We start from the raw sequence: 121,896 nt of genomic DNA, 5'->3' as shown, positions 1-121,896 counted from the left end.
CAAACCTAAAAGTAGAACTCCCATATGACCTGGCTATACCATTCCTAGGTATCGAAGTGGACATGCAATAAAGCTACTTGAACACCTACTGTGGCACACTATTCATAACTTGCATACATCAATGAATGGATATAAAAAAAGATGGTATAAATACACGATTGAGTCTAATTCAGCCATTAAAAAAAGAAAAAATGTTATTTGCTGGAAAATGTTTGAAAATGGAGATCATTGTGGTGAACAAAGTGACTCAGAAAGAAAAAAAATTGTAGCCAGGCATAGTAATGAAGGCCTTGAATCTCATAGTTCAGGAAGCTGGAGCAGAAGGCCTCTTTTACATAGTGAGTTCAAGGTCAGCCTAGGCTACATGAAATCTATTCCTCTTCATCCTTACAACAAACATACAAATAACCCAAAAGACAAATATAAGTCCAGCGTGGTTGTTCATTTTTCTAATTCTAGCACTCTGGAGGCTGGGGCATCAGACTTGATTGCTTCTAGAGCTTGATAGCTATAAAGTGAGTTTCATACCAGCCTAAGCTACAGAATGAGACCGTCCAAAACAAAACAAGTGTAGGACATGCAGAATCCAGATTTTAAAATTGTATTTAAAGCCCACACATATATGACAGGGAGATAGAAAGATTTGGGGGGAAGAGGAAAGGGTCTGGCGAGAGGAGGGGACAAATACACCACTGCCCCCACAAAGTGCATGGAAGACATATGAAAATGGATAATGAAACTCATTATCTTATTGGATAAATATTTGGCAAGTATATAAATAAATAAATAAATAAATAAACAAACAAACAAACAAACAAACTGAAATCTCATGTAGTGGAATGGGTCCTATGGCCCTATGGCATCTGCACATATGGCACTGGCTCATGTGGTGACCACCAGAAGAACTAGCCATGCATGGCCCCTGGAGCTGCAGGGATGTTTTTGTGAAGACAGTGTGAACACGTGTGTGCATGTAGTGTGTGTGTGTGTGTGTGTGTGTGTGTGTGTGTGTGTGTGCCAGGTCTGAGAAAATTTAAGTGTATGTGTGCACAGGTGTGTGGAAACTTGTTTAAACTGAGTGTGCCAAGAGGGCTATCAACTCTAAGAAGAAACGCGCAGGGTTTGGTGCCTGCGGACGCTAGGAGTGCTAAGCGGTAAGGACTTGTGGAGTGAACACGGCGCGCGCACGTTCCCAGCACTTCGTGCGCATTTCCCACCAGCCCGAGAGTCTCGCGGGCTGGGGGAGAAGCGGTGAGCACAGAGCACGTGCAGTTCCCTTTGCGCGCCCACGCGCCCGCGCACCCGCTGGCGGCTGAGGAGTGACGCACCGGCGAGTGCGGGAGGGTCCGTGCAGCGAGCCCAGGCAGGGTGAGGACAGCGCACAAGGTGGGAGGCCGCGTGCGCATGCGGACACGCGCGGAGCCGGTGCGACACAGCGGGCCGGACAGTGCGCCTGTGCAGCCCGCTCATCCCGATGGAGCGCAGCGGTGGGAACGGCGCCGGAGCCAGAGCCGGAGCCCCCTCTGAGGGGGCTGCGAAGGGCTCTTCGCTGCTGTCTGCGAAGTCCACGGAAGGGGCCACGGGGCGATTCTCGCAGTCCACCCCCCGGCCTACAGGTAAGGCCCTGGGAGCGCCTGGGAAGGCCGCGCAGAGGACCCCCGGGAGGAGGGGGGCGGGGCGGCCAACAGCTCTCGGCCGGGCGCCCTTTCTCGGGCCTAGGTCAACCTGCCACGGCGGCCTCAGGCTGCGTCCCTCTTTCGGCAGGTGGCACGGACCCCTCCGGCTTGGCGTGGGTGCGTGGGCGAGTTTGTGGGGGGTGGCTGGAAAGCGAGGAGAGGGTATCCTTTTTCACGGCTGTCCCTGAGGTAGGGCTTGGCACCCGAGGGGGCATCCAGGATGCGGACCCAGTGGGTGCCGCGGCGGGGGCGGGGGTGGGGGTGGGAGGCGCTGAGGTGTTCGGACTCCAGGGATTGAGACTGGCTCGCTAACTCCCACCCTCCATCCTGACTAACGTACGCCAGCCAGGAATCCACAGCCAACCACCAAGGTGGCCCAGCTTTACGGTTTCCTGGCCTTTTGGGGTTGGGGGAAAAAATGTCGCATCGCCCAGGGGCAGCGATAAGGGAGCCATGGCTGCTGCGACGACAACCCCCCTCCCCCACTAAGTCGCCTAGGTAGTGGTTTCGCTACTAGGGCGTCTGGCCCCTCCGCGGCCCTTCTGTTACATGACAGCGTGGCGTTTGAGTGTCCTAGCCCACGGGACTGCAGCTGAGCGCTGTAGCCAGGGGTGTAGGCATGAGGGTCCCCATCCCTTTTGCTCAAGGGGAAGAAGGTGATAAGCTCTGCTTCTTCTGGTTCTGGTGCTAACCTTCTGTGTACTTGCAGGTGGTGCGGAGGTATACGCAGTGAGGAAAAGGATTTTCTGATTTTCCTGGCGACATTTTTTAAAATGTTGATAATGAAAGCTAATTTTATTTTTTATCTTTTATTGCAGCTTAACATTCGAACGGGGAAAAAAGCCCCCTCACAATGTGTAGGATTTGGGAATTATCACATCGTGTAGAGTATTTCATATAAGGTGGTGGAGGGGGGAGAGGAGGAAGGACATCAAATGAAGAGGCGTTGGGGTTGCTTATTTGTTTCTTTGTTTTGAGACAGAATCTTGCTCTTTATTTTATATTGGTTTGGATTCCAGTGAGCCTTTCAAGTCACTATGACCAGCTTGCAGATGTTCCCTTAGTCACTTGAACAATTCTTTTTGTTGGGATAGAGGGGACAATCTTATTAGTTTGTCTGTTGCATCATTCATAGAAGCGAAAGGAAGGCTAAATTTATTTCAAGTGTGTGTTGTTGTACCTTTTATTAGATGCACAACTTAGTAAAAACATTACAGAGTAGTGATAGTACCTACCGTTTAAATCTCTATGTACATTTTCACTCTTTTTGCTTGAGAAACTCTGGCCATATCTGATATGAACCCAGAACCCACACATCAGAGTCTCTGGTAAAGGGGATCCCATGCAGTAAAACCTTAGAAAGGTGATGTTGTTTGAGTTTACATTTTGGTTTGGTGGGGATTTGAAATAATAGGTTATTTAGATGTGTCTTGTGGTAGAGAAATGGCTGTATGGTTGGATGTCCAGTTTATCTGGGATTTTAATTTACTTGAAGGGACTTAAGGGGGCAGTGCTTTTTCCTATTGCTCAATTGCAGTGTGGACACTAGTTTTACTTTGGAATTCCTAAAATAATTCTAGGTTTTAGCTATATAGCCTGTTATAACCATTTAGAGGTCATTCTTAATAGTTATGTGAAAGCGAACAGATAGAATTTTTGAAACTTTATTTCAACAGGGGCAGGAGGGATACAGGTTTATGTGGTGCTATGTAACCAATATTGGGCGTGAATTCATGTTCCTGTTGTGCATCACCAACATTTGGGACTGGTTTGATTTTCGTGTGTGTGTGTGTGTGTGTGTGTGTGTGTGTGTGTGTGTGTGTACTTGTGAGTTAAGGTCCCAGTGGATGTGTGTGGGTGTGATTGTGGAGTCCACAGGTTTAATTTAGGTCTCATTTCTCAGGCACTTTCCATATATTTTTGAAACTAAGTCTCTTAACTGGCCTAGAACGCATGGTTTTAAAGGTCAGGCTGGCTTGTCAGGGAGCCCCAAGGACCCACATTTTTTCACTCTCTCCAGTGCTAGAATTTTTTATGGCTTCTGGGATTGAGCTAATGTCCCCATGCTTGCATGGCAAGTACTTTACTCAATGAGCTTTCTTCACAGTCCCATGTTCAGTGTTTTAAAGATTTATTTGTTCATGTATTGTATGTATATGAGTGCTCTGTCTTCACGAACACCAGAGGCAGGCATCAGATCCCATTATAAATGGTTGTCAGCCACCATTGGCTTGCTGGGAATTGAACTTGGGACCTCTGGAGCTCTCTTCAGTCCAGAAACTTTTTATTTTTTGGAGTTTCAAGATAAGAGTTTCACTGTGTAGTCCTGGCTGTCCTGGAACTTACTCTATAGACCAGGCTAGCCTTGAGCTCAGATCTTTCTGCCTCTGTCTCTCATATGCCTGGATTAAAGGCATGCACCACTACCATGTGGTCCCAGTTTAATCTTTAACTTGTAATTTTTTAGTTAGTGTGTATCATTGTACTTTGTTCATATTCTCCATTACTTTCCCTTGTCATCCTCCCTTCTTACTGGTCACCTTCCCAAGTATCGCAACTCGGTTTTCATGTCATTTACACAGGTAGTTTTGAATGTAGGTTCTACATATGAGGGAAAACTTGATACTCTTCTTCCCCCTAAGAAGGGTTCTTCACTTCTTTTTAACCCTTTCTCCCATCCCCCCTCCCCTTCCCTTTACTTTATCTATAGCCCAACTAACTGTGTAACCTAGGCTGGCCTTGAATTGGAGTGATAACTAACTGTGTAACCTAGGCTGGCCTTGAATTGGAGTGATGATAACTAACTGTGTAACCTAGGCTGGCCTTGAATTGGAGTGATGATAACTAACTGTGTAACCTAGGCTGGCCTTGAATTGGAGTGATAACTAACTGTAACCTAGGCTGGCCTTGAATTGGAGTGATAACTAACAGTGTAACCTAGGCTGGCCTTGAATTGGAGTGATAACTGTGTAACCGAGGCTGGCCTTGAATTGGAGTGATAACTAACAGTGTAACCTAGGCTGGCCTTGAATTGGAGTGATAACTAACTGTGTAACCTAGGCTGGCCTTGAATTGGAGTGATGATAACTAACTGTGTAACCTAGGCTGGCCTTGAATTGGAGTGATGATAACTAACTGTGTAACCTAGGCTGGCCTTGAATTGGAGTGATAACTAACTGTAACCTAGGCTGGCCTTGAATTGGAGTGATAACTAACAGTGTAACCTAGGCTGGCCTTGAATTGGAGTGATAACTAACTGTGTAACCGAGGCTGGCCTTGAATTGGAGTGATAACTAACAGTGTAACCTAGGCTGGCCTTGAATTGGAGTGATAACTAACAGTGTAACCTAGGCTGGCCTTGAATTGGAGTGATAACTAACTGTGTAACCTAGGCTGGCCTTGAATTGGAGTGATGATAACTAACTGTGTAACCTAGGCTGGCCTTGAATTGGAGTGATGATAACTAACTGTGTAACCTAGGCTGGCCTTGAATTGGAGTGATAACTAACTGTGTAACCTAGGCTGGCCTTGAATTGGAGTGATAACTAACAGTGTAACCTAGGCTGGCCTTGAATTGGAGTGATAACTAACTGTGTAACCGAGGCTGGCCTTGAATTGGAGTGATGATAACTAACTGTGTAACCTAGGCTGGCCTTGAATTGGAGTGATGATAACTAACTGTGTAACCTAGGCTGGCCTTGAATTGGAGTGATGATAACTAACTGTGTAACCTAGGCTGGCCTTGAATTGGAGTGATAACTAACAGTGTAACCTAGGCTGGCCTTGAATTGGAGTGATAACTAACTGTGTAACCGAGGCTGGCCTTGAATTGGAGTGATAACTAACAGTGTAACCTAGGCTGGCCTTGAATTGGAGTGATAACTAACTGTGTAACCGAGGCTGGCCTTGAATTGGAGTGATAACTAACTGTGTAACCTAGGCTGGCCTTGAATTGGAGTGATAACTAACTGTGTAACCGAGGCTGGCCTTGAATTGGAGTGATAACTAACAGTGTAACCGAGGCTGGCCTTGAATTGGAGTGATGATAACTAACTGTGTAACCTAGGCTGGCCTTGAATTGGAGTGATGATAACTAACTGTGTAACCTAGGCTGGCCTTGAATTGGAGTGATGATAACTAACTGTGTAACCGAGGCTGGCCTTGAATTGGAGTGATAACTAACAGTGTAACCTAGGCTGGCCTTGAATTGGAGTGATAACTAACTGTGTAACCGAGGCTGGCCTTGAATTGGAGTGATAACTAACTGTGTAACCTAGGCTGGCCTTGAATTGGAGTGATAACTAACTGTGTAACCGAGGCTGGCCTTGAATTGGAGTGATAACTAACTGTGTAACCTAGGCTGGCCTTGAATTGGAGTGATAACTAACTGTGTAACCGAGGCTGGCCTTGAATTGGAGTGATAACTAACTGTGTAACCGAGGCTGGCCTTGAATTGGAGTGATAACTAACAGTGTAACCTAGGCTGGCCTTGAATTGGAGTGATAACTAACTGTGTAACCGAGGCTGGCCTTGAATTGGAGTGATAACTAACTGTGTAACCTAGGCTGGCCTTGAATTGGAGTGATAACTAACTGTGTAACCGAGGCTGGCCTTGAATTGGAGTGATAACTAACTGTGTAACCGAGGCTGGCCTTGAATTGGAGTGATAACTAACTGTGTAACCGAGGCTGGCCTTGAATTGGAGTGATAACTAACTGTGTAACCTAGGCTGGCCTTGAATTGGAGTGATAACTAACAGTGTAACCGAGGCTGGCCTTGAATTGGAGTGATGATAACTAACTGTGTAACCTAGGCTGGCCTTGAATTGGAGTGATGATAACTAACTGTGTAACCGAGGCTGGCCTTGAATTGGAGTGATAACTAACAGTGTAACCTAGGCTGGCCTTGAATTGGAGTGATGATAACTAACTGTGTAACCTAGGCTGGCCTTGAATTGGAGTGATAACTACTGCTTTAGTTCTCTCAGTGTTGGGATCACAGGCATGAGTACTTCACACAGCTTTCTGAATGGGGGGCTCTTAATTATACTTATTGTAGAACCATTTAATGAATGGCTCTGATACTGAAATTAGTTTTAAAGATGAGGATATAGCTCAGTGGGTAGAGTGCCACCTCGTGTGCTGAAGATTACCTATGTTAGAAAAAATAGAATTGTTAGTTGTTGCTCTATTCACAATAGCTAGGATATGGAACCTTCTTAGACATTCATGAATAGATTAATGGAGCTAGGTATGGTAAAGACATTAATCCTAGTCCTTAGGAGGTAGAGGCAAGAGGCAAGGAAAATCTGGACTATAAGAGACCACCCTTCCTTAAGAATGAACAAAACAAGAACATAAACTTTCAGCGAATACTCTTGCAGAGGCCTGAAGTTCCACTTGAGTGCTACACAATTGCTTTGAACTACATCTCCAGGAGATCCGACACCCTCTTCTGGCCTCATTGAGTACTACACTTGTGCACAAATCCCTGCATATACACAGGCTTTAAAATGAAAATAAAATATTTTAGGCTACCATTACACCAAAACTATGAAAATGCCAAATTACTTTGTATGCTAATTAGAAAAATTACTATTTAATGTTACCAAAAAGTTATTTTTATTATACTTAAAAATAATATACATGTGAATTAAATATATCAAGGTTGTTGTTATAAAATTAGAACATTCAGTGTAGATTGCAAGTGATTTCAGTGTAGATTGCAAGTGATACCAGCCTTTGTACTTTTGAGACTAATGAGTCCGTGTATTTAATCCTCACACCAGTCTTTTTGTTTCTTTTTTGAGGCAGTGTCTCATATAACACTGGATGGCCTCATACTTTCTATATAGGGGAGAGTATCTTTGAACTTCTGATTTTCCTGCCTTCGCATGCCAAGTTATGGGATTATAGAAATATGCCATCACACCTAGGCCATGTGTTCTGGAGATCAAATCTGGGGATTCATGCACGCCAGCCAAGCATTCTACCAACTGAGCCATATCTCTGCCCCTCAGAAAAGTCTTAATATCTTTTGGTAGTTAGGATCAAATCCAAGACTTTATCATATATGCCCATGTTCATTACCAATTCATATTCTCCACCTCAGATAAATCTTAATAACTCTTTGAGTTATGGGGACTACAAAGGCAGAAAGGTCTGAGATATTTGAACTTAGAAAATATAATGTCATATTGGCATATTTGGGAGATATGAGTGGTTAAGTGGTTTTCCTGAGGTGTAGAACATAACAAGGAAATACCCTTGGGTGTTTTCCCAGCAACAAGTTTTTCAACTATAGAAGTCCTATACTTGTTTTATGTACCCACCAGTGATCTCTTCTTTTAGACATTCACTTCTGAGAAGGAAATTACCCATTATGCTGTTCTCCTCAGAGCTTGTGAGGTATACTCAGTGTAACAGGTGAGGAGCACATGCCTGTTATTTCAATCTGCTTAAAGACCGTTAATGAGCACATCACCATCTGCTACTCACTGTCATATTAGGGTACACTGGTGTCCCATAGGTCCTGTGTTCCTCTCAGCCTAAAGTGCCTCCTTCTCCCTTTTCTCTTTAGATTTGTGTGTGCTCAAACACAAATGTGGGCACAGGTGGATGGGTGCACTTGTATGTATGTCCAGATACTAGAAGAAACATTGGGTATCATTTTCTGTCCACTTATTCCTTTGAATCAGGGTCCTTCCCTGAACCTGGGCTTGTATTTGTTTTTTCAGCAAGGGTGGAAGTCAACAAGCCCCTAGTTTTCCTGTCTCTGACCCTTTAGACCTGGGACTACAGGTGTACATGGATTGTTACATGGATGCTGGGATCTAAACTTTGCTCCTCATGTTGCATAGTAATCACTCTTAATCACTGAACCCTCGGTCCATCTCTGAATTTCCTCCTGTCTGTGCTTGAAGTAATTCTGCCAGTGTTATAGCAACTTTCACCATCCTCTAAGTCAGTATTGACTCAGTATCCATGATTGTCAACAAGCCTGAATAGATTGAGGTCCAGACCATTTGGGGATAAATGGTAGATCTCTCCTTATTTGTCATCCCAAATAAATTATTTGACATCAATAAACTTCAGTTTTCCACCTTTTTTCATTTGACAGTAAGGAATAGAATCTTACATTGTAAGCCCAGGCTGGCCTGGAACTTGAAGCATTTCTCCTGCCTCAGTTCCCCAAATGCTAAGATTACAACATGAGTAACCATGACTATCTTACCTTTCTTACCTTTTTTGTTGCTTTTGTTTTCAGACAAAGTCTCTCTTTTGTAGCCCAGGCTGGCCTTTAGTAGCCTAAGATGGACTTGAGTTCATGATCTTCTTGCCTTCTTATCACAAGTAGATTACAGGCGTATGTCACCATGCCTGCTTGGCTTTCGACTTTTTGTTTTGGAGACTATTTCTCATTCTGCAGCCCAAACTGACCTTGAACCTGTGACAATCATCCTGTCTTAGCCTTTGAGTACTGTGATTACAGACATATGCCATCACCCCTAGTTTATTATTTCAAAATTTAAAAATGTTATATATGGGAGTTTTTCCTGTGTGCATATTTGTCTGTCACATTCATACCTGGTACTTTTAGAGGCCAGAAGAGGGAGTTGAATCCTCTACAGCTGGAGTTGCAGATAGTTGTGAACTGCCATCACGTGGGTATTGGGACATGGACCCTAGTCTTAGGGAAGAGCAGCAAGTGCTCTTAACTACAGCTTTTCTTATCTTCCTTTAAAATAGACTTATAGGCAAACATGCGTGGCAGAGCACTATGTTCAGGATGGTGCAGTTACTCTCTGTCTAGAAAGTCCTTGAAGTGGTTAGCCATTATTAATTGTACGCATCTTCCTGCTAGGTCATTAACCTAAGAACAATTCTTGGGTCCACTTTTAGGTGGGTCTTTCAGTGCCACCTAGTGCAGAAGGTGGCTGGATGACTATCCTACCCTTCTTTGGGGTGTGTATGCACAGCAGGTCTGTAACTATTGTTTGCCAGTTGTTTTATACAATAATCTACACTACGGTGAGTGCTCAGTGATTATGTGTTAGAGTATAGGCGTGATAGAGAAACTTAAAATAATGGAACTACAAGTCATGTGGTCTGATGTCTGTTGAGGTTTTCCTGTGCTCCTCAGGTAATTGTCTAATAGAATTAAATTATTTGCTCATTCTTAGTAAGTATTCTGAAATAAAAGAGTTTATAGATCCATTACTGATGCTAACCAAGAAGAAAAGGAGTAGCTCTGCACAAGTTCCCTTAAGCAATAAGCAGCACGACATAGGCAGTTGGGAAAGCTTCTGAAGATCTAAAAGACAGAGTAGAGCTGGAGAGACAGTAGAGCTGGCTCAGCAGTTAGGAGTACTTGTTGCCCTCACAGAGGACCATAGTTCAGTTCCCAGAACCCATATCAGGTGGTTCACAACTTCCTGTAAGTTCAGCTGCAAGGAATCCAGTGCCCTTTTCTAATCTGAGGTGTGTACATACACACATAAACACACATGCAAAGAAGGGTACTTCGTAAAGAAAATTTGGGAAAGGTGCAAGCATTGAGTCTACGTTAATTGTTGCCATGAAAAGAATTGCCTCTTTATTGACTGAGACTGTAAGGAAGACTGCTATAGTGTATTATATTATAGTATATTATTTTGTTAATGTTTTAACATGCATTTAATAATGTAATTTTTTTCAGACAGAGTCTTGGACTTACTATTTAGCTGAAGCTGGCCTCTAACCATGATTCTCCTGCTTCTACCACTCAAGTACTGGGATTATGGTTTGTACCATCATGTATGGCTATAAGATTTTTTTTGGACTACTCCATCTTTCCTCTTTGATATTCATGGTTCCTTTTGTAATTACATTTAGGCTATCTCAGAACTTTAAGCTCCTCCCCCTTTTAATAGAGAGAAAATTGCTATAGGCAAGTCAGTGTTTCTTGATGTCTTCCATCCCCATCTCTGAAGTAGAAGACTGGGCAGGGCAGGGGGCTGCAAACAGGAAGGTCAGTAAATTCCTTAGGGAGTCAAATGGGGTGGGATTGGGTATTATGGGCTGAAAAGTACCCCCAGATCAGTTATTCATTTGTTTTCTTTTTAAGAGTTTCTCGATTTTTTTAAAAATTACATTATTTTCAATTATGTGTCTGTGTATGTAGGCATGTACATGTGAGTACTGGTGCCTATGGAAGCCAGAGGCATCAGATACCCCTGGAATTGGAGATACAGGTGTTTTCAAGCCACCTGATGTCGATACTAGGAATAGAACTCAGGTCCTTCCTTTGCTAGAGCAACATGGTCTCAAACTTCTGAGTTATCTCTCTAGACACAGTTCATCCTCTTTCAAAGTTGCATTTATCTGTTTGTATTCATAATGTTGAGCATTGACCCAGGGCCTTGTCTGTGTAGGCAAGCACTACACTTTCCAGGCTTCAAAGTTGCTTAAAACTCATGGTGGCCCACACCTTTAATTCTAGCACTCAAGAGGCAGAGGCAAAGTTACTTAAGACTATTTTTGGTAAGACAGACTTTGAAAGACAGTTACCTCCCACATATAAGAGAAAACTTGAGGTCATTGCTGATTTTTGAAACTTACTCTGACCCTCCCTCTAATCTTTTGTGAAAAGAATTATGCCAGAAAAAGAAATAGATGATTAAAGGTGACTGGGTATTGTGGGCTGGTGAAGAGAAAGATTGAGTACTGTCTTGTTTGCATCCGAGGTGGCCGCCATCTTGCAATGTGAGGTCTGTTGTCTTATTATCTGAGTCTATGCCTGATATGGTCTCTGAATCCCTCCACATCTGCCTCTTAGGTCAGTCTGATAGGATTTTCTAGTGGGAAGCATTTTTTTTTCTTTTTGCCTAGAAGCATGTCCCTGTCTTAAAAGCCTTGTGATCAGTGAAATTCAGACTGTGATTGAGGCTAAAGAAAATGAGTTTATGAGTGAAGAAACTAAACTAAACTAAAGTCACCTCAGCAGCCACAGAATTTGTTTTCTTTTGTTGTTGTTTTCTTGCCCCTGCTTCCACAGATAGATGATTGATTCTTCATGCTCCTTTTCAAAAGACCTGCGGCTACCCACTTCTATAGAGATCTTAAAATATAGCACACATCTTAAAACATAGATAGCCACATCTTACAAGGACACTTCTCTTTCTTCCTTCAAAAACAAAACAAAACTGTGTCTTATGTAGCCCAGACAGGCCTTGAAAGAACTTGCTGTCTTTCAAGTTCTGAGGATGACCATGAACTCCTGAACCTCCCATGTAAGTCCTGGTATTACAAATATGCGCTGTCATTGCTGGCTTCTTATAAAGACTTTTTGAGCTTTTTCCGTTGTACAGAGATGTTTTTTCTCAATGATGATGAGGGTCTCATTGTTTAGAATTATAGCAAAAATACTATTAAAATGCTGAGAGGAAGAAATTTCAGTTTAACAGAATTTCCTGGTATGCTAGGAATTAATCCGTATCCTTTTCCTGTGAGCTTTACTGTTGTTGTTGGGGAATCTTTGAAGACAACCTTAATTGGCCTTTTAGCCTCAGAAAGCTGAATTCGGTCTTAGAAAGCTGAATTCAGTGTGACTGGGCATTGAGGCCCCCCATATGCCTCTGAGTCATCACTGCAAGGATCACAGCAAATTCTCTGATACTAGTGTATCTCAAACTGACTTCTGTGAAGAGCACCAGGTTTGGCTTTATTTCTAATTTACAATATATTATAGACTGCTTTCTTAGTAGAAAACAGTAAAAGAAGAGGTGCTAGGAAAAGACATGGAAAATAGAAGTTCCATACTTTAAATATTAAATACAAAGATATCTGTGGATGTGAACTTACTGTAAAAATGCTGCAAATACTTTGGAATATGTAGTTTCAAGTTACTTTTTAAAATTTTTTTGAGACAGGATTTCTCTGTATATTAGAGCCTTTGCTGTCTTAGAACTTGCTTTGTAGACCAGACTGACCTCGAACTTATATAGAGATCTGCCTGCCTCTGCATCTCTTATGTTTGGGGCACATCTTCAGTTGAACAGATCAAGCTTTGAATGATGACTAGCTAATGGCAACTGTCTTGTGCACCACTGTGGATGTAGAGATCTTAGTCATAGCAAGTTCAGTCATCTAAATGGAGCCTTCTGGGTTCTAAGTGTACTATTCTATTGAGCATGTATATTGTGCTGTTGAGTAATGTTGGAGCTGTAATAGTCCCTGTTATGGGAGCCATCAGCCAGTTCTGGTGAGATTAGGACAGACGCTTCAACAACTGGGGTCTGTTCTCTTGGCTAGTCCCATTCTAGGTTCTGCTCTCCTTGTTCTATGGTCTAATAGGAGAGCATTGGCGTTAGGTAGAGAGAGTCTCACTGGAAAAGGCCAGTTAGCCAGAATTTGCTTCAGGGCCTGGAGGACAAGTCTCTGGTCTGTTCCTGGAGCACTTGGTTGGATTTCACCTTTAGACCTAAGACTTGAGTGCTGGTTTAATTAACAAGTATGGTATGCCAATTAGAGTGGTAGTAACATTAGATTAACTTCTTAGCTCTGTTATTCTGTCCCTATCCTTTTTTTTCTCATCCACTTTCCATGTTTACTGTTGTATTTTACAATAAGCAACTTTAATCTCTTCTGATAGGGGCTATATACATGAGTATCTGAAATATTCATCTATATCAGGAAATCCCCTTAGAGCAAGACACTTTCTCTTGGTACCCAAAGCCCCATATTGAGTAGTACTAACCATCCTTACTTCAAAACAACATGTTAATGTGTGTCATTAACTTGCAATAGCCATCAGAATTTTAAACTAGGTAAAATAGAATACTCTTGCTGTGCTTATTTTTAAAACAATCTGTCCCCTAATAGGATTCCTTTATTCCTTTTACTTCAGAACCTAGGTATGTGTTTTCAGTATCCCACTGACTGGAGAGGGAAATAGCATTGTGTATAGAGGTAATAGCTTCTTCAGTGATTTTGCTTTGTTTTTTACATTATTAATCTAACTGATTTTTAAAAGATTTATTTATTTATTTTATATATATGAGTACACTGTCACTGTCTTCAGACACACCAGAAGAGGACATTCGATCCCATTACAGATGGTTGTGAGCCACCATGTGGTTGGTGGGAATTGAACTCAGGACCTCTGGAAGAGCAGTCAGTGCTCTTAACCACTGAACCATCTCTCCAGTCCTTATTAATCTAATCATATGTGTTTAGTTTGTTTGACCACCAATCAGGGGTGGCAATTGGTTGTGAAATAATGGCAGACTTCAATAGATGCATTCTTCGCATTTGGGTAATTTTCCGCTATTGGGAGTCATTTGCTGTGAAAGAAATTTAGTAGTGTTTATTTCATTACCTAGATAATCAACATTTTAAATAGTTTTAACAGTTTTTTTAAAGTTAATTGTAATTGTAGTTTTTCTTTTCCCTCATCACCCACTTAAATTTCCACTTCACTTGATATTTTCATTAGGCCCAAGTTTTTTTTTTCCTAAAGGACAATTGCTACTTATTAATGGTCCACTGATTTTTGCATATCCATACCTAGTCTTCTGGTATCAGATTAACCATTTTTATAGAACTAAGTGAGAGAAATGGACTCCTTCACATTAATTTCTTAGTTGTCGTTTGGTTTCTTTCAGTTTTACTTGAGGTCGCTAAGTGCCTTCTGAAGAGTAGTGAATGTTCTTTGTGGTACCTAAATTTATCTTGCTTACTAAAAAGTTGAAGAATTCCTTTCTCTTTGTCAGATAAAAATGACTTCAGAATGAGTGCCCTCTTACCTGTTCAGCAGGTTAGACCTACAAGATACAGTACTTTCCGACAGAATAATATCTCAAGATGGAAATGTTCAAGTTCTAAACAGTTCCTGACTCACTTTGCCTGAATGGGATCAGACATGAAAAATGCTCCAAATCTCGTTGCTTTCAGGCCCATCCAGGTTTTCCCTGTACATGCTCTCATTTTTGCTAATTGTCGTGTTACCATTCTCAAGAATATAACTTACAGCTCCCCTTGTTCATCAACAGGTCTATAAGGTGATGACAATGATAAAACTAGTAGGTAAGACTTATTTTTTGCTCCTGATGGCTCTGGGATACCAGTAGGCTTCCCCTCTCTGAATTTCTCTAAGTTTATCAAGTTGGCATTGCTGAAGAGTAAAAACAGAAGCTAAAGTCTTAGAACAACTGGGTGGAGAAAACAGTACACTTAGAGGGTATTTCTAAATCATAAAACATTAGGATTTTGATGAGCTGCAGGAAAAACTTCTCCACAAAAGGTTGGCAAGGATAGCTGATAGGAACCTGCTAGTTCGAAGAGTCTCCAATAGGTCCGGCCTGGTTCCATGGACTTCTGCGAGGATTTGTAGGCAGTCATGCTGTTCTGCCTCCTCTGGTAGAGGAAGCAAGGTGGCAGGATTGAGAGCGACTATGGGCCCAAACTGAACCCGCTCTGCATCCAGTAACAAGGCTTGGTAGTGGGTCATGTGGGAATTAGAGAGCCAGCGGTCCGGGGGCTGCTTTATCAAGGCCTCCACTGCGTGGGGTGCTAGGATGGTGAGTGGCTGGCCAAGGTCAATTTTCCAGCGTCCTTGGTCATGACAGCAATAGCAGCCACCATCCTCAGGCACGGTGGCCAGCCGGAGGCCACAGGGTCCAATTTCTTAGACAGGTAGGCTACAGGGTGCTTCCAGGGTCCCAACCTTTGTGTTAGGACCCCTTTAGCATACCCCTGTTTCTCATCTATGAACAGTTCAAAAGGTTTGGTAATATCAGGGAGACCCAAAGCAGGGGAGGACAATAAGGCCTGTTTGATGTTTTCAAATGCTTTTTGTTGCTCTGGTCCCCACTGGAAGAGCACCCCCGGTTTAGTGAGGGGGTACAAAGGGGCTGCCATTTCAGCAAACCCAGGAATCCAGAGGCGGCAAAATCCCACCATCCCCAAGAACTCTCGTAGCTGTCGGCCATTCTTGGGGGCAGGGATGCTGGCCACAGTCTGTCTCCTGGCCGGGGTCAGCCATTGCTGTCCATCCCGTAGCTGGTATCCTAAATAAGTAACCTGGGTTTGGCAAATTTGAGCCTTTTTGGCAGAGGCTCGATAGCCCAATCGTCCCAAAGTCTGTAAGAGGGATTCAGTTCCCTGTTGGCATGCAGTTTCAGAAGTGGCCTCTAGGAGGAGGTCATCTACGTACTGCAGGAGTATGAGGGTGGGGTGCTGAACTCGAAAGTCAGCTAAGTCCCGATGTAAGGCCTCATCAAAGAGCGTTGAGCTGTTTTTAAACCCTTGAGGCAGTCTTGTCCAAGTTAATTGTCCTGAAAGCCCTATTTCAGGGTCTTTCCACTCAAAGGCAAATAAGGGTTGGCTTTTCGGGCTCAGCCAGAGGCAAAAGAAGGCATCCTTTAGGTCTAAAACCGTATACCAAGTATGTGTAGGGGGCAGTGTACTGAGCAAATAAATTATAAGGGTTTGGAACAGTCGGATGAATATCTTCTACCCTCTTGTTGACCTCTCTCAGATCTTGTACTGGCCTATAATCTCCAGTGCCGGGTTTCTTAACAGGCAGAAGAGGCGTATTCCAAGGCGACCGGCAGGGGACTAGGATGCCTTGATCCAGAAGCCTCGTAATGTGAGGTCTTATGCCTTGGTAAGCTTCATGTGACAGGGGGTATTGTTTTATGGAGACTGGAGTTGCAGTGGCCTTTAACTGAATAATTAAGGGGGGCTGTTGGAGCGCCAACCCCATTCCACCAGTCTCTGCCCAAGCTAGTGGGAACTTCGTGACCCAAGAGTCTATTTCTGTAGATCGTGGTTTGTCTTGCCCCAGTTCATATAGTCTATATTCGTCTTCTAATTGAAGGGTTAGAATTTGGAGAGGGGTCCCGCGAGGGCCAGTTACCCGGGCCCCTCCTTCTTCAAAATGAATTTGTGCTTTTAATTTGGTAAGCAAATCATGGCCCAACAAAGGGTATGGACAATCCGGAACATGTAAAAAAGAATGAGTCACTTTACCGGTAGCCAACTGAACCCGGCGATCTGTAGTCCATCGGTATGTCTTGCAACCAGTGGCTCCTTGCACCCAGGCCGTCCAGTCACTGAGCTGTCCATGAGCCCGGGTGAGGACTGAATGTTGGGCTCCAGTGTCTACCAGAAAGGTAACGGGCTGCCCCCCGACTTCAAGAGTTATCCTGGGCTCGGGGGGGGGGGGGCTCCTGGCCCTGACCTCCCTAATCTTCATCTAGGGCTAAAAGGGAGTTTCGCGGTCGAGGCTTTTGGGATCCTCCAGGCTTCTTGGGGCATTCTCTGGCCCAGTGTCCTTTCTCTTTGCAATAGGCCCATTGATCTTTATCCAGCTTCAGCCCCTTTCGAGCTCCCACCCTATCTCCCTTTCTTTCCTGGCTCTGAACTACAGCGGCCAAGATCCGATTCAGCTCCTTTCTTCTTTTCCTCTCCCTCTCATCTTTCTCTCTATGTACTCTTTCTTCCTTCTCCTCCTGTGTCTCTCTCTTATTAAAAATCCTTTCTGCTTCCTTAAGCAAGTCCTGCAGCGTATAGCCCTGTAGGTTCTCCAATCTCTGTAACTTAGCCCTAATATCTGGTGCAGCCTGCCAGATGAAGGACATAGAGACACTCGTCATCTGCCCTGGGTCATCTGGATCATAGGGTGTATACATGCGATAGGCCTCTTTTAGTCTTTCTAAGAAAGCTGAGGGGGTCTCATTGGCCCCCTGTAATACCTGCTTCACCTGAGCCAAATTGGTAGGGCGCCAGGCAGCCCCTCAGAGACCCGCTAAGAGCAACTGGCGGTAAAGGTGTAGGTGTCCCCTACCGTCAACCGTATTGAAGTCCCAGTTCGGTCTTGTAAGTGGGAACGCATCATCAATGGCATCAGGCAGCTGAGTAGGACGCCCATCGTCCCCCAGGACGTGCTTCCTGGCTTCCAGGAACACTCTTTGTTTTTCTTCCGAAGTCAAGAGAGCCTGTAAAAGCTGCTGACAATCATCCCAAGTGGGCTGATGTGTGAGTAAAACAGATTCTATTAGTTCAGTAAGGGCCACTGGGTCCTTGGAAAAAGGGGGGTTGTGCTGCTTCCAGTTATAGATGTCGGCCGCAGAGAAGGGCCAATACTGGGTCTGCCCTCCCGTTCCCTGTCTAAGGGGAAAGGCCTGAGAGGTTGAATCCGGCGCTGCTTCTCGCTTATGGCGCAGTCTCCCTGCTATTGGAGAAAATGCTGCCTCGGACTGTGGTCCAACCTCTGGGGAGGCAGGCGGTCTTGCCTCTGCCTCCTGAGTTGAGCTTGTAGAAACAGGATACGGAGGAGGTTCCTCAGATAGGAAATCTATAAGAGGAGAGTTAGAATCTTCCGGAAGCACCGGCTTGGGTTTAAATGTGGTAGTCTTGAGAGATTCCTCCTTAGTAAGGACAGGATAGAGAGAGGTAGGGGTTGAAGGAGGAACAAGTGGGGCTGAGGGAGTAGGGGGCCTACTCAGGTCCTCAAAGGGTTGTACCCAAGAAGGGGGATCAAAGGCAAGACTTTCCCAGGTGATAATATAGGGCACCTGGTCAGGATGTCTATGAAGTCCCTTATGGAAGATCTGATCCTTGACCTGTAAAATAACAGTTTTATTAAAGGTACCGGCCACCGGCCATCCGGCTCTGAAAGTGGGCCACTCAGATGTGCAGAGGGTCTGCCACTTCCCCTTCTTGATTTCGACCGATTGATCTTTAGCTCGGTCTTTGACGTCCTTCCAGTGGTCAAGAGTAAGACTCAGAGGTGTTATTAAAGACTGTCCCATGTTAGTTCCAAAGAAAACTAATGTACAAACAAGACAAACACACCCAACAATCAAACAAGCAACAGTCAAACGCGTTGCACGGCTTCGGCGCAAAACTGAAAGTAAAAAATCGGAGGGGTGCACCGAGGGTCCGGATCCCTCAACCAAAACCCCGTATCCCTCTGATACGGGCGGAGCCCCGATAAATCGGGCTTCAAACACCCTTGGAATGTCTTCCAGGGCGGCGGGGGAGAAGTCCGAACTTGTCAGCTCCTTCTCTGGCCCGCTCAAACACTACCAGCCTAGACTCAGATCCAGTAACCAAGCAGTTATGAAGCAAGCCACACGACAAGATGAGACAGAACACAACGAATGCTGGCCAGCTTACCTCCCAGTGGGTGGTCAGTGGTCCTTGGGTAGAGAATCTCCTATCCCGGACGAGCCCCCAAATGAAAGATCCTCAGAGAGGATCTTCCCTCAGGAGGGAGACCCTCGAACCCAATGACCAGTCCGAATCCACAGGCTGCAGTCTGCAAGAGGATTTTTATTGATCAAGAAGCACAGGTATCTGTGGGCGCCCGAGTCAATTCGGAAGACTGGCGCGCCTAGCAGAACCAGGGATGGGCTTTTTATAGGGTTCTGGGAAGCAGAAGCAAACATACAGAAGCAGATGCATGGTTACAGGGGTCAGCCCGGGGACAAGTTCTCTAGCTGTCTTCCTGGAACATAGTGGCTGACTCGGCCTCCCACCTGGGTGTGGGTCCTCTCCCGCCTCTCCCGGGGCTTTCCACATTCCTCTTTCTCATTGTCAGGTGCTCAACCGCAATCATCCTGTCGCCAGGCTTTCCACACATATCCTGCATGGCCTGTGTACTCAGTGTTCTGACCTTTCCCTGAACCAGTCATCCTAAGTACAGCCTTGCAAAATGGCGTTACTGCTGCTAAGCTGGGGTCTTTCCGTTACTGCTGCTATGCTGGGGTCTTTCAGTGTTACCTTGCCAGGATGCCAGAGTGTTGCTTTAGCTTGGTATTATGTTGCTCTCTGTGACTGAGTGTGTGGGTGCGCTCTCTCTCTTTCTCTCTCTCTCTCTCTCTCTCTCTCTCTCTCTCTCTCTCTCTCTCTGTGTGTGTGTGTGTGTGTGTGTGTGTGTGTGTGTGTGTGTGTGATTTTTCTGAGTATGGTAGAGGACTTTCTTATCTCTCATAGGAAACTAATGTCTTCTACCAAAACTTGGCTATTTTATATTTGGAACAAAAGGGAGTTGGTCTTTGGGTAAAAGTATTATCTTAGGGTAAGAATTACTGTGACTGGGGGGTTGGGGATTTAGCTCAGTGGTAGAGCGCTTGCCTAGGAAGCGCAAGGCCCTGGGTTCGGTTCCCAGCTCCGAAAAAAAAGAACAAAAAAAAAAAAGAATTACTGTGACAGACCTGTGCCAGACTTACAGGTTTCTGTTTAAAGATACCCTGACAATTCCACCAACTTTAGTGATTTGAATTGCATGAGCAATTTATAGACTAATCTGAAGCAATCTAGCCATGCCAGAATAGAGGCAGGCTGTAGCCAATTGTATGTTCAGTATGTTTATCATAAGGACTTAGATAGGCTAAATGGAGCTATGGTTATGTGTTTATGATGTCTAGATGACTTCTTAGATGTTCATTGTTTGTGCTGTATCTGAGTTCTAGAGGTCAAGTAACTGCATTTATGCTGAGAGCACTATCTAGGATTTGGGGCAATGCTCTTTTCTCGCTGTTATCTCAGATCAGAGAGGCTGAGACTGGTTTCACTCTATGAGTCTGGAAAGACTCATGAAGGAATGTAGGATGAATCCTTTTAAGTAATTACCGTTTTTTAAACTCCTTTCCAGAATAGATAATAGATCTCAGCTAGACATTTGTGGTAGAGATGGGAAGTTCTTTATATTACTACAATTTCCCTTTACTCGGTATGACCTTTGTGAGTAGGCAGAAACAAGCTCTTGGCATTCTTTTTGGCAAATTTCCACAGACATCATCTCTAAACAGACCCCTATTTCAGCTACATCTTTTTGGGCTACACCTTTTCCAGTTCATTAGTTTCCTACCTCATGATTTTGAGTTTGTGCTAGTGTTTCTGTTGCTATGCTGGAACACTATGATTAAAGGCAAGTGGGGGGATTTATTTGACTTTTACTTCTACATCATAGCCCATCACTGAAGGAAGTCAGCACAGAAACTAATGCAGGAGCTGATGCAGAGGCCATGGAGGAGTGCTTCTTACTGTCTTGCTCCTCATGGCATGATTAGCCTGCTTTCTTATGGAACCCAGGAGCTCAGCTCAGGAATGGTACCACCCACAGTGGGCTGAACACTCCCACATCAATCACTAAAAGCAAATACCATCCAGACCAATCTTGTGCAGGCATTTTCTCAATGCCTCCTTTCAGCTAACTTTAGCTTGTGTCAAGTTGACATAAAACTAGCAGGAAAATTGATGCCTTGCCAATTTGACATACAAAACACATCACTGTTAAGCCATAATCTTTCCTTTCTCATTCTTTCCCAAGATTATGCATTAATATCAACAGTAAAATACAAACATTCCAAATTTTAGAAGTCCCACAGTCTTTAAAATTTCCAACACTTAAAAATCCAGCCTCTTTACAATAGCCAGTCTCTTTCAAACTCCAAAGTCTTAAAATTTAGCCTTTCAACTGTGAGAACCTATAAAATAAAGTAAATTAGATAGGTTTTCACTTAAAGAGGGAAGAACCAGGGCATAGTCACAATCTGAACAAACCAAACTCCAACAGTATAAATATCTTTTTTTTCTTTTCTTTTTTTTGGAGCTGGGGACCGAACCCAGGGCCTTGCGCTTGCTAGGCAAGCGCTCTACCACTGAGCTAAATCCCCATCCCCAAGTATAAATATCTTAATGAGCAATGCCTGGAAATCACTCATTCTCCTCTGGACTCTTCCAAAGGGCTTGGATCACTTCTCTGGCTCTGCCCTCTGCAGGACACTGTCTTCTAGGCTCTCACTGTCTCCACTGTCACACTTCTCTGTCTGTGAAATGAGTTCCTTGGTCAGAAGCAATATTGTGTGGAAATCATGATGATGGATAAGGCTTTATTTAATATATCCTTGAGATTAAACTGTAAAAATATACTGCTGACCTTGTCAACTAAAAGCAAATTCTTTCTGATGGTCCTTATGGATAAGTACTTAGAAAAACATTTGCTAAGTCAATAGCTTCATACTATGTACCAGGAGATGTGTACATCGGCTGCAATTGAAGTCACTATTTGATAGAGTTTTCAGTAATCAACTGTCATTCTCCATGATCCGTGTGTTTTCTGCACTGGCCTGATAGGGAGTTAAAGGGAGAAGTGATGGGAACCACTGCCCCAAGTCCTTGGTGGTGGTACTCATCCTCCAGAAATGTGATACAATTTTTATTCACTATTTTCCTTGGCAGAGGCAACTCTAAAAGGTTCCATTTAGCCTTTTCAACCATTATAGTTCTCACACCGCAAGTCAGGGAACCAATGTCAGAATTCTGCCACTTCTAAGTGTATCTATCTCAATTACACATCCTGGGACGGGCAAAATAACCACAGGTTGAGTTCAGGGACCCAATGGACCTACTGTGAGTCGGACTTTAGCCCAAACCCCATTATTCACCTGACCTCCATAAACCCCTACTTTAACTGGAGGGCACCACAATGTTTCATGGGATCTTCCAGAATCAGCATTAATTCAGAACCATTGTCCAATAGACCCCAGAAATTCTGTTAGCTTTCCTCCAGTGTACAGTTACCCTTGTAAAAAGCCAGAGGAAGAACTGGGGAAAGGCTAACAGTAAAACTTTTGATGTTTTATCAAGCTCCTTCTCAGGGGAACCTGACCATCCCTTCAAAACTTCCCCATAAATCACTGATGTAAAAAATGCCCTGCAGTCTGATCTTATGGAGGCATTTCCTCTATTGAGGTTCCCTCCTTTCAGACAACTCTAGCTTGTGTCAAGTTGACATCAAACTAGCCAGCATCGTTTATTATTCATTCCTGTCACTTAGCCTTTCTGCCCTATTTGCACAAACTGCTCACATGTAGCTTTTTACCTTTCTTAGATAAGCATCTATGACTTAATTCCTTAATCCAATCAGGCACAGGTTTGATTAGTGATGTCCGTTTCTTGACCCTTTTTGTTTTGTATTGATTACCACTTACTTTTAATTGATTTTTAAATTTTTATAGATGTGTGTGTTTGCTTTTGTTTTTTGAGACAAGGAATCACTTCGTACACCAAGCTTTTCTCTGAACTAAACTTTCCTTGTACTCATGTTGAGCCTCCTGCCTCAGCCTACTGAATACTGAAATTACATATGTGTTTTGCCATATCTGGCAATCAGCCTCTCCATTTTGGGGCAATACTGGGGATTGAACTTCTGGGGCCTCTCACATGTTAGGTCAGTACTCTACCACTGAGCTACATTCACGACCCTTGGCTTGTGTTTTATTTGGCTTTGCGTTACTTTATTTTGCTTTGGGGAACTGTCATAGACCAGGTTAGCATTGAACTCATTCTGTAATCCAGGCTAGCTTTGAACTTGTGATCTTCCTGCTTTAGCCTCCTGAGTGCTGGGATTACAGATCTGCCTGCCTCTGCCTCCCAAATGCTGGGATTAAAGGCATGCCTGACACAATGAACATTTTTTGAATATTTATTTATTATGTATCATCATACAGCTTTCAAGAGGGCACTAGATCTTGATGGTTGTGAGCCACCATGTGGTTGCTGGGAATTGAACTCAGGACCTCTGGAAGAGCAGTCAGTGCTCTTAACCACTGAGCCATCTCTCCAGCCCCACAATGAACATTTTTAATGGATCATAAAGTCAGAGATAAGCAAACATTTTGTTATGGCTGGAGGAATAGAGTCAAGGTTTTGTTTTTTTCTTTTTTCTTTTTCAGAGCTGGGGACCGAACCCAGGGCCTTGCGCTTGCTAGGCAAGCGCTCTACCACTGAGCTAAATCCCCAACCCCTAGAGTCAAGGTTTTATATATATCTAAATCCCTGAAGTGTGTACAGTTGTACCCTGTTCAGGAAGTTGAATGTCTGGTAGTATACTTCTATATATTGGAGTCTAAGTCCTAGTTCACATTGTTCTAACTAGCTTTCTCTTCTGATTTTGGGCACTATTTTTCAGCAGGTACAGAGGCAGGGAAATAAATTTTTTTTGTTCCCATACCCTGTTTGAAGCTTCACCCCACATAGATTCAGAGCTTAAGAGAAAACATCTGAGTTTCTGAAACTTTAGAAATTGTGTATGATGCTTGGCTTGTAAAGAATGCTATGGCATGCTATAGGTTTTATAAGTTAAGGAATTTAGACTCTGTACTGGCTAGTACTGCAACCAGTTCCACTAAAATTCTGTTTTCTTGGCTGGGGTGTATGTCAGTTTAGTAGAGTTCTTGCCTAGCATATGTGTTCTGAAGTCATTTCTTGGTTGGTTTAGTTGTTTTTCAAGTGCTCAGTAGCCTATGTATCCAGTGTTGTTCTAGGGTGTTGTCGTACAGCTATAGGCTACTTAACAAAGAGGAAAACAGATGTGAATCACACTACAGTGGACTTGGTCTTTCTTCCAAACACTAAGTTGAATGTATAGACAATAAATCATAAAATACTTGGATCTCCTTATATTTATATGACAAGAAGACATCCTTTTCTGCAACCTTTTTTGTGCTGCTATATTAGTCTGAAATAGATATTATTTTCTAGTATAAGGACAGTTTATCTCGCTAAAAGAATGAAAGTTATATTTTCTCTCTGAATTTTGATAAATTTAGCCAATGAACTTACAGTAGATACATAGAAAGCTACCCACAAAATTAGTTTTGTTTATAGATACAAGAGCCACATAAAAAGAAAATATAAGATCTTAATGGTTGAAGCTTATAGGAATAGAAGCTTGGAGTTTCTGGGAAGATGTGGAATTAAGCTATGGGAGGTTGAAAAGAAGATACAAGGTGAACAAAGGTTGTCTTAAGTATATAAAAGTCTCTCTTTAGTAATTGTTCCTAGCTTTTCCCTAGATCGGTCTTAGGCAGTTATTGTCTTTTGCTGTGATAAAACACCATGACCAAGACAGTTTATAGAAGAAAGCCTTCAATTGGACTTACAGTTCCAGGGGGTTAGAGTCTATGATGGTGAAGGGAATGCGTTATAGCAGGAACAGCCAAGAGCTCATATCTCAAACTGAACTGCAAGGAGGAAGTTGAGAGTACAATAGGGATGACATAGGCTTTTGAAAACTTCAAAATTCACCCCAGTGATACACTCCTCCAACAAGACCACCCTGCCCGATCCTTCCCAACCAGTTCCACCCACTGGAAATTAGGTATTCAAACATAAGAGCCTAAAGGGACCATTCTCATTCAAACTACCACAGGCAGATAAGGGAATTTTTAGAAAAGAAAGCCAGTGCATCTGTTCCTTACAATGTAGATAAAAGAACATTTCTTTTATAGAAGGACATATTTTCAGCTATTTCTGTCTGTGGTTCCTATAAGTAATCACTTTAAGCTAAAGACCATGGGCATGTTGGTACATACCTTCAGGAGGTTGGGGCAGGAGTATTGATGATTCCAAGGCCGCCCTAGGATAATTAGTTACTTAGAAGCCAGCCTGGAATATAGAGTGAGAGTTTGCCTAAAAAACAAAAAAGAAAGGCTGGAGAGATAGCACAGAAGTTAAGAACATTCACTTCTTTTTCAGAGAATCCACATTTGCTTAGCATTCACACGGTAGTTTTAAAAGTTTTTTTTTTTTTAAAGATTTATTTATTTATTATATATAAGTACACTGTAGCTGTCTTCAGACACACCAGAAGAGGGCATCGGATTCCATTACAGATGGTTGTGAGCCACCATGTGGTTGCTGGGATTTGAACTCAGGACCTCTGGAAGAGCAGTCAGTGCTCTTAACCGCTGAGCCATCTCTCCAGCCCCCTAAAAGTTTTTTTTTTTAAAGATTTATTTATTCATTTATTATATTTAAGTACACTGTAGCTGTCTTCAGATACACGAGAAGAGGGCATCAGATCTCTTTACAGATGGTTGTGAGCCACCATGTGGTTGCTGGGAATTGAACTCAGGACCTCTGGAAGAGCAGTCGGGTGCTCTTAACCGGTGAGCCATCTCTCCAGCCCCTTAAAAGTTTGTAACTCTAAAATCCAGGGGATCCCATGCTCTCTGCTGACCTGTAGGGCACCATACACTCATACTGTACATACATATATCCAGCAAAATACTCATATAATATATAATTGAATAAATAAATAAATACATACATACATATCAAAGAACTATCTTTTGGGTTAAAATAGACTTGGATCTTATAATATCAAGTATGGGTTCTCATATGTAAGAATTTTAATTTGAAATTCCTCTTTACTGTGATAATATATGTAATACAAACTATCATTTTATCAATCTAAGGGTACAGTTCAGTGGTATTAAGTATATTTACCATGTTGTCTCACCATCAGTACTATTTCCAGAATATTTTTTTTTCTTTTCTTTTTTTCGGAGCTGGGGACCGAACCCAGGACCTTGCGCTTGCTAGGCAAGCGCTCTACCACTGAACTAAATCCCTAACCCCATTTCCAGAATATTTTTAGCACTGTCAATAGAAGCTCCATAATGATTATGTTCAACAGTAACATCCCATTTCTCTTTTCTATCTTCTGTCTCTATGCATTTACCTATTATAGATAACTTTTATCAGTGGAGTTATATAAAATTTACCCTTTGGTGACTGATTTCACTTAGCATAATGTCTTCATCATTCAGTGATGTCATAGCATGTGTTGGACTTTCACTTCTTTTTAAGGCTGAATAATTCATTCTCCGGATAGTATACATTTTGTTTATCTGTTTATCAATGGACTCTTGAGTTGCTTCCCTTTTCTGCTATCATGAATAATGCTGTTATGAACATAAGAATGAAAATATCTATTTGAGTTCCTGCTTTCAGTTCTGGGTAGGTACCAAAAAGTGGAATTCCTGGGTCAAGTGGTAATTTGCTATAATTTGGCACTATATATAGCTGAAAATTATTGTATTCACTTATTTGTAGCATCTTAGGACTTCCAGGAGCTAGAGATAGGGAGAGAGAGGGAGAGGGAGAGGGAGAGGGAGAGGGAGAGGGAGAGGGAGAGGGAGAGGGAGAGAGAGAGAGAGAGAGAGAGAGAGAGAGAGAGAGAGAGAGAAAATGAGAATATGAGAATATGAATGAGAATGAATGAATGAGAGAGAATGAGAATGAGACTCTTGTCTTGATCATGGCCTGGACATCAGGAGGTATTCAGGATTAGTACAAAAAGTTATTTATATCAAAGATTTTGAAATTGTTGTCAAGAATACACTGACCACCATGAGGCTTTTAGACCTGAAGTTTAGAATGGCTCCCTTGCTACCTGACATATTTTCAGCCACTCTTGAGGCTTTCATTTATGGAACAGGAAGTTGCAAGGAACACCACAAATGGGTCAGATTCCCCAGCAGTTCTCTGGATGCTCGTCTCCTAGTGTAGACTCTCCTTCATATGATGTTTGTTTTTCCCTATGACCTTCCTTGCCTCCAGACTACTTCTTTTCCATATCCGTGTGTGTGTGTGTGTGTGTGTGTGTGTGTGTGTGTGTGTGTGTGTGTTTCTTTTCAAAGAATTGAACCAAGAGACTTGTGTTTTCCAGGTTGACCCTCTACCACTAGGCCACATTCCACCCCCATCCCATTCTCTGGTTCAGATCCCAAATTCTGCAGCTAATTGTATTTTTCAACATGAAACAGTTTGTTTAAAATAAATAAATATCTTAAATACTTGATTTTCTGATTTAGTGTTCTGTGTTGGAGCAAAGAAATAAGCCTTAATTTTGCTTGTTAATGTAGCCCATTCATACAGAAAGGGTATTCTGCCTTCCCCATATTCTCACCTTATAGTTGTAGCTTTAATGTTTTCTTTTTCTTTTTTTTTTTTTTTTTTCGGAGCTGGGGACCGAACCTAGGGCCTTGTGCTTGCTAGGCAAGCGCTCTACCACTGAGCTAAATCCCCAACCCCTATTTTTCAAGTATTATTTTATTGTGTTTTTGATAGTTTGTTCTTTTTTATTCCTTTTTGTCTGTGGTGGGATGGTGCAGTTGTGCTATGAAAGGTGGTTGAGAACTCACTGTATAAAGTAGGCCAGCTCCAGGCTTGTAGCAATCTTCCTTTATGCGCCTCCTGAGTACTAGGACTGCATGTATGAGGCCCCATACTTAGATTTTGTCTTTTAGGTTATTTTTTGCTGGAATTATAACCCAAGACCTTGCACAATTTAGGCAAGCATTCTACCATTGAGCTATATAGTATCCAGACTCCTTCCTTCCCTATCTCTCTTTCTTTCTTGACATTGCAAAATCACCCCATTTAAAGTACATAATATTTTATCATATTCAAAGTTATAGAAACACAGCCATAATAAATTCTACAACAGTCCATGATCCCCAAAAGAAACTCTGCACGCATCAACAGTAATTACCTGTTTTCCCTCAATCCTCAACCTTATTCAGCCTACTACTAACTAACCTTCCCTATCTCGATATATTTTTACATGCTCGCCTTCCCCCCATTTCCCTTCTTCCTTAACTCTTCTCACATGACATTAACTGATTAATCCTTGATTAATTCCCAAATTGAATGAATGTGAGAGAAGCAAATTCAAGAATTCAGTACCCCAACCCCAGCATAGGGATATCTTTAATCTCAGCACTAATGAGGCAGACAGAACACTGATTTTGAGATCAGCCTAGTCTACATAGTGAGTTGCAGGTCAACCAGATTTACATGGTAAGACCCTGTCTACACACACACACACACACACACACACACACACACACACACACACAATTCAGTCCCCCAAAGTAATGATGGACACATAGCACAGTTGAACACTGTGCTGCCCTTGTAAGTCACCTGCTTTCATTCTGCCACTGTGAATCTGGCTTTTCACTGGCTGGTCTGTAGGTATTAGAGAGCTAGGTCAGTGAAAGTGGAGCCAAAAGTTGATCTGATAGTGATCTATGCTATGGTCTGGAAGTGATGAACTAAGATTTCAGGGTATGTCTCATGTGAGTGAGTTAGTGAGTGAGTGAGTGAGTGAATAAGAGAGAGAGAGAGAGCGAGAGAGCGCGAGCAAGCGCACTCTGGAACAGAAATTTCCTGCCTTCCAAAAGTACCATCTCCAAATATGTAAAATCTGACACTTTATTCCTATAACAGAACTAATATATAGTAATCAAACTATGGTATCAAAACCTACAAATATTAGTATTTAATAGAGTACTATTACTGACTGATAAAATATTGATTCACTATAGCTTTTTGCTTGCTTTTGTAGTTAATTCTACTTGGTTTAGATCATTAAAAACTATTGAATTACTTTCCCTGAGGAAATGCACAGAAGCAGCTGTTCAACATAGACAGAACAATGACAACAAAGAAATGTTTCCATTTTCATTAATCTTTGTCAACGTGTTTTATTGAGGTTGCTTAAAGAAACATGAGTGACTAGAGGAGCTACATTTTAAAAATCCCCACTCCAGCATGAGTTACTGCTAAAGAAAGTTTTTTGGAGGAATTAGTTATCTGCAAAGTTTACAGGCAGTGCTTGGAAGAGTTTCCTCTGCCTGGCAATTGTTTACTGCTTATGTAATAACCAGGAGGAACTTCCTGAGTTTTGTTTCTTGTGAGTTTCCTGAGCTCCCTGCTCTCTTTGGCGAGGTGCGGGGGGTGGGGGGCAGAGCTTCAATAGAGAATCAAGGAGGGAGAGAGGGAAAGGAGGAGGAAGAGAAGGATGCACTTCTTTCAACAAAGTCACACCTCTTAATCCTTCCCAAACAGTTCTGCCAACTAGGGACCAGGTATTCAAACATGATCCTATGGAGGCCATTCTCATTCAGACCACCACAAGCACTGATATTTTACTTGTCTCTTTCGAACTAAAAATGTTGAGTCAGTTGTGATAGTGCACACCTGTAATCCCAGCACTCTGGCACATTTATAATACCAGCACTTGGGAGATACAAACAGGACGATCAAGGTTAGTCTCAGCTATATAGGGTGTTTGAGGCTACCCTATCTCAGAACACAAAAACAAATTAAAAAATTGAAAAAACTATAAATGCATTAAATACTAATATTAAAACTTTTACAGGGGTTGGGGATTTAGCTCAGCGGTAGAGCGCTTGCCTAGCAAGCGCAAGGCTCTGGGTTCGATCCCCAGCTCCGAAAAAAAGAATAGAAAAAAAAAACTTTTACACAATGCTGTGTTGATTATAAACATCAACATAGGAAAGATTTGGTTATGCTTGGGTACTTGCTGAGAATTTTAGACATGGCAATTTCTTGTGGATAAACCAAAATACTTTGTCATTTCTCATTGATCACTGTTAGCTATTAGTTAAGGCAAATCACTTCGCTCAAAACAAATGATCTTGACAAAAGAGGATTATCAGGGTCTTAGTGATGAGTTCACTAATTGTTTAGTGTTCTTTTTTTAAAAAGAGCAGTGTGTGTTCCTGATCATGATACATACACATTCATGTACACATACATCTTCTATTATATCTCCTTAGTGCTGGCAATACAGCAAGTATGAGCAGGTTTTTGCTGTGGAATTTCCAGAGACACATGATAGAAAAAAACAACAGTGTACTCTTAGAATAAGATCTGTCCTGTCATTTTTGTATTCATGAGTAGGCTTTGCTTGGGGGAAATAAACTAAACTGTTGTTCTGAGAGTAACTTTGAAGTGTGTGTGTGGGTTTGTGTGTGTTTTATGCATGTTTCTATACTTGTTGGGGGAAGGGTGCATAAACTTGTGTATGTTTGGAGGTACGTGGCCAATATTAAAGCTTTTCATTCTCTGCCTTATATTTGAGCCAGGGATCCCCAATGAACTTGGAGTTCACTGATTCTGCTAGACAGACTGGACAGCAAGCCCCAATAATCCTGTCTGCCTCCCTGGTGCTTGGATTACAGACAGCCCCTGGCTTTCTGTTTGGGTGCAAGGGATCAGAACTCAGATCCTCATGCTTCTCAAGGAAGCAGTTTACTAACTGAGCCATCTATACAATAATACCTTGTTTTATTTCTTAAGACAGAAAATTGTCAGACTCATCTGTTTAGCTAGGGAAGCCCTTCAGATTCACACAGCTGGCTACAGTGGGTCACAGAGGGCCTCAAGATGGTTACTTGCACAGTTTTCAGACAGTTGTTGACCAGGAGCAGAAATCAGGTATTAGGTACACCCAAGTCTACAGCTTTTAAATATTTGCTCAGTGTTAATGAATGGTAACAGTAATTTAGGACTTGTTTCCCATATGTTAAATGGAATTAGGAAACTTTTTATCTTGTCTATGATAGAAAATTCTACATTTACTATGTTGTACATGTCCACTCATATAGTATTAGTATCATTTACCTGGTTTTTATATGTGTGATTACTTCCCAGCAGGAATTATGGGTGAATAATAGACATGTAGAAAAAGTATGTGATGATCAGAAGTGTAGAGGGTATGGAAGCACGAGGTCTGCGTGGCTACCATACAATGAAGAAAGCTGGGAGGAAAGTATTCAAAAATCAGTTTACCTTAGGGAGCCCTACTCTAAGCTGTGTAGACTTACTCACACATACTCATATAAGTATCAGATAATACTGTGAATAGAGTGTATGGTTTGTATTGGTTTCCTTTGAAATTGTACATATTAATATTGTATATATTTATAAACATAGGAACTCTACTTCTTTAATGAGGAGCCAGGGTAGGAGTTAAGCTTTTGCATCATGGTGTGCAGTAGATAACCAGTTGAGTTTCATTTTCTTCTATCTGTTTTCATCTTAAAGCTACCTTTGAGTGTGTTAATATTTTTTTCTGAAGTGATCCATTTGATCCGTTTGATTAATTAGAATGGAAAATGTGACCTCTAGGGAATTGTGGTAGTTCCTGGGGGAATAACATGGTGTTCTTAGGAACACTGAAGTGATTCTGTGGTAGAACTGCAGGAATAGTCAGAATCTGCCACAACTTGAGTTGTGTTCTCATATATCATAAAAGAAAAGGATTCAACTATGAATGCTACTGAGTGCCAAGCAGTTTTTTACAACCTACTCCTTCTTTATCCCTGGGAGGTAGACAAAACATTTTGTTTTACAGAGGATGAACTTGAAATGACTGTTAGTGTTAAGTATCTAAGATTCCTTAGTCCTGGGATACAGTTAGGCCACCTAGATGCCAAAAGCAACGCTCAATGCCAAAATGGCTTGATTTTCACATAAATTTGGGTACAACTCAGCGAAGGCATTCTTACTGGCAACTAGAAATAGCAAGACTATTTGAACGTTTGCAACTAAGAATTTGTGCTGGAGGCAGTTAAAGACCAGATTTAACAGTGATCCTGGGGTTGGGGATTTAGCTCAGTGATAAAGCACTGGCGTAGCAAGCGCAAGGCCCTGGGTTCATTCCTCAGTTCTGAACAACAACAACAACAACAAAAAGGACAAAATAACAGTGATCCTGGAGAACAATGATTTTTGTCAAAGAAGGGTTCAGGACCAAGAAATAGCTTCTCACATCTTATTTGCTGAAATCTTCAGTGAAATCAGGTCTTTGGTCCATGATCATTTATCTCTCTGGCTGGAGACAGTGTCAGTTCACATTAGCTTCACATTTGCCCAGCAGGTGAAGATGACTTGGAGCTTCAGATCCTTCTACCTAGACCCCACAAGTGGTGGGGTCACACACATACGCCACCATATTCTGTTCCCTTGATTTTTATGACCCTTGAAATTCCAACTAATCACTGGGCCCTTGCAAAGTGACTTCAGTTCCTATGCTTGTACCTCATGCTTCTCTGAGCCTGTTAGCAATCTCTCTACCCATCTACTTCCCAAGGCAGGTTTCCATGCTAGAAACACACCTCCCAACTCTGTGGCAGCCCAGCCCAGCCGCCGCACACTTTCTTACACTTAAATTGCTACGTGAAAGAACACACAACACAGTAACTTTTGATTCCGTTGATAACATATAATTGCCCACCTAAACATACAAAGCCCTGTACACATCCATCCCTTAAGAACATTTATAACAATCAGTAAAGGCACACCATAGAATCTTTTTCCCCCCTTTTCTCCATCTTTATTAAATTGGTTATTTCTTATTTACATTTCAACTGTTATTACCTTTCCCGGTTTCCAAGCAAACATTCCCCTAACCCCTCCCCCTCCCCTTCTCTATGGGTGTTCCACTCCCCATCCTCCCCTCATTACCGCCCTCCCTTCAACAATCACGTTCACTGGGGGTTCAGTCTTGGCAGGACAAGGGCTTCCCCTTCCACTGGTGCTCTTACTAGGCTATTCATTGCTACCTATGCATTTGGAGCCCAGAGTCAGTCCATGTATAGTCTTTGGGTAGTGGCTTAGTCCCTGGAAGCTCTGGTTGGTTGGCATTGTTGTTCATATGGGGTCTCAAGCCCCTTCAAGCTCTTTCAGTCCTTGATTCCAGTCTCTGATTCCTTCAACGGGTGTCTCAGTTCAGTGGTTTGCTGCTGGCATTGACCTATATATTTGCCATATTCTGGCTGTGTCTCCTAGGAGAGATCTACATCCAGTTCCTGTCAGCCTGCACTTCGTTGCTTCATCCATCTTCTCTAGTTTGGTGACTGTATATGTATGGGCCATATGTGAGGCAGGCTCTGAATGGGCGTTCCTTCTGTGTCTGTTTTAATCTTTGCCTCCCTATCCCCTCCCAAGGGTATTCTTGTTCCCCTTTTAAAGGAGTGAAGCATTTGCATTTTGGTCATTCTTCTTGAGTTTCACGTGTTCTATGTATCTAGGGTAATTCAAGCATTTGGGCTAATATCCACTTATCAATGAGTGCATACCATGCGGGTTTTTCTGTGATTGGGTTACCTCACTTAGGATGATATTTTCCAGTTCCAACCATTTGCCTACAAATTTCATAAAGTCATTGTTTTTGATAGCTGAGTAGTATTCCATTGTATAGATGTACCACATTTTCTGTATCCATTCCTCTGTTGAAGGGCATCTGGGTTCTTTCCAGCTTCTGGCTATTATAAATAAGGCTGATATGAACATAGTGGAACACGTGACTTTTTTATATGTTGGGGCATCTTTTGGGTATATGCCCAAGAGAGGTATAGCTGTGTCCTCAGGTAGTTCAATGTCCAATTTTCTGAGGAACCTCCAGACTGATTTCCAGAATGGTTGTACCAGTCTGCAATCCCACCAAAAACAGTAGTGTTCCTCTTTCTCCACATTCTCACCAGCCTCTGCTGTCGCAGGAGTTTTTTATTTTAGCCATTCTGACTGATTTGAGGTGGAATCTCAGGGTTGTTTTGATTTGCATTTCCCTTATGACTAAAGATGTTGAACATTTCTTTAGGTGTTTCTCAGCCATTCGGCATTCCTCAGCTGTGAATTCTTTGTTTAGCACTGTACCCCATATTTTAATAGGGTTATTTGTCTCCCTGCTGTCTAACTTCGTGAGTTCTTTGTATATTTTGGATATAAGCCCTCTATCAGTTGTAGGATTGGTAAAGATCTTTTCCCAATCTGTTGGTTGCCGTTTTGTCCTAACAACACTGTCCTTTGCCTTACAGAAGCTTTGTAGCTTTATGAGATCCCATTTTTTGATTCTTGATCTTAGAGCATAAGACATTGGTGTTTTGTTCAGGAAATTTTCTCCAGTGCCCATGTGTTCGAGACTCTTCCCCACTTTTTCTTCTATTAGTTTGAGTGTATCTTGTTTGATGTGGAGGTCCTTGATCCACTTGGACTTAAGCTTTGTACAGGGTGATAAGAATGGATCGATCTGCAATCTTCTACATGCAGACCTCCAGTTGAACCAGCACCATTTGCTGAAAATGCTATCTTTTTTCCATTGGATAGTTTTGGCTCCTTTGTCAAAAATCAAGTGCCCATAGGTGTGTGGGTTCATTCCTGGGTCTTCAGTTCTGTTCCATTGGTCTATCTGTCTGTCTCTGTACCAATATCATACACTTTTTATCACTATTGCTCTGTAATACTGCTTGAGTTCAGGGATAGTGATTCTCCCTGAAGTCCTTTTATTGTTGAGGATAGTTTTAGCTATCCTAGGTTTTTTGTTATTCCAGATGAATTTGTAAATTGTTCTGTCTAACTCTCTGAAGAAATGTATTGGTATTTTGATGGGGATTGCATTGAATCTGTAGATCGCTTTTGGTAAAATGGCCATTTTTACTATATTAATCCTGCCAATCCATGAGCATGGGAGATCTTTCCATCTTCTTAGATCTTCTTCAGTTTCTTTCTTCGGAGGCTTGAAGTTCTTATCATACAGATCTTTCACTTGCCACTTGCTTGGTTAAAGTCACACCGAGGTACATTTTATATTATTTGGGTCTATTATGAAGGGTGTTGTTTCCCTAATTTCTTTTTTTTTTTTTTTTGGTTCTTTTTTTCGGAGCTGGGGACCGAACCCAGGGCCTTGCGCTTCCTAGGTAAGCGCTCTACCACTGAGCTAAATCCCCAGCCCCGTTTCCCTAATTTCTTTCTCGGCTTGTTTCTCTTTTGTGTAGAGGAAGGCTACTGATTTATTTGAGTTAATGTTATACCCAGCCACTTTGCTGAAGTTGTTTATCAGCTTTAGTAATTCCCTGGTGGAACTTTTGGGATCACTTAAATATACTATCATATCATCTGCAAATAGTGATATTTTGACTTCTTCTTTTCCGATCTGTATCCCCTTGACCTCCTTTTGTTGTCTGATTGCTCTGGCTAGAACTTCAAGAACTATATTAAATAGGTAGGGAGAGAGTGGTCAGCCTTGTCTAGTCCCTGATTTTAGTGGGATTGCTTCAAGTTTCTCTCCGTTTAGTTTAATATTAGCTACTGGTTTGCTGTATACGGCTCTTACTTTGTTTAGGTATGGGCCTTGAATTCCTGTTCTTTCCAGGACTTTTATCATGAAGGGGTGTTGAACTTTGTCAAATGCTTTCTCAGCGTCTAATGAAATGATCATGTGGTTTTTATCTTTCAGTTTGTTTATATAGTGGATTATGTTGATGGTTTTCCATATATTAAACCATCCCTGCATATCTGGGATAAAGCCTACTTGATCATGATGGATGATTGTTTTGATGTGCTCTTGGATTTGGTTTGCAAGAATTTTATTGAGTATTTTTGCATCAATACTCATAAGGGAAATTGGTCTGAAGTTCTCTTTCTTTGTTCGGTCTTTGTGTGGTTTAGGTATAAGAGTAATTGTGGCTTCGTAGAAGGAATTTGGTAGTGCCTCATCTGTTTCAATTTTGTGGAATAGTTTGGATAGTATTGGTATGAAGTCTTGTATGAAGGTCTGATAGAATTCTGCACTGAACCCATCTGGACCTGGGCTCTTTTTGGTTGGGAAACTTTTAATAACTGCTTCTATTTCTTTAGGAGTTATGGGGTTGTTTGAATGGTTTATCTGTTCCTGATTTAACTTCGGTACCTGGTATTTGTCTAGGAAATTGTCCATTTCCTCCAGATTTTCAAGGTTTGTTGAATATAGCCTTTTATACTAGAATCTGATGATTTTTTGAATTTCCTCTGATTCTGTTGTTATGTCTCCCTTTTCATTTCTGATTTTGTTAATTTGGACACACTCTCTGTGTCCTCTGGTTAGTCTGGCTAAGGGTTTATCTATCTTGTTGATTTTCTCAAGGAACCAGCTTTTGGTTTTGTTGATTCTTGTATAGTCCTTTTTGTTTCTACTTGGTTGATTTCAGCTCTGAGTTTGATTATTTCCTGCCTTCTACTCCTCCTGGGTGTATTTGCTTCTTTTTGTTTTAGAGCTTTTAGGTGTGCTGTCAAGCTGGTGACATATGCTCTTTCCTGTTTCTTTCTACAGGCACTCAGAGCTATTAGTTTTCCTTTTAGCACAGCTTTCATTGTGTCCCATACATTCGGGTATCTTGTACCTTAATTTTCATTAAATTCTAAGAAATCTTTAATTTCTTTCTTTATTTCTTCCTTGACCAGGTTATCATTGAGTAGAGCATTGTTCAACTTCCATGTATATGTGGGCGTTCTTCCCTTATTTTTATTGAAAACCAGCTATGCCCGTGGTGGTCTGATAGGACACATGGGATTATTTCTATCTTTCTGTATCTGTTGAGGCCTGTTTTATGATTGACTATATGGTCAATTTTGGACAAAGTACCATGAGATGGTGAGAAGAAGGTATATCCTTTTGGTTTAGGATAGAATAATCTTTAAATATCTGTTAAGTCCATTTGGTTCATGACTTTTGTTAGTCTGTCTATGTTTAAATTCTGTTTTCATGATCTGTCCATTGATGAAAGTGGGGTGTGGAAATCTCCTACTATTATTGTGTGAGGTGCAATATGTGCTTTGATCTTTGGTAAGGTTTCTGTTATAGATGTAGGTGCCCTTGTATTTGGAGCATAGATATTTAGGATAGAGAGTTCATCTTCGTAGATTTTTCCTTTGATGAATATGAAGTGTCTTTCCTTATCTTTTTTGATGACTTTTGGTTGAAAATCGATTTTATTTGATATTAGAATGGCTACTCCAGATTGCTTCTTCAGACCATTTGCTTGGAAAGTTGTTTTCCAGACTTTCACTCTGAGGTACTGTCTATCTTTGTCTCTGAGGTGTTTCCTATAGGCAGGAAAATGCTGGGTCCTCATTGTGTATCCAGTTTGTTAATCTGTGTCTTTTTATTGGGGAATTGAATCCATTGATATTGAGAGATATTAAGGAATAGTGATTGTTGCTTCCTGTTATCTTCATATTTGGAGGTGAGATTATGTTTGTGTGCTTGTTCTTCTCTTTCTTTTGTTGCAAAATGATTAGTTTCTTGCTTTTTCTAGGGTGTAGCTTGCCTCCTTATGTTGGGCTTTACCATTTATTATCCTTTGTAACACTGGATTTGTAGAAAGATATTGTGTAAATTTGGTTTTGTCATGGAATATCTTGGTTTCTCCATCTATGTTAATTGAGAGTTTTGCAGGATACAGTAACCTGGGCTGGTATTTGTGTTTTCTTAGGGTCTGTATGACATCTGTCCCGGATCTTCTGGCTTTCAGTCTCTGGCGAGAAGTCTGGTGTAATTCTGATAGGTCTGCCTTTATATGTTACTTGACCTTTTTCCCTTACTGCTTTTAATATTCTTTCTTTATTTTGTGCATTTGGTGTTTTGACTATTTGACGGGAGGTGTTTCTTTTCTGGTCCAATCTATTTGGAGTTCTGTAGGCTTCTTGTATGCCTATGGGTATCTCTTTTTTTAGGTTAGGGAAGTTTTCGTCTATGATTTTGTTGAAGATATTTATTGGTCCTTGGAGTTGGGAGTCTTTACTCTCTTCTATACCTATTATCCTTAGGTTTGACCTTCTCATTGTGTCCTGGATTTCCTGTATGTTTTGGGCCAGTAGCTTTTTCCGTTTTACAATATCTTTGACAGTTGTGTCGATGATTTCTATGGAATCTTCTGCTCCTAAGTTTCTGTCTTCTATCTCTTGTATTCTGTTGGTGATGCTTGTATCTAGGGCTCCTTGTCTCTTCCTTTGGTTTTCTATATCCAGCGTTGTCTCCCTTTGTGCTTTCTTTATTGTTTCTATTTCCATTTTCAGTTCCTTCATCTGTTTGATTGTGTTTTCCTGTAATTCTTTCAGGGAATTTTGTGTTTCCTCTCTAAGGACTTCTGCTTGTTTATTTGTGTTTTCCTTCTTTTCTCTAAGGGAGTTCTTTATGTCTTTCTTAAAGTCCTTCATCATGATCAAATGTGATTTTAAGTCTAGATCTTGCTTTTCTGGTGTGTTTGGACATTCAGTTTTTGCTTTGGTGGGAGAATTGGGCTCCGATGATGCCATGTAGTCTTGGTTTCTGTTGCTTGGGTTCCTGCTCTTGCCTCTCGCCATCAGATTATCTCTAGTGTTACTTTGTTCTGCTATTTCTGACAGTGGCTAGACCGTCCTATAGGCCTGTGTGTCATGAGTGCTGTAGACCTGTTTTCCTGTTTTCTTTCAGCCAGTTATGGGAATAGAGTGTTCTGTTTTCAGGTGTGTAGTTGTTCCTCTCTATTGGCCTTCAGCTGTTCCTGTGGGACTGTGTCCTGAGTCCACCAGGCAGGTCACTTGGAGCAGAAAAGTTGGTCTTACCTCTTGTATTGGGCCTGAAGTCGCTCCTTAGGGTTAGGTTTCAGCTCTCCTTGAGGGCAGTAACCAGAAAGGCCTACCCCTCCTCTGGGTTCTCTGTTACATTACATTCTGGTTTTTATATGTTTTTTTTATCATATCTGTAATCCCAGCACTCTAGAGGTAGAGGCACAGTGATCATCAGAAGTTAAGATTATCCTTCGGTACAGAGTCTGAAGCCAGTTTATGCTACACGAGACTTTGTTTCATAAGGAAGAAAGGAAGATAAAGAAACCTGAAACTTCTTAATTGTTCTTCCCAATATTTCCCATCCCCTTCATTCCTTCGTTTATGGCTCTAGCTAGTCCAACTGCCCAACTGCATCCTTTGGAGCCTTAATCTCTTGCTTCATTATACTTATTACTAATATTTTGAGACAGGATCTCACTATCTAGACCAGGCTAGCCTCTAACTAACAGAAATTCACCTGCCTTTGCCTCCCAAGTGCTGGGATTAAAGGTGTATGTCACCATGCTTGGGGTTTTTTATTAATATTATTATTATTAATTATTATTAGTTATTATTATTTTACATTTTTGCCAGTATAATGAAACACCAGGTACAGGCTACTTTCTTTTTTTTTTTTTTTGGTTCTTTTTTTCGGAGCTGGGGACCGAACCCAGGGCCTTGCGCTTCCTAGGTAAGCGCTCTACCACTGAGCTAAATCCCCAACCCCTGAAAAAATTTTAAGACCCAAGAACATATTAAATTGACTTCTTAGCATTTTATTTTTTGTGTGAATTATACATGTATCTGATTAAGCTCTGATTTTAATAAGGAAGGAACTTTGATGGACTTAGATTTCTTTTTTTAAAAAAACATGTTGTGATTGCTGGGGGACAAAGGCTGTTTTCTTTCTTACTGATGATTTGTGTCCCAATACATTGCACTGAAGCAGGTATCCCAAAGTACAGAGGGAATTTAGCTTTAGCTCTGTGCTCAAATTGTAATGAAAAGTTTAATGACCTTATAGAATGGCTTTTGCTTTGAAGCCTTTAAATTAAAACTGTGAGCTAGGAGTATGTGGTATTTTCTGAATGCAAGCAGTATGTCTGGGTTAGGAATATAGCTTACTGGTGCATAGCTAGCACATGTGAGATCTTAGATTCAATTCCCAGCACCACACCCTCACCCAAGTCAGTATTTTAAAAAAAATGTCTAGGTTCTGTCATAGTATTTTCAGTTCACTAAATATTGAAGTTCAGTGAGATTTCAGGATTTTTTTGAAGCACATTTCACATATGCCATTACCCAGACTGAACTGTCCACCTTCTGCTCTTCACTAATACATCTCATCTCCCTTCCCTGCTCCCAGGAGAACATCAGAGCTTAGAAGAAATCATACTGGAGTAAGTGTTAGAAGGTAACAATTAGATTCCTCCCACTTCATATATGACACTGGCTGGCTTCCATTTTGGGGGTCTCCATTTCTTTTTTTCTGGAACTATAACTCCCTTTAAAATAATAAGCACTAGTTAGAAAGTCATTCATATGTATCATTTCATGTAATCATCACGACAAATTTATTATTGCTGGCAATCTCTTAATCCCTCTTGATATAAGATTCAGGCAGGACTTGAACTCATAATCCTCCTGCTTTGGTTTCCTATGTGCTGGGATTATAGGCATGTACCACCACACTGACAAACAGAAACTGAACTAATTGTTTTCAATATGTATTTCATGTGTATGTGTGTGTGCATACAATTGCTCATACACATTGCACAGTAAATGTGTAAACGTTAAGAGGACAACTTTGAGATGTTAGTTTCTTGTCTCCCATCTTGTTGATGGAGTTTCTGTCTTGTTTTTGTTTGTGGCCTGCGTACTCCAGGTTAGTTGGCCCCATGAACTTCTGGGCAACTCTCCTTTCTCTGCCTCCCATTTGGCATTTAGCATGCCCATAGGAATGCTAGGCCTAGAGATGCAAACCATTACATTCTGGTTTTTATATGTTTTTTTATCATATCTGTAATCCCAGCACTCTAGAGGTAGAGGCACAGTGATCATCAGAAGTTAAGATTATCCTTCGGTACAGAGTCTGAAGCCAGTTTATGCTACACGAGACTTTGTTTCATAAGGAAGAAAGGAAGATAAAGAAACCTGAAACTTCTTAGTTGTTCTTCCCAATATTTCCCATCCCCTTCATTCCTTCGTTTATGGCTCTAGCTAGTCCAACTGCCCAACTGCATCCTTTGGAGCCTTAATCTCTTGCTTCATTGTACTTATTACTAATATTTTGAGACAGGATCTCACTATCTAGACCAGGCTAGCCTCTAACTAACAGAAATTCACCTGCCTTTGCCTCCCAAGTGCTGGGATTAAAGGTGTATGTCACCATGCTTGGGGTTTTTTATTAATATTATTGTTATTAATTATTATTAGTTATTATTATTTTACATTTTTTGCCAGTATAATGAAACACCAGGTACAGGCTACTTTCTTTTTTTTTTTTTTTTTTTTGGTTCTTTTTTTCGGAGCTGGGGACCGAACCCAGGGCCTTGCGCTTCCTAGGTAAGCGCTCTACCACTGAGCTAAATACCCAGCCCCTACAGGCTACTTTCTAAATAAAATAACGTCTGGCTCATGTTTATGGAGGCAAATAATCAAGAAGCCTCACATAGTAATAATCTTGCTTGTTGGATCCCAAGATGGCATGGAACTTGACAGAGCACCATCCACAATGGGCTGGGTCTTCCTCCATCACTACCAATTAAGAAAATGCCCTATAGGCTTACCTACAGCTCGATCTGGAGGCATTTTCTTATCTAGCTTGTATCAAGTTGACATAAAACTATTCAGCAGTTCCTTAGGTGATTCTACTGTGTGGCTAAAGCTGGGAAGTAGTGATCTGTTTTCAGTGTGTCTAAAGAGAATCATAGTACAAACTAGAACCACTGATAAGTCAGTGCCCATGTAGCTACTGAGCCAGAGTTTATTGAGTATTCATGAAGGGATATGGGAGACCCCCCACAGGAAGTGGGGGCTTTCATTGAACTTCTTATATAAGCTCTTCATTCCTGTCCTCCAGGCATTGAAGTTTCATCACATTTACACTTAGAGTAATTGAGGTTGTTTTAAAATACACTTGTTCAGAGCCAGATGTGGTAATATACATGCCTGTAATCCCTGTAACCTAGGAGGCTGAAGTAGGAGGAATGCTGTGATTTTGGCTGAGGCCAGTCTGGGCTACATTGTAGAATGATCCTTTCCCAAAAAGCCAAAATAAATAATAAAATAAAATTCACTCATTCAATTAAGTTTTAAAACATATGGCTTCCCTTAGAAAATTTAAATTTCAATAGTAGTATTCATGAATAATTGACTAATATTAACTCATTAATATTCTAGTAGAGTGCTTCAGGCTAATAAAATTCAATTCAAAATGAGGTTTTAAGAATGCATTGCTGAAGTTCCAGGATAACGGGAAGCTATTTATGCCACTAACAGTAAATCCGTGAAGTATGGGATTATGCTGTCTCTTGCTTGCTCGGTATCACTATTATTTTTTTAATTTTTGTATTGATAAATTGTATTTCAAGGGCATACATCTATCTGAATGTAGTTGTCTTGGCAAGTGCTGTTACATCTAGAATGGGAACAGGGATATTTCTAGAACACCCTTTTCTATTTGGGTCTATCCCAGGGCTTCATACTTGAGCCAGATTTGTTTTCTTCATAGTTAAAGATCTCTGTTTTGAGGTTGTTGTTGATTTACATGAAGTTATGGGAAATGGTACAGAGAGATCTCAAAATTTTAAGGCAATGCCACAACAAATGTATTTATACCAATGTAGTCAAAATGGAGACTCTATCACCACAAGGATCCCTTTCCTGATTCCCATTATACCTTTCTACTTCCTATTAACCCTTCCCCCACAATCACTGATAAGCACAGTTCCATCAGCCAACCATTCTTATTGGGGCTTACATGATAAGATTATGTGTCTGGTTTTTGAAAAAGAAAAAATAAATGTCCTCATGTAAAGTACGATAGATTAAAGTATGGTTATATAGGAAAACAACTTTAGAATTTTAGGTGACACAGAAAGACTTTATTTTGGAGTTAAATCCTTGAGTATATTATTCCCTTAGAAAACATTTCCTGCATTGGTGGTCATGATAATCTCACATGATTCCTGTATTACATGTAGCTGTTTTGTTGTGAGTAGTATCTTACCAAGTCCATGGACGTTTCATTGATTTTCTAACTATTTTTACATTGAGATGAGCCCAGAGGTCTCTTGTCAGAGGGTAGAAGCTGGAGTCAGAGGGTAGAACTGGAGTCAGAGGGTAGAAGCTGGAGTCAGAGGGTAGAAGCTGGAGATGTGTTGCTTGGTTTTTCTTTCAATGAGAAGTTCTCGAAACATATAGACCATTAAATAGGAGAGACATATATGCTGTTAAGGAGGAGGAAGAGGGAGAGGTTGGGACCTTAGGTTTCTTATCCAGTGTTATAGTTAATGTTCTATTAATGTGAAGAGGTATCATGACCAAGGCAACTCTTACAAAACAAACCATTTAGTTGGAAAACTTGGTTACAGTTTCAGAGGGTTAATGCATGATCATCATGGTGGCAAGCAGTCAGTCATGGTACTGGAGCAGTAGCAGAGAGCTTTACATCCTGTCTTCACAGGTGGCAAGGGGTGGAAAGGAAGGGGGGCACTTTTGAAACATCAAAGCCCACCTCCAGTTGCAAACCACCTCCAACAAGGCCACATCTTCTAATTATTCCCAAACAGTTCCACTAACCTGAACCAAACATTCAAATATATGAGCCTATTGGGGCCCCTCACTTGTCACTCAAACCACCATACTGAGTAAAACTTCAATCCTGATTGAACTCACATAGTGCTTATCTTCATCTGACCAAGAGGAATTAAACTTGAGGGGAAAGAGTCCCAGGAATGAGCTTTCAGGCTTCTCCACTATTGCTATGCAGTAGGATAGCAACCCAGTGTGCCTGTGGAGTGCCTAATGTGTGCTATGTGGCTTAGGAACTGAACTCATACTTGTTTGTTTTGCTGTACATGGCTGCCAAATGGATAGCACAGAGATTCCAGGTTACCCGTGTTAGGCTGTTTTGTTTTGTTTGTTTGTTTGTTTTGGTTGGTTTTGCTTTGTTTTGTTTTTTCTCAGTGCAGCAAAGCTGAATTGCTTGCTTAAGCCAGGAGGAACCTAAGTTGTTCCCAGAATCTTAGAGCTTCTCCCCCATTCTCCACTCAGCATCAGTCTCTAAGATAGCACTGAGTAAATATTTCCAAAACCACCAGTCTGAGAGACAAACAGTGAGCTGAAGGGGTTGCTACATCTGTGCACAGCTGCGCCCATACTTGGCTCTCAATACTGCCTATTTCATACTTCTCTATCAGACGTGCACTTCTTTTCCAGATTTTCAGGCTCATGGGATCACGATATGATTTGTCTCTTTGCTGAACCGAAGCACCAAAGAAGGTGCGATATCTCCTTTGAAAAACTGGTGACTGAAAGTCTAAGTGTTAGAGTCAAGTTTCCAGGTTAAATAGAATCCAGTTTGTCTACTTTTAACAATGTGGAACAAATTAATTAACCATTTTGAACTCCTGTTTCTATACTTGTAAGATGTCATCATAGGGTGGTTGCACCAATAAATTCATGTAGTGTACTTTGTCCATAGTGGTATGCATGCGTGCATGGGCGCGCAAGAGTGTGTGTGTGTGTGTGTGTGTGTGTGTGTGTGTGTGTGTGTGTGTGTAAAAGGTAGCATGGATCTCAGGCTTGCCTATAGTTGAAAATGATCTTCTTGCCTCCACTTCTCAAGGACTGAGGCTAAAGGCATGTGCTACCACCCTGCGTGGCTGCAGTTGGTCCATAGTAACTGCTTGTTTGTCACCTCTATTATGATGAAGCTGCTGCTGCTGACCATGATCCTGATCATAAAGATTTTTCTGGAAGGGAAACTTGTGTCTTACATGTGCCCACAAGAGGGCAGCCTGAGACCTTGCATATCCATGGAACAGTCTCCTCTGGGGCAGCTTTTTGACCACTTTTTTCTTCTAGTTTTTCTTTCTCTAATTAAAGAGCATTTTGATCATCCTCCAGACTTGCCTCATATGTAAAGCAGACTTCTTATCATCAAGATTGTCAAGATTGTGGTGTACTAATGGAGGCTTGGGTGGAGAGTAGGCACATTGGTGTGGGCTGCATTTGACTAGGCCTCCTAGGCTTTTTCTTTTTAAGCTTTCCAGACAGAATAAATTCATCTAAGTGGAGCTTAAGATAGAGACTAAAATCTAAATTAAGAAAAGATCTGATGTTTTCTTCTTATTTCTCTTATCATTAATTTCAGCGCAATGTATGTGTTTTGTAAACCCTGGGTAAGGGGTAGTAGTTGGAACTAGGCAAACCTAGGGCAGTCCCAGTTATATATCACTTTAGAGATTGTCAGGGAGGGGAAGTTAGTTTGCTGTACAGGAAAGAAGGATGAAGTAAGGGCTTCACAATTTGTATGGGAACATGGGGCATCATGGATCTTGGAGTCTTGAAGGACGTGAGGTTAAACAGATGGCAGTGTTGGTGGTGGAAGAACAAGTGGCAGGCAATGTAAAATAGAAAATAGGAGAGGAGGGGAGAATTGGTGAGGTCAAATTAGATAAGGAGTTGAAGTCATATGGTTTAGGCCTTGGAATGAGGTGGAGTTGGGTCTTTAAAACCATGATGACATTTATTTTGTTGGCAGTATCATAATTAAGAACTGACTAAAACTAAACATGAATTATGTCAATTTGTATGTAGTCAAGGACTGGATTATTCTTGTAATTGTCTCTTGAGCTTTAGTATTCCTGATACATAGTTTACAGTGTAGAACCAAACATATGTTGGGAATCATGACAATGTGTCATGTCATTCATCTCTATCCTCAGTGCCTACACTGCAGGCCTTGCTTCTCTGACCCTTTCCTGGGCAGCAAGTGGAATAGTCCCTGGAAGAAGTGTAGATTTCTACGGCAGCAAAACACACTATGAAGTTGGTGTGAGAGGAAGGGCCCAGGCACAGGGAATGTGGTTGCATTAGTACTAAAGCAGTAAAGCTTGTTTCTCCAGAATGGTGTGCATAAGCCATATAGATGAATTTTCATGAACAACTGATAATAACAATTCAATAGATTATTCTAAACTTAAATAGCCCTTATTTATTTAATCTCGAAAGTCCTTGAAAGGAATAGGGTAGGGATAAGGAGATGCAGGGATATTTCCTAGAACTTTTTGGGGCTAGCTAGTATTCATTTCATCTTATTTGTTACAGCCATTTGCACATTAAATACACAGAAGTATATTTTTTCTTTGTAATTGAGATACTAAGATTAACATCGAAGCAAACTTGGCAGAACTAAAATTAACCTTGAGGAATACATTTCGCAGTGTTCTAAAGTGCTTATATGTACTCGCCACAATTGACTTATTTCAGAACATTAACTCTTTTTCAATTGTATAATAATTGATATCCAAAATCACATTCATCTTTGGCTTTTCCTCCCTCTTAATTATTCTGCCCTGAAACTACAAGCCAGATTACAATGAGACTGATGAGTGTCTCTGCACATAGCTAGGTTTCTGTGTCACTTAATTGCATTTCTGACCCCTCCAGGTCAGGCCTTGGGACAAAGATTAGCTAAAGGGCTGTCGTCAGCACCACTACACCCAATGTTGGAAAGCACAGGTGGAAGCCATGACCCGCCCGTGAGTTGTTAGGGCTAGCTGAGGATGTAGGATGGGACGTGAGCTCCTTGAAATGAATTGGTAACTGTGGATAATGTATGTTTATGCCCAGACCCAAGCCTATGGACCCAACCATCTCTAGCACTCACTAGATAAAGAAGAATAAAAAATTGAAAATTATGTTTTCTATTTATAGGAATGGATGGATTTTTAAAATCAGATGAGAGACAAAGATTAGCCAAAGAGAGACGAGAAGAAAGAGAAAAGTGTCTGGGTAAGTTGTATACTTTGACTACTGAAGTTCACAAAAGTAGAAAAGTAGAAATGAAGTAATATCATTTTGAAAGGTCCTTAGAAATCTGTGAATGACTGGAAAGAGAACTAGACAAGTCTAGAGACTTGAGTGTGAACTCACACAGTAACTTGCATGATCACAAAAACTGGAATTAATGAACAGTTCATTCACTCACAAAATATTGACCCTTCACTGTATTCTTGGCAGTATTCTTGGAGCTATGAACAACAGTTGCTGCCACTGGGGCTGGAGAAATGGTTCCATTGCTAAGAGTACTGACTGCCTTTAGAGAACACCAATTCAATTTCCAGAGCGCACAGCTCAGCTCACAGCTGTCTGTGACTCTATCCCCAGGGGATCCAGTATCCTCTTCTGGTGTCCTTAGGCATTGCACGTACATGATGTACACACACATGCAGACAAAACACCCAAACAAATAAATCAAGCAATTGCTTCTTCTGATCTGAGGAAGATTTGATGCCCTTAGGTATCCACTATGTGCACTAACCTTCTCTTTTAGGATATAGAAGGGCCATCCTCAAGAGAAATGATGAAATGGGCACTTATTTTCTGCGTTACAACAATATGCTCAGTTGAGAAAGGCTTCTCTTTTTTAACCTCTTGTTAGCTGTGGATACCACCACAGAGTTCTGTGAGTTAGGTACATGATAATTCCCTCATTGAACTGAGATGAAGAAGAAGCTGTTGGATTCTTGCTTGGTTTTCTGGGCAGTTCAGGCACTACCACCCCCAGAGAGCCTTTTTAAATAAAGGTAGAGGCTTCTTAGTAAATAGCTTGATGCAAAGACAAGACTTTGTATATTTTAATGCTTTGCTCAGATCACTGTGCATGCTCATTTAACATGATTTTGATTGAATGTACCCTTCAACTATCATTCTAGCCACTATATGGTTTAGCTATTGTGTACAAGTTTGGCTTAATCATAATAATAATAGCCATAACACCTATGGTGGAAGTACTTTTTATGTTTTACATGCATTGCATAATTTTCTTCACCATATTGTTACTGCCGCTGCATAACTGAGAAGGAAACCAAGCAGAGAGATAACATAGTTAACATTCCCCACAGCACCTAACGAGTGGCAGAGATTAACAGAACACCCAATCTCAATCACTGCATCCTGGGATTTGATCACATTATTGTTTCTGTGTTCTTGGTCTTAATCCAACCTGCACGAGGAGTACTTGGAATGACACTCTGCTCCCATTTCTCAGCTGCTCGGGAACAACAGATCTTAGAGAAACAGAAAAGAGCTAAGCTTCAGTATGAGAAACAAATTGAGGAGCGATGGAGAAAACTTGAGGAGCAGCGCCAGCGTGAGGATCAGAAGAGGGCAGCAGTGGAAGAAAAGAGGAAGCAGAAGCTCCGGGAAGAAGAGGTAAGGTCTTGGGAGCCTTCCACCCCAGCTAGCTCAGTAAGTCACATAGGGCAAAGTGTTGAGGGCATCTGGTGTACCCAAGTATCAGCTGTGAACAAGACCCACCCCCAATCTCGTCCTGGTGGCACAGTACGCCTTCTTTCAGCGCTGCAATACAGTGAGTTAGTGGAAGGAGCACTTGCACAGGAGCAGAGGAATTTTGCCATTTCATTCACGTTTGTTGTACAACCCAGGACAAAGTGATTGCATACTCTTGGCTCTGGCTTGCTTGTGTCTGCTGTGAGCAGTTGGATTCAGTGATTTCCAAGGCTTCTTACAAGTAAAACCTTTTCTGGCTAGATTAAGAGACACGGGGGGGGGGGTCTTGTGGCTTGGGTTTCGTGTGATAGAAAATTAAGTACTATTATGTCAGGAGAATGTCCATGCTTCTGGAACAGACCAACACCAAAGCATATAAGAAGATGATCCTGTTATTTACTGCTGGAAATTCTATGTTTGAATACAAAGATGCTAGTGTATTTAAATTTTAATGTAGCTCCTTACTTTAATCATCCTTTCCAGTTACCTTTTGAAAAAGAAATGCAATTATCTGCATGGAGTCCATTATTACTAAGCTCTGGAAGTATATTTAGGAAGCATATTTGAATTATAGATTTTCTTAACAAGTATATTTTAAGGATGTAATTGTACTCTTGTATGAGGTGATGATCTTTTATTCATAAGGTATAATGACTCATCTTTTAGTATGAACAGTGTAGGAGTTTGTCAATTTCCAGCTCTATAGAATAAAGAGACTTTTGTATAAATTTAGTGTTTTTAATGTCTCTGAAAGCATATTACTATATATTGCCTTTTGTTTTATAATAAAATAACATTATAAGATAAAACAAAAATTAACAATAAGATTTGGACAAGACAGCAAACAGAAGGAAAGGATCCCAAGAGAAGTTTTTTTAAAAAAACAGATCAACTCACTCATACACTCAATAATTCCATAAAAATAATAAACTAGAAGCCACATGATATGTGCAGAGGACCCTGGTTTAGATCTTTGTAGGGTCTGTGCATGCTGTTTCAGTCTTTGAGTTCATATGAGTTTTGATCATGTTGATGATTTAGAGGGCCTTGTTTTCTTTCTCTGCCTCTCACTTTCTACTTTCTCTTCCATGGGTTTCCCTAACCTCAGAAGGGAAGGATTTGATAGAGGCATTGCATTTAGGGCTGAGTGTTTCAAGGTCTCTCACGCTCGGAATAATGTCTGGCTGTGGATTTCTTTTCTTTCTGTCAGCTATAGGAAGCATCTCTGATGAGTGCGAAACTGATCTATAAATAGAGCAGAGTGTCAGCAAGAGTAATGGTTTTTGCTATTTTTTTGTTGTTCTTCTGAACAGTATTATTTGGTTTTCTCCTAAATCCCTAGCCCATCTAGTCTCAGGTTCTTTGTCACCCAAGGAGTGTCAGGTATAGGTTCCAACTCAAGGAGTGGTCCTTAACTCAAGTCAGATATTGGTTGGTTAGTCCCACAAGCTTTGTGCCACCATTGTCCTAACATATTTTGCAGGCAAAACACCCTTTTGGAGCAAAAGGTTTGTGACTGGCTTGGTGTTTTATGTTTCTCTTCTGGTAACATGCAGGGTAGCTTTCTATACCAAAAACTTGGGATGGGGGAACTCTATTTAGGTAGTAGCTTGACTAATTCACGTTAAGTGTTTTGTGTAGGTGTTGTCTTCAGCAGTGGACCTTGCTGTCAGTTTGTAGAGAGCAACCTATAGTCTTGAAAACAGTTTGAGTTGTTTCAGAATTCCCAGGAGACCTCAACTGGAAGCTTTATTTGGTGATAAGAGGTGCCAGTTGGGACTCTGTCTTATCCATTATTTAGTTACTTCATTTAAAAGGCCTTCATTCGTGTGTGTGTGTGTGTGTGTGTGTGTGTGTGTGTGTGTGTGTGTATGTATGTATGTATGTATGTATGTATGTATGTATGTATATGAGAATGAAGCTTCTACTGTATTAGTTTAAGCTGTCTCTCCCATATTTTCACTCCTTCACCTTCCTCTATCCCTAATTAATTTTCCAATTCCACCCCACCCATCATCTATCCATAACTATCTCTTCTATTCCACATTACTAATGAGATCTATCTTTATCCCCATAGTCACATACTCTGTACCTAACCTCTGTGTTTCTACAGACTGTAGCTTGGTTATCATTGACTTAACAGCTGTTATCCACATACAAGTGAATATAGTCTTTCTGACTTTGGGATACTTCACTCAGGTTGATTTTGTTGTTGTTGTTGTTGTTGTTGTTGTTGTTGTTGTTTTAAAATTTTATTTATTTTATGTATATGAGTACATTGTAGCTGTCTTCAGACACACCAGAAGAGGAGATGGGATCCCATTACAGATGGTTGTGAGCCACCATATGGTTGCTGTGATTTGAACTCAGGACCTCTGGAAGAACAGTCAGTGCTCTTACCCACTGAGCCATCTCCCTATCCCCCATGGTTGATTTCTTTCTAGTTCTATCCACTTACCTGTGAATTTCATAATTTCATAATTTTTGACTGTTAAGTAATATTCCATTGAGTAAATGTATCACATTTTCTTTATCCATCCTTCTTCAGGGACATTGTAGTGGTTTGAATATGTTTGGCCCAGGGAGTGGCACTATTAGGAGGTGTGACCTTGTTGGAGTAGATGTGACCTTGTTGGAGTAAGTGTGTAACTGGAAGTGGGCAATGAGATCCCCCTCTTAACCCCATGAGAGCCAGTGTTCTCCTGTTTGTCTTCGGAACAAGATGTAGAACTCTCACCTCCTCCTATGCCATGCCTGCTTGAAAGCTGCCATGCTCCTACCTTGATGATAATGAAGGATTGAACCTCTGAACCTGTAAGCCAGCTGCAATTAAATGTTGTTCTTTATAAGAGTTGCCTTGGTCATGGTGTTCTTTACAGCAATGGAAACCCTAAGACAGACATCTAAGTTGTTTTAGTTTCTGGTTATTATGAAGAGATCAGCAATGAGCATGGCTGAGCAAGTGTCTTTGCGATAGGATAAAGTGTTGTTTGGGGGTATGCCCAAGAGTGGTATAACCAGATCTTTAGAAAGATCAATTCCCAACTTTTGGAAGAACTACCACCATATTGATTTTTATAGTGTCTGTATAATCTACCGGCAGTGGAGGAGTGTTCCCCTTGCTCCACATCCTCACCAGCATGACCTGTCATCTGTGTTTTTGATCTGAGCCATTCTGATAGGCAAAAGATAGAATCTCAAAGCAGTTTTGATTTTTCAGTTCCCTGCTCATTAAGGATGTTGAACATTTCTTTAAATATTTCTCAGCCATTTGAGATTCTTCTGTTGGGAATTCTCTGTTTAGATCTGCATCCCAGTTTTAATTGGGTTAGTTGTTTTTCGATACCTAGTTTTTGAGTTCTTTCCATATTTCGGATATATGCCCTCTATTGGATCTGTAATTGGGAAAACTATTTTTGCATTGTATAGGCTGCCACTTTGTCTGAGTGACAATGTCCTTTGCTGTGCAGAAGCTCTTCAGTTTCATGGGGTCCTATTTATTAATTGTTGACCTTAGTGCCTGAGCTATCAATGTTCTCTTCAGAAAGTTGTCTCCTATGCTAATGTGTTAAGACACTTTCTCTTTTATCAGGTTCGGTGTATCTGCAGGTGTGTTGTTGTTGTTGTTGTTGTTGTTGTTGTTGTTGTTGTTGTTGTTGTTGAGGTGTTGGATTCACTTGGACTTGAATTTTGTACAGGGTGATAAGTGTGGATCTATTTACATGCAGACATCCATTTTACCAGCACAAGTGTGTGTTTGTGAATTCTTTATCAAAAATCAGGTGTCTGGGGGTGTGTGGATTTATGTCTGGGTCTTCAATTTAATTCCATTGGTCAACCTGTCTGTTTTTGTGCCAAAACTATGCTTTTTTAAAACTACTGTAGCTGTGTTGTACAACTTGAAATCAGGGATGGTGATTTCTTCCACAGTTCTTTTATTATTAGGGATTGTTTCAGCTATTCTTGTGTGTGGTGTGTGTGTGTGTGTGTGTGTGTGTGTGTGTGTGTGTGTGTGTGTATGAGTTGGTTTTTATCCAGCTACTTTGCTGAAAGTTCTTATCAGCTGTAAGAATTACCTGGAGGTATTTTTAGGTTTATTAATGTATACTGTTATATCACATGCAAATAAAGATACTTTGACTTCTTCCTTTCTAATTCTTAAACCCCCTAATCTCCTTCCGTTGTCTTATTGCTCTAGCTAAGACTTTATATAGTATATTTAATAGATATGGAAAAAGTAGACAACCTTGTGTTATTCTCGATTTTAGGAAAATTTCTTTGAGTTTCTCTCCATTTAAATTGATGTTGGCCATGGACTCGTAAACTGTCTTTGTTATGCTGAGGTATGTCCCTTGTATCAGGAATTTGAACAGAACATTTATCATGAAGGGAAGTTAAACACTGTTCAAGGCCTTTTCTGCATCTAATGAGATGAATATGTGGTTTTTGTGTTTCAGTTTGTTTGTTTATATGGTGATTACACTTAGAGATTTATGTATATTGAACCATCCCTGCATCTCTGGGATGAAGACTACTCGATCATGGTAGATGATCTTTTGGATGTGTTCTTAGATTCATTTTGCAAGTATTTGAAAAAAATAGAATCCATGTTAATAAAGGAAATTGGTCTGTAATTCTCTTTCTTTTTTGGGTCCTTATGTAATTTGGGTATCAGGGTAACTGTAGCCTCATAAAATAAATTGGGCAATAGTCTTTTTGTTTTTATTTTGTGAAATAATTTAAAGAGTATTGGCATTAACTCTTTTTTTTCTGAAAATCTGGTAGGTTTCTATGCTAAAACCATCTGGCCCTGGGCATTTACGTGTTGGGAGACTTTTGATGAGTACTTCTACATCACTATGGATTATAGTCTATTTAAATTGCTTATCTGCTCTTAATTTAATGTTGGTAACTGGTATGTATTGAGAAAATTGCCTTTTTTTTTTTTTACATTTTTCAGTTTGGTGGAATTCAGGTTTAATGATGCTCTGGATTTGATTAGTCCTGTTACGTGGAGTTATGTTTCCTGTTTCATTTTGAATTTTGATTTTTTTTTTCAGAGCTGGGGACCGAACCCAGGGCCTTGTGCTTGCTAGGCAAGCGCTCTACCACTGAGCTAAATCCCCAACCCCGAATTTTGATTTTTTTAAAATTTCTCTGCCTTTTAGTTAATTTGGATAAGGGTTTGTCAGTCTTGCTGATTTTCTCAGAAAACTAACTTTTCACTTCTCATGTGTGTGTGTGTTGGTTTGGTTTTATTGATTTCAGCCCTGATTTTGATTATTTCTTCCAGGCTACTCCTTTTGGGTGTAAGCTCCTTTTTTTTCTTTTTGTTCTAGAGTTTTCATGTGTACTATTAAGTTACTAATATGAGAGCTCTCCATTTTTTTCTTTTTTTTCTTTTTTTCTCCATCTTTATTAAATTGGGTATTTCTTATTTACATTTTGATTGTTATTCCCTTTCCCGGTTTCCTGGCCAACATCCCTCCCCCTCCCCTCCCCCTCCCCCTCCCCCTTCCCTCCCCCTCTCTATGGGTGTTTCCCTCTCCATCCTCCCCCCATTACCACCCTCCCCCCAACAATCACATTCACTGGGGGTTCAGCCTTGGCAGGACCAAGGGCTTCCCCTTCCACTAGTGCTCTTACTAGGCTATTCTTTGCTACCTATGAAGTTGGAGTCCAGGGTCAGTCCATGTATAGTCTTTGGGTAGTGGCTTAGTCCCTGGAAACTCTGGTTGGTTGGCATTGTTGTTCATATGGGGTCTCAAGCCCCTTCAAGCTCTTCCAGTCCTTGATTCCAGTCTCTGATTCCTTCAACGGGTGTCTCAGTTCAGTGGTTCGCTGCTGGCATTCGCCTATGTATTTGCTCTATTCTGGCTGTGTCTCTCAGGAGAGATATACATCTGGTTCCTGTCAGCCTGCACCTCTTTGCTTCATCCATACTATCTAGTTTGGTGGCTGTATATGTATGGGCCACATGTGGGGCAGGGAGAGCTCTCCAATTTTTTTGTTTGTTTTTTTTTTTTGTTGTTGTTGTTTGTTTTTTGTTTTTTCTTCGGAGCTGGGGACCGAACCCAGGGCCTTGCGCTTCCTAGGCAAGCGCTCTACCACTGAGCTAAATCCCCAACCCTCTCCAATTTTTTTAATGTAGGCACTTAGCCTGTAAACTTTCCACTTAGAACCACTTTCATTCTGCCCCTTAATTTTGCTTTTCATTTTTATTGAATTCTTAAATAGTCTTTAAGTTCTTTATTTCTGTATTGAACCATTTTTCATTCAATAGTTGAATGTTGTTTCTTCTTTTTTTTTTTTTCTTTTTTTCGGAGCTGGGGACTGAACCCAGGGCCTTGCGCTTGCTAGGCATGCGCTCTACCACTGAGCCAAATCCCCAACCCTGAATGTTGTTTCTGATGTTGATATCTCGCTTTAGTCTGTGGTGGTCTGATAGGATGAAGGGAGTTATTTCAGATTTGTTACATATCTGTTGAGGTTTGCTTTGTGTCTGAGCATACGCTCAGTTTTTTAGAAAGTTCCTTGAGGTGCAGAGAAGATGAGTTATTCTTTTGTGTTTTGGTGAAATGTTCTGTAAATATATGTTAGGTCCATTTGGTTTATAACATCAGTTAGCTCCCTCTAGCATTTCTCTGTTTAGGTTTTGTTTTGATGGTCTGTCTATTGGTAAGAGCAGGGTATTAAATTTACCCACTATCAACGTGTTAGCATCAATATATGATTTAAGCTGTATAAGTGGTTTTTTAATGAACTTGGGTGTTCATAGATGTTAAGTATTACAGGGTCCTTTTGGTGAATTTTTCCTTTGATGAGTAATGTCTGTATTTGTGTTTTACTGCTGTGAAGAGACACCATGAGCACTACAACTCTTATAAAGGAAAACATTTAACTGGGGCTGGCTTACGGGTTCAGGGATTTACTCCAGTAGTGTCATGACTGTCAGGGAGCATGGTAGCTTGCAGGCAGACATGGCACTGAAAATTGTACAAAAGTGTCTCCTTGGCAAAAGAAGACAATGTGCCACACTGGATGTGGGTTGAGTATAGGAGAATTCAAAGCCCTCCTCTACAGGGACACACTTCCTCCCTCAAGGCCATGGCTACTGCAACAAGGCCACACATCCTAATAGTACTATCCCTATGGACCAACCATTTGAACACCTAAGTCTATAGGGCCATACCTAGTCAAACCACTATAGTTTCTTTCTCTATCTTTTCTGATGATTAGTTTTGCTTTGAAGTCTGTTTTATTAGATATTAAAATGGCTAAACCAGAAATATCTTTTTCCTTCCTTTTATCATGAGATAATTTCTATTCTTGCTCTTAAGGTGTTTCATGGAAGCAGCATCAGGATGGATTCTGTTTTCACATTCGTTCTGTTAGTCTGTGTCTCTTTATTGGGAAATTAAGATCACTGATGTTGAGAGGTATCAATGAGCAGTGTTTGTCGATTCCTATTGTTTTGGTGGTGGTGATGATTGATAGTGGTTGGTTGATTGGTTATGGTGTTGTTGAAGATGTGTGTGGGGTGGGTAGGTGGTCTAGGATGATTTGTTTCCTGTATTTTCCTGATTAGGGTGGTATTTTCCTTCTAGTGCCTTCTTTAAGACTGAATTTGTAGCTAGATGTTGCTTAAATTTGATTTTATCCTGAAATGTTTTTATTTTCTCTATGATGACTGAAAGTTTTCGGGGGTATAGTAGTCTGTGATGGCTACTGTCAGCTCTTATAGTCTGTAGCACATTTGTCTATGCATTTCTGGCTTTTAGAGACTTCATTGAGAAGTTAGGTGTAATTCTAATAGACCTGCCTTTCTGTGTTATTTATTCTTTTTCTCTTAAAACTTTCAATATTCTTTTTTCTGTATATTTAATGTTTTGGTTACTATATGGCATGACAAGGGTACTTTGTTTTATGGTCCAATCTATTTGGTGTTCTATATGCTGATAGGTACCTCCTTCTTTATGTTAGAGAAATTTTCTTCTATGAGTTTGTTGAAAATATTTTCTATGCCTTTGGCCTGGTTTTTTTTTTCTCCTTCCATCCTTATTATTCTTATATTTGGTCTTTTCATATTATCCCACTTTCTTGTATATTTTGTGCCAGTAGTTTTTTGGGTTTTGTTTTTTAAAAACATTTTCCTTGTCAGAGGTATCTATTTCTTCTATTGTGTCTTCAGTGTCTGAGATGCTTGCTTTGGTTTCTGCTATTCTGTTGGTGAGGCTTGCTTTTGAGGTTCCTGGGGTTTTTGTTTTGTTTTGTTTGCTTTTTGTTTTTGTTTTTTTTTGGGGGGGGTTGCTTTTTGTTTTTTAGGTTCTTACATTTTTTTTCTTTCCAGATTTCCCTCAGTTTGTGTTTTCCTTATTGATTCTATTTTGACTTTTGGGTCTTCTTGAACAGTTTTATTTATTTCCTTATACTGTTTGTGTTTTCATTTCTTTAAGGGATTCATTTATTTCATCTGTAAGAATCTCTATCCTTGTCATAAAGGCTATTTTAAGGTCTTTTACTTCAGCAATGTTGAAGTACTCAGGGCCTGCTGAGTAGGGTTGCTGGGCTTTAGTGGAGATTACTATCCTGACTGTGTTTTCATGTTGATATCTAGACATTTAGGATTGGGGGGAGGTGCTGATATCTGGTCTTGTCTTTGCTGGGTAGTTATTTCGTACCTTGGTTTCTGTTGCCCTCTCTGAATTTTAGGAGAGAGTGGTGTCTGTGTGGTGCCTGATAGGAAATTTCTCTGGGATCCTGTTCAGTGTGATCACTGGGAATTTCAGGTAAAAGGTGTTTCTGGATATTAGGAGGTGACACCTAGGAATAGGCATGGGCTTAGGGGGGACCTGAAAGGGTTCACAGGAGGGAGAAAACCAGTGTGTTCCATCAGGATCTGCTTAGTTCACTGGGGATGAGGGTAGAGAGAGGAGAATCCACAACAGAAGGTCTGCCACAGAGCTGGCGAGGAGAATGGAGGACTAAACTTGGCGGAATGGAGAAAGAGGTGAAGATTTGCAGTTAGCCTACCGTTTACCTGGTGAGACTGGCTTTGTGGCAGGTGCTCTGCTGCAGAGCTGAGGATGAAGCTGGAGGATTGGATTTGGAGGAGCAGAGGGAGCTATGACGATTCCAGTCAGCCTACCTGCTTTCCCAGCCAGAGTCCACTTTCTCTTTTTTAATTTTAAAGAGGACATATGCGCATTGACCATGGATTGAAGCACACATTATGAGATCCACCTTTTCCAGCACCTTTGATGATTTATTTGTTTTTGTTAGCAGATAGACATATAAGCAAAACTATTATCTGTGGCTCACTGTTGCTAGCTTCAGTCTGATTGCTGTGGCTTCTACTCTCAGTTTATATACCTGATTTCTATCACTAAGCAACTTGTAGCTAGAGCAACCCCCTTCCAACTCTGTTTCCTTAGAACCAAAGGTACTGGGACTGAAGAAGATTACTTATAAATGTGCCTAGTACAGAATACTTGTTAGAAATGTGAGACTCTCTCCAGTTATTTTAGTTGACATTGGTGGAGGTAAAGTCAAAATAGAGCACCAGAAGATATGGAACAGTCTATGCACTATTAAAAAAAATAAATCATATCAAAATACAGGCTAAAGGTTCAGAAGTTCACATTTATTCTTTCTTTTATAGACATTTTGAGATTAACCTAGGATATATTAGTACATGTATCAATAAAAATTCCAAATAAAAATCCAAAAATGAAAACAAAACAAAATTCACATAGGTCTGGTGTACAGGTCTGTAATCCTAGCTATTTAAGAGTTTACGACAGGAAGAGTAAAGGTTCAGGAGACATCTTGGCTATAGAACAAGTTCAAGGATAGCCTGAGCAATTTAGTGAGAATCTACCTCAAAGTAAATAGTTAAAGGCTGAGAGTATATATCAATGATAGAGCAGTTCTCTAACACATCTGTGTCCCTAGGTACAATCCTCAGTATTGGAAGGGGAAGCCAATGCATGAGAAGGTGTTTGGGTAATTTCAAATAGATTTATCCATTCTTAGCTTATATGTTTTTCATGAGTCACTGGACTTGCCCATTTTCTTCCCATCCTCCATTCCTTGATGACTTAGAGTTTGTCCCCTTTCTCCCTTACGTTCACATTTTAATTCTTGAAATCCTGCTGATTCAGGAAAAAGCCTGTAACTACTTCTCCCAGGAAAGAACACTATGCAGTATCATATTAGATGCTTCTCATGCTTCAGCACATCCTGCACTGTCACAAGGGTACACTTTGGAGGCAATTTCTGTGCATAATTTTTCTTTATAGAACATTAGTGTTAGAGGTACTTAATGTAATCAGTCTCATACTCCTTGTTAATTAAAGGATATTATGTTAGATGGTTAGTGCTGATACAGCCTAATCTGTAGTAGTTTAAACTCTGGATATTTTCTGATTCTGTACTTTCTTTTATCCTTAATATAATAGACGATATGCTCTGACCACTGGTCAACATGAGAACAACCTGAAAATGCTTTTCTTTTCTATTTTTCCTAGGAACAACATGGCACAGTTTTGGTAGGTCAGGTCTATGCTGAGAGATGGGTTTTCTAATGTTATGTAGCAACCCAGGGAAGGAGAAGCTTGCTTTTGTCACTTATGCCCACTCTCAGGGTCCCAGAGACCAAGGTGTAGCTTAGGAACTTTCTACACCTAGGGTAACCAGTTAGCCCCATCAGGTTAGTATACTGCTAATGCAAAGACTTAAATATTTTCATGAGTGATCTTTATGGACGTGGGATTGCTCTACACTGTGGAAGTTCTGTGGAAGTTCTGTGATCATCTCTGTTATTCTTGAAGAGCTCAATGAAGGCTGTTTGAATGCTCAACCACACCTGGCTATAGAATCATTTTTAGGTTTTTTTTCCTCAGTACCAAGTTTAAGACCTTTTAGTCCTGTTCTGTCTCTTGCCAATCAAGAAAACACTTCATTGAAAAGATTACTCTTCTGATATAGGCCACTTTGCTTCTCTAGCATATTAGAAAGGGTTGAGGATTCTTACCTTTCTGGGTCTGACATTTTGAAGATCATTAGAGGTCTGTAAGCTCCTCTTTTCCCTTTTATCCATTCCCTTCATATTCCATGATGTCCATAATGTTGTTCTTCCTAACCTTATGTTAGGAGGTGGGTAGTCTCAGAAGTGGGTAGTCTCAGTATCCCTTAGTACCACCTTAGGGGGTTAGAAATGGCCAGAACCAAATAAAAAAATCCTGAAACAAAACCACCAATGATTTAGCTACATCAAGACCAGATTGTCTGGAATAACATTGTTTCTATCAAGCAAAACCAATACCTTGACTCTTAAAAGTCTTAACAATTGGCAGGACTATAGCAGTGGCAATAGTGAAGGGAGCCCATGTCCAGTATCCATTGAGACCCTGTCCTTGAACAAACTAATATTCTTGGTAGAAGTCACCTTCAAGTGACTTCCTATAGCATCTGATATGCCATGTACCTTCAGAATTTAAGTGATAGAACAAGTTCTTGCTACCTCAAGTTTTGGTGAACAATGCATTATTCTCATCTAATCTTTATTCAGTGTAGCTACTTGACTAATTGCCCAGAAGGTAGGATTTAGAAAAAGATCAACTCTTGATTCTTGTGCTAACACATAATTAAGAAAAGATTCTTTCAAAGAGTAGCTTCACCTCTTTAAGTTGGGTTGACCCATCTAAACTTCTCATACTGTCATTGCTCAGTAGCTAATAAGACTCACACTGGGTGCAGAACAAGAAATTTTTTAATTTACCCAAACAAAAACTTGACTGTCTATTCTTAGAGGGCTTGGTTAACTACCCGGCTACATATAGAAATCTGTAGAGAGGAGACATCTTGTGAAGAGCCCTTTCTTTTGTGGACCACTGTGGGCTTGAGTTCCATCCTCGAACATGTACAGAAGAAGCAGTAGAGAAGATAGAGCTTGTTCTCTCTGCCTGCTCCCTCTCCCCCTCCCTCCTCTTCCCTCTTCCCTCCTCTTCCTCTATCCCCTTTTCCTCTCCCTCTCCTTCCCCCTCCCTCTCTGCCTCCTTTGACCACCAGACAACAGTGTCTAGATCATTCTGTACTACAGAACTTTTCTTGACTTTTATTTATTTATTTATTTATTTAATTTATTTATTTATACATACTAATACTAGTTTCAGTTAACATAGAAAGAACATAATGGATTTCGTTTTCATATTTGCATATATATTATGGTGTTTTGGCAATATTTACTATCCTACTACCTTTTCCTACTTCTCCTTCCCCCAAATAGTCAGTTTTCTATTTTTGTGTTACATCTATGTATGTATGTATGTATGTATGTATGTATGTATGTATGTATAGTTTAATACAAATTCCTTATCTGAAAGATGTGATACTTTGAATCAGTCCTCCTTTACTTTTATGTCACATATGTTTACGAAATCATATGAATTTATATTTATATCTACTTTTCATGTATGAGAAAGAACATGGTACATGTCTGAGTCTGGCTTATTTTGCTCATCATGATCTTTAGTTCTAGCAAGTGACATAATTTCATTCTTCATTATGGCTAAATAAAACTCTATTGCCAGGGCTGGAGAGATTGCTTTGTGTTTAAGACAACCTATTGCTCTTGCAGAGGACTCATTACATTCCTAGCACCCATATGGTGCTTCATAACCATCTCTGGATTGCTCTTCTGGTCCCCATAGGCACCAAGCACAAACATAATACACTTGTATTCCTTCAGGAAAAACACTCATACACATAAAATAAAATAAAAAATTTAAAATCCATTGTATATAGAAACCACACATTTTAAATCATTTGCCTTTTAACTAATTTAATTTTTAAATTGGTATATAAATTATTGAGTTCCAGTATGGCACTTTTACAAATAGATTTTATTTTGATTTTTATTTATGTGTATGTGGAGGCCAGAAAAGGGCTTCAGATTCTCCTGGAGCTGGAGTGACAGGCACTTGTGCACCACCTGACCTGAGTTCTTGGAACCAGACCTAGCTCTTCTGCAAGAGCAATGTATACTCTAAAACACTGAGCCATCTCTTTTTTTTTTCTTTTTTTCGGAGCTGGGGACCGAACCCAGGGCCTTGTGCTTGCTAGGCAAGCGCTCTACCACTGAGCTAAATCCCCAACCCCGAGCCATCTCTTTAGATAGATTATGACACTTCCTTCCTTGCTCTAGGTGCTTTCCTTCTCCCAATTGCCACGTTTTCTTGACCTATTCATCTATTAATAGGAATGTAGGGTGGTTTCTATCTTGGCCATTGTAAGTACAGAAGCTGTAAACATGGCTATGCAAATATCTCTATGTTGTGGTGACATAGAGTAGTCCTTCAGGGATTTGTGCACCAGTGAAACAACTTGGTCATTCATATGGTTAATGTAGATTTATCTTTTTGAGGGATCTCCATTCTAACTTCATAGCTGCTGCACTCATTTTCATTTCCAGTAACTATGAAATTGGTGGAGTCCTTTCCCCAGCATTCATTTCCCAGCATTCATTGTCATTTATATTCTTAATGATAGTCAGTCCTCCTATGGTGAGATAGAGTTAAAAAAAAACAGCTTTATTTATTATTATACAGTGTTCTGCCTGCATGTATGCCTACAGGCCAGAAGAGGGTACCAGATCCCATTACAGATGGTTGTGAGCCACCATGTCGTTGCTGGGATTTGAACTCAGGACCTCTGGAAGAGCAATCAGTGCTGCAGTCAGTACTCATAACCACTGAGTAATCTCTCCAGCCCCTATAGTTCAGTTCTTGCTTAACATGTGGAAGGTCTTTAGTTCTAATCCCAAATACTGCCAGAAATAAATATAAGAATGAACTACCACAGATTACTGAGAAATCCTAGGAATAAAATCTAAATCATTTAGGGGCAGGTTCTGATAACATCCACACTAAAGTTTGAAAGCCACTGTTTTAGCTGTTTTTGTTTTGTTTTTTTAATCATCCTTCAAATTCAGATTCCTTCAGCACTGGTAAAAGAATTAACTACCTTAAGTACTAGATCTAGTAATTAACCTTATATGACATGGTGACATAGATAATAGTATCTTCATTTTATAGGTGAGTAAATTAAAGGACAGAAATGTAAACTGGTTAGAGGGCTAAAAAGTGGATCACAAATCTACTCAGAGTCCAAAGGAACAAGCCCCCAGTGTTGTAATCTGGAGCCACTTGGGAAATTGAGGGTGGTTATCATGAATAGATTTTCTGAAGTTTTTTTTTCTTCCTAAGTTTCCTAGGGGGTATGTCTGGCTTTAGGAGAACAAGCAGTTCTTTATAATTCTGCCTTCTCAAAATTATAGCTGCTCAGTTATAAGGCTGGTTTCAGTGGTTTTGTTCTTTATCCCTTAGTCCTTCTGGTCCTTTTGACATGTAGAAAGTCTACCAAAACTCACCCTGAATTGAATTTATTCTAGGGTGCAGTACTTAAAACAAATTAGGCTGCTAGTTAAGTACATTTTGTTTAAATTCATCTAATAAAATACTATTTAGTCTAAGTCTCAAGTGACCATATTTCACTCATCTAGTGTTGTAAAGTTCTATTCCCTCCTAGTTCCAACAATTTTCTGGAAGACCACTATTGCTAGTCATCAGAATGTAATGGTTCAAGGTTGTCAGGATAGGACATCCACGAAATGTACAGTCATGATTGGAGAGTGCTTGACTCTGAACTAGAACACTAATGCTTAAGTCATGATTACTCAGTTCTTTCTGTCCTAAATCAATTTTTTGCCTGTTTTATAAGTCACCAAAAATTCTAGCTACATATTTTGGAGTCCAATAAGGTTAATCTACTCCCAGACCACTGCAATGTAATGACCACCCTTACCTTAGGCTTCTCTAGTAGAGGCAAGGGGGAAACTAGGATTTGCATTGTCATTGAGGTAGTGAAGGTGCAGAATTAGAACACCTTCAATTCACTGTCAAGGACAGCTTTATGAAAGTAACACGTTGGTTAATATGGATAATTTGATAAATCCTCTTTTAAGAGAGAAGCCTGGTAACGGTTTTTATTTTCTTATTAAAAATTACTTAGTCCCTGCCACCCACCCACCCCCACCTACACACATATACCTAACTGTAGCAAAGCATAGGTGTTTTATTTTCTGTACCTTTGTTAAATCTTGGAAGTATACAGTGTTTTCTTAAGAGTAACATGGGCAGAAAATTACTACAAAGTTAAAACAGTCCAAAGATGAAAATGGGGCTTTACAAAGTAGGTTTCAAAATCATATGCTTTCCTTAAAAGTTATACAAGGCTGAAAACTTTCAAATTATACTTTAATTTAAATTCCCTCAAATCGGAAATAGGTTATGCTTTCAATTAGTAAGGCTGTATTTCCAGCCACCAAACTTGATAAGATGGATGAAGCAAAGAAGTGCAGGCCGACAGAAACCGGATGTAGATCGCTCCTGAGAGACACAGCCAGAATACAGCAAATACAGAGGCGAATGCCAGCAGCAAACCACTGAACTGAGAACAGGACCCCCCGTTGAAGGAATCAGAGAAAGGACTGGAAGATCTTGAAGGGGCTTGAGACCCCATATGAACAACAATGCCAAGCAACCAGAGCTTCCAGGGACTAAGCCACTACCTAAAGACTATACATGGACTGACCCTGGACTCTGACCTCATAGGTAGCAATGAATATCCTAGTAAGAGCACCAGTGGAAGGGGAAGCCCTTGGTCCTGCCAAGGCTGAACCCCCAGTGAATGTGATTGTTGGGGGGAGGGCGGTAATGGGGGGAGGATGGGGGGGGAACACCCATACAGAAGGGGAGGTGGAGGGGTTAGGGTGATGTTGGCCTGGAAACCAGGAAAGGGAATAACAATTGAAATGTAAATAAGAAATACTCAAGTTAATAAAGATGAAAAAAAAAGAAAAAGAAAATTTATACTAAAAAAAAGAAAAGAAAAGAAAAAAAAAAGAAAGAAAGAAAGGCTGTATTTCGTACCAGGATCAAATTTCAGTTCTTATCCAGACTTGAAAGAGTTAATGCTTATTGAGCATTATTCATAAGCAAGTGGAGCTGGCATAGCAACAGTTTCTCCCCAGGGAGGAGAGGGGAGGGGACAGACCGGACAGGATGCAGTGTTCACAGTCTGTGGTTGGAGAACCCTTGGTAGCCTAGCTGTATTGTTTACTCTCCACCCCAGCTAAAAGCATTGGTGTAGTGAAGAGAGCACATGTGCCTGAGTTTTGGGATGCTGAGCACAGAAAGCCCCATTTGGTGACTCTTTCGGAGCACTAAGGCAGCAGCAGTGCAATGTGGCTGAGTGATTCACACTGTTTCTGTTAAAGTTCTGTGCCTTTTTAAAATTGGGCAGGAGCGTCTGGAAGCAATGATGCGCCGCTCCCTGGAGCGTACACAGCAGCTAGAGCTGAAGAAGAAGTGCTCATGGGCAGGATCAGCAGCTTCAGGGCCTGGAGGACGTGATGGTGAGTCTAATGCTATCTCTGCATTGCAGGGCCCTATGGGGATCACGGGCGTGACTGGATGTCTGCAAGATTGGAAGATCTGTGCGCAGCTTTTTTTCTTTTCTCTCTCTCTCTCTCTCTCTCTCTCTCTCTCTCTCTCTCTCTCTCTCTCTCTCTCTCTCTCTCTCTCTCTCTCTCTCTCTTTTGGAGCTGGGGACCGAACCCAGGGCATTGCGCTTGCTAGGCAAACGCTCTACCAGTGAGCTAAATCCCCAACCCCCTGTGCACAGCTTTAAAGACGCCTTTTTCCACTTTTTTTATTGGATATTTCTTTATTTACATTTCAAATGTTATTCCCTTTCCCAGTTCCCCGTCCATAAACCCCCTAACCCCTCCCCCTTCTCCTTCTATGAGGGTGTTCCCCACCCCACCCCTACAATGACAAAGGGCTTCTCCACCCATTGGTGCCCAACAAGGCCATCCTCTGCTACATATGCAGCTGGAGCCATGGGTCTGTCCGTGTGTACTCTTTGGGTAGTGGTTTAGTCCCTGGGAGCTCTGGTTGGTTGGTATTATTGAATGCTTAAACTGCTATGCTTCCTGAATGTGTATGCATTTCTCATAAAGGGGAGCTGTCATTCCTTTTGCTGTCCGATACGTGAAGCATGAATACTGGACTTTAGGGAAGAGGGAGAGAAAAGCAAAGAAAATAAACACAGAGCCTAGTAACCGAACTGAGCACACAAGTCCAAAAACAGTCTCATTTTAGGAAAGGGAAATGGCAGAAGGCACAGCCCCAGCTCTAGAAGTGCCTGGAAAAGCAGCAGTAGCTTCTAAGAAGGGCTGGGTGGTTTCCTTTTTTCCCATTTGTTGCCCTGGTTTTATTTTAAAGCAGCTTCTTTATTTCATTATCTAATTCATAATCATCTTTAAAATGTCAAAGGCCCAACTGACGGGTTATTACACTATCAGGCTGACTTCCCCGCTTTTCAGTGTCATGGTTTGTTTCCGAGCTAGCAGTACTCTGTTCAGGAGTTGTATACTCCCTCTTTCTGAGAGCACATGTGTAAATTACTGTCTCTTGACCTTATCATCTTGTGATTTTAACCATTTGACATGAATACACTTTTTTTTCTTTTCAAAAGGCAATAATTCATTTGTTACTTTTCTAATTTCTTTATTAAAAACTAAAATGCAGCAACAAATTGGAACTTTTTCTTTTACCTGTCTTTGCTCTGATTTTTTTTTCTGTGTAGGTGAATCAGAAAATACCCCACCCCTTCCTCTAACTTTAGCAGCCAGCATACCCCCTTCGGACACAGGGACCGCTACAGCTGCTGCCGAGTCCACCAACGGTATACACGAGCATCACCATGCCATAGTGTTCTGTGACATCTGTTCTGATCACCCTCCTCCATCACTATGTCTGTCTCAAGTGTGAAGTCACTCACAAGTGAAATCACTTTCACAATTGATTTCTTGGTCTGGCTTGTCATGACTTTTCCCCCTAAAGCTGTGGATGACATGCCCATATGTTTTTGTTCCTTTGTCACCACAGAGCTGCATGCTTTATATCTTAGTGTCCTGGACACATTTCATCCTCAGCTTGCTAACTTCTGCCTTTAAAAATCTCATCAGTATTTGACTTTTGTTCATTTAGATATTTAGCAGTCTCATTAGTCATCTTGTTTTACTTTTCAAGTAGCAAAGTACTTTTTTTTTACTTCTGGTGAAAAAACAAATCACAGAAATCACAGATTCTGAATAGAATACTTGGGCTTGGTTAATGTAATGAATTTCTGGAGAACTGTTTGAGAGGCCGTGGTAGGGAACTTATCAGTACTAACATGGAGAGTCTATATGTAATCAGACAGTTTGGCTTTGTGCCAGACTCTATCTCTCTGTCTAAAAGTACAGTACATGGGAAATATAAACATGAAATTTTTCTATGGTCTACATTGAGACCACAGCCAGAAAAACTTTGTTTTCATTTAATAATGACTTTAGAAATAATGACTTTAGAATTTATTTGACTGGTAAACTGAAAATGAGATATAGAAGGGATGCAGTATTTATGAATAATATAGAGAGACATTTTAATAGTAGGAATAAATATCTTTGATTTCTCATATTCCTTTGACACAGAATATCCTTATTGGTAGTGCTAAGCAGCACAGATTTTACTGTAGAGGTTGAGACTTGGCCTTCCCCATAGTAAAGCTAGTAACAAGGTGAGGTGAGTGACTCAGACATACAACCTGTATGAATGTCAAAAATAGCAAGATGAGATAATATTTTAATGCTGAATTTGTAAAAATCAAACCACAGAATGATCCATGTTAAACAAAATAATGAATTGCCTTTTACTTACCCTCCCCTCCTCTCCCCTGCTTCCCCAGAGAACTCTTGGCGTTGCAAGCACTGGACTAAGCGACATCTCCAAGTCAGACATTGACTTTCTACACACAGTGCTGTGCCAAGCCAGTCAGAGTTGAGGCGAAAAGGGAGATCTGTGTACTTAATTTATTGCTTATTTTTCTAGAAAATTAAAGTATTGTTAAAAATTAAAGAGTAGGAGTGTTAAAATTTAAGACATCATTTTAAGTAAGAATTTTATAAAGTCTCAATTAAAATGTTATATCTTGATTTTTACCTTAATTTAAATTATTTAATATTGCTACTTGGTCAGCAGAATTGTCAGATATGAGGAATCTTCCCATTTGAAAACATGAGTTAAATTTTGAAAGTATTAGGAGTCAGCTTCCTTGATGGCAATGTATGTGTAGTGTGACTTGTGCCTCAGGTTCTAGCGTAGCTTCACGGGGCACTGTCGGTACTTCTTTTTTTTGGTTGTAATGATTTAATTTAGAAGCCAATCGAAAACAATGACTGAAACATAAAAACACCAAATCTAGGATTGGATGTTTAAATTCTTACTGTATACTGTTAAAGATTTGCAGAGGAGGCGTTTTGATGCTTTCTCTTAAAAATAGGAAGAAAATCTACAACTGCTAAAGTTAGTGCTACTTTCAACACAAACTCCTTGCATTACAAATTACATTCTTTTCCCAACCTGAGCCTCAGATAAACTTCAGGAAATATTCTGTTTCAGCACACATAGTTTTAGTCAAGATATTAGGTATTTCTAAGAACTGTTGTCCCTGGGTCTAGGTTACTTTTGTTTTTGTTTGATGTAGATATGTTTAAATGTCTCTGGACACAAGAAAATATTAGATGGGATTAACATGTTTTTAGCTGGGTATTTGAATGAGTTTGAACATTTAAATTAAAGAGAAGAGCACCGTGAAGACATTGCAAACCAGTGGCCACTGCAGCCTGGACATGTCCAGATTCAGCTAATGGAGGCAGTACGCTGGGCTGCAGTGGAATACCACCGAATATATGTGGATGAGAACAGGAAGGACACTTTGAGATAGGACTTCACAGACGACAGTGATAGAAAACCAATGTCTTTAATGCATTTCTCTACAGCATGTGACAAACTTTCAACATCAACCATGAATTTGCCAAAGCAGACGGAACCTCCTATGAGTAAACACCTGTCTTCATCCATCGTGGCAATATCTTATTCCCCAGACCGAGGCAAGTGAATGGGTAGACCTTGTCTCTCCAGTTTGCTTCTTTCTGGTTGAGCATCTTAACATTGCCTTTTCGGAAAATCTCCTTCTATAAATCTTACCACTGTCCTAACCACTATGGTTTGGTTTACAGGACTTTGGTGTTGTTCCATAAAGAAAGGTCATTATTAACTGATAGGAATTGATAGTCTTCTAATTTGCAAGAGCCTATTCCACAAGGCATAGAGGAGTTTTCTTTTTTAAAGCACCTGCTAGGTCAGTGATATAATATAATTGATTAGCTAGAGAATTGATTAGTCAGAGTTATCTGGAGGACTTGATAACAGAAAAAATAGGACTGTAAATTCATTCATGGTATATAGGCCTGCCTATTTTATAAATGAAAACAAAAATACAGAAGTAAGTGGATATTTTTTAAAGGTAAAACATGAACAAACTTTTTTTTTTTTTTTTTATTAACTTGAGTATTTCTTATATACATTTCGAGTGTTATTCCCTTTCCCGGTTTCCGGGCAAACATCCCCCTCCCCCCTCCCCTTCGAACTTTGAACAAACTTTTAATGCAATATTTTGGGAGACAGTATATATAGAGGGACATCCACTACTTTCAGAACCTATGTGTTCTAATGAAGGCTTGGAAGAATCACTGGAGGCCTGAATTTTTGCCTTTTACTATATGTAGGTTAAGAGAGGTCTCTCCTTGTGTAACAAGACTATCGTAAAGCACAGATAAAGGGAAGTCAGGTACTAGAAGACTGTTGAGGTTGTCAGGTCATCACCAAGGGGTGAGCAAAGAAGAGGCTTGTGACTTGGAAGAGACTGCTGGACCTTGCTGGTTTTTACTCACTGGCATTGACTTTATCCTTACATCCCAGAGGCATGATGCATGTAATAGAGTTCCCAGAAGTGTCATCATGCTGCTTACTTCTGATGCCAATTTATGGGTAGCTACTCAAACATGGAAGGAAGGGTTTGAAGAGAAAATACTTAACACTTTGAACTCTATGGCTATTTGTTCAGGGAACATATTCCACATATTCATTAGACCACATGGTTATAGGTTGATCATAAATTCATTTTTTGTATTGATGAACATAAACATAAACATGACACTTCATGATTGACAACTGAATTATCTGCTTGTATGTGTATGCTAAATTGAAATTTTTTAATCTCCATAACTTTTACTAAGTAGCCATCTAAACAATATTCATTGTCATATATTATTAGATCCCTAAACCAAAACATTTTAGTTATTGGATTTTTTCTTTTTTTTTCTTTTTTCTTTTCTTCTTTCTTTCTTTCTTTTTTTTTGAGATTTTGTTGTTAATTTTGCTTTTCTTTTTGAGACAGCACCTCATTCTATGGCCAGGCTGGCCTTGAACTCCTAATATTACTACTTCCACTCCCATGTGCTAGGTGTAAATCATAACATCCAGGGGTCAATGAATTTTGTATCATGAATCCTACCTGATGTCTTCCATTAAAGCCAATAATTGGTTGGCTGTTATTTTTGTTCCATTGGTGTAATTTTGCCCTTACTTAAAGTAAATTAAAAGCATACTAAAACTTTTCAATTTTTTATTGAAAATACATTCTTCTCTCACACAATACAGTTCAACCATAATTACCCCTCCTTCTGTTTCTCTCAGCACCTCTCTACCTCTCCTCTTCCCTAGATCCACTCCCCCTCTGTTTCCTCTTTGGAAAAGAGCAGGACTCTAAGAAAATGAGTGTAAAATTAGTAAATTGGGCATGAACTTTGTTTTTCCAGTGCTATATGTATTTAGTAACTGAGTCCAAAAATATTTTGGAAGTGGGGTTAATTCTCTTCATCTAATACAGGTCACTGTGCTTATTTTTTGTTTGTTTTGCTTTATTTTGATTTTGAGATAGGTTCTTACTGTGTAGTCCAGGCTAGCATCAAACACAGGATTCTCCTACTTCAGTCCTCAGATGCTGTGATTATAGGTATGCACCATTACACACCTATAGCTCACCTGTGTAGCTCAGGTAAATTAGTGTGTTGAATTAATTCTGATGCCACAAGAGAATGAATGAACTCGTTTACAATCTTGAGTGATTTTATTTGTTCGATTTTACTGGGACAGACTCCAAAATCATCCTTTGTTAGAGTTATTTTTATTTCCACGGTTGTTCTGCCACCAGAACGTTAAATGCCATCATTTACTATCTTATTTAAACATTATTCTCTTTTATTTTAATTCTTTTTAAAAACTCAGTTTAATTCCATCCCTCAGCTCATTGCATGCACCTTAGTTCCATAGAAACCTTTCTTGTTTCCAAGACTGCTGACACCTACACAGCCTTCTTTAGCCAGCAACAGAAATACATACATGCTCTCTGAGCAGGCTAAGGTAAAAGAGTCCAAGCTGCAAAATCAAAGAAAATCCCTGAAACACTTTTCATCAGCCTTGGATTCATTCCTGAATTTTTGCATTTTGCTTCTCCTTTGCTGCCTTTATGAAATGCTTTCAATGGCTAATAGCATTTTCTGCCTGACAGTATTTTGCTGTTGCTTTTGTTTTAAAGCTGAATAATATATAGGTGAGTAAATTATTTTATGACTGGTGACATGTGAATCAAGTGGAAAATCAACTTGATAGACTGTGGAGGTTAGTAGAATTTTTTTAGGAAATTTTTTATTTTGGAACTAGCGTATATATCTTTCCCCTTGGAATTCCACAGCTACTACTCATGTTTGCTCATATATAAAGTGAAAGTATTAATTTATTGTAATGAAAGCCACATATTGTGGTGAATGCTTACAATGTTGGCTACTTAGTAAGCCAAAAGTTGGAAGATCATGAGTTTGAGACCAGTCTGTGCAAAATAGCATGACTATGTCTCAAAAATTTAATATTAAATTATGAGGGGCTGGAGAGATGGCTCAGTGGGTAAGAGCACTGACTGTTCTTCCAGAGGTCCTGAGTTCAAATCACAGCAACCATATGGTGGCTCACAACCATCTGTAATGGGATCCAATGTCCTCTTCTGGTGTGTCTGAAGACAGCTACAGTGTACTCACACACATAAAATAAATAAATCTTTTCTAAAAATTATGAGGATTAAAGGAGATCATAGTATAAATAAGGTAACATAGTAGTTGGCACAGTATAAAAGCTAAACAAATGTCTAGAGCCTTGCTACTCAAAACGTGATCCATGGACCAGTGATGGAAACTTTGTAGAAAGACCAGCTCTGAGGCCCTCCCTAACCTGCATATTAAAGTCTGACAAACACTGGACCAGACTATCAGTTGCCTTCCTTTATTGAATAAGATTAGAACATGATGTCAAGATTTAAGAGGGTAAGCATTTTATTCATTTGCAGATGAACAGCAGAGTGTGTATATAAGGCCACATTCCAAGATACAGTGTATTCATTGACAATTACATCAAGTTACATACATAGGATCTGGGGTTTTTTTTGTTTTCTCTTTTTTGTGTTTTGTTTTGTTTTGTTTTGTTTTGTTTTGTTTTGTTTTGTTTGGCTGAGGAGGACAAAATCTCATGTTGTCCAGACTGGTTTCTACTTCACTAATGTAGCTGAAGCTGGCTTTGAACTCCTGATCTTTCTACCTCTATCTCCCAAGTATTGAGATTGCTAGTATGTGTCACTCTGTCTGGCTATAAAACCTCTTAAGTGGTTATGATGTGATTTAGCACTTCTACTCCTAGATATAGAGCTAGAAAAATTAAAAGCACTTCAAAGGTAAATGTGCTTAGCAGCAGCATTATTCACAGTCACCACAAGTGGAAACAGCTCAAATGGACAAACAAAATGAAGCATATCTATAATGTATTGTTCAGCTTAATTAGGAAAGTCATGCTGGTTGCTGGTAGATGATACCTAACAGATGAAGTTTGAAACTATTCCAAGTAAAAAAGGGAAGTTACAAACATCACGAATTATACGATTTTGCTTATATAAAATGTCTGAAATAGGTAAATACTAGAAACAGAAGGTAGATTAATGTTTAACATGGAGGGAAGGGAAAGAAGGCTAGTGACTGCTTCACGGATAAAAGGTTTCATTTGAGAGCCTTAAAATTATTCATAACTTGGTTATGATTATGAATATACTAAAATCAATGAGCTGGACATTTAAAGGGGGAGATTAAATAATATGCTGATTTTACCTCAACAATAACCCTAAATTCATAGCCAGTAGGAAGTATCCTCATTCTTAGAAGGAGAAATGTTTCATGGATTCCTCAGATTTGCTCAGAAAGTTCAGTATACAGATATACTCACCTCTTTTATTCATTATGATGAGAGACTATACAACAATATCCACCAAGGGGGAAAAATGAATGACAAAGTCTAGGAAAGACAAGGCACAAGCTTCCAGTCTCTCTAGTAATTACCCAGGATGTGTTTACTGAAATGAGTTAAGACAAGGGGTGTTTATTAGATATTTGAACACTTTCTGAACACATCTGAACACTTTCTTCTGAATAGTGTATACTCTTAACCCATGGCCATGTCTTTTTTTTTTCTTTTCGTTTTTTCGGAGCTGGGGACCGAACCCAGGGCCTTGCACTTGCTAGGCAAGCGCTGTACCACTGAGCTAAATCCCCAACCCCCCATGGCCATGTCTTAAACCAGTGGGACACCACACAACAAGATAAGGCTAAGGCCAGCCTGTGGCATTGATCTTAAATGTAACCTTTAGGTAACGTGAGCTTAAAAGTAGAATTGAATACCACTAATCTTAAAAGTCTGTCTTAAGCAGCCATGTTACTTCCTTGTTCCTTCTGAATCTTTTTTCACCTGACCCAGCCCAGCTCTGACCAGTAAGTTGAAGCTTTCTTGACCACCTTCAATTCAGGTCTGAGGCAATGATATAATGTTAAAGACATGTACAAATATCATTCTTGAGGGTTCATGGCTTCCTATGGAAAATGAGAAGGTGAGGACTTCAGGGCACTTGGAGCAGGGGATTTCTTTGATCAAGAGACTCACTCCCCCATATGAACTCCTACTGTAGTTTTCCAGCACTGTAGTTGTCCCAGGGTGCTTAGAACAGTGGTAGTAATTCATTTCGGTCTGTGATTCCAGAAAGACTGCCTGAGGCTATCATTCCCAAAGTCCCCTTCTGTTGGTGACACTGGCCTATCTACCTGGTGAATGTGGATAGTATATCAGTGTGCTGTAATGGCAGTATACCAAAAAATGGCCATCACAGTTAGCTCAGTAACACTGTTATGTACAGTCGAGACCTAGAAATCTGTGTGTACCATAGCTTGCAAAGGCATTGTGGGAAGTTTTCTGTAGAAGAGAACTTCTTAGAGTAATTCTGAAAAATAAAGATTACAAATTTCTTTGTGACACTGCCCCCCATGCCACTATAAGCAGACTTTTGTTTTTCTTGTATTCTATTCAGCATCCAAAACTTGATTTCTCAATTATTCACTACACTTGCAGAAGCCTCTTTTTAAACAGAGTATCTTTAGGGGTGCAAGCGGAAGAGGAGAAGAAAATATAGAAAAATGTAAATCATATCAATCAGAAAGATATATCATGTTGAGAGATTATTCAGAATCAAATTCTAAATTTTCAAAGAACGTATCTTAGATACATGTACTAGGAAAAGGTAAAGTAAGTAGAGTCAGGCCATAGCCCATTGTTATAAACCACAGCTGCTTTTAAAAATCACACAGAAGGCAGTAATGGTGCACTTTGACAGCCTTTTGCAAAGAATATCCATAGGCTCTGCATCAGAATTACAGCATTGAAGAGCAGCATTGGAGACCTGTCCTACGGACATTTGTACGTAATCCAGGTGTTTCAGCAGTATTCAGGATGTTTCACAGGCTAGGGAGAAAGAGGGATGTATTTGCAACAGTCTCTGTTTGAATTTTAAAATTCCAGTGTATATCTCTTCTGGAAATCTCTTCTTTTTAGGTCTTTTCAGTCTCAATTTTTAAACGAAAATTATAGTGTTAAAAAACAAAACAAAACATTAGTTTGAAACTTGTTCTAGTTTCAGGACTTAGTTCCAACCCACCCACTGATGACAAAAACAAGAAAAGGTTGGTTTCCCCCCCACATTTCCACGGAAGGAGAAAACTAAAACCACTCCCTGACTGATTTTTTTTAACCTCAGTTTAGGTACAGTAGCCAAAAGTAGCCAAGGAATCCCGTGGAGACAACACTCTTGGAGTTGGAGTAGTTATCTTCAAATTCTGTAGACAACTTTTCACCTCTCACAACAGAATATCTTGGCTGTTTCATACCGTGACTAACAACACTTTGGTTCACTCCTTCCCCATTTCCCCAAACATTGATTTTTATTTATTTTTATGAGTCATTGTAGCAATCCCCACCTCTGAAGTCAATTTTTCTAGGGCCCCCAAAAACACCAGGGTTTGGTGATTCACCAGTAGAACTCAGAGGACTCATAGCTCCTGGCTATGATTCATTATAGTAACGAGATACCCAACCAAGTTAGCAAAGGGAAGAGTGCATGAAAAATACAGAGGAAAGTGGGTCTACATTTCCAAGGATCTCCTAGAAGAGTCATGCAGGATATGCTTCATATGACAACATAGTGTTGCCAACTGAGAAAGCACCCTAAAGATTTAGTGCCTGGGGTTTTTAACAGGAACTAGTCATGTAGGCATTCTCTATCAAGCAAATATCCGAACTTCACATACTTAGATCTAATCTATATACAGTAGGAAAATCATAATATTTTTAGGTGTGGATTACACCTTACATTTTTAAAGGAGTAAGTTCTTTTCAACTCATGATTCTCCTACCTTTTCCATTTGGGCTTCCCTTATTTCCTGGTTATTGTACTGTAACTCTCTAGTATTCCATGCCTGTCCTTGTGTAGCTCTCAGGAGCCCTCTCAAATCGTCATACAAGTCCTCTCCAACCCGGACCACTGAGAAAAAGAAGAATACACTTTTATCTGGTGTGGGAGATGCTGGGAAGGGAGCCATGACTGGAGGAGAGCCTTCACAGGTAAGTTTAAATGTTCTCCCTCACTCTCTACTTTGCCTGACAGTGTGATTGTTTCTACCATCGACCTGGGGTCTCTCTTTTGTCCATCTCTCTCCAAGGGCTGTTCAAAAGATGCATTTGCTTTAAGTTTTTACCAAACTTTGGAAAATTACCAAGTGCTTTTGTATTTCCCTAAACCTTAATGCCTTGTAGCAGATTCTTAATGAGATTGTTGTGATAACACAGCCTTGCTTCCAGGGGACAAGAGTCAAAAGGAGTGTTGCAGGGAACATTGCGCTTCCTCCGGCTATTTGGTTTTAGGACTTTTGCCTCTTATACAACCAAAACTGAGGTTCTAGGTTAAACTTCATTCACAATAGCCTATGAATGTTTTTATGTCATATGGACAGTTAGTGACATGACTCTTAAGCAGGTACCTCAATTTTATGTATTTATTAAGAAATTGTATACACCATATTATTTGTGTTATCATTTGCTACACAGTAAAGTGCCCTAAACCTTGGAAGATTAAGTTAAAAAATATGTCTTCATTCCTAAGTTCCTTGGGTTTGAATTGAAGGTAGCAATTAAAAGCTTGGTAGTTTTGGTACAGGATTTCTAGAGAATTTTGTCAGAATGCTGGCCAGGGCTATGTCATCTGAAGGCCTGACTGGGCCTCTTGTGAGAATTTCATTCCAGGGCTACTGAAGAAGGGACCGCCTCAGTTCCTCATTCCACAAGCTTCCACAAACCTACTTGTGAGAACAAAATGGCTGACTTCTCTCAGAGCAAACAATCCAAGGGACAGGTTATATGTACAAAGCTATAATGCTTTTAATCCCCAACTTCTGAGTTAAGCCTCATGCAGGTCATTAAAAGCAAGTCACCCAGATCCGTTATTCAATACAAAGGGAGCTGAGCGACACCTCAGTTGACGGAATCAGTGCATGTAATCAATTGTGTTGATTATGTATCAATTACTAATACATAAAATTTATGTTAAAACTATTACAATACTATCGAACCTTTTAGCCTTATTCATTATTTATTATTTTTATTATTTGTAGTCTTGGAGAGAAAATCCAGGAACTTACATGTTACATGAGTAGCCTACCACTATCTTCCATCCTTAGCACTGTTAAATACTTTGTAAAAACAAAAAATTTATTTTTATCAAATTCATGTTTGCCCCTAGATAGTTAAAATAGGAACTGGTATTTCTGATTCTTAGATTTTTCTGTAAGGTAGGCTATTTGTGGAAGAAAGTTGCCATTTCTGGTGACCAAATGAGGCCTTGTTACAGAAAAGTGTAGTAAAGAAAGAGGGTGAGGCTATTTCTGCAGGCCAGTCAGGGATGCCCATTCCTTTCTGCCAAGAGAGGTAAGGGGGAAGTAGAAAGATGTGTCTGTTGCACTCTACATTATACCATGTAAGCCTCAGAGTTTACGACTCAGCATAATTTTTTTAAAGATTTATTTATTTATTTTATGTGAGTACACTGTTGCTGTCTTCAGACACACCAGAAGGGGGCATCAGATCTTATTACAGGTGGTTGTGAGCCACCGTGTGGTTGCTGGGATTGAACTCAGGAGCTCTGGAAGAGCAGTCAGTGCTCTTAACCACTGAGCCATCTCTCCAGCCCCATGTTTTAATTTTTAAAATTATAATTGCATCATTTCCATCTTGTCTTTCCTCCCTCCAAGCCTTCCCATATACTTCTCACTCTCGTTCAAAATCATGATTTCTTTTTTACAATAATTATTGTTTTTATTGTTTTATTATTGTTTTTTTACAATAATTATTGTGTGTGTATATACATATGAATATACATCATATATATTCATACATATGAATATATACTAGTAATTCTTAAATACATAACCAAGTATGGGAAGCCCTCTTTTGAGTTGTTACTCAGGGTTGTCCAAAAGACACCCAAAACATAGGCTACTGCTCTTTGCCTTAGTTGCCCTCAGAGGTGTCAGGTTAGTCCCTATTGCTGAAAATACCATGCACTTTAGACACAGGACCCAAAGACTGGCTGAGCTACAAGTGTATGTTTTTGTATTCTTTCCAGTTCCTATATGTTTAGGGCCAGTATGTGGTTATGCTGTTTGTTACCTCTTGGTAAGATAACAAAATGAAGGGCAGAGGATCTCCATGTTGAAGCACAAATTGTTGTTCCAACTTGATGACCTAAATATAATGATTTCATGCTATCATAAATCTCATTCATATTACATGGAGCATTAGGCCTTTGTATTGATTCCTCTGTAAGAAAACTGTGTCACTCTGACCTGGGGTAGTTTTTCAAATTATAGAAGAAGTACCAGTCGTGAGCTGTGGCTATCATATTCTTTGTCTCTTGCAGATGGAGAAAGTGAAGAAGGGACGAGGGGCAACTTCTGTTTCTTCTGGGGGTCTTGGGTCCCCACTGAGAAGATGCGAGCCTCCTGAAAACATTTCCAAGAGGTCATCTTCTCCTGTGAAATCCAAGTAAGCAATATTTCCCTTGTCAGAACTCTGATGGTTAACAGTCAAACTTAGTTTGGTTCTGTCCAACATTGTGGCTTCTGCTCTCACAAAAGCATGACCAACAAAATGGGTGAGCAAGACAAATACCTACCTTTGAGGTATGTGCTACATGCTTATGTATCTTCTGGATAAATGAAGGACCATTTATAAGTTCATTGCTTGGTAACATATATACGATTCATATTTACCAAAATTATATGTTCATCATTTTCTCTTTAAATTCTTCAATTCTATTTTTCTCTTCTTTATTCCCTCTGGAATAATCCTTTTTCTTTTGGTGAACCATGTCTAGCTCTAGATTGAAGTGATTTCTTTGTGTGTGGGCATCTGCTCACTGTCTCTCATTATTGGAGCTTAACAATTTGCAGACTATCTCCAAAACAAAGTTCTCATGGCCTTGAACTGATCTTTCTGCCTCTGCTTCTACAGTGCTGAGATAATAGTTATATGTTCCCACACAACACAACATTTTCAAATAAAACACTTCATTTTTATTATAGATAGATAAACAAGAACAGTATAAGTAAAAAAACAATTATGATCATTGTCCTGTACTCAACAAGGACAATATAAATAAAAAACAGATTTATAATCATTGTCCCAAGTTACTAAAAAATTGTACCAACAGTAATTGACAACAGTGATTCAGTTGAAGGGTCAATAAGATGACTTGCTAAAGGTGCTTACCATAAAAGTCTGGCTACCTGAGTTTGATCCTTGGAACTCATCTAAAAGTGGAAGGAGTTGTCCCCTAACCACTACACATGTCCCATTGCACACAACACTCTTCATGTACATACACATAGTAATAATAAATAAGTGATTTAGTAACAACTTAATCCAGGAGTGCAGAGGTATAGTGGTACTCAGAAGTTTTTCTATGCAGAGTTATATAAGATCATCTTCATGCAAGTATATAATGTCCTTTGAGCAGCATATATCCCTCAATGTAACATTTGAGTGGAGACCTACCTATATGAAGTGAGGGTCAGGCCTCAGTTGAAGCCTTGTTCATCTGAAGCTTGTTCTTATTGTGTCAGCATTTTATGTTCAATTGGTGGGCTTCTTCAAAACTACTTTGAGGTTGGAGATTGTCTTTTATTATTTTTCTTGTTTTTTAAAGATTTATTTATTTATTTCATATATGTGAGTACAATGTCACTGTCTTCAAACACAGCATTAGAGGGCATCAGATCCCATTACCATTGGTTACTGGGAATTGAACTCAGGATCACTGGAAGAGCAGTCAGTGTTCTTTTTTTTTTTTCTCCAAACGTACTTTTAATGGATTATCACATTATATCCTTTCTAAAGGCACTTTTAAAACTCAATAAATGACTGCTTACCACAGAGCACAATACAATCCCTTATAAGTTAAGCTGTTCTCGTGAATCACTTGTAATTACTGGGCATTCTCAAGCCCAGGGGATGTATAACTATATTATTGTATCTCCGTGATTTTTATGAAGTCAAGACAAGGAAACAAATCACTGTAACTGAATTAATCTCCTCACCAGAACTCATAATAATCAGAGAAAAACCTTGCCATAAACAAAAATATCCATTGTTAGTAAATCATCAGGTCTGTTCCTAACTGTTCCCTGAATTATTTGATCCCAAAAGACAAAGAGAGAAAGGAGCTGAGAGGAAGAGGGAGAGAGGGGAAGAGAAAAGGTGGCAGAGGAGAAGAAACTGGAGAGGGGGGAAGGACAGAGACAGGAAAGGGAGGAGAGGAGGAATCTATTTTCCAGGGCTGATGTAGTGTCCGGAAGCAACAGTGTCTTCTCTTCCGGGTGCGGGGGTCTTTGGTATGAACGCAAGGCACTGAGGCGTATGATCCTGCAGACTTCAAGGGAAAGCATGTCTTTGTGCCTTTTCAAATCCCAGTCTACCAGCTCACAGCCCTTTCTCCATCATTAAGAGGCCTCCTTACTTCACTCTCATTGGCATCCGTGCTCTTCTCACCTCTGACCGCTTCAACTTACAAGAACCCCGTGATTACCCTAGACCTCACCACAAAGTCCAGGATCATTGACCTATTTTTTTTTTCCGGAGCTGGGGACCGAACCCAGGGCCTTGCGCTTCCTAGGTAAGCGCTCTACCACTGAGCTAAATCCCCAGCCCCCAATTGACCTATTTTTTTTTTGAGAAGCCAACTTGCTAACCTCTTCACAGCCCCTGTGGCCATGTTAAGTAGCAGTGGGGTCGATGGGTTCACTGGTAAACATAGACTTCTGTTTTTAGCAAGTTGGAAAGGAAAAGGGCCTTCAAACTGAATGAAAGGGGTATTTCAGTTGGAACCGCAGAACCACTTGGCTAACCAATAACCTTCAAGCCTCACTGGAGGGGCTCCTAGATCCACCCTCTTCAGAACACATGAGGAACTTGTCATCCGATGTTTCTCACCCAAAGATATGTGTCAGGGTAATAAGACCATCTCTGAGTTCTCAGCTGTGTCAGCACTCCTGGAAGACCAGCTCTCCCCCAGCAGGATCTGGCAAGGTGGAGATTTCAATTCTGTTGCAGACTTTAGAGTCTCTTGTGTCCCAGGCTCCATGGATTTGTAGCTCATTCAGGCTGTCCATCTGGGGAGCAAACAGCATGTACTCCTTGATGAGAAACTCCGGCCAACCGACCAGCTAGACGAGATAAAATTGACCTAGATCACCTGGATTCAAATCGTCCTTCTTGTCTGTCTCTATCTTCCTCTCCGCAGTCAGTGTTCTTAACTGCTGAGCCATCTCTCCAGCCCATCTTTCTTTTTCTTATAAAGAAATACATTTAATTGGGCTGGCTTACAATTTCAGAGTTTTAGTCCATTATCATCATAGCAGGAAACATGGAAGAGGCATGGTACTTGAGAGTTATACATCTTGATCTGAGGGCATAGAATGACCAAAGAATACCTTAAAGCCTATCTGACACATTTCCTCCAACAAGGCCACACCCACTCCAATTAGACCACACCTCCTAATAATACCATCCCTATGTGTCAGTCATTCAAACACATAAGTCTATGGGGCCCATACCTACCTGTTCAAAGCACCACAGACATCAACATGGCCCCCTGGTCATAGTCCAGACCAGGGATAACCACCTGCTCTTTGGTGATATCAGACCTGCTGCTGCAGGGCCTTGCACCCTGATATGGCCCTTGGTGGCAGCACAGGCTAGGACCATACCTTGGCCTTAGGGTGACATTGTTGGTTACTCTCATGATGCCGTTCCTCACTATCTTGGAGTCTTCAGTTCTGCCTGTCATTATTGTGCACACATCCTTTTTTAACATCCTAATTGCTACCCAGGATTCCAGTCCCCTCTGAAATCAGAGTTCGTCCCTCATCCACCCTGGCCCATCAAGTCTTTGCCGGGTTAGGTGCATCCTCTCCCACTGAGGCCAGACAACAATGCAGCCTTGTTAGGGAATGGATTCCCCAGACAGGCAACAGCTTTAGGGACAGTCTTCATTCCAGTTGTTGGGGGACCTGCATGGAGTCTGAGCTGTACATCTGCTACATATGAGTGCAGAGGCCTAGGTACAGCCTGAGTATGTTATTTAGTTGGTGGCTAAGTTTCTGAGAACACCCAAAGTCCTAGGTTAGTTTGCTCTGTTGGTCTTCCTGTGGGGTTCCTGTCCCCACTAGGGCCTTTAATTCTTCCCTACTCCTCTACAAGAGTCCCCAACCTCCATCCAATGTTTAGATGTGGATATCTGAATCTGTTTCAGTCAGCTGCTGGGTGGAACCTCTCAGAGAACAGCCATGGTAGGCTTCTGTCTGCAATCATAACCAGAGTATCATTAATAGTGTCAAGGACTGGTGCTTACCCAAGGGATGAGTCTCAAGTTGGGCTAGTTATTGATTGGCCATTCCCTCAGTCTCTGTTCCAACCCCCATCCCTGAATCTCTTTTAGAGATTTATTTAGATTTATTTAGAATACATTTTGGGTTGAAAGTTTTTTGGGTGGGTTGGTGTCCCCATCCCTCCCCTGAGAGTTCTGCCTGACTACAGGAGGTGGCCTCTTCAGAATACTTGGGGCATTGTCTTTATTTATTATTGTATGACAGATGCTCGGTATGTGTCTCTCTTAGTTCATTAGGACTACTTGGAACTAGGAATGTTTCACATTTTATAGTTGCTCAGGCTTGGGGATGCTTGCACAGACTTTATTGGTTAGGCATCCTTGATCTGACAGATTGAAGTCTGAAAATTTCTAAGCAGTAGCATGATACTTAAAAAGATTTGGAGTATGGAGCATTTCAGATTTCAAAACTTCCTATTAAGAATGACTAACCTAAAAATAAGCAAGGGAAAAAGGGAGAAAAAAGAATGCTTAAATTTGGTCTAAAGAGAAACAAGAGTTTCTGGTTTTAAAATGTTCAGAAAAGCCAGACTATAATCGTAGCATTTAAGAGGCTGAGGTAGAGGGATCATATAAATTTATAGGCTAGCCTAAGCCAGCATAGGCTACATATTGAAACCTCTCTTTCCCAAGTAAATAAAAATAAAATACCCAGAAAAATAGGTTCCTACTAGTTGAAAATTAGTGAATGAAACACCCGGGCATGGTCCAGTCTAGAGAATCATGAGGGCTTATATGCAGTGAACATAAATTAATTAAAACTAAATCAAAACTATACAGTAAAGAAACGTTGGTCACAACTGCCTGTAACCACATGTAGATCTCAGGAATGTCATAGTGAATGGGAAAGCAAGTTACAGAAGAATGTTGATAATAGATTCCATGTACTTTTAGTTCCCAGATTACTACCTAAACAACATTCTTCAAAATTAAATGTTGTGAAATGAATTTTTATGACATACTGGACTCTTTGAATGAGGCAAGATGGGGATCAGACAAGGAAGTAACACATGGGAATTTTCTTTTCTTTTAGATAATTGAACAAATAAAACATGGGTTCACTTCTTTTTACTGGGAGCTTTGTTAAAGTTATAGTTGGCGGTGTAAAGGCCTGTTACAAATTAATTGTAGGATTTATCTTATTTCTCCATTGACTTCATCAGTACATTTTCTGACAATATTGGACCAAGTTGTCATTGAGTAGAGCATTGTTCAACTTCCATGTATATGTGGACTTTCTGTCATTATTGTTGTTATTGAAGACCAGTCTTAGTGCATGGTGATCTGATAGGATGCATGGGAGAGCATTTCTATCTTCCTGTATCTGTTAAGGCCTATTTTGTGACTGATTATATGGTCAGTTTTGGAGAAAGTACCATGAGGTGCTGAGAAGAAGGTATATCCTTTTGTTTTAGGATGAAATGTTCTATAAATATCTGTTAAGTCCATTTGGCTCATGACTTCTCTTTGTCTGTCTACGTCTCTGTTTAGTTTCTGTTTCCATGATCTGTCATTTGATGAGAGTGAGGTGTTGAAATCTCCTATTAGTATTGTGTGAGGTGCATTGTGTAAATTGAATTTTAATAAGGTTTCTTTTATGAATGTGGGTGCCCTTGCATTTGGAGCATAGATATTTAGGATTGAGAGTTCATCTTGGTGGATTTTTCCTTTGATGAATATGAAGTGTCCTTCCTTATCTTTTTTTGGTGACTTTTGGTTGAAAGTAGATTTTATTCGATATTAGAATGACTACTCCACCTTGTTTCTTTGGACCATTTGCTTGGAAAGTTGTTATCCAGCCTTTCACTCTGAGGTAGTGTCTGTCTTTGTTTCTGAGTTGTGTTTCCTGTAGGCAGCAAAATGCTGGGTCCTCTTTCTGTATACAGTCTGTCAGTCTATGTCTTTTTATTGGGGAATTGAGTCCATTGATGTTAAGAGCTATTAAGAAATAGTAATTACTACTTCCTTTTATTTTCACTGTTAAAGGCAGAGTTATGTTTGTGTGTCTCTCTTCTTTTAGTTTTGTTGCAAGGAGAGTACTTTCTTGCTTTTTCTAGGGTGTAGTTTCCCTCCTTGTATTGGAATTTTCCATGTATTATCCTTCGTAGGGCTGGATTTGTAGAAAGATATTGTGTAAATTTGGTTTTATCATGAAATACCTTGGTTTCTCCATCTGTGTTAATTGAGAGTTTTGCTGGATATAGTAGCCTGGGCTGGCATTTGTGTTCTCTTAGGTCTTCATGACATCTGCCCAGGATCTTCTGGCTTTCATAGTCTCTGGTGAGAAGTCTGGTGTAACTCTGATAGATCTGCCTTTATATGTTACTTGACCTTTTTCCCTTACTGCTTTTAATATTCTTTCTTTATTTTGTGCATTTGGTGTTTTGACTATTATGTGACGGGAGGAGTTTCTTTTCTGGTCCAATCTATTTCGAGTTCTGAAGGCTTCTTGTATGTTTATGGGCATCTCTTTATTTAGGTTAGGGAAGTTTTCTTCTATGATTTTGTTGAAGATACTTACTGGTCCTTTGAGCTGGGAGTCTTCACTCTCTTCTATACCTATTATCCTTAGGTTTGATCTTCTCATTGAGTCCTGGATTTCCTGTATGTTTTGGACCAGTAGCTTTTTCCGCTTTACATTATCTTTGACAGTTGTGTCAATGTTTTCTATGATATCTTCTGTCTCTGAGATTCTCTCTTCGTTCTCTTCTTGTATTCTGTTGGTCTATGACTCTTGATCCCTTCCCTAGGTTTTCTATCTCCAGGGTCTCCCTTTGTGATTTCTTTATTGTTTCTATTTCCAGTTTTAAATCCTGGATGGTTTTGTTCAATTCCTTCACCCATTTGGTTCTGTTTTCTTATAATTCTTTAAGAGATTTTTGTGTTTCTTCTTTAAGGGCTTCTATTTGTATACTTGTATTTTCCTGTATTTCTTTTTTTTTTTTTTTTTGGTTCTTTTTTTTTGGAGCTGGGGACCGAACCCAGGGCCTTGCACTTCCTAGGCAAGCACTCTACCACTGAGCTAAATCCCCAACCCCTTTCCTGTATTTCTTTAAGGGAATTATTTATGTCCTTCTTAAAGTCCTCCATCATCATTTAAATTGTGATTTAAAATCTGAATCTTGCTTTTCTAGTGTGTTTGCATATCCAGTATTTGCTTGTTTGGGAGAGCTGGGCTTGATGATGCCAAGTAGTCTTGGTTTCTGTTGCTTGGGTTCCTGTGCTTGCCTCTCCCCATCTCTGGTATTAGTTTGTCTTGCTGTCTCTGGCAGTGGCCTGACCCTCCTATAGGCCTGTGTGTCAGCACTCCTGTAGACCTGTTTTCTTTCAGCTGGATCTGGGAGCAGAGAGCTCTGCCCTCAGTTGTGTAGGCACTCCTGGTGACTGGCTTTCAGCTCTTGGTGCAGGCAGATACCCTGCCCCTGACTGCTCCTAGGTCCCTGCACCCAGGGGCCACAGATGGCACTAGGCGATTCCCTTTTGGGTTGGGAATGTGGGCAGAGAATAGTCTTCTTCTGAGTTCTCAGGAGTGTCTGCACTTCTGAGGGTCCAGCTTTCTCCCCCACAGGATTTGGGTACAGAGAGCCATGTGACCGGTTCAGTCTGCCACTGACTGCTCCTATATTCCTGTATCCAGAGGCATTATGCAGTTTCCTCTTAGGCCAGGGAAGTAGGAGAGGTGGGCAGAAGTGGGCAGGACTGTCCTGTGGTCTCAGGATTGTCCACACTTCTGGTGTTCAGTTCTCTCCCCACATTGGATTTAGGTGCAGGGAGCTGTTGGATCAGTTCAGATCAGTCAAAAATTTTCGTCATAATGATAGTGCCTTTCTTCTGGATTAAATGGTGGATGTATGGACACTTATTGTTTCATTCTTTACAACTTAACATATTTTTTTAATTTTCTTTTTTCTTTTTTTTCTTTTTTTTTTTTTTTTTTGTTTTTTTCGGAGCTGGGGACTGAACCCACGGCCTTGCGCTTGCTCTCTACCACTGAGCTAAATCCCCAACCCCTACTTTATATTTTCAATATTGAAGAAAGACAAGAAAAAGAAACTTGGTATTAAAAATGGTATCACACATATGCAAACTCCATTTATTATTGACATTTTACAATTTTAAAAATTATTTTATATGCTTGGGTGCTTTGCACACATGTATGTCTGTGCACCAGAATATGTCTGTCTGTTACTCATGAAGCCCAGATTCCTGTGGAACTGGCGTTAAATAAGGTTACATGCCACCATGTAGGTACTAGGAATTGAAATTATACCCTCTCTAAGAACAGCTGGTGCTCTTAACCACTGAGCCATCTCTCCATCTCTGGGTATGTTTATGGGAGAGTTTCTAGACTATGTTATTTGAGGTAGAAAGAGATGCCCTAAATGTGGATGATACCATTCCATGGGTTGGCAAGCTGATCATCAGTGGTCATTGCTGTTTCCTGACTGCAGATACAATGTGACTATCTGCCTAATCCTTTTACCATCATGCCATACTATTAACCAACCAGCAAAACAAACAAAAAGCACAAGTCTTCTTTCCTTAATTTACTTTTGTCAAATATTTTATCACAAGAAGAAAACTAACTAGCACAAAGGGTATTTTGCATATGTCAAAATAAGGATCTCATTGCTTTAAATCATATGCTCATAGAAACCCAGGAAATTTTTAATTGCTTTTGTCTAGGTGTCATTCCCATAGACTTCTTTGGCAGATGCATGGTATGGTTATCCACTCACATAGATAAGTAACCATAGGGCACTAGGGCTCCTTGTATTGGCAGTTCAGCTGCTGTTTTGTCACCATCATTTGTTTCTTATCCGACCTTTTCCCTGTAAAGTATAATTAAAAATATCAAGTGATACCTGGTCCTGCAGGTATATGTATTTACCCATTCCATAATACTATATGTTTAAGTCTTACCAAAGGATCATTTGAATTTGGACCAATTTTTAAGCCTTTCTCTTTAGATCGTTTCAATTTTAAAGAATTATTAGTACTCTTTCATCCACATTTGTTTTATCATTCTCATCCCCTCTATCAGTAGATACATACCATTATCTCCTGGAACTTTTGAAAATAAGTTGCTGACAATGTGTCCCTCAAAAACAAAGGCATTCCTTTATTTACTGTGATGGTTGGTCTTCATTGACAACTTTTTTTTTTTAAAGATTTATTTATTTTATGTGATTACACTGTCGCTGTCTTCAGACACACCAGAAGAGGGCATCGGATCTTCATGACAGATGGTTGTGAGCCACCATGTGGTTGCTGGGAATTGAACTCAGGACCTCTGGAAGAGCAGTCAGTGCTCTTAACCACTGAGCCATCTCTCCAGCCCCCTTCATTGACAACTTTGATTTGGAATCACCTAGTAGACACACCTCTGGGTATGTCTTTGAGGAAGTCTCTAAAGAGGTTTAACTGAGAAGAGACCCACCCTGATTGTGGTACCATTTCATAATCTGGGGTCTCAGACTAAATTTTAAAAAACAGAAAAAAAATTAAAAGGAGTAATACGTGCACCAATATTTAACTTGTTCTGATTCCCAACTGAATGAAATGTGACTCACTGTCCCTCTCCCACTGTTGCTGCCAAACATCATGGTGGTCCCTCAAACCATAACCCCAAATAATGTTTTCTAAGTTACTTTTGTCAGGTATTTTGTTGCAGGAGAACCAAAAGTAACTAATACATATACCCACAGTACATGAAAATTAGAAAAATTAACTTTGATTTATAAACTATATGTAGCTTTGGTCAATTATAGCCCAGGATTGAATCTGCAAAGAATTCCACATTGTATTTGATAATTTAATCACCGTAGTCTTCTTTATCTCATTATTTACTATTTGTTTAGTTTTGTGTATGTTTGATAGGGTTTTTATATTGCCAGGCCAGTCTTGAACTTATTGTGTAATTGAGGATGGCTTTGAATTCCTGATTATCCTGCCTCCACCTCCCAAAATCTAAAATTATAGATATATGGAGTCCCTTACTCTTTGGTCTCTTTTAACCTGTAATGATTTTGTAGTCTTATTTTTTTCATGATCTTAGCATAGAAGCTAGTTCATGTGATGGTTTGCCTTTGACTTAGGTTGTTTTGATGTTTATTGAAGGTTAGATTCAGGTTATGCATTTGGACAGAAACCCTGTGGCAGGGATGTTGAGTCTTTGTTAGCATTTCATATTATGGTGTCAGTTTGTGGGATAAGGTGGTGTATGTAGGTTTTCTTTTTTTCTATATAAAGTAATAAATTTCAGACTGCTGGCTGAATTATACTGACTCAATCACATAACTCTCTCATAGCCAGGGTGTAGACTATATTCACCATTCTTGGCATTAAATAGCAATGGAGAAAATAAAATCAGATTCCAGGATAGGGGGCAGGGACTCCTTTGGAGTTCCACTTTGTTGTCTGTTCACGTTCTGTGGTGTAAAGCTGTCTCCAGAGAGTTATTCTTGCCATTCACTGTACTTATGTAGGTGTTTGTTAACTCTTTTTTTTTTGTTAATCATGCAGATTATATAATTCTGCTCTGTGCATTCCTTTTTAATTCTCTATTACAGTATTTTCAACCCGTAAAAGTTAAAATAGCAAAATAAAACTAAAAACTGAAAAAGCAAGGCAAATAAATATCAGAACTTGGGTGCCAGCCCTGTCCTCACTCTTTGTATCTCTTTGGGAAAAGTCACTTATTATGCTGTCAAGGGTAGTGTTCTTACAAAAACTGTGGTTAGTAGAAATTTCCTGCCTGCATCACTGACAATTAAGTAGGTCTTGAATAAATAGGTATGAAGATACTTCAAAATAAAGCTTGAGAAAAATCACAATGGCTTCTCTCAATTAATTTAAGTTGAATTTGTTTCTTTAGCTAAAACACCTATTCCTGGGAACTAGAAAAATAGTGTTGTCAGGCTTCCCTTGGCTCAAAGTAGTGTGAATCAGTTGCCCGGAAAGCCATAGAACCTGCCAGAATGACTGTGTTTTGTTCAAGATTTCTTCCTCTTCTATGATGTCCAGCAGGGTGCTAAATCCATATAAGCTATACAGAGGCAAGCTTTCCTGGAAACTCTGTACATATGTAAAATTGAGACTTCAAAGACTGTATTCTAGATTTTGCTTGTGTATTGTACATTTCTCTAGCTGTGTGTTTGTGTATGTGTTAGTATATTCTGTTCATTAATGAGAGGTTGGGATAGGGGAGCATAAACAGATTTTTTTTTCTTTTTTTCGGAGCTGGGGACCGAACCCAGGGCCTTGCGCTTCCTAGGCAAGCGCTCTACCACTGAGCTAAATCCCCAACCCCGCATAAACAGAATTTTATCCCAAATAATCTATTCTCACTTAACAGGTAGAAGGGGTTTGTTTGTTTGTTTGTTTGTTTGTTTGTTTTTAATATGTGGTCATGAATAGTTTACTTATAATAGAACCTCACAGTGGTGCAACATGAACTTCCATATGACCATTATGGATCTAACAGACCTGCAGGCTTCTGCCAGATAGAGAGAGAGAATGTGACCTCATTTTGCATTAGTGAGCCCTTTAAAGCAAAAAAGAATGTCATGTTGGCATTCAGGTGATAGCTTTGTGACTGCTAGGCTGTGACCAATTCAGGTTTTATATTAGTTGCTTTTCTTATAACTGTGACAAAATACCTGACAGAAACAATGTGAGGAAGGTTGAGTTCCGCTTAGAGTTTGAAGGTAAAGTCTATCGTGGTAGAAAAAGCATAAGCCCAGGAGCTTGAAGCAGAGAGAGACAAATGTTAGTGCTGTGCTCCTCACTTTCTCTTTGTGGTTCAGCACCTTACCTCATCAGTGATGCCACCCATAATAAGATTGGGGTTTTCCAGAATCAACTAATGTAGGCCCATAGGGGCTCACAGAGATGGAAGTGCCAACCAGGGAGCCTGCATGGGACTGACCTAGGCCCTCTGCACATATATTACAGCTGTGTAGTTTGTCTTCTTGTGGGATGCCTAACGGTGGGAGCAGGACCTGTCTCTGATCTGTTGTGTACCTTTGGGACCCTTTCCTCCTACTGGGTTGTCTTGTCTAGATTTAATAGACAGGAGAGGAGGTGTCTAGACTTATTGTAACTTGATATGCCATGGCTGGGTGATATCCATGGAAGGCCTGCCCTTTTCTGAAGAGAAACAGGAGGAGTAGATGGGATTGGGTGAAGGGGAGGTGGGAGGGAAAAGGTTGGCAAGAGAGGAGGGAGGGGAAACTGTCAGACTGTAAAAATACATACATACATACATACATACATACATACATACATACATACACACACATGTGTGGAAGGAAGGAAGACTGCAGGTCAGGGTGTAAGATAGAAAGGAATAAAGAGAAAGAAAACTGCAGGTCAGGCTGTAATATGGATAGATGGATGGATGGATGAAAAAGTACAAAAAGAATAGATTTTTTTTCAGTTAAAACTTTTTCAAGACACCCTCATAATCACATTCAAAGGTATGTTTCTGTGGTGATTCTAAATCTAATGAAATTGACAGTGAATATTAATCATTTCCAAGTACACAGTCCAGTTGTAGAGATTCTTCTTAGTGAGAGCGGTGTCTTCAGAACCATCATCTCTGCGCTCATTCATGGGTGGAGATAGCAGGCATACTGCAGACCCCTGAGGAACCAGGGCCCATCTCTTTTCACACTACTTAGAGGAACTCAGAGGAAAGGCTCCCTGTAAGTGAAGAGAACTTCCTACAACAAAAGAACTACAAAGGTCAGGTTGTTTGTGTCCAACACCCTCCTTAGACTTACTGATTAGAAAACTCAAACTTTACTTCTTAGGGAGTATAAGTGCAAAGAAAAGCAATAGACAGTTTTCGCCAGTGCTTCTGTTACTGAAAGTGCCACCTTAATGAGTCAAGGTAGACAAGTCTATGGGCAGGGAGAATGTTTCTCTCCATCCACCACAATGTATTATTCTTTACCATCACTTCTCCCATCAGGTCTCATCTATCCTTGCCTTTCCCTTTGTTGGATGGGGGTATCTATGGCACCTGTATAATGTTCTAGAGAGTGAGTAATATGTGCCGATTGTGGCAGAACATTAGACCAAATCACTCTGTTACCCTCACGGGTTATGACAAACACATAGTGCTTTATAGCTGTGAGCAGTGTGGATCTCTACCTCAGAAGGCCATTGTCACCATGAGAAGGCAAATAGAGGCTTTCCAACATGGGGACAACTGAGGATCTACCTATCTAACAGTGTCCTTATAGTACTTAGTGACAGTGCAGGAAAAGGGGTGTGGCCAAGTAAAAGACTTTCTGTTATGTTTGTATACATTCTTTGAAGTAAAACATAAGTTTTGCAACTTCTAGGAAAACATTGCACAGTAGAAAACTAGCAACATGAAAGAACAGTACAGCATGGTTTCCCACTATCGTTTGTCTTAGTTGGGCCATGATAAAACACAACGACCAAAACAACTTTGGTAGGAAAGGATTTATTTTGCTTATTTCATAGTGCATTACTGAGAGAAATCAGGGTAGGGATCTAGAGACAGGAACTGATGCAGAGGACATGGAAGGAAGAATGCTGTTTACTGCTTTGTTTTGCATGGTTTGCTCAGCCTGCTTTCTTATAGAACACAGGACCACAAACACGTGGATGGTGCCATCCACAGCAATCTTGGTCCTCCCACATCAATTATTAAATAAGAAAATGCCTCACAGGCTTGCCTCAGGCCAATCTGGTAGGGGCATTTTCTCAGTTGAGATTCCCTCTTCCTAATTGATTTGAGCTTGTGTCAAGTTGACATAAAACTAGCCAGCACAAGTTTATCATCCTGGTTTTGGTTCATATTATTGTTAGTTTTTGAGACAGCATTATCTTTAAAATGCCTATCTTAGCTAGGGTTTCACTGCTGTGAAGAAACACCATGACCAAGGCAGCTCTTATAAAGGAAAACATTTAATTAGGGCTGTCTTACTGTTAGTCTATTCTTGTCTTGGTGGTAAGTATGGCAGTAAAAACCAAGTTATAAATCTTGATCTGAAGGCAACAGAGGGGAATATTATATGAAACATCAAGATCCAACAAGGTCCAACAAGGTCACACCTCCTAATAGTGTCACTTCCTGTGGACCAAGCATTCAAACACATGAGTCTGTGTGGTTTTTTTTCTCTGATAATAAAGCTTGAAATAAAAAAAATAAAACCAGTTTGTCTATTGCCATATGCTGAAACCAAATCCAACTCTAGTGTTCATCTAAAAAGAAGATAAAGGGAATGCTCAGTAATCTGTCTTAACTTGTTTCACATTATAACAAAATGTTTGAGGGTTGATGTCTCATAAGGAAAAGAGGTTTGTTTTTGGACCACAGTTTTCGAAGGTGTAGAAGTTGAAGAGCATAATACCAGCATTCCCTTGGCTTCTGGTGAGGTACTCATGTTGCTGCTTCATAAGGAAAAACGAAGAAGAAAAGTGGGCATATATGAAAGGTCACGTATTTGTGAGGTGGGGAAAGCTGGTTCACACTCTAACACATCCTTATAGTAAATAATCCAATCCCAGATAGTGTGGCTTGGGGCCAGTAGGGTGATTCATTCATTGTATAAGGGCATTTGCCACCCAGATCTGGAAACCTGAACCAAGAGCCCACATAAAGATGAAAGGAGAGATGTGACCCCACAAAATTTTCCTCTGACCTCACATGTGCATCACAGCATGGACACATGGGGACACGCACACACACACAGAGGTCTTTTGTTGCGTAATCATATCCAAACCATGTTACCAACCTGTCCTAAACATTGTCACAAAACACAGATAAATTTAGGGCAGGGTATTACCAGCTAGATTTCTTAAAATATTTCTCTTGGGCTAGAGAGATGGCTCCTCAGTTAAGAGCACTGTCTGCTCTTCCAGAGATCCTGAGTTCTATTTCCAGCAACCACATGTTGGCTCACAACCATCTGTAATGGAATCTGATGCCCTCCTCTGGTGTGTCTGAAGACAGCTACAATGTACTCATATACATAAAATAAATCAATCTAAACAATTTCTCTTTCTTCCAAGAACATCTTACAGGTACCGTGTATTTCATTTGGATGACTTTGGGGAGTATATTCTAAACCCTACAACTGATTCTATATAAGGATGAAGTTAAATAGTTTCCTGGAGCAAATTTTCTTATGAAAAATTCGGTGATCAAGTTCAGTATCTGTTATGCCTTATTTTGGTTTTCCAGGGTAACTGCAAAAACATATCCACAGTCTCCAAAGACAGTGAAGCCCACATACATAGGGTCTCCTGTGAAGTATTACTTTCCACCCACTCCAAGTGAAGAAACACTCAAGAAGAAGGCAGAAAAAGAGAAGAGTAATAAGGAAAAGGAAGGTGCCACTGGTCGGCAGACCACTGTTCTACCCAGAGAAGAAACCCTGGAGAAGCCCATGGCTGACAAGGATGCCACTGAGAAGTATGTAGCTGATAAGCATGCAACTGAGAAACATTCTGCCACCGGAGGGAAGGCTGAGCACAGTGCAGGTAAACCTTCTCTATTAGTGTTGCTAGTTTGACTTAGCTTTCCCCTCATGGTTCTCTCTTTGTTCTGATCCACATAGCACACTTTCATGATTTTGGGTTTTCCCTAGGACAACCCATCCCCTTGTACTGCTTTCTCGGGCTTGCTCATAAGTTTTGAATCCTTTTTCTTCCTGAGGAAACCTAAACCTCGAGTCTTCTTGTGGCTGTAAGATTTCCTAGGAATGCTAAGATGAGCCGCATACAGCCTATATGTGCACTTCCGCATGACAAAGCACTAGCTTTAGTCCTTAAAGTCTCGGTCTTGCCTGAACCCCCAGTGAACTAGTCTATGGGGGGAGGGCGGCAATGGGGGGAGGGTTGGGAGGGGAACACCCATAAGGAAGGGGAGGGGGGAGGGGGATGTTTGCCCGGAAACCGGGAAAGGGAATAACACTCGAAATGTATATAAGAAATACTCAAGTTAATAAAAAAAAAAAAAGTCTCGGTCTTGCAGTGAGTTCATTAATAAGGTAGAATTGTAGAACTTGCTTGTAGCCCTGTACTCAACTACTTCTTGCCACTACTGAGGAGTGAACACACTAGGGTCAAACTAGCCCATTGCAGCTTCTGTTGCTTAGCACTCTTTTGCAGTGTTTGCCATCACCATGCTGAGTTAAATAGTGGTGTGTGTGGGGTTGGGGATTTAGCTCAGTGGTAGAGCGCTTGCCTAGGAAGCGCAAGGCCCTGGGTTCGGTCCCCAGCTCCGAAAAAAAGAACCAAAAAAAAATAGTGGTGTGTCCATTTCTGTGTGAGTGGACTCACTGTGTTCCTTTCCTCTGATCTATCTATCTATCTATCTATCTATCTATCTATCTATCTATCTATCTATCTATCTATCTACTATTTGTCTGACTGCCTCAGGAAAATCCACAGCAGGCACCACAGATGCAGGGGAGGCTGCAAAGATCCTAGCTGAAAAGAGACGTCAGGCTCGGCTACAGAAGGAACAGGAGGAGCAAGAACGGCTGGAGAAGGAAGAACAAGAGAGGTATACAGGCACTTAGACTTGCGTGATCTGTTGTAAAGGTGGGATTCAAAAAATAGCTTGCTTTTCTTTTTACAATGTTTATGTTGCCAAAACCTGAACAGCAGTATTGGGAATCCATATCTAGATGTATGGACTGCAGGGAAGGGGCTTGGGACACTGCATTGTCTTCTACATCTTATTGATGAAGAGTTGTTCTTTTCTGAGGACCTAGAAACTCACATTTTCAGGGTCTAAATGTTACAGGTACCTTCTTTTCCCTTCTTAGATAGAGAAATGAAGCAACTCTAGTAGAACTATAAGGAGAGTTTGAACTTTTAGGATAGATTGAGTCTTCCTGGAAAGACAGAAGATTCTGGATATAGAGATCATGACTCTGCTTCCCAAATGATCCTAACTTGTGCTCAAATTCAGGAATGAAAGAGAGTCAGTCAATCAGAGTCCCAGAGATAAGGGGCTAGAGAGAAGAGCCAACTCACGGGAATGAGTTATGTGGAAATCCTCACCTAGACTGAAACAGAAGATGTTATTGCTGTGATTCTCTAAATGTTGGAGAGTATCTTATCAGAAGTGTCTGGGGAACATAGTGGAAATGTGCTTGCTCTAGTCTCATTCTACTGGAGCAATTCATCAGTGTTTAAAAGCCACTGTGCTAATAGTACTAGAACACTTTTCTGTGATACTGGTAGTCCTACTTTTTCTGATCTTTGTGTTCCGAAAGGAAATGCATCGTTAATGAACAAGGTCAATTTAATCACTACAAAGATAAAGAGTGGTCTTGGGATAATCAGAGCCCAATCCTGTACCATTTAGACAATGGGAACATGACAGGATTCAAGCAATGCTATAGCACAAAGCCAGCACTGAATTTAAGATAACAAATAATAATGTATTCCTGATCCTTTAGAACTTTATAAAAAAAATCTTGGTGGTTTCTGATTAAATGTTTGTCAATCTATTTTTTAACAGTTGGGTGATAGATCCCTTCTTCTTCTGAACATCTCATATTTTTTTTTACTCCGACCTTTTGATCAATATCAATATGGTTTGTTATTGTTGGATGGTGTATTCAAGCTGGTTTGGGTGAGCTCCTGGAGGTTAAGTAAGGGAAATGACAGGTCATAAATCATGGGATTTCAAATGACAGATTGATAAAGGTAGCCACAGAGATAACATTCCCCTAAGCAGGTGAGTGACCTGATTGTTGTTGTGTACTTAAGAACTGATTGTTTACCTTCCAGCTACTGTCTTCTCCTTCACATTTCCTTCACAGCACAGCTGCAGAAAGAATTCATTAGCTCCTGTCTTTATTTTCCCAACTCAAACCCTTCATACTTCTGCACACCCTCAAATATTTCATTATCCAATTCTTAATTTGATTCTTGATTCCTTTGGCACCGTGGAACTTGTTCTTGTTTTTTATTCTTATTTTTTGTCTTTCTTGCATCTCTCGTAAATGTTGCCTGGACTCCAAGCCCTTAGTCCTTAAGTAGCTTTTTGCCTGACAAGTCTCCCTTGCACACAGTGTTGCTGGCTATTGTCTCTGACATCCTTCCAGTTTCCTCTGACTTCAAAATATTTATGGCTGACAGTTGATGCAGCAGTTTCATGCTTAGCCATGAACTTGTTCTCATTTCCCTTCCTGAGTCCATTTCCCCTTTACCTTGTGTTCATCACCCATATCTGAAGGTAACCGTAACTTTGTTTTGTAAACCTTCCATACTTTGCTGCAGTACACTGAAGACTCCTGAATCTGCGCCTATGTCCTGAATTTACTCTAGAGCTGCATTGCATTATACCATAACATCTAGATATATGTGAATTGACGGCCTTATTAGCCACATGTCATTGTTTATTGTCATATAACATCATTTTATAACTCATTTCCTTATCTCAGATAGCCGTTAGCTAGCATTTGTCTTTAAGGCAAATCCTATATTTTCAAGTATATTTTACTGTCTCATATTTACCTCAAATTCAACATTTTAAAGGCATAAATTAGAGTATGTCACCCAGACTTCTTGTTCATTTCATGCACTCCATACTCTGTGTACCCCATTCCTGACATCTCAGAGCTACTTTCAATGTTTCTATCATCCTTCATATCACATCAGTTATCAGTTAAGTCTTCATTGGCTCTCATGTTAGCATTCATGCTCCTCTAGCACCAGATCTCCCAGAGCTGCTGTCCATGCTGTTTCCAGAGTTACTTTTCTTAAATAAATGTGATTGTCCTTGTTAGTGATTCTTTTGACTACAGGGTTTATCAAATCCTACCAAGTCTACCATGGACCGGCTACTCCTTGCCCTCTACCTTCTCTGTCTAGACCAGTCTGCAAACCTCCTCCTATGTTTCAGTATGCAGGTCCACAACCACAAAAACCTTTCTTTTGTTGTGCCTCCACATGAACTCATGCTTCTTCCATGTGATGACTCTTTCTTTCTCAACATGCAGGTTGAATATCTCCTGCAGCATTTCTGGACCTGGATTGGAGAGGGAACTGATTTATTCCTCTTTCCCCTTTGAGCTAAGCTTTCATATGACTAACATAGCCTCATTTGTCTACAGGTTGTCTCCCTTTTCTAGCTAACATTTAAAAAGGCCAGAGTACAGTCTTTGATTACTGTTGCTTGCTGCTCAGTGAAGAGGAAGAAGCTCAACTAAAAGGCTGTCAGTAACAGCAGTGGGCTAAGTGGACTCAAAGGCTAAGATTTTGTGGTCAAGGCAGAAGAAAATGATGTATGCATACTGAGACAAGTTAAAAGAAGGGAAAATTTCAGAGGAGATGCTAAGGTTTGATTTGCAGTATTTAGGAAGTAATAGACCATGGAAAGGCCAAAAAAAAGGTCTGAAAAGCTAAAAACTAACCTTCTGGTTTTAAGATAAACATAGGTGCCTGTAGAACATACAGGTAGTTGGAAGTCAAATAGAAGCCTGAGGCCAAGATGAAATTGAGATGAATACACTTAACTCCAAATCAGTTTTCCCGTCTTTTGCCATAATGTGAAGAAGCATTGATAGTACCACCCAAAAGGTGAGAGAGCAACGTACCAAACAGCCTGAGGCTGGAAATAGCGGACATCTCTTGGAACAGGACCATCTTCACATCTGTTTTCTTTAGTGTCAATAACTAAAGTCACAGAAATGTGACTGCAAGTTGAGAAAATGTAGCAAAAAAATAAATAAAAAATAAAGATACTTGTGCTAAACTCTGGAAAGCCCAGTTATTGTCACTAGCTGTTGAGGCAAATATTTGTCCAAGTCATGAATCTGGGAGACTTTCTTTAAAGAAAAGGCTTACTAGACTAATCTGGCAACAAGGCCCTAAGAGAGTAAAAACATGATCCAGTTACAGATGGCTGTGACACCAGTGCTCTTAGAAATCCACAAAGCAGTCCCAGCCTCTGGGCCTGGGGATGGGCTAAGATATACAGTTGGATTCTTGGAGTTAGGGCAAGCATCCTTATACCCTAGGTCCAGTCTAGTGAAGATAAGAACTTCGTGGGATTATAAAATAAATTACATGTAGAAGCTGAAATGGCTGCTAGGGGCCCATATTGAAATAAAGCTTCTTATGACCAGGCCTCATATCCAACCTGGAGTCATTGTCCAAATGAGAACACAGACCTGAAATTGCAGGCAGAGTTTCACAGTTCTGTTTACACCTGGCTTCTCACTAGCTAAGTTTCTAGGTGGCAGGTGTTTTGGGTGTAAACTAGGGCAGGCACTAGCCTTCCAATGGGTAGTAGCAAGGTAGGTTACAGGCAGGAGAGAAATGATACCACAACCTCAGGTGGCCAGGGGCTGTGTAAGAGGCCCTCACGGGAAGGAAAGTCAGTGTTATCAGGCTATTGCAAGACATATTGAGGCTGAGAATGGTCTTGGGATTAGGCAATGAACAGATTTTTTTGGAGTTAAATTATTGAGAAGGTACAAAGACAAGAAGCAGCCTGAAAGAGGTAAGAGTGTTGTCATAGAGCAGAAGAAAGGCAGGTGGGAGAGAATTTAGGAAGGTGGAGTGGGATGCCTAAGACTTGAGTCTTTTTGAAGCTAATGGAAAGTTAAATATAGAATGGCAAAACTGGCATTGGAAGGAATGGAATCTAGCAGAAGATGTCAGAGCAATGGGAAGGTATGCCATGAATTGCACGAGTTACTGGTAGAATTTACAGTCATTTACACATTAGGCAGAACAGACAGGAAACATTCTCAGTACTAATAGAGTGAATGAATGAGTGAAGTAGAGAAGCAGGATGAAGTAGTCCCAATTTTCTCTGAAAAGTAGTGGTAATACTGTCAACTAGAATGAGGATAAAGGTTGACAAAAAGGTAGTTGTGCACATAGAGTCCAAGAGACAGGACTAAAGAGCACAAGACCAATCAGCTTTGTTTGTGCCTTTCTCTAGCCAGTCTAGGAAACCAGGGAAGGACATGAGTGATCCTAAGGACCACGCATGGTGGGAATTGGGGAGCAGAGCAGCCTCTCTGTGGTCACAGGAACCAGAAGCCTGGGGAGATCCTGATGGAAGGAAAAGGATGGAAGTTGTTTGTACAGTGCTCAGCAGGGAATGTCACCAAAGAGGCAGAAGGATGGGCTAAAATCAAATCAAAGATTGATGGTGAAGGTGAAGCTTTTAAAATGAAATCCGAAAACACAGGAATATCGAACAGCAAAGCCCACACACTCATCTACAAGACTAAACAATTCAAGGCCTGTCCAGCACACCAATAGCGTGGGCCAACTGTGACAATGAGGAACATAAAATGTGAAGTGCTAGAGGTTAAGAGATAGAGTCCACTGCATGAAGAATCTTGCTAGTACCCCATGACCAAGGCAAGGCATATCCATTAACTGCTGAATGATGACACTTTCTACTTGGTAGAGAAGCAAAACTGGGTAGGATGAGTATGGTAACAAAAATCAAGAGAATGACAACTGTTCGAAGGTTTTTCGAAGTCTAGAAGAGAAACTAGAGCATGTAGGTAGGTTAGTGACAATGACAATTGCAGTGGGCTAGGGGTGGCCTATGGTGTGGAGCTGATAAGGGAAGATAAAGTGGCTCTTAAAGTGAGAAGTTTCATACTTGGAGAAAATAGCGGTTTCCTATTTTCCATGGAAAACTAGGCCTTTTTTTGTGTGTGTGCTAGCTTTAAAATACTTTTAAGGGCGGTAAAAGGAAATCTTTTCAGTAGTAAGAAGTTGAGGATGGAATTCCCTGAATATACCAAGGAAAAGATAAGCAGAAGCTGGTAGGTATGTGGGATCACTGAGTGATAATGAGGTTTAAGGAGATGCAGGACCATAGGGATACTACTATAACAGTCTCAATCTCTCTCGCACACTCTACCTCTCAGTTCTATCCAGCTCTCGCTCTCACTCTCTTGCTCTCACTCCCTTGCTCACTCACTCACTCACTTTCTTTTAATCTTAGAGAGAATGAGGGTGTGTGTATAACTATGTCGAGCTCTACCTGCCATGACCAGCACGTGGTCCATTGGCAGTTTGCCTTTGGAGTGTATCATCCTCTTATTTTTTTTCTCAAAAGGCTGGAAAAAGAGGAATTGAAAAGAAAGGCAGAAGAGGAAAGGCTGCGCATAGAAAAACAAGAAGAAGAAAAGAAGCAGCAGGAGGAAGAAGAGAAAAGAAAGGCAGAAGAGAAGGCAAAAGAGAAGGCTGAGGAGGAGCTGTTGTCAAAAGAGGAGCAAGAAAAGGAAAAACAAGAAAAAGAAAAGAAGGAAAAAGCCATGATTGAAAAGCAGATACAAGCTGAGGTCTCAGGTTTTTCTTGTTATTCAGTGGCATTAATATTAGGTAAAATCTGTTCAATTTGAATGCCTCATAATAATAACTTAAAGGATTTTCTTAAACTCCTTGTACTGGCTAGTAAATGTAACTCCTGTAAAGTGAAGTCAATAATGTGGTCCATGTCAGTTTGGATTTCTCTACTAGAGGCAGACATTGGAATAAGAATCTGGGTTCCAATGGTTTATTTGTAGAAAATTTCTTGAATCTGGTGTGAGAATAAGGAAAATCAGTAAACCAATGAATAAGTTATTGTGGATAACTGGAGCTTAGTGCCATTGGAACCCCTGAGACTAATGGTAATGACTTAGAATTTTCTCCCTGAGGAGTAAGGAAACTGAGCAATTTACTAACACTACTGTGTCTTAGTTGGAGTTTTATGGTGTCTGTGAAGAGATCCCATAACCAGGGCAACTTTTACAAAAGAAAACATTATAGTGTTTTATTATTAAATTGGGACTGGCTTAGAGTTTCAGAGGTTCAGTCCACTATGCAAGTTTTTTGTATTAGTTTTAAAATACTGAAAGTATGCGGGAAGTATGGCAGCCTGCAGACAGACATGGTGTTGGAGAAGGAGCTGGGAGTTCTGAATCTTAATCAAAGGCATCCAAAAGGAGACTTGACTTCCACAGGCTGCCAAGAGGAGGCTCTGATGAAGCACTAGGAGACCCCAAGCCCTTCTGAGTGATCTACTTCCTCCAACAAGGCCACACCCCCTAATAGCACCACTCCTGTGTGCCAAGCATTCAAATACATGAGTAGGTGTGGGGCAAAACCTATTCAAAACACCACATTGTAGAATACTGCTTTTAGAGGAAATAACTCCTGGAAGTGTCTGCCTGTATGCACAATTCCTGGCCAGAGCTTGCCCACAAACACAGAGCCGTTCACCATCTGTGAAAACTATCTACAGGTGGTTTTTATGGTGGGGTGAGAGTATATGCACCTTGTCCAGCCTTACCTGCGGTGTCAGAAGTATGTTGCCTAACTGTACATTAAATATTGAAATGTTGACTTTGAGGAAGATGATGGGAGGAAGGCACATGTGCAGAGCTCAGGGAACCACTCCACTGGTTCTTACCTTACTAAAGCCTGTGTCTTGCTTTATTTCTTTCAGAAAGAAGCAGCAGAAGCAAAGGCGCAGGATGCCGCTAAACAGATGCGTTTAGAAAGAGAACAGATCATGCTGCAGATTGAGCAGGAACGACTGGAGAGGAAGAAGGTAAGAGTGGAGTGATCAGGAGGACTTAAGGTGAGGACAGAAACAGGAAGTGATCAGTCTATATCTTTATTATGTTTTTTCTGTCATCATATTTTATTGGTTATTGAAAAAGGAGTGGTTAGCAAGCTCCATTAGATCAAAATGTGGATGCTTCACTCCTTCTTTAAAAGGGGGAACAAGAATACCCTTGGCAGGGAATAGAGAGGCAAAGATTAAAACAGACACAGAAGGAACACCCATTCAGAGCCTGCCCCACATGTGGCCCATACATATACAGCCACCCAATTAGACAAGATGGATGAAGCAAAGAAGTGCAGACCGACAGGAGCCGGATGTAGATCTCTCCTGAGAGACACAGCCAGAATACAGCAAACACAGAGGTGAATGCCAGCAGCAAACCACTGAACTGAGAATAGGACCCCCGTTGAAGGAATCAGAGAAAGAACTGGAAGAGCTTGAAGGGGCTCGAGACCCCATATGAACAACAATGCCAAGCAACCAGAGCTTCCAGGGACTAAGCCACTACCCAGACTATACATGGACTGACCCTGGACTCTGACCTCATAGGTAGCAATGAATATCCTAGTAAGAGCACCAGTGGAAGGGGAAGCCCTTGTCCTGCCAAGACTGAACCCCCAGTGAACTAGAGTGTTGGGGGGAGGGCGGCAATGGGGGGAGGATGGGGAGGGGAACACCCATAAAGAAGGGGAGGGGGAGGGATTAGGGGGATGTTTGCCCGGAAACCGGGAAAGGGAATAACATTCGAAATGTAAATAAGAAATACTCAAGTTAATAAAAAATAAAATAAAATAAATTAAAAAAAGAAAGCTCCATTAGTGGGCTGGGGATGTAGCGCAGTAGTATGAGTGCTTGTTGATGTGGTCATTTGATTAACCCTCAGCTCTCAAAACAATAGAGGTCTTTTTGTGATTTTGAATTTTTCCATTTTGCCTTTCATTTCTGTCAGTTTTGTTACACATACACACACACAGACACACACACACATATAAGCACACACATACAGAGAGAGGGAGAGAATAAGAATGTTGAAGCCCTATTATTAAAAAATGTAGTTACATTTTCTTTTTGAATTGACTATTTTATCATGAGATTCCTTTCTTAGTTCTTTTTCTGTGTTTCGAGACAGGATTTATTTATGAGTGTCCTTTGTAAACATATAGTTTAGTCAGGACTTGCAATCTGAATCTAATTAAGCAGTGTTTGTCTTTCTATTGAAAATGTTATTTCTTTTAAATTTAACACACTTATGTATCAGGTTGGGTTTAAGGAGACTGATAATGCAGACCCATTTTTGTTGTGGCCCAGTGTGGGCTTTGTATGGCTCTAGGTGTAGGAGCTAAGAGATCTGGGACCCTTTCTGAGCTACTGGTCACCTTAGCTTTCTATTGCATCGTCCTCTTGAATGGCAGACAGTAATTTGTTAATTTAAGGAGAAGAAAGAAAGCTGGTGTACAAATTGGATGTTAATTGTAGATCTATCTGTATTAGTGCTCTTCTTTGTTTGTAGCAGTGGCAGTAAGTCCTCCGCAGCACCAATGGGAAACATTTCTCTGCTACTTTTTGTCTGCTGACATTTTTTACAACTTTTCTGAGAGATATGAAAGTGCATATGGAGCCAATTTCTTTTTTATATAATTTTATTCTTAGAGGCCTCTTACTTTTCCCCCCAGAGAATAGATGAAATCATGAAGAGAACAAGGAAGAGTGATGCGTCTCTAGAAGTGAAGGTAGGAATTCAGATGGCCATTATGTCATGAGCGAAGGACAGCAGGATACATTTAGTGAGGTTGAAGGTTGGAGACAAATTAATAGAAAACAGACTTTTCCTGTTCTGGTCAAGGTGGGACTCAGGAAGGAACTGAGACCTTAAAGGAAAGAGGAGTTTCAGAGGTAAAAGATTCCCTCAGAGCAGTGGGGTGGTAGTGCAAGGAAAGACAGAGTAGTTGAAGGAAAAGGTGACATAATAATTAAGAGATACACAGACCTTCAAAGAACCACTTCCTGCTATGGCCCACAAGGGCTCTAAATACTCCCTGGTGCTTTCAAAAAAGTATTTGTTTTTTCTTTATGTCAGTCTTTCATCCTTATGTCACCTTTTGATTTCTTCCTCAGTCATTGCCAATAACTTCATTTTTTAAAAAAATTTCTTTTTTATACTTATTTCTTTATTAGATACTTTTCCTCTTTCTCCCTCTCCCTTCTTTCCAAGTCATCCACCTTGTGTTTGTTTCCAGAAGGAAGACCCCAAAGTGGAGATTCAGCCTCTTCCAGATGTCGAAAATAAGATAAAACCAGTTGTCCCCAACAAAATAGGTGAGTGTGAGGTCTGGTGTTTGGATCCTTTAGTTAATGAGGACTAGTGAACCTTCCTGCTGAAGGTCAGGGTGGTTCAGCTGGGCCCAAGGCAGCGGCTGCTAGCACTTTTTCTTCCTGAGACATCTTTTCAGCACAAAGGCTGTTGACTCCATTTGGAAACCCACTGCCTTCTTTAGCTGCTCTAATAACTGATGGTTGGCCCAGGATGCTTTCCAGGGTCCTTGGCATCAGATATTACTAAGACCTGGATTGTCTCTTAAACTGAGGCCCTGCAGTCACGGATAGTACGATCATACTCTCTTCTCGAGACTATGTGAAGCTCTCTACATGGAGTTACTGGTAGCTCTTTCCACAAAAATTAAATAAACAAACAAACAAACAAATAACTAACTACTGTATTACTGGTGAAAGAAAAGATGAGAATAATTGCCTTATTATGTTTTTTGTTGCCTTATTAAATTTGAACATTATGATCATCTGAAGACTTTGTTTTCTTGCTCAGAAATCAATGTGTTGAACACCTGCCAGAAAGTAAATGTCTCAGAGCGTGCTGCTCCAGAAACCTTCCCCCAAGACATTTTCTCTAATGGTCTTAAACCAGTTGGGGGACCTGTTCATCCGGATGTCCTTGATGGGAAGTCAAACAGTCTGGATGATTCAACTGAAGAAGTTCAATCTATGGATGTGAGGTATGTTCATTTATGTTGCAGTGAAGCTCAATCTCTTTGCCAGTCCTTCCCAATTACTCCATCCTTTTTCACTTTTTCATTTCTTTTAGTTATTTCTTTACAATATACCTTTCTTATTGTATCCTTTCACTCATCTTCCTCATCTGTAATGAATTACCTTGAAAGCAGGTCTTGTTGATACAGGAAAGCTGTCACTGGTGTAATATAAGTATCTCAGGTTTGGCATCCTAGAAGAAAAACCAGTGACAGGGTTTTAGTGGCATATAATGTTCTGAAGGAGGACTGTGGAGGTAGGGAAAGCACAAAGGAAAGATGGGTTCTCAATCTCAACAGGATATCTCGAGGTTGGCTTTCCACCAGGCAATCATTTTTATGAGAGTGTGTGCGTGTGTGTATGTATGTATATATATGTATATGTGTGTGTGTGTGTGTGTGTGTGTGTGTGTATTTATATATGTCATTCAGTGTTGGCCAGGCACTACAGGTTGACTGATGCATGAGTAATTGTGACCATAGTGGTTCCTCTCTCCTCTCAGTTAAAGTTGACAAAAACAAGGATAACAGCTATGAATTTTTTTCTTTTTTATTTACATTTTAAATGTTATCCCCTTTCCCAGTTTCCCCTCCAAAAACCTGCTATCCCATCCCACCTACCCCTGCTTCTCTAAGGGTACTCTCTCACCCACCCACCCACCCACTCCTTCCTACCTCCCCTCCATGACATTCCCCTACACTGGGGCATCAAGCCATGACAGGACCAAGGATTTCTCCTCCCATTGATGTCCAAAAAGGCCATCCTCTGCTACATACGCAGCTGGAGCCTTGGGTCCCTCCATGTGTACCCTTTGGGTAGTGGTTTAGTCCCTGAGAGCTCTTGTTGGTTGGTACTGTCGTTCTTATGGGGTTGCAAGCCCCTTCAGCTCCTTCAATCCTTTCTCTAATTCCTGCAACGGAGAACCCGTTCTCAGTTCAATGGTTGGCTGCTAGCAATCACCTCTGTATTTGTCATGCTCTGACATGGAGACAGCTATATAAGGCTCCTGTCAGCGTGCACTTCTTGACATCAGCAACATTGTCTGTGTTTGGTAACTGTTATGCATATGGGCTGGATCCCCACGTGGGGCAGTCTCTGGATGGCCTTGCCTTCAGTCTCTGCTCCACTCTTTGTCTTTGTATTTCCTCCTGTAGATATTTTTGTTCCCCCTTCTAATAAGGACTGAAGCACCCACACTTTGGTCTTTCTACTTCTTGAGCTTCATATGGTCTGTGGATTGTATCTTGGGTAATTCAAGCATTTGGGCTAATATCCACTTATCAGTGAGTGCATATCATGTGTGTTTTTTTGTGACTGGGTTACCTCACTCAGGATGATATTTTCTAGTTCCATTCATTTGCCTATGACTTTCATAAACTCATTGTTTTTGACACCTGTGTACTATGCCATTGTGTAGATGCACCACCATTTCTGTTTCCATTTCTCTGTTGAAGGGCATCTGGGTTCTTTCCAGCTTCTAGCTATTATAAATAAGTTCTTCTGTGAACATAGTGGAGCATGTGTCTTTGTTATATGTTGGGGCATCTTTTGGGTATATGCCCAAGAGAGGTATAGCTATGTCCTCAGGCAGTTCAATGTCCAATTTTCTGAGGAACCTCCAGACTGATTTCCAGAATGGTTGTACCAGTCTGCAATCCCACCAACAATGGAGGAGTGTTCCTCTTTCTCCACATCCTGCCAGCATCTGTTGTGATCTGAGTTTTTGATCATAGCCATCTGACTGATGTGACATAGAATCTCAGGGTTGTTTTGATTTGGATTTCCCTGATGACTAAGGATGTTGAACATTTCTTTAGGTACTTCTTAGCCATTTGATATTCCTTAACTGAGAATTCATTGTTTAGCTCTGTACCCCATTTTTAATAGTGTTATTTGACTCTCTGGAGTCTAACTTCTTGAGTTCTTTGTATATATTGGATATTAGCTCTCTATCAGTTGTAGGATTGGTAAAGATCTTTTCCCAATCTGTTGGTTGCCGTGTTGTCCTAACCACAGTGTCCTTTGCCTTACAGAAGCTTTGCAGTTTTATGAGATCCCATTTGTTAATTCTTGATCTTAGAGCATAAACCATTGGTGTTCTGTTCAGGAAATTTTCTCCAGTGCCCATGTGTTCAAGATGCTTCCCCACTTCTATTAGTTTAAGTGTATCTGGTTTTATGTGGAGGTTCTTGATCCCTTAGGACTTGACCTCTGTACAAGGAGATAAGAATGGGTCGATTTGCACTCTTCTACATGCTGACCTCCAGTTGAACCAGCAACATTTGTTGAAAAATGCTGTCTTTTTTCCACTTGATGTTTTCAGCTCCTTTGTCAAAGATCAAGTGACCATAAGTGTGTGAGTTCATTTCTGGGTCTTCATTTCTATTCCATTAATCTACTTGCCTGTCTCTGTACCAATCCCATTCAGGTTTTATCACTCTGTAATACTGCTTGAGGTCAGGGATGGTGATTCCTCCAGAATTTCTTTTATTGTTGGGAATAGTTTTTGCTATCCTGGGTTTTTTGTTATTCCAACTGAATTTGTAAATTGCTCTTTCTAACTGTTAAGAATTGACTTAAAATTTTGATGGGAATTGCATTGAATTTGTAGAGTGCTTTCGGCAAGATGGCCATTTTTACCATATTAATCCTGCCAAACTATGAGCATGGGAGATCTTTCCATCTTCTGTGATCTTCTTCGATTTCGTTCTTCAGTGACTTGAAGATCTTGTCATAGAGATCTTTCATTTGCTTGGGTAGAGTAACACCAAGGTATTTTATATTATTTGTGACTATTGTGAAGGATGTCATTTCCCTAATTTCTTTCTCAGCCTGTTTACCCTTCAAGTAGTGGAAGGCTACTGATTTGTTTGAATTAATTTTATACCCAGCCATTTTGATGAAGTTGTTTCTCAGGCTTAGTAGTTCTCTGGTGGAACTTTTGGGGTCACTTAAGTATCCTATCACATCACGTGCAAATAGTGATATTTTGACTTCTTCTTTTCCAATTTGTATCCCTTTGACCTCCTTTTTGCTGTCTGATTGCTCTGGCTAGGACTTCGAGTACCATACTGAATAAGTAGGGAGAGAGTGGGCAGCCTTGTCTAGTCCCTGATTTTAGTGGGATTGCTTCAAGTTTCTCTCCATTTAGTTTAATGTTAGCAACTGGTTTGCTGTATATGGCTTTTACTATGTTTAGGTATGGGCCTTGAATTCCTATTCTTTCCAGGACTTTTATCATGAAGGGGTGTTGAATTTTGTCAAATGCTTTCTCAGCATCTAATGAAATGATCATGTGGTTTTGTTCTTTCAGTTTGTTTATATAATGGATCACGTTGATGGTTTTCCGTATATTAAACCATCCCTGCATGCCTGAGATGAAGCCTACTTGATCATGGTGGATGATTGTTTTGATGTGCTCTTGGATTCGGTTTGCCAGAAGTTTATTGAGTATTTTTCGTCGATATTCATAAGGGAAAATGGTCTGAAGTTCTCTTTCTTTGTTGGGTCTTTTTGTGGTTTAGGTATAAAAGTAATTGTGGCTTCATAGAAGGAATTCAGTAGTGCTCCATCTGTTTCAATTTTGTGGAATAGTTTGGATAATATTGGTATGAGGTCTTCTATGAAGGTCCGATAGAGTTCTGCACTAGACCCATCTGGCCCTGGTCTACTTTTAGTTGGGAAACTTTTAATAACTGCTTCTATTACTTTAAGAGTTATGGGACTGTTTAGATGGTTTATCTGATCCTGATTTAACTTTGGTGCCTGATATCTGTCTAGAAAATTGTCCATTTCATCCAGATTTTTCCAGTTTTGTTGAGTATAGACTTTTGTAGTACGATCTAATGTTCTTTTAAATTTCCTCAGATTCTGTTGTTATGTCTCCCTTTTCATTTCTGATTTTTGTTAATTTGGTTACTCTCTGTGCCTTCTGTTTAGTCTGGCTAAGGGTTTATCTATCGTGTTGATTTTTCTCCTGGTTTTGTTGATTCTTTGTATAGTTCTTTTTGTTTCTACTTGGTTGATTTCAGCTCTGAGTTTGATTGTTTCCTGCTGTCTACTCCTCCTGGGTGTATTTGCTTCTTTTTGTTCTAGAGCTTTCAGGTGTGCTGTCAAGCTGTTGACATATGCTCTCTCCTGTTTCTTTCTGCAGGCCCTCAGAGCTATGTGTTTTCCTCTTAGCACTGCTTTCATTGTGTCCCATAAGTTTGAGAATGTTGTACCTTCATTTTCATTAAATTCTAAGAAGTCTTTAATTTCTTTCTTTATTTCTTCCTTGACTAAATTGTCATCGAGTAGAGCATTGTTCAGCTTCCATGTGTATATGGGCTTTCTGTCGTTTTTGTTGTTATTGAAGACCAGCCTTAGTCTGAGGTGATCCGATAGGATGCATGGGATTATTTCAGTCTTCTTGTATCTGTTGAGACCTGTTCAGTGACCGATTATATGGTCAGTTTAGGAGAAGGTACCATGAGGTGCTGAGAAAGTATATTCTTTTTTTTTTTAGGATGAAAATGTTTTATAGATATCTGTTAAATCCATTTGGTTCATAAATTCTGTTAGTTTCTGTGTCTCTGTTTAGTTTCTGTTTCCATGATCTGTCAATTGATTCGAGTAGGATATTGAAGTTTCCCACTATTATTGTGTGAGGTGCAATGTGTGCGTTGAGGTTTAGGAAAGTTTCTTTTATGTATGTAGGTGCCCTTGAATTAGGAGCATAGATATTCAGAATTGAGAGTTCATCTTGGTGGATTTTTTTTGTTTGACGAGTATAAAGTGTCCTGCTTTATTGTTTTTGATAACTTTCGGTTTAAAGTTGACATTATTCGATATTAGAATGGCTACTCCAGCTTGTTTCTTGGGACCATTTGCTTGGAAAAATTTTTCCCAGACTTTTACTCAGAGGAAATAACTGTCTTTGTCCCTGAGGTGTGTTTCCTGTATGCAGCAAAAGGCTGGGTCCTATTTTAAGTACCCAGTCTGTTAGTCAATGTCTTATTATTGGGGAATTGAGTCCATTGATGTTGAGAGATATTAAGGAATAGTGATTGTTGTTTCCTGTTATTTTGTTGTTAGAGGTGAAATTATGTTTGTGTGACAATCTTCTTTTGGTTTTGTTGCAAGGAGATTACATTCTTGATTTTTGTACAGCATAGTTTCTCTCCTTGTGTTGGAGTTTTCCATCTATTATCCTTTGTAGGGCTGGATTTTTAGAAAGATATTGTGTAAATTTGGTTTTGTGTTAATTGAGAGTTTAGCTGGATACAGTAACCTGGGCTGGCATTTGTGTTCTCTTAGGTCTTCATGACATCTGCCCAGGATCTTCTGGCTTTCATAGTCTCTGGTGAGAAGTCTGGTGTAACTCTGATAGATCTGCCTTTATATGTTACTTGACCTTTTTCCCTTACTGCTTTTAATATTCTTTCTTTATTTTGTGCATTTGGTGTTTTGACTATTATGCAATGGGAGGAGTTTCTTTTCTGGTCCAATCTATTTGGAGTTCTGTAGGCTTCTTGTATGTTTATGGGCATCTCTTTCTTTAGGTTAGTGAAGTTTTCTTCTATGATTTTGTTGAAGATATTTACTGGTCCTTTTAGTTAGGAGGCTTCACTCTCTTCTATACCTATCATCCTTAGGTTTGATCTTCTCATTGAGTCCGGATTTCCTGGATGATTCGGGTTAGGATCATTTTGCATTTAACATTTTCTTTGACTGTCATGTGAATGTTTTGTATGGTATCTTCTGCCCCTGAGATTCTTTCCTCTATGTCTTGTATTCTATTGGTGACGCTTGCATCTATGTATGACTCCTGATCTCTTTCCTAGGTTTTCTATCTCTGGGGTTGTCTCCCTTTGTGAATTCTTTATTTTTTCTACTTCCATTTTTAGATTCTGACTGGTTTTGTTCACCTGTTTGGTTGTGTTTTCCTGTAAATCTTTTAAGGGATTTTTGTGTTTCCTCTTTAAGGGATTCTACCTGTTTACCTGTATTGTACTGTATTTCTTTAAGGGAATTATTTATTTCCTTCTTAAAGTCCATTAACATCATCATGAGATGCGATTTTTAAAATATTTATTTATTTATTTTATGTATGTGAGTGCACTGTAGCTGTCTTCAGACACACCAGAAGGGCATCAGATCTCATTACAGATGGTTGTGAGCCACCATGTGGTTGCTGGGAATTGAACTCAGGACCTCTGGAAGAGCAGTCGGTGCTCTTAACCGCTGAGCCATCTCTCCAGCCCGAGATCAGAATCTTGTTTTTCTGGTGTGTTGGGATATCCAGTATTAGCTGTGATGGAGAACCGGGCTCTGATGATGCCGAGTAGTTTTGGTTTCTGTTGCTTAGGTTCTTGTGCTTGCCTCTCACCATCTGGTCATCTCTGGTGTAAGCTGGTTTTGCTTTCATTGACAGTGGCTTGACCTTCCTTTAAGCCTCTGTGTCCGCACTCCTGGAAGACTAGCTCTCTCCTGGCAGGATCTGGGTACAGGGAGCTGTGGCACAGGATTAGTTGGGGGTGCAGACAGAAATCAAAAGGATCCTTTTCCAGACTGCTCCTTGATTCCTGTGTCCTGAGGGCTCAGGGCCTGGTCCCTTGGAGCAGAAGTGGTGGTCTCACCTGTGCTCTCTCAGGTGTGTGAGCACCTCTGAGAGACCAGCTCTCTCCTGGCAGGATCTGGGTACAGAGAGCTGTGGCACAGGGTCAGCTTCGGGCAGAGATGGATCCAGAAGCAGCTTTCTGAGGCTTTCTGAGTGCACCTTCAAGTAAATGAGATCTTAGCCAAGCCACCATCATAGTCTCCTGTGTCCACAGAGTCTCTCTTTTAAGTAAATTTTTTATTTAAAGGTCAGAATTGTCAGGTATTTGTAATCCAAGCACTCTGGAAGCTAAGACAGGAGAACTAAGAGTTCAATGGCAGCCTGGGCTACATAGAAAAATTTGTCACAGAATGAGAATAGGGGAAAAGCTTGTTGTCAGTTACTAAAAACCTAAGGTCTCTTTAAATTGGTGTGTTTGCAGATGACATCATGTAGCACAGTAATTTTAAAGACCCCTGAAGTGGGGAGACCCTCACTCAAGTCTCAGGATGACGAAACCCCCTAAGAACTCACGAGAGACTGATCTTGATGCAATCAACAAGAGGTTTATTGATAGGGACGACAGAAACCAGTACACTGGGGTCGCGACTCATATCCCCCTGAGTTGGAATAGGGTGGTTTTCTAGAGTCAGGGACGTGTGACAGTATTTTATAGAAGTTCTACCAGAGCTCTTAGCTATCAAGACCCTACCCTTTTCTCATCAACCACAAACCCTCTACTTTTTCTGAGCAGATGTGAGCAGCCTGTAACACACACTGATCATTAATATCCTATTCGTGTACACTGGGTTTAATCAAATAATTGAAAACCCAAGCCCCCAACAGTGCTGTCACTAACAGAGAAAATCCTGTATAGACTGATAGTAGAGCTCCCCACCAACCCTCAACTGGTTATCTGCATACCCCAACACCACCTCACAGCCTCCCCGTGACTGGTGCCACTCTGCTCCCATCAGAGAAAAACAGAGGTGATCATTCATATAAGGGTTAAGACAACATATCTCCACACACCCCCATATTGAGCCAAGTGTGCTTTATTTTTATGTTTTCGGATTTGAGGGCAGGACAAGACATGACACCACTGGACAGGAGTCATAAAAGTACTGGGTTTTATATGCTGAGTTCTTCCTTACAGGTACCTACTGGAGCCACCCATATGTAAGCTTATGGTGCTCTTTATTATCCTTGTTGATGGTAATAGTTGTGTGTTTTTGAGACAGAGTCTCATGTAGCTCAGGCTGGCCTTGATGTCACTATGTAGCTCATGCTAACCTTGAACTTTTAATTCTCCTAAGTGAGGACATTACAGGTATGTGCTACCATGCTCAGATTTCTTCCTCTTGAGTTCTTGAGGAGCTGAAGTGAAGAGAATGAAATGGGGGGAAGGGGAAGGTGAAGGTGGACCAGGTGCCTTAATAAGGCAGCTTGCCCAGATACCTGAAGGTATGCTAGGTCAGTTTCTAGGACTTAGCTTGGCTCAGGTGTAAGGAAAGTAGATCCTTTGAGTTTCTGCAAATCTACTGATTTTTCTCCATTCATCTCTAAGAATTCATGAAGGAAGAAGAACCTGAAATCATCTTTATTTTATATGCATTATTCTAGAGTCTTACATAGATAGGCCCTTAATTTCTAGCCCACTACTCTTCTGGACCTAGGTTTGCTCCTTTGCTGGACCTACAACAGACTATAGCAGTGAAACTCCTCCAGTCTCTAGAGAAAGAAAATAAAGAAAATGCATGCCTCAGCTAGTTTCACCTGGATAAGTCAGGGTGAAATGGGAGCCTGGTTTTAGAAAGGATGTAGTGGGTGAGATTGGGTCAGTAGTTACCTAGGGTGACAACAGGTTCATGTCCCCAATTTCTCAACTTTAAACGAGCACATGCTTCATGTGGCCCTTCATTAACTCTTCTCAGCATGGTCACTTCACATCTCAAAGGAGTAGTGGGAGGAAGAATAACTCCTCTCCCCATTATACAGAGGAAGGAAACTGAAGCCAGGGATAGATAGGAAAAACAGCTCACCATAGACAACACTGCTGGAAGGGCAGCACCTGGAGGCCCAGTGTGAATTAGTGGCTCCTTTCTGCTCACTTTGAACTTTTAGCCCTTGTTTGCCCTTGGAATATCCCTGCCTGAAAGCTCTTGGAGGCCATTGCTTCTCGGAATTTTCCTTTCAGCCCTCAGACACGGCACTTACTCTTTTTCACTGCTCTGCCCCATATGCTTCACATGTCCTCAACCACTGGAACCTTGTGTCCACTATCTTCTCAGATGTGAATTCACTTGTTTTCCTAACTCAAACTTTTCCATAAGAGCAGTATAGCAAAACCATACCAAAAAAAAAAAAAAAAGGAAAGTGCATTACCACATCATGTTTAGTTTTCATGTCCTCTCTCCTCTGTCTATCTCATTTTCTGTCTCCCTTGTCTCTTCTAGTCCTGTTTCCAAAGAAGAGCTTATCTCCATCCCAGAATTTTCACCAGTGAGTGAAATGATTCCTGGGATGTCTCTGGATCAAAATGGAACTGGTAATGCCCGGGCACTTCAAGATATTTTAGATTTCACTGGCCCTCCAGCATTCCCCAAGAAATCCAGTGAAAACCTCAGCCTTGATGACTGTAACAAAAACCTCATCGAAGGATTTAACAGTCCTGGGCAAGAAACTACGCTGAACACCTTCTGTTGACAAAGAAAACATTTCTTTAATGAAAGGTACAGTCTTTTAATGACACTCTAAATCTTTTAACTCCCCAACTGAGATGTGGTAAGATTGGATAAATACTGTCCAGCCTCTTGGACAGTTGATTTTAAGTGAAAATTACAAACACAAATATATATTGCAGCATGCACAGACATTGAGAAGGAGTCTAAATAATTACTTTATATGTGGATCCCCAATATAGTGTCCTGCTCATGTCCCTGTGGGTAGAAAGGTTAAGAAGGTTCAACAGTGAGACAAGAAGAGAATGCTCAAATGGCTGCAGGGTGAAAGGAACCTCAGCACTTAGTTTCCCAAGCAGCCATCAGTTCTTGGATTATAGCTGAGATGAGAAAAGAAAGAACTTTATTTTTGTGTCTTGAAGGTTCTCTCCCAACACTGACCTTTTTGTTGCCAAAGAGCTTTTGTCCTTACTGGCACTCTGATGGTCACTCAGGAACATTTTGGCCTCTAGAGTTTCTCTTCCTCTCCCTTTCTCCCCCCACCCTCACTGTGTTTTACATGCTAAGCTTATACTTTGCTACTAAACAACACCAGTCCCTCTCATGTGAGATCTATATGGGTTGTATTCATTCCAGTTGTATACACCTATATTTTACATTTGGTTTACTTTAAGTTAGGACTTGAAAAAAGAAAAATGCTTTTAAATGTGTGTGTGTAGAGTTAACTCTCCTGACATGAGTACTAGGAATCAAATTCAGGTCCTATCCAAGAGTAGTAAGCACTCCTAACCACTGAGCCATCTCTCCAGCCCCTGGAACAATGCAAACATTGTTCAAAAAAATCTGTGGATAAGTTAGTAATTTCTATGGCTCCTGCTATTTTATATGTTTTTTTGGTTGTCGTTTTTGTTTGTGTAAAGGTGTCATCCTCTGTCACTTTCCACCTGTTTCCTTTGAGACAGGGTCTCTCACTGAACCTGGATCTCACCATTTTTGGGGGACTAGGCAACCTGAATAGTGAGCTCCAACAGTCCTCCTGCCTCACCCCTTACCCAACAATGTGATTACAAGTGCATGTGACTACGACCTTCTTCTGTGTGGGTGCTGAAGAGCTGTATTCATACTGATGCCTGCACAGCAAGCATGCTTACCTACTGAGCCTCCTCCCCAGGCCTCCTGTCTTAAAAGGGGTTTAGATTCTCAGAAGTCCACCATGTTTTTTTATGGTGCTGTGTTCTTCTAATAAAAATTTGATGCCTAAACTGAAGTCTAATTTTTTTAAAAAAATCAAATACAATAATAGGGTGGAAAGGCCACAAAGTTGTATTTTGTGTACATATTTCTAGTCTTTGCCTATAGAGTCTTTAGTATAGACACTGGGCTCTAGAGCCTCCTTCAGTCAATTCTCTGGAAAGTTCCTGCATTCCTTAAACACAAAATAGGAAAATCATGAAAGGCTACTTTTAATTTTTTGAGAGAGTCTCATATAGACCAAACTGGCCTGAAGTCTCTATGTAGACTAGAAAGTATTCTCTTCCTCCTTCCCTCCCTCATTCTTCCTGAATCTGGGTACTGGCCCTGCTTCCTGAAGGGAGAACTGATCTTCACTTAAGGGCAGAAAAAAAACAAACAAAACATATGCCAGTTTTAGAGAAGTCCCATATGAGGAACACTTGAACCCACTAAAATAATTATTCTGTAAAAACTGTACACTATTTCTATTGAGAAATATTTCTGTTGAGCCAAGGAAGAATGCAAAATAGTTGGTGTCTGCTTTAATCTTACATGTTTTTGCTTTTGAATTGACACAGGTGGTATTTGGATCGCCCATGAAGCTGTCAGTGTTGAATCTGAGCTGCTGGCCACCTAAAGAAGCTTCTTTTGCCCTTAACTGCTGGATTCCAAATTGCTAGATTCAAAATGTAACTGTATTATTCCTAGGTAGTTTGGCAAACACTGGTCTCTTGGTAGAAACCTTGAGATTTTTGCTTTGTGGGGCTTTAGCAAAGTTTCATTTTATGGTTCTACTTATGAGCTTCAGCTGCTGCTAAAGCACTTTCTTGACCTTCTCTACTATTGTAACCTGTGTAATGCTGTCTGGGAACCCGACTTTAGGACACTCAAGTTTCCAGAGTTGGAGCACAGGGACATTTAGATGTCTCTCCCTATAAAAATCTTCTATTTACCCATACTCTAGTTAAACGTGCACTACTCAACCTGGGCTGCTTATCTCCCTGTCTTTGTGTCTTTGTGTGTGCGTGTGCATGCACGTGCACATTCGCGTGCCAGAGAGAGAGAGAGAGAGAGAGAGAGAGAGAGAGTGAGTGTGAGTGTGAGTGAGAGCGCAAGTGCGAGCGAGAGAGTGTGTGAGTATGGGGTGGGGGAAATCTAGCTACTTTCTCTCCATCTCAGGTTTCTGTTATTTTATTATTAAGCTTCATCATCTGCAGAACATTACCCTCCTTTACTGTTTAGGGATTGAAGAAATGTTTAGTTGAATAAATAATTAAATAGTGGCAATTATTTCTTTTCCCTTATGGGAACTCAAATCTAGCAATGATGCTTTCATGTCATACCCTTAAAACCCCCGAATTGTCACTCCAAACCATTGAATGGCTTTTCAGCTGAATGAATCAAGTAACATACAGGTGGTTATTTTCATGGTTTTGCTGTTGTTTTTCTATTAGACTTGGTATTTTCTTTTTGCTCCTGTGTTTAACTAACTGTAATAAAAAGGAGTCAGTGCTTTGAAAGGGGGCCCAAGTTGGTTCCAGTATGTCACTTTAATAGGCTTTAAACATTAAAAAGTCTGAACAAGGAAAAATGACACTAGAATGTATAACTCCGTGTATGCCATATGCTATATTTAAATTTTCATTTCTTGTGGTGAAATGTAGCTTTACTATTAAAAATGACTTTTTCTTTGGAACTTTTTGTTTTGACTTGTACCTTAAAGCTTTTGAAAAGATCCTTAATTCTGAGATTTACAAACAGAAGATACAAAGAAGTCTTAAAGCTGGTACAGTTGAAGAATGTATTAGTCTAACAAACTATGTATGTTTATGTGATATAATCTAAATAAAATACATACCTCTAAGAATGCTGTGCCATTGACCTTGATGAATACTTAAGGAGATAAATCTTTTATGACAAACACACAAAAGATAGCATAGTCTGACATCTAAAACATACCTGGCTATTTTTCTTAACACTTTATTTTCCTGGGTGTCTATTTCATTGAGCTCCATTGTACCTCTCAACACAATTGTGATCACGTGATGCCTCATTTGCATAATGTGTACATTTTGTCTAATGTTAATACATTTTCACTGAAGAGTCTGATGACTTGCTGGTGTTTTGTTTTTGTAATCTCAGTAAAGAAACTCCCTGAAACCTACTCAGATTATAAAACCTGAAACTAGGTAGAGAGAACAAAAAGCCAATTGATTTCTATATAAGCGTTCTTTCTCTGTCAGATTGATTAAAAATTCCTCAGTTGTCAGTGCCAAGTGGAGCCAGCTGTAGCTTCATTGGTGGTTGGTCCATAGAACATGATGAACTTCAGAGAATGGGTAGGTGGCACTGAGCAAGCAGTTGGCTAAGTAAAGAAATACCTCATTATGATATAATTGGTAAGACTTTCACATAGCAGTTTGCCATTCAGATAGTTGGAGTGGAAATAATGGCCGTTTCTGTCAAGGATTGGGACACCCAGACTTGACTTTTTGGTATCTGTAATGTAATTTTCTTGAAGAGACATGAACAGTGACAGAAACCCAAGTCTGGTTTGGTGAACCAGTAAGTTTATTGGGGTTCCTCCAGGTGTATGGATGAGGGATTAGGTGCTCAGATGAAACAAAGGCAGCTATACCACATAAAAAGCTACCCCACCCATACATATACAGCCACCAAACTAGATAAGATGGATGAAGCAAAGAAGTGCAGGCCGACAGGAACCGGATGTAGATCGCTCCTGAGAGACACACCCAGAATACAACAAATACATAGGCGAATGCCAGCAGCAAACCACTGAACTGAGAACGGGACCCCCGTTGAAGGAATCTTAGAAAGGACTGGAAGAGCTTGAAGGGGCTCGAGACCCCTTATGAACAACAGTGCCAAGCAACCAGAGCTTCCAGGGACTAAGCCACTACCCAAAGACTATACATGGACTGACCCTGGACTCTGACCTCATAGGTAGCAATGAGTATCCTAGTAAGATCACCAGTGGATGGGGAAGCCCTTGGTCCTGCTAAGACTGAACCCCCAGTGAACGTGATTGTTGGGGGGAGGGTGGCAATGGGGGGAGGATGGGGAGGGGAACACCCATAAAGAAGGGGAGAGTGAGGGGTTAGGGGGATGTTGGCTGGGAAACCGGGAAGGGGAATAACAATCGAAATGTAAATAAATACTCAAGTTAATAAAGAAAAAAAAAGAATTGTAAACAAACAGAAAGCTACCCCAGTAGTCTTGGTGACAACTCTCAAGAAGTAAACCCCTGGGGCTGGAGAGATGGCTCAGTGGTTAAGAGCACCGACTGCTCTTCCAGAGGTCCTGAGTTCAATTCCCAGCAACCACATGGTGCCTCACAACCATCTGAAATGGGATTTGAGGCCTTCTTCTGGTGTGTCTGAAGACAGCTACAGTGTACTTACGTGTAATAAATAAATAAATCTTTAAAAAAAAAAGAAGTAAACCCCTGGAGTTCTAGAATGTTCTTACAAGTTATTTGCAGGCAGCTTAGCCAGCAGGAGACTGCTCTCACCAGCTACTGTTTACTGTTTGTATAACTTTGAAGGAGTTTGTGAATCTTGTAACTTTCAGGAGTCTGTTATCTTTGTTTATATCATCAGGTTTATGAGTCTCCCTACCCTCCGGGGAAGGGTATTTTTATTCAGAGAAAATAGCTACATGTAATACATGACTCAGGCTTGTCCCCACTCCCTGAGAAATAGTACCAACCACGATATTAGACTTATTTTCCCCCCTGTGAATGAGTGTCTTTTTTATTGGATATTTTTGTATTTACATTTCAAATACCCTTTCCTGGTTTCTCATCCATAAGCCCCCCTATCCCCTTCCCTCCCCCTTCTTATAGGAGGGTGTTTCCCCTCCCAAAACACCTCCCTCCCACTTCCCCTCCCGGACATTCCTCTACTCTAGGATATCCAGCCATGGCAGGACCAAGGGTTTCTCCTCCCATTGGTGCCCAACAGGGGCATCCTCTGCTACATATGCACTTGGAGCCATGGGTCTGTCCATATGTATGCTTTGGGTAGTGGTTTAGTTCCTGAGGGCAATGGTTGGTTGGCATTGTTGTTCTTATGAGGTTGCAAACCCCTTCAGCTCCTTCAATTCTTTCTCTAACTCCACCAATGGAGGTCCCATTCTCAGTTTAATGGTTTGCTGCTAGCATTTCCCTCTGTATTTGTCACGCTCTGGCTGAGCCTCTCAGAAGACAGCTATATCAGGCTCCTGTCAGCATGCTCGTCTTGGCTTCATCAGTATTATTTAGGTTTGGTGGCCGTGTGTGTGTGTGTGTGTGTGTGTGTGTGTGTGTGTGTGTGTGTGTATACATATATGGTGAATGCATACCATGTGTGTTTTTCTGTGATTGGGTTATCTCACTCAGGATATTTTCTTTTTTTTTTTCTTTTTTTTTTTTTTATTAACTTGAGTATTTCTTATTTACATTTCGAATGTTATTCCCTTTCCCTGTTTCCGGGCAAGCATCCCCCTAAGCCCTCCCCCTCCCCCTCTATATGGGTGTTCCCCTCCCCATCCTCCCCCCATTACCGCCCTCCCCCCAACAATTACGTTCACTCGGGGTTCAGTCTTGGCAGGACCAAGGGCTTCCCCTTCCACTGGTGCTCTTACTAGGCCATTCATTGCTACCTATGAGGTTGGAGCCCAGGGTCAGTCCATGTATAGTCTTTGGGTAGTGGCTTAGTCCCTGGAAGCTCTGGTTGGTTTGGCATTATTGTTCATATGGGGTCTCAAACCCATGCCTATGAATTTCATGAAATCATTGTTTTTGATAGCCGAGTAGTATTCCATTGTATATATGTACTACATTTTCTGTATCCATTCCTCTGTTGAAGGGCATCTGGGTTCTTTCCAGCTTCTGGCTATTATAAATAAGGCTGCTATGAACATAGTGGAGCATGTGTCCATGTTATATGTTGGAGCATCTTTTGGGTATATGCCCAGGAGTGGTATAGCTGGGTCCTCAGGTAGTTCAGTGTCCAATTTTCTGAGGAACCTCCATACTGATTTCCAGAATGGTTGTAACAGTTTGCAATCCCACCAACAATGGAGGAGTGTTCCTCTTTCTCCACATCCTCACCAGCATCTGTTATGATCTGAGTTTTTTTTTTCCTTTTTTCTTTTTTTCGGAGCTGGGGACCGAACCCAAGGCCTTGCGCTTGCTAGGCAAGCGCTCTACCACTGAGCTAAATCTCCAACCCATGATCTGAGTTTTTGATCTTAGCTATTCTGACTGGTGTGAGGTGGAATCTCAGGGTTGTTTTGATTTGCATTTCCCTGACGACTAAGGATGTTGAACATTTCTTTAAGTGCTTCTAAGCCATTCGATAGATAATCCTCAGCTGAGAATTTTTTGTTTAGCTCTGTACCCCATTTTTTTGGTTCTTTTTTTCAGAGCTGGGGACCGAACCCAGGGCCTTGCGCTTCCTAGGCAAGCTCTCTACCACTGAGCTAAATCCCCAACCCCTGTACCCCATTTTTAATAGGGTTATTTGGCTTGCTGAAGTCCAACTTCTTGAGTTCTTTGTGTATTTTGGATATAAGCCCTCTATCTGTTCTAGGATTGATGAAGATCTTTTCCCAATCTGTTGGTTGCCATTTTGTCCTAATAACAGTGTCCTTTGCCTTACAGAAGCTTTGCAGTTTTATGAGATCCCATTTGTCGATTCTTGATCTTAGAGCATAAGCCATTGGTGTTTTGTTCAGGAAATTTTCCCCAGTGCCCATGTGTTTGAGGCTCTTCCCCACTTTTTCTTCTATTAGTTTGAGTGTATCTTGTTTTACATGGAGATCCGTGATCCACTTGGACTTGAGCTTTGTACAGGTCAATAAGAATGGATTGATTTGCATTCTTCTACATGCAGACTTCCTCCTGAGCAATCTGAAGCTAAGAGCCCAGTCAGTCAGCGCAGCCTTTCCAGGTTCTGATTAGGATTAGAAGTCATTTATGTTAGAGCTGGAGAGATGGCTCAGTGCTTTAGAGTATTGGCTGCTCTTCCAGAGGTCCTGAGTTTAATTCCCAGCAACCACATGGCAGCTCACAACTATCTTTAATGGGATCCAATGCCCTCTTCTGGTGGACATGAAAACAGCATACTCATATACATTAAATAAATCTTTAAAATATTTTTTTTTAAAAAAGAAGTCATGTGTGTCATCATAAGCTTTACCATAGGGCTGACCTAGCTTAGGTTGACCAGTCAGTCCTAAGAGTAATTGTTAGTTTTTGAATATCCTAATTGTTTGCATGATGTATACAGACTTTCTACTAAGTGCTTTTAGAAAACAAATTTAGAAATGATACAAGAACTAATTCATTGCTAAGTATATACACTTTATTTGGGGGGGCAACTCCAATTTTCACTTCTCAGTATTTTTCAGGTGTCTTGAATGTGAAAGAAAATGACAATTATTAGAAATACTAGAAACGAGAAGCCTGTTATGCACTTCCACCCAAGAACCCTGGAATGACTGAAGACAATAATTCCACAGGAGGGCAACTATTAAGGAAAAAATCAAAACTTTGGGTTTTATGTGTTAGAATTTTAAAAGATCCCTATAAATAAAAATCCTAGAAATATCTATCTTTTGAGAACTTATTTGGAGACTCCTGGCAGGTGGAGCACAGTAAAGACTTGTCCTTGTCATCTCCAATCATCCAAGCATAAAGTTTTAGAAGGAGCAAACAAGGCCCACTGGGAGAGGAACAGACACCTGCCTAGCTATCTAGATCAGCTCAATCAATCCTGGGGATCAATGGGGTGACAAACATTACAGTCAGATGACCCTTGTATCCAGGAAGTAACCTTCTGAGGTTTGTCCCAAGGGGTATTAGGATGGCCAGATCTATGCATGTGAAGAAGGAGGCACTCAGATTTTGGCCAACCCATGGGGTTTCTTTTGGACCAAGTCAGAATTCTATAGTTTATGTAAGAAAACAAAATGAAGAGACTTGGGCTGGAGAGATGGCTCAGTGGTTAAGAGCACTGACTGGTCTTCCAGAGGTCCTGAGTTCAAATCCCAGCAACCACATGGTGGCTCACAACCATCTGTAATGAGATCTGATGCCCTCTTCTGGTGTGTTTGAAGACAGCTACAGTGTACTTATATA

At 40.5% G+C, this 121,896-nt stretch overlaps 1 protein-coding gene across 4 annotated transcripts; it reads left to right on the top strand.

Annotated features, from left to right (window-relative positions):
- Positions 1 to 1,131: 1,131 nt before the first annotated feature.
- Map7d2 (MAP7 domain containing 2) lies at positions 1,132 to 116,855 on the top strand. Of its 4 annotated transcripts, NM_001289778.2 has the most exons (17): positions 1,251 to 1,616; positions 46,622 to 46,699; positions 47,958 to 48,121; positions 64,565 to 64,676; positions 65,912 to 66,010; positions 68,148 to 68,258; positions 75,119 to 75,249; positions 77,600 to 77,724; positions 92,850 to 93,148; positions 94,049 to 94,175; positions 99,720 to 99,945; positions 101,094 to 101,198; positions 102,890 to 102,946; positions 103,454 to 103,532; positions 104,038 to 104,224; positions 113,295 to 113,570; positions 115,331 to 116,855. In NM_001289778.2, the coding sequence occupies exons 1-16, from the start codon at positions 1,475 to 1,477 to the stop codon at positions 113,542 to 113,544; spliced, it is 2,292 nt and encodes a 763-aa protein (NP_001276707.1). In that variant the 5' UTR covers positions 1,251 to 1,474; the 3' UTR covers positions 113,545 to 113,570; positions 115,331 to 116,855. The 4 variants fall into 4 exon arrangements, with proteins under 4 accessions (XP_038955771.1, XP_038955772.1, XP_038955770.1 ...); XM_039099843.2 differs by lacking the exon at positions 65,912 to 66,010 and having other exon boundaries at positions 1,132 to 1,616; positions 115,331 to 116,619; XM_039099842.2 differs by lacking the exon at positions 102,890 to 102,946 and having other exon boundaries at positions 1,247 to 1,616; positions 115,331 to 116,619.
- The last annotated feature ends 5,041 nt before the right edge of the window (positions 116,856 to 121,896 follow it).

The sequence above is a fragment of the Rattus norvegicus genome, chromosome X (assembly GCF_036323735.1).
Source record: "Rattus norvegicus strain BN/NHsdMcwi chromosome X, GRCr8, whole genome shotgun sequence".
In the NCBI taxonomy this organism is placed as follows: Eukaryota; Metazoa; Chordata; class Mammalia; order Rodentia; family Muridae; genus Rattus; species Rattus norvegicus.
The sequence above is the reverse complement of the archived record's forward strand: the minus strand, read 5'-3'. Positions and strand labels throughout refer to the sequence as shown.

Coding starts and splice junctions, on each gene's coding strand:
- Map7d2 (NM_001289778.2), top strand. CDS start 1,475: ATGGAGCGCAGCGGTGGGAACGGCGCCGGAGCCAGAGCCGGAGCCCCC. Junction 99,946..101,093: donor AAAAGCAGATACAAGCTGAG/GTCTCAGGTTTT, acceptor TATTTCTTTCAG/AAAGAAGCAGCAGAAGCAAA. Junction 103,533..104,037: donor AGTTGTCCCCAACAAAATAG/GTGAGTGTGAGG, acceptor TTTCTTGCTCAG/AAATCAATGTGTTGAACACC.